This window comes from Tenrec ecaudatus, chromosome 7 (genome assembly GCF_050624435.1).
Source record: "Tenrec ecaudatus isolate mTenEca1 chromosome 7, mTenEca1.hap1, whole genome shotgun sequence".
Lineage (NCBI taxonomy): Eukaryota > Metazoa > Chordata > Mammalia > Afrosoricida > Tenrecidae > Tenrec > Tenrec ecaudatus.
Genome location: NC_134536.1, coordinates 127467314 through 127605984, shown reverse-complemented (window position 1 = coordinate 127605984; position 138671 = coordinate 127467314). Strand labels below are relative to the sequence as shown.

Below are 138671 nucleotides of genomic sequence, written 5' to 3'. Positions count from 1 at the left end.
ATAATGGAATAGAGCCATTGTCCTAAACATGTCCCCTTTCCCAGGCTGAGCTAGGGCCTCTGCTGCTCTGCCCCTGCTCCTTGGGCTCACACTTTACCTGATCCAGCTCTGCTCTGAGAGGGGTCCCTTGTTCTGTCTGGGCATCTCTGTAGCTCAGGTGGGCTTTCCTGAAGAGGCTTGGGTCCTGACAGTGTTGGAGGGCCCAGCCCAGAGAAGGCCACGCACAGGAGTGTCTTCTGGTTTGTTTTGCTACTGGAATCTCAGGAGATAGCAGACACAGCCTCCCTCCACCCACACCCACCCCACCCATTTCTGGAGCTGGTGGAGCAAGGTGTCTGAAGTCAGTGGGCTGACCTTGGAAATGCTGTACCTCAAGTCTCTGGTCAATGTCCTGGATGCGCTATGACTGGACAGCAGGTTTTTGATCAGCTAGGACTTTTCAGCCTAGGGGGAAAGAGGTGCATGGGGGGCTCTGGTTTGATCAGCTAGGACCTTTTGGCCTGGGGGGTGGGGGTGTGGGGTGTGTGTGTGTGTGTGTGTGTTGGCCTGGGGGAGAGGGTGTGTGTGTGTGTGTGTGTGTGTCTAGTTTGATCAGCTAGGACCTTTAGGCCTGGGGGGAGAGAGGTGCGTGGGGGGGCCCTGGTTTGAGATTTTGATCAGCAACAGGCATGGTAGGGCATTCCTGAGTTAAGGGACACCCTGGACTCATTTGCCCTCTTCTGAGGTCAGGCTTTCTCACAACCTCAGGAAGGGGAGCTAGGGGAGGCAGAGGGAGGGATGAAAAGGGCGTGATGGCGGCATGGATTAGGGAGCAAGTGGGATGGTGGGCCCCAAAGAGGAAGGCACGGGGTTCCTTTTATTCTGTGGAATTCAACAAAGGAAAAACGAATTTGATGGCAGGAAGGCTGGGTGCCAGGGCTGGTGAGGAGAAACCCTTCACTAATATTCCAATGGCAAACGTGGCAGGGAATGGAGCATCTTTGTATCCCCTTCCCCCATGGAGGCGCTGAGCCGGCGGGCTTCCTGGAGGAGGAGGTGGGAACAGGTTGTGGATACGGCCTGGGACCCGGGCGCTGCAGCAGGAGTGGGCCACCCGGCTTGAGAACCCCCCCACCCTACAGGGGTCCCCGAGGCCTGGACGTGTTTGGTATAAGGAGGGCGGACGTGCGGAGACGACTTTGGGGTAGCGACTTTGTGTCCAAGGCCTCCCCCCATCCCCACCCCCACCCCCCAGCCGGTGGCTTCAGCAGGCGCCCGGGGAGCCGCCCCGACAGCCCACGTGTTGTGACTGATGGCGGCGGGAGGTGTCGGTAAATCTCGCCCTTTCGCTCCTCCAAACCACCGGGACGGCACCGGCCTGGCTGCGCCGGAGGGGAACCTGCGCGCGGGCCGCAGTGGCCGCAGAGGCGCGCGCGTGGCCCGGCCGCAGCGGGGCGGGGGACAGGGGACGGGGCGAGGGGGGGCAGGGGACGAGCGGGGGCGGGGCTGTCGAGAGCCTCCTGGAAACTGCTGGAAGGGTCGCAGTACCTCCGCCGCTCCTTCCGCCGCGCGCCGGCAAAGAGTCCTCTCGCCAGCCGGCGCTCCTCCACCCCCACCCCCGCGCCGGCGCTCCGCCCCGCGACGCAACCCGGACTCCTCCCTGCTCCTGGGGGGCCCGGTTTGGGGTTCTGTCCCAAATTAGACGCCCCCCCATGCTACCCCAAGCTCTATGCAGTCCCTGAAGGAAGCCCCCTTTTCTCGTTGGGATGTAGCGTATTATAAGTGCAAGAGCGCTCGGCCCCGCAGCTGCCGTGGGGTCCTCAGCCGCCTACACCCCCGCAGCCACGCCGAACGCGCCCCCTTAGGAAGAGTGCTCCTTTTGGGGCGTCCCGCGAGTCCGGGTCTCGGGTGTGGGAGCGGCTGCGACTTTGGGTGTTGGAGGTCAGAGTGGGGTCCTTGCTGCCTCAACCCCCGGCTTAAGCTGTTTGTGCATCCGAATCCCGTAAGGCTGGGTGGGGGGGTGTCACGCCCTCTATCTGGAGGGCGCCCATGCGAGCAGTAGGAAGCGTGTGCGGACGGCGAGCAGTCGCGGGGGGCTGCTCTGGTCTTCCCCGCCCCTCCCCCCGGCCCCGGTGGCCAATGACGTCAGGTGGGCGGGCGGCGGCGGCGGCAGGTGCGCCGGCCGGGCGGCGTCCTTTAAGGCGGAGGGATCCGGGCCGGGCGGCCCGGCCGCGCTCGCTGTATAAATAGGGCGGCCGGGGGCGCGCAGCGGTTCTCTTGAGTCACCTCGGCGTAGCCTGCGAGCGTCCGCGCGCCCAGCACAGCCCCCGACCCGCCGCGCTCCGGTCCCCGCCGCTCTTCAAGGTGAGGCCGCGCCGCGCGCTCCTCCCCCGCTGCCCGCTCGGGCGCCCGCGCTCCCCGGGCCCGCGCGGCTTTCAAGCCCCTGGGCGTTGCGCGGAGGTGGTCGCGGGCCCACCCCGGCGGGCCTGGGGGCGCCTGACGGTCCCTGTCCGCCTTTTCTGTCTCCGCCGGCCTCGCCGGAGGGAGCTCGTCCCGCGGGGAGCTCGTCCCGGCGGGGTTGGGTCGTCCGGGGCGAGGTAGGCCGCGGAGCCGGCTTTAGAGTGGGGGTCAGCAGCACGTGGTGGCCGCGCCGGGCCGCTGCCATGTTGGGCCCCTCACTTCCGGACGGGGCTACGGGGCGCAGGAGGGTCCCCGGGTGGGGGTGCGCGCGGCTGAGTGACTCGGCGCATTGTCGCCGGCCGCGCCTTGCGCCTCGCGGCACGCGTTTTTCAAGTTCAGCCTGTCCTTCCCCGGGGGGGGGCGGGGGTCCGCGCCGAGCGGAGGCGGTCTCCGGCCGGACGTGGCCCTCGGCCCGCGTGTGCGGGCTGGCGGGGGGTGGGCTCTGCCAGACCCCCGGCTCTGCCCGGCCCCCGCCCTTGCCGAGAGCGGGCTGGTTCTGGAAGCTTCGGGAGCCGGCGCCCCGCCCCGTGCCCGGATGCTGGGCGGAGGCGGGCTGCGCGGCGGCGCCCCCTCCTCGCGGGCCGGGCCGGGCCGGCGCATGTCCGGCAGTGACGAGGGTCGGCCGGGCCCCGCGGGCTGCGGCCACCATCTTAGCTGCGTGTGCTCTGGCTCTGCGCGTTCGTGCCGAGCTGGGGGTCATGCGGGAGCTTTGCCTCCTCCCTCCTTTGTCCTGGTGAACTAACTGCTCCCCGAGCGGCGCGCCTGTCTTGGCGCTGCCTGCCCCTTCTGCGTGGAGGAGCACCCCAGACCCCTTTAGTTACTTAGTGCTTTTCTTCCCTAAATTAAGAACAGTAATACTAATGTGGACAATTAAATAGATGTGGCCGTTTCCTGGGTTGGGTTTTTTCCATAATTCTAAAGGTCATGGGTCACCAAGTAGCAGTGGTCTACGATGCCGCCTCAGAAAACCCGATTTTGTTAAAATAATTCGTGCGTGTTTTTCTCTTACATAATTTTCTCTCTTGTGGGCATGCAGCCTGGAATCCTTAGGAGGTTCTTACAGCCCTTGGGAGTGGGCTGGCAGCCTGCGCCCTTTGACCTACACCACACTTTATCTAGTCTGTAACAATGGACCACGACTAGCTTTTCCGGGATTTTGCTCTCAGTGCCTTGAGAACGACAGTGCAGCCTCTCCTGTTTGTAGTTCTTGACGTGGTTGTCCCCGATTCTTGCAGATGCCCGAGGAAGTGCACCATGGGGAGGAGGAGGTGGAGACCTTCGCCTTCCAGGCGGAGATCGCCCAACTCATGTCCCTCATCATCAATACCTTCTACTCGAACAAGGAAATTTTCCTTCGGGAGTTGATTTCTAATGCTTCTGATGTAAGTCTTTAGACTATCTATTGTTGTAGTTTTTGAGCACCCCCAAAAGAAGATAACGGATAGTTGGACATTTGGGTGGGTGGGGGCTGAACGCACCAGCCACTCAGTAGGAGAAAGAAGCTTTCTGCTCCTGTCAAGATTTACAGTGCAGGAGACCCACAGGGGCAGTTTTATCGGGTCCCAAGATTAACTCCATAACAATGACTCCCTTGTCCCCTTTGATTATTGAAGAATTATTGGTTCAGATGGAGGCCTGCTGAGGTTCCAACCCATCAGGAACCTCTGGGAGGAAAGACCTGGAGCCCCACCCATAAAGATAGGGATTTTAGCACAATGCAAGGTCTTGGTAGAGTAGGGACTGGGGTAAGGAACTAGAACATAAACCCCAAACCAAAAGATTGCGCTCTAAGAATGGGGCCATTTTGAGGTTCTGAGGGAGTCTGGGTTAGATACTGGCATGTTGAGGGGCGATCAAGTGAGCCGTTGGGAGTAGGAAAACCAGTAGACTCATGTAACTGGTGGGTTTTCAGAACGAATCATAAGTGTGTGCTGTTTTTTTCCTTACCCTTGTGGTCTGTTTCCCCTAGGCCTTGGATAAGATTCGCTATGAGAGCCTGACAGACCCTTCCAAGTTGGACAGTGGAAAAGAGCTGAAAATCGACATCATCCCCAACCCCCAGGAGCGCACTTTGACTCTAGTGGACACAGGCATTGGCATGACCAAGGCTGATCTCATCAATAATCTGGGAACCATAGCCAAGTCTGGTACCAAAGCCTTCATGGAGGCTCTGCAGGTAGCTAGCCTTTCTGCAAGGCTCCATTTACTTGACTCCACGTCACCTTTTAATTCCCTCGAAACTTGGTTGCTTTTGATTTATTTTTAACTTCTTTTTTCTTAGGCTGGTGCGGACATCTCCATGATTGGGCAGTTTGGTGTTGGCTTTTATTCTGCCTACTTGGTGGCAGAGAAAGTGTCTGTGATCACCAAACACAATGATGATGAGCAGTATGCCTGGGAGTCTTCTGCCGGGGGCTCCTTCACTGTCCGTGCTGACCACGGTGAGCACCATGGATTGCATGTGGTAGGAATTATTGAGGGTGGGGTGCCCTATAGTGGAAGCTCTAAAATGCATTTTATTCTAAAGTCGTTCCTTTTGACAAATGCAGTTGCGTTTTAGTCTTTACTGTGTTAGGTCTATGACAATTGCTTTTCACCTACACTTCTCAGGTGAGCCCATTGGTCGGGGAACGAAAGTGATTCTGCACCTCAAAGAAGACCAGACAGAGTACCTAGAGGAGAGGCGAGTCAAAGAAGTCGTGAAGAAGCACTCTCAGTTCATTGGCTACCCCATCACCCTTTATGTGAGTGTGGCGTGGGGTGCAGGAGTCTTGCCTTCTGAGTACGTTTTTTTGTGGTTCACAGATTCTGCTTTCCCTGATGTTCCAAAACGTTTTTGTTGTTTGTTTTCGGTACTGTAAAGCTGGAGAAGGAACGAGAGAAAGAAATCAGTGATGATGAAGCTGAGGAAGAGAAAGGTGAGAAAGAAGAAGAGAAGGAGGATGAAGAGAAGCCCAAGATTGAAGATGTGGGCTCAGATGAGGAGGACGACAGTGGGAAGGACAAGAAGAAGAAAACCAAGAAGATTAAGGAGAAGTACATTGACCGGGAAGAACTAAATAAGACCAAGCCCATCTGGACCAGGAATCCTGACGATATCACCCAGGAGGAGTATGGAGAATTCTACAAGAGCCTGACTAATGACTGGGAAGACCATTTGGCAGTCAAGGTGAGAAGCATTCCATGTTGGTTTCAGTTACAGGGGAAGTTAAGGTAGGAAGGGTTTACTGTTGGTAGAGAATGGAACTTGCCCAACTGGGCTGGTGACATGATGTGACTGGAGGCTCGGAAAGAAGCATGGATGCCACTTAGTGATGACCCTTTAGTGTAGACCCTGCAGTGTAGACCCTGTACTGGCTTTCCTGTACCCCAGGACTTTGGTTTCCTACTACACAGTGTCTATTCTGTAGTTTGTGAGGAAGGCTCTTGATCTTAAAGTTGTAGGTATTTGGCATTATCAACACACACCCCCTTTTTTGTTTTCCTTAAACCTTGAAGCACACCATTGGCTTACTGTGGCCTTTTTCTTTCAGCACTTTTCTGTAGAAGGGCAGTTGGAATTCAGGGCACTATTGTTTATCCCTCGGCGCGCTCCCTTTGACCTCTTTGAGAATAAGAAGAAAAAGAACAACATTAAGTTGTATGTCCGCCGTGTGTTCATCATGGACAGCTGTGACGAGCTAATCCCAGAGTATCTCAGTGAGTAGCCTTAATCCTTCCATTGCCTCTAGTATATTCTTTTGGAAGTGAGAGGTTCTCCGCATGCTTCAGGGAGTTGAAGGCTTTATTTATCCCTGATAATTTCTGGTCCTCTGTATCATAACAAAGTCCATGAGCCTTCGACTTGTCTCTGGATCATCACGTCTGTGGCCCTGGTTTATTGCAGACTTCATCCGTGGTGTGGTGGACTCGGAGGACCTGCCCCTCAACATCTCCCGAGAGATGCTCCAGCAGAGCAAGATCTTGAAGGTCATCCGCAAAAACATTGTCAAGAAGTGCCTGGAGCTCTTCTCTGAGTTGGCAGAAGACAAGGAGAACTATAAGAAGTTTTATGAGGCATTCTCCAAAAACCTGAAGGTAAAGGATATGAGTAAATAATACAAGTAAACACTACATGTTCGTTTGACCAGTTTTCTTAATGAAAGGGGCTTTAAGGGGCTTTTCCATCCACATAGAGGGACTAAGATTGGAGTTGTTGGTGACCCTTACAGCTTGGCATCCATGAGGACTCCACCAACAGGCGGCGCCTTTCTGAGCTGCTGCGCTACCACACCTCTCAGTCTGGAGATGAGATGACTTCCCTCTCAGAATATGTTTCCCGAATGAAGGAGACCCAGAAGTCCATCTATTACATCACTGGTGAGTTGGTGGTAGTAGACTGAAGGGGGTGGGGAGTGGAGAAGGGGGCTGCCTGACTTACCTGGTGGACTTTCACTACAGGTGAGAGCAAAGAGCAGGTGGCCAATTCTGCTTTCGTGGAGCGTGTGCGGAAGCGAGGCTTTGAGGTGGTCTACATGACGGAGCCCATCGACGAGTACTGCGTGCAACAGCTCAAGGAGTTTGATGGGAAGAGTCTGGTCTCCGTGACCAAAGAGGGGCTGGAGCTCCCGGAGGATGAAGAAGAGAAAAAGAAAATGGAGGAAAGCAAGGCCAAGTTTGAGAACTTGTGCAAGCTCATGAAAGAAATTTTGGATAAGAAGGTTGAGAAGGTGAATTACTCTTGTGAAAAGGAAGCTTCCCTTAGAGTCTTCTTAATTAGGAGAACCTTTTATGTTTTAAAACACTGGTTAAGCTTTTCTCTCCCCCCCCCTATTTTGGGCAGGTTTTAGATTGAACCAATCAGGTTGCTGAGTTTTTTGGGTTTTTTTTGCTAAGTTGTTTTTGTTGTTTGTGACCCATGTCCGCAGGTGACAATCTCCAATAGACTGGTGTCTTCACCCTGCTGCATTGTGACTAGTACATATGGCTGGACGGCCAACATGGAGCGGATCATGAAAGCCCAGGCTCTTCGGGACAACTCCACAATGGGCTACATGATGGCCAAAAAGCACCTGGAGATCAATCCAGACCACCCCATTGTGGAGACGCTGCGGCAGAAGGCTGAGGCTGACAAGAACGACAAAGCCGTCAAGGACCTGGTGGTGCTGCTGTTTGAGACAGCACTGCTCTCCTCTGGCTTCTCCCTTGAGGACCCTCAGACCCACTCCAACCGTATCTACCGCATGATCAAGCTTGGCTTAGGTGAGTATGTTTGGTACCCTGGTGTGGCCAGTTTGGGGAGGGGGGAGTGATTAGGTAAGGCAACATCAACAGTGTTATTTGTTCAGAATTTCACCCTGTACACTGTCTTCAACTGTAGGCATTGATGAAGATGAGGTGACAGCCGAGGAGCCCAGCACTGCTGTTCCTGATGAGATTCCCCCTCTTGAGGGCGATGAAGATGTGTCTCGCATGGAGGAAGTCGATTAGGCCATTCTCCTCAGACCTTGTGCCCTCTGTATAGTGTCCCCATGACTTGAGTGACCCTAGCCCACCGGGGCTCTGCAACTGCTGTTAACTAGTGGCTCCCCCCCATTCTTGTGTGTAAAGCAGGATCTAAGGCCCTCACGCCCTGTTGTCCCCTCCTTTATTTGGGATTGGGGTTAATGTGTATCTGTGAGGTTTCTTTTTTGTTTATTTTGTTCTATTAAAGTATGCAAAATAAAGAAGATGCCATTTTATACAGTTCTGCTCCCTTGTGAGTGGTTGGTGCTGCATCTCACAGCCTGACTTTCCTGTTTCATCTGAGCCGTCTAAGAGCACAGAGCAAACTTCAATGGGGCTCCACTCTTGAAAGGGGATGTAGAAAGTATCAAGCATAAATGGAGCTCCTAGAACACAATACATATAAGGGGCAAGTAATCTCAGAAGCCCTGTAGGACAATTGCTCTAGGGGTTGCTTTGAACCAGAGGAGAGCTTGGAACTTCAGACTGCCACTCAAATTCATCCTGTTTGTGAACTATCCTAGCACAGAAATTGCCAGTATCCACTTTTCTCAGCCCTGTGGACTACCTGCTGCCCCTTTGAGCCTCTGACCTTGGTAGTGACAACACCAGGGTTCCCCTTGATCCCAGACACACTTGATCCAAAACACAGGACCAAACCCCTTGCAGTAATTTAATAAAATAAAATTATAAGCAAAAAGTTAAAATTTTACAAAGTACCAAAATCTGATTGGCTCCTGGGGCAGAGCCTCTGGAGGAGCTGGTGGTGCATGTGGGGCTTCCTCCACCCCATCAGCAGCGCAGTCCTGGGGCAGCAGCATTGGCGTCCACACTTGTGCTTCTCACCAAAGTAAGAAATGCAGGTGGCTGGGAGCTTGAGACCGGGCGTTCCAAGGTAGGGACAAGCAACGAGTGAGGTGAGGGATGAATGAGCCACTTTGGCTTCCTCACCTGCAGGTAGTCAGGTCATTTCTCCTGGGGGTCAATGGAGTCCCTGCCTACCAGAGGATGACTTAAGGCAAAGGGAGGGCTAACTCCTCAGCACTCCACCCACAGTTGCACCAGGCTGGTTTGTGATACTGAGAAACCTGCATTCTAGCCCGAGCCAGCTGTCACTGAAGTGACAAGATGGGTGAGGGGCCTGTATCCCTAGAACCCCTCGGGTCCTTCCACCCCTCAAACCTTCTGCACAGTGGACTCCACCGGCACAGCCTTCTTGCCCCGCTGCTTTAAGCGGCCCCGGACATAGACACGCAGAAGGAGGGCAGCAAAGACCACAGCTACCCCCAGCCCCCCCACCACAGTTACAGTGTGGCCGTACAGGAGGCAGGAGAGGAGGATGGCAAAGGCCTGGCGGAGGGTCATGATGATGGTGAAGACTGCGGCCCCGAACTGCCCAATGGTGTAGAAGATGAAGAGCTGGCCACATGCTGAGCAGATGGACAGCAGCAGGGCATGGGCCGCAAACTCGCTGTGGCGCCCCATGAATCGGGTCCCCTCCAGCAGGGCTCCCTGCTCCAACAGTGAGCCCACTGTGAAGAGGCAGGAGAAGAAGTTGACCCCAAACATCATCTGGACTGATGACATTTTGTAGGCAAACAAGGCATCTTGCCAGTTTGAGGTGAAGCTGTCGAAAGCAATGTAGCCTGTGAGCAGAACGAGGCCTGAGAGTGTAGTGGCTGGGGAGCTGCGGGGCTCCGGCCCACTGGACAGCAGGAACATGCTGACCCCGACGGAGATGAGGCCGGCTGTCAGGTACTCCCAGTGCTCATAGCTGCGCCGGGACACCAGCTTCCCCATCAGCATGACTGGGATCACCTTGGAGGCCTTAGCCAGCACCTGCGTGGGGAAGCTGACAAACTTGAGAGCTTCATACTGGCACCAGCTGCTAAGCACATTGGTCAAGCTGGCAAAAGAATACTGGTACATGGGTGCCCCATGCCGGGGCTGCTTGCAAAGTGCACAGCAGAGGCCCGCCACCATCAGTGCCAGCACGCGGTTCATCAGCACCAGAAACTGCGAGTCTGTGAAGCGCTCCCCCGGTGTGGTGGCTGTGGCCCCGTAGCTGCGGGTCATCACTCTTTCCTGCAGTACACCCCAAGTCAGATAGGACACCTGCCGGGGAGGGGCGGGGGGACAGGGGAGAAACCAGCAGAGCCAGTGAGCAAGAAAAGAAAGAGGATCTCAACTTGCAGCATCTTCACAGGCGGGGAAGGCAAAGCACAGCACACGGTCATTCCTCTGTGGTAACGAGACGGTTCTCCCAAGCCTGCACGGTGGAGGCCAGCTATCTGACTACGTTCTGTGTGCCCACAGTATTGGTCTGATGGAGCGGCTCCATGCAAAGCATTTCCTTACTCTTCACCAGGCCCGGGGGGGCAGGCTTAGCTCACCATGATACATAACGGAGGACTCCACCCAGAGTGTTGTCTGTCATCGGCCTCTTAACACCCTTCCGAAGAAGGGCTAAGTGGTCCCTTGCTACCCCACCAAAGTGCTTGTCATTAGGGCTACATGTATGACATGAGACACATCGAAGTGGGGGATGTGTAACAAGGGAACAGGACAAAGAAAAGAGAAGGCCCAGTCCTAAAGCTGAAGGGATGAGGAGCAGGACAAAGGCAGGGTTTCTTCCAAGACGGTGGTGTGCACGGTAGGGTGGGACCCACCACCCCAACCAGCAAACCCAATAAGGTAGGGTTGGTGCGGGGACAACTTGGGTTCCAGCCCAGGAGGAGACGCAGAGCCCACCTACCTGGAGACCTGCGGCACAGAAGAGCAACTTCAGGGCCTGCCAAGTGAGGGTGGTCTCTCCAGACTCTGTCCGGGGAGCCAGCCCGGGCTCGTCGGGGGCCTTGGGCTCATTGCCAAACACACAGGCTTTCACCAGGGGGAAGCAGAGGCCCCTACCTGGGGAAGGCAAACCAAGTCACGCCCCCAATCGTTCTCACCACAAGCATCCTCCCCAGAGCAGCCACCCTGCCCCGCTGGCCTCCCGGACTGGCCAGCATTGAGCTGAGTCCGCTAGCCGCCCTTTCCCCACACACCTGTCTCCAGGTAGTTCCTGCGTCTTAAGTACAGCACCAGGAGGTAGCCAGGGACCATGAAGCTGGCATAGCCAGCAGCATTCACCAAAAAGCGGAAGAACCAGAGCTGGGTCCATGGCTCGGGCGGAGCTTCGGGCGCCTCCCCGCCGGCCCCTCGGAAGGGGAGCGTGGCCAGCACCACCACTGCCCACCACCTGCAGGGGCGGCGGACACGAGGCTTATAATGTCGCTCCTCAAGGGGCCACCCTGGAGGCGGGCCCGAGTCTCCTCCCCGCCGCTCTCCGCGGCAGCCCAGCCGGACAAAGAGCCTCTCTCTCCGGGGGCAGGGAGGGGGACCGCCGTGGGCCAAGCCGGGCCCCTCCGCCCCCAGGGGCGGGTCCGCCCCGCAGGCCAAACAGGTCCCCTCTGTTTCCTCCAGCGCCAGCCGGCTGTTCAGGCCGCAGCGGCGACCCCCTCGCCTCCCACGTCCCCGGAGTGCTGATGCTCCCCAGCCCCTAACACGACGTGCCGACCTCCCCCGCTCCCCGCATTCGGGGCGCGTGAACCACTGGCTCCGGGAGGCGCCAAGTCACGGGCCCATCGCCCCGCAGCCCAGACCCCACCCGGCCCCTGAACCGAGGGGTGACAGTCACGTGCCCCAGGGGGGGGCCGATCACGTGGGCGCCATCGCTCCCCTAGCCGTGCACCTGGTGTCCATGGTCCGGCCGCGTGGGGCGGCGGGGGACCGGGGAATGCAGTCCCCGGGCCGCGCGCTCCCTCCGCCGCCTCCCGGAGCAGCCAGCGAGCGAGCGGCCAGCGGAAGTGCCGCGCTCTTGCCGCCTCCGTTCCCGGGGCCGCCCCCCCGCCGCCCACAGCGCCCCCGCGCGGCCCGGAGGGAGACGCCGCCAGGTTCCGGGAGCGCGGGGAGGAGTCTCCCTCTTGGGGATCGCCTTTAGGCTTAGTCATCCCTGCAGGTGGCTGCGACCACAGGCAGGGATTGTGCAGTTGCAAGAAGCCCTTCTTGTGCAGCCCACTTTCTCACAGGATGGAGATGCCCTCTCCCCTTTTGTCTGGGTCAGCAACTTTGTCCCCGACTCCCCATGACCTTCAAGGTGCTACATGACTTGGCCCCTGGCCTCTTCGCCCACTCACCTACCCTCTGCAGAGCCCACGGGCGGCTCTCAGTTCCTCTAAGTCACCAGAGCCTCACCGAACACTCTCCCCTCATCCCGTACTTAGTCTTCAACCAGAGCTGAAATGAGGAGTTTCCTGACCCTCAACAAATGGCCTTTCTCAGCACTGCCTGCAACTTGAAATTACTTAAAAGACTGGTACGTTTATGACTGGCTCACTCATCAGACTGGAAGCTCTGAGTGACAGACACCTTGAGTTCTCCACCCCAGCACAGGGAGGTCTGACCAACTATGGTCTGGCACAGGGGTGGAAGGTGGGTGAAAATATATATTTTTTAAGATGCCACGGCCCTCTTGTTGCACATCCTCCCTCAACTGGCCTTCCTGTCCAGGTGCGTCCACCTTTTGTCAGCCTCCAGGGCTGTGGGCAGGCCAAGCTTACAGAGCCTGTGTCTATCCCGCCCCACTGCGTCCCCATAGAAAGGACAGGTGTCAGGAACAGAAGACAGAAGGCCCTCAGGCTGTTACCAGCTCCCTCCCATCTCATCCACTGAGGCTCTTCCCTGCCCAGGGACCATTCTGCTTTTAAGACAAGGTCATCACACACACACACACACACACACACACACACACACACACACAATGAATGTGGGTAAAACAACTCTAAAAATTTCTGCCATTTTAGTGTCTTGTTACTGAAATGTTCCTTCCTCAAAGACTCGTGTCAGGCAGAACCTTTGGCATGAACTCCGTAACAGCAGTCTTTGAGAGTCCTCCACAGCAGGAAGATGGGGTCCCTGTTCGCATTACAGCCTCTCCTTGAACTTGGGCGAGTCCACGTTTTCAAACTTGTTGGTCAGTTCAGGCTCAACGAACATCGGTTGAAACTGCCCCTTGGCCACTTTCCCAGGGGACAAACAGGCCTTGCCCAGGACCCCCGGGGCAGAGGGGCCTTTCAAGAATCTCCATCCACTGGGGAAGCTCTTCCTTCTAGACTGGTTCTTCCTACTTCTTGATCCCTCCTCTGGCTCAGGGCTGCACCGGCCCCAGGCTGTGACCAGCAGTCTCCAGGGCCCCAGCATGGCACATGGTGCAGGCCCAAACTGCAGCAGCTCCAGCTCCAGCTTCCAGGTGGGAACAGGAGGCACCGTGGGCCCCAGACCCCGGCGGGGCTTCAGTCGGCACACAGCAGTGGCTTCCCCGAGATCTTCAGGTCATCAAAGGGCAGAAGAGCCAGGGGCTGAGAGAAAGAACAGAGAAAATAGTCAGGGCTTGCCCCGGGGGAAAAAAAAAAAAAAGCAATGGGCAGAATGCGGTGCTGGAGAAACTTTAACCAAAGGACAGTTAAAGGACTTCAGGGGGTAAGTCCTCCAATCTCCAGAAGGTAGTGGCCTGCCTGAGCTGGACACTGCCCTGAGACCTGAGGCATAACCGCAGACTATCAGAACCAGGAGGGGCCTGAGACATAGCCCTTGTGGGGCTGTGGGGTCAGCAATGGATTGCCCATCTTGAGATAGTGGTTCAAACCTACCAGCCGCTCTGTGAGCGAAAGATGCGGTTGTCCGTTTCTGTAAAGATTTACAGTCCTGGAAACCCTTTCCAGGGTCCCTGGGAGTTGGACAGGAGGGACCAGAGGGGTCCAGCACAAATGTCTGGTATTTTGGAGGGACAAGGATGGGAGGGTGTTCACAGAACATTTCAACTTTTTAAAAATGAGATATTTAAAAATGGGAAAGGCTTTACAGAAAGCCTGGGGTTCACCCCTTTTGAAAAATTGGAAGACCTGGTAACTTGGGTGTACTTCCACTCTACAGGCACCTGCTGAGCTGAGGGGGGCGCCCTGGCGGGGGCTCTCAGCATTATTCCCACTTGCCCCTGATGTCTTAGGCTCGATGGCTCACTTGAGCTGCAGGGGCCCTGGTCCAGTTTACCCATGGTCCCAACAGTTGGATAGTGGCAGAGTCCCAGATTAGACCCGGGGGATCCCAACTTCCAGTCTGTCCCTTCCTGTGGCCCCAGTGCAGCCCCCTGCCCTGGAGTGGGCGCCCCGAGGGGGTGCGTGTGCCTCTTACATCCTCAGCCAGGTCCTGCGGCGTCTCATCCTCGACATTCCGAAGCAGGGAGTCGGCTCCTGCCTCACACAGCGTGGACGAGATGCTGCTGAGGCCCCGGCCCGCTGCGAGGTGCAGGGGGGTGCACCCATTGAGCATGCGGGCATCCACTCGGGCCCCGGCCCGGAGCAGGAACTGCACCAGGCTCCGTTCCTGGGTTTCCACCGCCAGGTGCAGCGCCGTCTTCCCACTGGTGCCCTCCTGGAAGGGGACGTAGACATCAGCCAAAGTCCTCGAGAGGCCAGGTCCTCTGGGCCTGAGCCAGGGACGAGGAGGTGAGCAGCACCACTACCTCTGAATGCCGAGCGGAGGGCCTGGGGCTGGTCAAGGGGCAAGAGGCAAGCCACCTGGGGCAGGCAGCAACCAGACTCACTGCCTCACCTGAGCATCAATGTCAGCTCCATTGTGAAGCAGCAGTTCCATGAGCGGCCGGTTCCTCTGTAGGGTGGCGATGTGGAGACAGGCCAGACCTGGAAGGCAGCCGGCCCAGTGGTGAGGGCTTAAGCAGGTGGGGGCTACCCTGCTTGCATCTGCCAACTCCCTCCCTCCCTTCTCTCCTGGGGCCTCCTGTACCCCCATAGCCCCCAGGGACCCGCTGCCCACTCAATGCCTCAGATCACAGGGCTGGAAAAAGGCAAACCCAAAAACCCCCTCAAAAGTCTGAGGGGGAAGGAACTCTAAGTTTCCACCTTTTCAGAGTCATGTTATTGAAACTTTCACGGTTCAAGGGTCAGGTTGCTGAGACCCCCCCCCACACCCCCTAACCCCGCCTCCCCCCCACCAGTTTCCTACACATAGAGTGCTCCAGCCGGGACCTCAAGTCCACCTCTCTAGAGCAGTCCTCTGGGACCCCCACCACAACACACAGGTTCCCCCTCGGTGCCCAGCTGCCACCTCCTCCTGTGCACTCCCTTGGGCCAGCCCCGACCCTGCTCAGCAGAGGTCACATGCACAGCCCCCATCTCCCACACCACCTGTGTTCAGTGGTTCCCTGCTCCCTGGGGCCCTCCCTCCTTTCTCCACTGACAAGGCGTTTTGTTCCAGTCGGTCGGGTCTCAGAGCCCAGAAACCCAAGGAGCAGTTTGACCCCAGGTCCAAGCGGTCTCTGCGAGTCAGAACATTCAGTGTGGGTCATTGTCTGCTGGTGCCCCCAGAACTTACTCTCTCCTTGGCCTCGCTCTCTCCGTTTCCTTCACAGGTGTCAGTCCTGCCCCCTAGGTCATGTCTCGCACATAAGGAGGGGACCTCAAAAAGATAATGAACTTCTCAAGGAACTTCTGGAAGCCCCCTCGTAGAAAGCCCTAGGTACATTTCTGCTGAATGAATGAATGGACGACTTCATCTAATCACTACTGCCCTGACTGTCTTGAGGGGAGGGTGAGCTCTCTGCCTAGCAGGTAGTGCCAAGCCTATTGCCACCAAGGCAGAGTAGGGCTGCAACACAGGGTTTCCAAGGCCGTGAATCTTTACGGAAGTAACCAGCCTCATCTTCGTCCTGTGGAGTGGATGGTGGGTTTGAACTACCAACCTTGCAGTTACTAGCCTGACGAGTAACTCGCTGCATTCCCGGGGCTCCTAGCATAGAGTAGGTTGCTAGGCATATTCTAAATTAAATTCTTCTTTCTTCGTTCACTCACTCGTCATTCATTCGGAAGAGTCACACTGAGAACCGATGTGCTTAGAAGAGTCCTGGTAGCACAGCGGGTTCAGTGTCAGGATGCTAACCAGGAGGTCAGCAGTTCAAACCCTTAGCTGCTCTGAGGGAGCCCAAGAAGGCTATTTGCAGAAATCTTACGGAGCCGTTTTACTCTGTTCCCTAGGGTCACAGGACGTGCCAACTTGAGGGGCAATGGGTTTATGTGTAAATAGCTGGAGGACTGTCAGTGAGCCAGCGGGGCCTCCCCCCCTCCTCCCTGGCTCCTACCCTCTTCCCAGCCCACAGGCTCCCTGACTGCCCATACCTTGCCAGTTTTGCAGCTGGAGGTCCAGAGAGTGAGGCTGGGCCCGGCCTGGCTCTGGCCGCCCCTCTAGCAGACATCGGGCGCAGGCCAGGTGCTGGCGTTGGCAGGCCATGTGCAGGGCTGTGTCTCCGTGCAGGTCCTGAAGCACCCGACTGGCCCCCTTCAGCACCAGAGCCTGGACGGCTCGGGGCTGATCCAGGTGCACTGCCAGGTGGAGTGCTGTCTGTGGGCACAAGGGCGGCCATGTGAAGGTGGGCACAGGGATTCCCACCTGCCAGCACCTTTGAGAACAGCTAGTAAAAGCCAGGTCCCTCATGGAGATGCTAACAGGCCCTGTCCGCTGCAGCGCCTCAAATTCTTGGGACTCTCATTGTGACAGTTGGGTGAGGGACTGGGCGCCCTGGCTCTTCGCCCTGCAGGAAGGTGTCTGGGCAGGGAGGCCTAACCCCTCACCTTCTGAATGCCGGGGGGTCAGGGAGCTGGGAAGGGCCTTAGGGGAACAAAGATGGACTGGCACATGCAGACTCCAGGGCCCAGAGCAGCTGGTCTGCCTCTGTCACCACTCCTTGGCTACCTTGTGTCATCAGGGATTGACATGTGTCCCCTCCCCCAGCCTGGGAGGAAGAGATGGGCTCTTGCTCATCTTTGGGTGTCTGGTTTCTTGGGTGGACAGTCTGGAGAGGGTCCCATGGCTGCCGGAGTAGGTACATGGACCTGGGCACAGCCTGTCCTCTCTACCTACCTGGTAGAGGTTGTTCTGAATGTCCAGGACCTCCTGGGGCAGCACTGCCAGGCAGTAGAGCAGCATGGCCTGGGCCTCGTGAATCACTGCCAGGTGGACCAGCCTGCAGAGGCGCAAGGGAAAAGGCAAAGTTTGTAACCAGGGCCCAGGCCAGAGAGAGCTGGAGTGGGGGTGGTCCTGGGATTAGGAGGAGGAAGTACAGGAAGTGACAGTAAGTTTAGGCTGGTGTAGGAGGCTAGGAGCCCAGCAGTGGGAGCGGCCAGTTCCCATCTCTGGACTTCAGGAAGGCCTGGCTGGGTGGGAATGTGTCAGGGTGCTGGCCACGAAAGGACCTGCCCACATCCCACACCCTGCTGTCCCCAGGGCCCCACCAAGCCAGCTGCAGCTCAAAGCCAAACTGAAAGCTGCTGCAGGAGCCCACAGGGGGTTTCCAGAGCTGTGCTCCCCACCTCCCACCCCGATAGAGAGGACAGGCGGGGGTGGGAAGCAGGGGTCACCCCTCAGTGTTACACATTCCACAGGAGCAAACCAAGCTCTCAAAAGAGGCACCAGGAGACAGTGCAGCACCCCGACAGACAGCCCAGACCAGGCAGGCCCTGAGCCTGACCCCACAGGCACAGCACAGGGAATGTGTGTTTGCTGGGAACCCTAAACTGGGGGTGAAGGGGGCAGCGGGGAGGGGAAGTTCCCTTGTCCTGGGGCTTCCCTGCACCAGGTGGAGAAAATGACAGTCAGGCAGCCAGGTCTGGGCCTGAACAGCTGCCCTGAAACTGGAGTGAGGGGCTGGGCAGGGGGCTGCTTGGGCAGGAGGGGGCTGCCTTTGGATGCAGGCAGGCACCAGGAGAGAGTGGCAGAGCCGCTCTGGAAATCCCCTTGGCCACGGCCTGCTCTCTGGGTCACATTCCTGCAGCCACCTCCCTCTCCCGCACTCCTCCTCCCACTTCCTCTTCCCACAGCCCAGACACCTCACAGGGAGCAAAGTGGACCCCTTCTCTCTGGAGAGCCCTTGGCAGTTTTATCCCACTCCTCGCAAGCTGCTCTCACCCCCTCCCACCCACACCACAATCTGGACCAGGATACCTAACTCTTAAAGAGATGGTAAAGGTGGGGCTAAAGACTCTGAAGGAGACCAGGGACCAGAAGTTCCCACTTCTTGGATCAATGGTCAGCTGTAGGTACATTCCGTGGAGTCTCCAAAATCTTGGGCTTCTGGGCCAGAGGACTGGGGACCCAGGCACAGAGTGCAAAAAAGCCTGGGTCACCTCTCTGCCCCCCCTAACACCCCCCAACCTTGTGCAGAATCAGGACCCTTGCACCTCCCAGGTGCACGCAGGGCAGGCACCCCACCCAGCTTTTTCCAAGCCCATCCTTCATTCTAGTCACCCTGAGTCCCTACATCTCTCATCCAAAAACCCACCACCCTCTCTCCTGTCAGCTTATGTGTATATGTCCTCAGCAGGCCAGCCCCTCCCACACACCAGCATCTAGTCTCAACGCCCCCCCCCCCACCAGTCTCGACCAAGCTCCACCTGAGACTGGAGCTGGGGAGGGGCGGGAAGAGTGCAGGGAAGGGTCAGGAAGGGCAGTGAACGGGCCTGGGGGGGTCTCAGGAGGGGGAGTGTGTAGGAGGCTGATTCCATCCCTCACTTCCCCTTTCTCTGCAGAGGAGGAAGTAAGCTGGGGCAGGCGGTTGCCTGTCTGCTGGGTCAGGGTGTCCCGGCTGGCTCACCTAGCCTTCCTCAGGGCCAGGTGTACTCCTCCTACCCCCACCCTCCCAGCCCCCACTGGATACCCGGTTTCCTCCAGATGAGGCACTCTGAGGGCAGGAGCTGGGAATTCCAGATGTTGACAAAACAAGGATGCCCCCTCCCCTCCGAGGGGAAACCTAACTGGACTGGTCAGGGGAATTTTCTCTTCCTAAGGGGTGGGTGATTGGGACGTTTCCAAGAAGCTGGCTGGGACTCCGGGCCCTGCCAGCTCTGCCCACCTCCATGCGGGAGGGCAGGGAGGCGATGCCAAGGCTGGCCTGGCTGGAGCTCAAGAGTTGGCTGAAAACTTGGCGTTAAGTTTGGGGTTTAGAAGGGAGTGGGGGCTGTCCCTTCCCGGGCAGGCGCCTTGGAGGGCTCTTGGAGCCCAGAGGCCGTCCCCAGGTGGCTCCTGGGGAGACTGCGGGTTAGGGTCGGAATGAAGGGGTTCTGCCGCGGCCTCGACCCCAAACTCACGTGTCACCTTCCTCGGAGATGTAAGTGAGCGCTTCCAGCTGCTGAGCGTTCAGAGCCCCCGTGGGGACGAGCGGCGAGCAGGGGGCAGGGTCTTCGGTCTCGAGGTCCCCCAGGAGGGGCAGGGGCCCAGTGATCGAGGAGGAGCCGTAGGTGGAGTCGGCCCGCTCCCCATCCGCGTCTTCCTTCTCCTCCGGTCCCTCGGCGCCTCCCCGGGGTGGGGTCCAGGACTGGGGGCCGCCACCATCCGAGGGCCCGGGGGCGAGGGCCGCAGGCTCGGGCAGGGAGCGCAGGGAGCGCAGAGACTCGATACCCGAGTCGTACCGGTTCTCGTCCGCCTCGTCCGGTCCTTTCCGCGCCTCCGACATGCCCGCGGCGCCGGCCCGCGGGGGCCGGGGTCGGAGCTGGATCGGGCTCCGGGCTCCGCGGTGCTGCCTTTCCGGGTTGCGGGGCCGCCTCGGCAAAGCCGACGCCGGGCCCGGAGCAGCCTTCTTTGCGGGCTGCGGGATCCTAAGGGGGTCGGCCGGACGCGAGCACAAGGGTCGGAGGCGGGCTGGGTCCACCGCAGCGGATTGATACTTAGGGTAGCCGCGCAGCCCAGTCTGGTCCTCTCGCCCCGCCCCTAAGGGACACGCCGGCCGAGGCCCCGCCCAGGCCCCGCCCCCGCGGAGCTTCCGGACAGAGGTCCCGCCCCTTCGGAATCCCCCTCGCCCCTCCCTCTGCGTTGGCCTAGAGTCCGGGTTTACCCGCTTCTGACTCACGCCTTAGTCCAGTCACCCGTCCATCCCTCCATGCATCTGTCCGTCCGTCCGTTCATTCATTCATTCACTCTTCCCCTTTCTTGTTAGTTTCATTCATTAATTCCCTGTTGCCTTTAAAATAAATAGTAGTCGTCTGCCACTTGGGCAGAACAGGTGCGTAGTGGGGAGGGGAATCCTGGCTTCCGACACGCCCGTCCCCCACTGGCACGATCGCCCTCGCTTTCTCGGTGTTTCCCTCTCGGTGCCCAGGAATGGCCGGGTGGAGAAAGGAGATACCTACTAGCTTTAAGGTGGGTCTTGGAGAGCTAACATAGAACCCGCCAGCTGTTACCGCTGCTACTAGGGAAAGACAGGCATTCAGAAAGTGGGTTTGTCCGGCGGGCTGCTGTCTAAAAGGCTGAGCTGCCATGGACTTGCTTGGTCCCCGCAGGACCGAAACACTGGCGTCCGGTGTGGCTGCGGCATTAGGTTACCCCTAGTGGTCAGGGAAGTTTAGTTCCTCATGGTGGGGCCGCCAAGGGGGAGGCCCCAGACAGAATGAGCCATACTGGGCTGAGAGCGCTCACGACAACCCAGCCCCGCCCACCTTTCTTCCTTCCCTGTCCCTGCTTGCCTTGGGGCTCCGGGAGGCCTTAGGAGAACCCTGCTCACGTGGTACCAGGTATCAGTACCCCAAGGTAGACCCCTTCCTTGTTTCTCCTTCTCCCCCAAATGCAAGGGTATAGGGTCCAGCAGTGCCCTTAGAGGATCATTCTCAAGGGAACATTTACTGTTTCCACCTCTGATCTGGTGGGGGACCACCCACTGGGGAGAGTCTGAACAACTCCACCACGTACTTTTCTCTACCACTCCACCCACGTGACCTTAGTTATGGATCCATCCGCCCATCCAAGTGACAAACATACCTGAGGCTTCTCTTGTACGCCTGACGTTATTCTCTCTGCTGCTAGAGGCAGGAAGGAGGAGCAGAAATCACAGTAAGGACAACCACCACGTCAAGAGCCCACACTTCCAGCCTCTAGTGTGTTTTGTTGTGATAGTCTCAAGAGCAACAACATGCAATATAATTTTTTTTAAAAACCCAAAGAGCAACAACATACAATATCATTAACCCCCCCCCAAAAAAACTCCATCCCAACACAGGTGGAAATAAGGTACAGAGTGGAGCCCCCTACCCTATGAGGTAGGGAGAGAAGGGTTACCCTCCAACTGGGAGGAGGGCCAAGACCAGAGAAGGGTGGGGGGAGGGCTGCAGGAAGGAGATAAAGGAGAGAGGATGTGGTGCGGATGGCTAAAGAGGAGCCAGTTTCCCATCATTCATTATGCAGTGAGTGGGGGAGAAGCCCAAGGAAATGTGAGCATCCTTGCCCTTGGGGATTTCCCCTTCCCTTGTGCAATGTCAGATGGTCTCAGTGCCCTCTCTTGACATGTATCTTCTCCTGTCCTCAAAGATTAGACTCTCTGGATTCAAACTCTGGCACTATCACGCCCATTTTACAGTTGGGAAGCAGGTGTCCAGAAAGGTGAGAAAAATTCAGAGCAGAGTTCTGTTGTCCCTAGTCCAACGCTTCAACATTTTTTCCCAATGAAATCTTCTTTATTTTGTTAAAATGAAAGTGCACAAAGGGAGGTGGGCATCTGAGCTTCCATAAAACCGGAAGTCAAATCCACTGCCAATGAGTGGATTCCGGTTCACAACCCTATGGTACGACTCTAAGGCTTTTGAGACTGTAAATCTTTATAGAAGCAGGCAGTCTCAGCTTTCTCCCACAGAGTGGCTGGTGGGTTTGAACCATTGATCTTTGGGTTAAAAAGTCCAACACTTAACCCACCGTGCCATCAAGGACAAATAAAGACATGTACAGTGACCGCCCTTTTATTTACTCAGAGACTATATTTGAGGAAAAAAATCAACCTTAACCCAGCCAGATCTCTAGCCCTTCGCAATAGACAGGTATCAAGCACCTGAGCAAGGACAAGCACTGGGCCAAGCTACTAACCAAGAGATTAGTACGTCATACATACCAGCCCAAACCACATTGGGATAAAGCTGTGGCAGTCTGCTCCCGTAAAGACTTGGGAACCCCTTGACGCAGTTCTACTCTGTCCTACAAAGTTGCTAAGAATTGGAATGGTTTTGAGCTTTCTGGATATTTGAGCCACGTGTGTGGCAGCTCCTTTGTGGCCACATGAGGTCAGCACTGAGTCACCTACTTTACCCCCAGAGGTAAAGCTAGACTACCTACAAGCAGTGTGTGTGTGTGTGTGTGTGTGTGTGTGTGTGTCTCCAGGAATGTGGAGAGGGACCATCTGTGGCAGTATTTTCTAGACAGATGGCTTAGGGACTTGGACTTTGGTCATGGTGTAGCTAGGGCCTACTGGCCGTAGTCTCTTCTGAAGCCAGGCCCCACTGGTCCTGCTCTCTGTCTGTGTCTTTGGTTCCCTTTGATGTGTTCCTGCTCCCTAGTTCTGCCCACCCCAGCCAGGCTCATCTTTGGGAAATAGGCCCAGTTTCCATGGTGACTAGCTGGTCAGCTGGCTTCTTCCACAGCCCCTTTCCTCCACCCCTCTTTTCCTTGAGTCTCCAGAGAAGAGTATGAATGAGGAGGCAGTGGTGGTCCTTTGGTGCCCCCTCAGGAGCCTGCAATTGTCCCAAGTCCCCTAAAGTGGAGATGGGAGAAGAATGTAGTGCGGGTGTGGGGCCCCCCAGGGAGGCTCAATTACACAAATGAAATGGGAGTAAGGAACTTGTCCTGTTGGAACGGCCAGGATTTAGAGCTCTTCTGTCTGTCTGCGCTGAGGACGGACTCAAGGAGATGGCAGGAACTGACACCAGAACAGGAGGGGTTGGAGTGCGCTCTGAGGCAGGACTTCCCTAAAAGCTTGGGTGATATTGGAGGGGGCCACCAAGTGAGTGTCCTCTTTGTATGTCATGGAAGTAAATGCAAACCCCTATCTCTTTAGACTCCCAGCTGGGAGGATGCACTTGGGGACCCTGAGAGGGCCATGCAGACTGGGTAGCTCTAACACAACAGGCCAGAGTCACCTTCATCTGGCCTGCGAAGGAAAGAGTAAGAAAATACTTGGGGATCAAGGCTGTGGCAGGAACATTCCCGACAGAAGGCTATACTTGGGCCTTCTCCGCAGAGATCAGATGTATGTGGACTTTGGAATGGGCTAGATTCTAGCTTTAGCCTTCATTTGTGCTAGCAGGAGATCCCTAGTAAGGCCCTCTCTGGACTTTGGTTCCTTTCCGGTCAATGGTGAGGTCAGTTCAGAAATGTCAAAGAGCTTAATGTGAGACAAGACACATAGTAGGATTCCACAGTGACCTGTGCAAGCCTGGATTAATCATGCATGGCCTGAATCACAATCTATCATAATGGTAGAGTCCCTGGGGTATGTGAGTGTGTGTGCGCCTGGGAGCAGAGGAGAGGTGGGGGATGGGCTGCCAACAGCAGATGCACTCAGTTTGGAGGTTTCAGTCCACCCAGAGGCACCTCAGGAGACCTGGTCTTCTGCTTGGGAACAAATCAGCTGTTAAGAAGAAGGGCCCTGTGCACTGCCCTATGCTGACAGACACAGGGTCGCTATGAGGTGGAACTGATTCAAGGACAATGGTTTTGTTCTAACAATTGGTTTCAAAGCCTATCTGCCCGCTAGACGCTGCACTCCTAGAGGGTAGGAATTTGTGCGTTTCATTTCCGAACCGGGGCCACAGTAGTTAACTGGAACCAGGGGCTGCAACTAGGAATGAATGAATGAATGAATTTCAGATTCCTTCCCGCTAGTCCTAGGGGATGCAGTGAAAAGCGGAGTGGCCTGGTCTGTGGTCTGGGACTCTTACACGCAGATCAGAACTTTAGACATTGTCCAGTGAACTTCCTCACTTCCAACCGAGGAAAGGAAGGTTCAGAGAGGTGACGACACCTGCCCAAGGTCACACTACACATGAACAGCAGAGCTGGGTCGGAGCATCGGAACTTACAGTTCCTAACCACCAGCTAAGGGCATCACACACATTTCACTGCTTCTGCGAGGCTGTTCATCTCGGGAAGGAAGACGGTGCCACGAGGGCCAGTCCAATGTCCTCCCCCTCTGCCCTCTGTTAGTCCTTTATCACCTCAGCTAGTCCACCCTCGTCAGGTGAATCCAAGCCGCTGAAGTCTCACGCCAGCCTTAACTCTTTCGACACGCCATTGAGAAGAGGTCTCCTCTAGGGTCTCCAGACTCAAGTGTCCCTTCCCAAGCCCTCAACCCCTGGAACTCGCAGGAGGCAGATGGGGCTGGGGGTGGGGTGGAATGTGGACTGAACATCAGCCGCTCCCCCTGCCCCGCTGCCGAGAACGGACAGCGCGGAGCTGCAGCGCAGACCTTCCTAGGATGGGAGGGGGTAGTGTAGCGAGCCGGGTTGGGAGCGGGAAGGGGGTACGGGGAGCCCCTGTTGCTTCTTCTCTTTGGGGGTGGTTATTAGGTAGGCTTGGGGAAGGCGGAGTTAGGGGGGCCGGGGGCGGGGCTCAGCTGCGCTGGGAGGAAGAGGGGGGGCGCACTGGCTCCAGCTTGGCTCAGACAAAAGGCGGCGGCGGGAGCGGGCGGGAGGCGGAGCGGCGCCGCGAGGGCCTCAAGGTGACACCCGCCCCCGGCCCCGGCCCCCCCGGCCCGGCCCCTCCAGCCCGCCCCCCATCCCCAGCCCCTCATCCCTAACCCGCGGTGCCCTTCCCAGGCCCCCTCCCCCCCTCCGGGGGGTGGGGAGCAGCGAGGGCCCCGCCCCCTCCCGCCCCCTCCTCAGGGTCCGCGCAGGATGCCCCCAGCCCCCGGCAGCCCCCCGGGAGGTCCTGAGCTCGACGCGCCCCCTCTACGCCATGTCCCCCCCTGGCTCGGCCGCGGGAGAGAGCGCCGGCGGCGGCGGCGGCGGCGGCGGCGGCCCCGGGGTCCAGGAGGAGCCCACGGCGGCGGCGGCGGACGATGGCTCCGCCCGAGAGGAGGTGAGAGTCGGCGGCGCCCCTTCCCCGGGCGCGGCCGCAGCCCGGCCCCCAGCCCCCCGCGGTGCGGCGCAGCCCCGCGGGTTCCGCCGCAGCGCGGCCGGCGCCCCGCACCCCGAGCCGGCCGCCGCAGCCGCAGCCCGGCGCCGCCGCCCCCACCGGTGCCGGAGCTGTCCGCGGTGGCTGGCGGGGAAGGGCCCGCGCCAGGGGCGGGGCTCAGGGGTCCCGGGCAGGGGGAGGGATCTGGGGGCGGAGCCTCGTGGACCCGGTGTGATGGGGGAGGGGGCTAGTTGCTCCTGGGTGGGGATGGTGGCCGAGATCCCAGCTCACGCAGGGGGTGTTACCTTGAAGCCTGGGAAGGGCGACTTGTAGGGGCGACAGAGCCAGGAGGGTGCCGCGGGACTGTGATGGTGTGACCTGACTGGGGTCCTAAGGAGGTCAAAGGTGTTGTCTCTTCCCCAGTGACTGGCCTTGTGTCTGTGGTGGGGTGAGCTAGAAAGGAGGGTGGGATGGGGTACACCCCTGTTCTCAGCGCCCCTGCTGTTCTTCCCGGACTCTAAGCCCAGAAATCCTCCAGTCTTGGTCCTAAGCATACCCTACATGGGGGCCTCCCCTTCAGTTCTTTGAACCTGGAGACAAAGAGACTCTGGGAAAGTCCCAGGAGAATCACCCATCCCGGGTCCCCATGCACACTTGGGTCCACATTTGCACACAAGCACTCCTGCAGGGGCAGACCCCTTCAGCCATACTCACGTGATGACAAGTGCCACCCAGGTGGCCAGATAAAGGTGCACAGAGGTACCCTCCCTCAAGGGCAAGGCTTTTAGAAAGCCACATGGACCCTAATCTCTGTGGGTATATGTTGTGTGCTATCTGTAGCCCACCTATTTGTATTTCCAGATCTACAAGTCTTCCCACCACTGCCTGCTATTGTCCCCTTCCACCCGGACCTAACTCCCCTGGCCGGACTGGGGAGCTGAATTGAGGGAGTAAATCAGAGTCCCAGCAGGCAGTGCTGCTTGTGGGAATACCAGGAAGGGGTGCTTGAGGAAGGGGTGGGAAAGCAGAAGTCACCACCAGAACACATTTTAAGTAGCTGTTGGACACCAGCACCCCGGTAGAGACATAGGGTGCACAGAAAAATAAGGGCTGGGCCTTGCCTCCAGGAGTACCCAGCCTGGTGGGGAAGCCAGACATGTAAACAACTCTCTGGCCGGCCTTGGGAAGGGACTTGCCAAGTGCTTTGGCGGACAGGCCCCAGGAGAGTCCCTGAATCTTTTTCTCTTGATAAATAACTGAGCTGCAAACATTTTGCTCCCCACCCTGTCTGTTCAGCACCCTATAACTCACCCCCTTTTCCCAGCTATGTGCCTCTTAGACTTAGAGCCCTCTGGATACTTATTCCTTGGACTGCCTTCTGCTCAGGGATCCAGCCCACCCCTCCCAGCCTAGAACCCAAGGGAAGGGTGTTGGTGTGCAGGAGACGACTCACAGGGGTGGGGGCTGGAGTTTAGGATGTGGGAAATGAGACAGGGACCTAGGTTCCCAGGTGGACCCCCTCAAAATGAGTATTGGGCTCTTTATGAAGGCTGGGGAGGGAGATGGGTCAAAGGGGCTCGGGCTCCTCTGGAACCTAGGATGGGGGATCTGGAAGCAGTGAGGGCCCCACCTGGTAAGTCTGCGATGCTGTCATTGGGTCCCTTCCCCCTTTCCTAGAACACCTGGAAGGGGGCTGGGCTGGCACCTTCCTCTGCTGACACCTCTGTCTGTCTGTCCTCCCGTCTTCCCCTTCCTCACCTCCTTTCACTGATGTCCTTGTGTCTGTCTGCGGACTCTTTCTGGGTGCCGTCCTATCCATCTGTCTTTGCCGCCTGGGCCTTCTGCCATCTCTGGCACTGATCGCTATCTGCTTCCTGGGACGTCTCTTTCTGGGTGCCTCTCTGTATTGACATCCCATTCCCCCTGCTTGCCCCCCGTGGCTCAATATTTTGTTTATCTTTGGTCCTTGGTCTTCTCTTTCTCCTCACATCCCTCCCTGGGTGTCTCTGCCTGTCATCTCTGGGGCTGGCCTCTGCCCCTCCATCCATTTCTGTGCTCATCCTGCCCACTCTCACTCCCTACCCCGTCTCCGCCCTCTCCTCCTGCCCTTCTGAGCAGCAGCGTCCCATCCAGCCCTCTTTCACCAAGTCCCTCTGCCGTGAGTCCCACTGGAAGTGCCTGCTGCTCTCGCTGCTCATGTACGGCTGCCTGGGGGCCGTGGCCTGGTGCCACGTCACCACGGTGACCCGCCTCACCTTCAGCAGCGCCTACCAGGGCAACAGCCTCATGTACCACGACAGCCCCTGCTCCAATGGCTATGTCTACATCCCCCTGGCCTTCCTGCTCATGTTGTACGCCGTCTACTTGGTGGAGTGTTGGCACTGCCAAGCCCGCCATGAGCTGCAGCACCGCGTGGACGTGAGCAGTGTGCGGGAGCGCGTGGGCCGCATGCAGCAGGCCACCCCCTGCATCTGGTGGAAGGCCATCAGCTACCACTACGTCCGCCGCACCCGCCAGGTCACCCGTTACCGCAATGGCGATGCCTACACCACCACCCAGGTGAGAGCCTAGTGGGGAGTGCAGGCCAATGCAGACAGGGAGGGATGCTCTGCCCCTGCCCGCCTGCCCCTGGAGGAGCGGGGCGCGCAGCAGTGACTGGTGTGGGCACTGTACCAGGAGGGCAGTAACAACCGTGACAAGGGCACAGGCCAGGGCTTTACAAATGTTGGTTTATTTAATCCCCCTAACAGCCTCATGAGGGAGGTAGCTGTGACTGAGGGGGGTAACTATGAGTCCCATTTTTCAGATGAGGAAACTGAGGGCCACAGAGGTTAATGTCCAGCAGCTCATTTGTGGTGGAGCTGGAGGTCAAAGCCAGACAGTCTGGCTCCAGAGTCAACACTGCTGATTGCTGACTGGATTTGTTTAGTGCTTAACGGTTGGAGAGATCTTCCCAGGCACAGTCGCACAGCATGCTCCCAACTGCTAGGCCAGGTAGCTGCTAACTGGGAAATGTGAGCCAAAGACCAGCAGTTCCTCAGGGGTCCCCAGATCCTAAGTCTAAGGCTTACAAAGGGGTAGAGGTGGGCATGGGAGGCCCTCCAAGAAGGGTCAGCTGGCCAGCATTCGATACACAAGGCCCTGCAGGAAGGGATGCTTCCAGATGTGGGTTATCTGTCTCAGCCTGGGGCTGGTGAGAAGCAGGAGGCGCCTGGGTGAGAATTAAGAGTGGACTAGGGAGTCCAGAGACAAAAGGCTCCTCCCACAGAGAATTCCCGTTTGGAAACACCCTTGTAAAGGACAAGGAGTAGGGTGCTATTTGGGGCATTGGGGTGGGGGGGCAGAAGTCAAAGCGCAAGGTAGGCCAGCATCTGACCCCAAGAGGGAACAGAACCCAAAGCAAATCACTGCCATAGCGTCCATTCCGATCCACAGCAACCCTATAAGGACGGCATAGGATTTCCAGACTGTAACTTCAGGGGAGCCGAAAGGCTTATCCAGCTCCCGCAGAGCAGTTTGTGGTTTTGAACTGCTGAACTTGTGGCTAGCAGCCTGCTGTGTAACCACCAGGCAAACGGGGCTTGAAGAAGGAGCAGAGTTTATGTAAAGGGAGAACACTCACAGGAGGGTTCTTCGAGTCCCTGATTCAACGCGAATTCACAATTGCCATTGCGCGGGAGGTCTTTGTTGCTCCCTAACCTGGGTAACAGCTCCTCCCCTGATGGCACTTTCTCCATGCCTGCCTCAGGGGCAGGTTTAGATTTGCCCAGGGCTCGGGGCAGGGAGCCACAGGAGCCAGCGAGGAGTAGCAGATGGCAATGGGCACTACCAACTCTGCCTCCTCGCCACAGGTCTACCACGAGCGCGTCAACACGCACGTGGCCGAGGCCGAGTTCGACTACGCGCGCTGCGGGGTCCGCGACGTGTCCAAGGCGCTGGTGGGGCTGGAGGGCGCGCCGGCCACGCGGCTCCGCTTCACCAAGTGCTTCAGCTTCGCCAGCGTGGAGGCGGAGAACGCGTACCTGTGCCAGCGCGCGCGCTTCTTCGCCGAGAACGAGGGCCTGGACGACTACATGGAGGCGCGCGAGGGCATGCACCTGAAGAACGTGGATTTCCGCGAGTTCATGGTGGCCTTCCCGGACCCGGCCCGGCCGCCGTGGTACGCCTGCTCGTCGGCCTTCTGGGCGGCGGCGCTGCTGACGCTGTCGTGGCCGCTGCGCGTGCTGGCCGAGTACCGCACGGCCTATGCGCACTACCACGTGGAGAAGCTCTTCGGCCTGGAGGGCCCCAGCTCGGCGAGCAGCGCGGGCGGCGGCCTGAGCCCCACCGACGAGCTGCTGCCCCCGCTCACCCACCGCCTGCCGCGGGTCAACACGGTGGACAGCACGGAGCTCGAGTGGCACATCCGCTCCAACCAGCAGCTGGTGCCCAGCTACTCGGAGGCGGTGCTCATGGACCTGGCGGGGCTCGGGGCGCGCTGCGCCGGGGGCGCGGCGGGCGGCTACGCGCCCACCTGTCGCTACGGCGGGGTGGGCGGGCCGGGCGCGGCGGGCGTGGCCCCGTACCGGCGCAGCTGCGAACACTGCCAACGCGCCGTCAGCAGCTCGTCCATCTTCTCCCGCAGCGCCCTGAGCATCTGCGCCAGCCCGCGGGCCGGCCTGGGCCCCGGCGGCGGCGCGGGCTGCGCGGGCAGCCGCTTTTCGCTCGGCCGCCTCTACGGCTCGCGGCGCAGCTGCCTGTGGCGCAGCCGGAGCGGGAGCGTCAACGAGGCCAGCTGCCCCACGGAGCAGACGCGCCTGTCCAGCCAGGCCAGCATGGGGGACGACGAGGAGGAGGACGACGAGGACGAGGCCGCCCCGCCCCCGCCCTACCACGACGCCCTCTACTTCCCCGTCCTCATCGTCCATCGGCAGGAGGGGTGTCTGGGCCACAGCCACCGGCCGCTGCACCGCCACGGCTCCTGCGTAGAGACCTCACTGTGACCGCCGGCCCCGCGGAGAGGCCCTTGCTGCCCGTGGCCTTCCCCTCGCCCTCGCCGACCGTGCCCCCAGTGTGTAGCGGGGGTGGGGTCACGGAGGCCGACAGAGACCATGCTGGGCGGGCTGGGGGGACGGCGAGGCTCCGTGGACAGACCCAGATGGACCAGGGTTCGAGACCTCCGCCCTTCGCTGTACATAGAGACAGACGGGTGGGAGGGGCTTGGCAGCTACCTGGGACCCAACCTAGCAGAGTGGCCCATTCTGGAGAGCACTCTCCAGAGTGCTCCTTTCCAGGTTTTCCGCGGATCCTCCGATTGTTAATAGGTCCCCGCGGGTGGGGGCGGGGACTTCCTCTCAACGGGGAGTCCCTGCTGTGCAGCTGGAAGGTGCAGCGGGGCGGAGTGGGGAAGGGGACCTTTCCTTCCTCTGTTGTCTCGCCCCGCTAGTCTCTCCCGATAGAGGCGGTGGGGGTCTAGTGACCAGCGGGGCTGGCTTCCAGCCAGCAAGGGACTCAAATGGGTCGCCGTTCCCTGAGCAGGTGCCAATGCGACACTCTAGTCCAGCTCCGTGGACTCGCTGTTGCCTGTCTTCTTGGCGCTGGCCCAAGAGCTCGGGGGTTACCTCGCTGCCACCCCCTTCACTGTTGTTTATCTCACTGGGCCCCAGGAGTCCGGGGTCCTGGGGGGGATGTGCTCACCACACAGCCACATTCACCTGCTCCCAGGCTCCCAAGAGCTGTTACTAGGGGGATGGGAGGATGGGGAGGTGCAGTGTGGAGAGACCTGGTCCCAGCTCTGAACTGGGAGGCCTCCGAAGGAGCTTCTTCACTCGGATTCTGGTGGGCACTCCCTTCAGCGTGGGGTGAGAGTCCAGAGAGCATGGCAGAGGGGGCAGGGGGGGTGACAGACCTGAGTGACCGGAGAAGAGGCCCCTGGGAGAGGGTAGGAGTAGGTAGGTGACCTGAAAGGACTTTTAGAGATGGAGTGGGGTGGGGGGGGGTGTCTCCTCCCTGTGGGGAGGGGTGGAGACTGGTTGACCTCACTCCTGCCTCTGCAAGCCCAACTGGAGAAATGCACCATCGTGACAGGGTCTCAGGCAGGAGGCCCCAAATCTTGCCTGACCCCTCCTTTCACTTCCCCTTGTGCCACCTGATGAGCTGAAACCCTGCTGGTTGTCCTAGAGTCTCCAAAGGGACACCCTTCTACCCTCCACCCAGGGTGCAGGCCCTAGTTCCTATTTCCCTCCAGTTCTGAGGCCCCCCTCTCCCTGTCCTTTCGTTGTCCTCCCCCACCCCCACCTCCGAGCTTCAGTGTGCATGTCTGTGTGCAATCCCCCCCCCACTAAAGTTTTCCAACAGAGGGGGTAACCCTTGGGCCAGCTGGGCACTGTCACTCTCCACCAGGCATCTCACACTGTCTGAGCCATCAGCTGTCTAACTCCCCCCCCCCCAGCCTCTCCCGCTCCCCTCCCCTCCCCCCATCCCAGCCCAGCCAGGTCTTTTCCCACCAACTGGCGAAGCCTCCACCTATGCAACATCATCTGGGCCCCCAGGGAGGGGGGGCACAAAGTGGAGACACTGGGCCCATGGCCTTTGGGGGGCGGTGAGCTTTACTTCCATGAAAGCAGATGGTTGAGTTGGGGAGGGAGGGGAAACTGGGAAGGGTGGCTCACACAGAGGGGGCAGCTGCCTACCAGGCTGCCCTGGCTATTGCCTACCAGGGCTGGCCGGCTTGGGCAGGATTCTGTGCTCCTTGGCCACCTGCTAGAGTGCCCCTCTTTCTTCTGAAGGGACATCTGGGCTGTACAGGTGGTGAGCCTTGGCCGCAGGCCCCATTTCTCAGCCAGCTGGCACCTGGATGTCGTGTTCTCCTGTGGGGGCAGCCTGGCCACCTCCAGGCTCCTCTTCCCTCAGGCCTGTTCCTGAGACAGAGCCTGGGCTGAGAGCAGGGGGCGGGGGTCCCTATTATTGTTTCTGCCTGTATCGACCGTGTCTGCCTAGGTCTTACATAGCCAGCCTCCCCTCCCACACATGCACAGACTGAGAGAGGAACCAATTCTTTGGTCTGTTTTCTTGGTAGCTTTATTGATTGCCAGGAAGAACTAACACCAGAAAATTAATTAATCTCTAAAATTAAACTTTACACTGAATGTTCTTGTTTCTCTAATTAGGACCTCTGCTAGTGGCTGTGGCTGCACACACACACACTTTTGCACTCTGGAATTTTCAGAGGGAGTCAGGCAGAGTCAGGCATACCCTAGGTCACCTGGACAGGCACACACATGCAGTCACACCTAAGCCCCCTCTGGTGCTCTGCCCGGCGCCTGCTTGTGGGAAGGAGTCCCTGGGTGGCATGCGACCCTGAGCTGTGGCTTCAGGCCACGAGCCACCTTTTTTGGGAGCACTAGTCTGCAGGCTCTGGGCCCCTGGGTCAAAGGTGATTGGAGATGCAATTAGCCTGACTCTATCCATCAGGCCCTCCCATGCCTCCAGGGTGCTGACTGGGATTCTTGTGTGGCCCAGGACAGGCAGTTTTGCTGGCAGCCACAGGGTGATGGGACTCACTGAGAGCATCTGGGAAGCTCCATGTATCCTGGGGACAAGGGCTTGTGGGCTGGGCTGGGCCTGGCTGGGGAGGAGACAGATCTCTGTCCATTGGGCGCATCACACTGTGGCCTTTCTGTCGTGGAGTTCCAAGCGCAAAGATTGTATAAATCAAACTGGCGGACAATAAAGTTGTGGATGATTCACGGACTCCCTAGTGTGGCGCTGACTCTCCCCTCCCCTCGGGGTGGAAGGCTCTGGGGTAGCCTGTGGTTCAGAGGCCATGCCCCTGTTCCCGAGAGATGGAAATGGTGGTGGATGGGGCCCAGGAGAATGGGCTATCCTGGGAGAAGCTGGTTATGCCCAGTCCGTCCCTCAGAGCCTGCTCCCTTTTATCGATTCCCCAAAGAAGTGGGTCATGTCCGAGGGTCCACTTCTACCCTCGCTGGGCACAGGGACTGACTGGGTCACCATTTCCTAGCCCTGCAGCCCAGGCCCCCCCCCATCTCTGTTCACACCTTCTCCCATACCACTTACTCACTCTCAGGACAGTTATGGTGTCTCCGATCCCCCACCCCCCTCTGGACCGGCGAGCAGTTCTGCAGCAGGTGTGACTGGGGGTCCCCATCTCATCCTGCAGGGTTCTCGGGACCATTGATGGTGGGGGACAGTTGGTTGGGACTCAGGATCCGCTGGCGGGCTGCTTCTCGGTTGGCTTGGAGGGCCTGGCCAATGAGATACTCGCTCTCCTGGGCCACGTCTGAAAGGCGCAGGTCAAACTCCAGGAGGGTCTTGTTGTCTGTCATCCCTTCCAGGAGCTGCTTCCCACCGTCCTGGTATAAGGGTGTGGGGGGCGGGGGAAACACGACTGGTCACATTGCTTTCCAGATCACTCGTACATGTGTGTGTGCCCACACGCACATAAGACTGGACAGAGGTAAACATCTCCCAAAATGGTACTTTAATATACTGATACTGGATCTCAATTGGAAAATTGCCGGCTCACCCCCACTCAGTCAACGAGCTGAATCCACCCTCCAAGGGATCGGAAAATACGGGTCTCTGACAAAGCTGGTGGTTCCGATCCTCGGACTGGGTTGGCCACAGCACGTGAGCCACATATGACTCATGAGGTGGGAGAGGGATGTCTGGAGGGGTGGCTTCTGGGAAAGTTTGCCTCGCAGAAGGAAAGGAACAAGAGAAAGGCGTGGCTTCATTCCCTGCCTCGGCTTGCTGGTTGGGTGAGGCCCTAGCTCTGCCCGTGGTATCTTGGGACCACTTGAGGACACCAGAGAGGACATGGCCATGTGGTTGAGGTGGCCCACCATGGGATTTAGCACCGCAGGACCACCTCCCTTGGTGTTTCTGGTAATAGGAGGTAATGGGTATTCCTGTTGTATAATCTAGCTCCTAGCTGAGCTTCCTCTGGGAACCGTGTGTCTGTGAGCAAGGCTATTTTCATGGGGAGAGGTGGATTAGAGGGTGCAGGGGCCTCGCTGGAATTACAGGGAGTGTCCTTATCACTAGCCCCCCAGCTCTAGTCCCTTCTGGGCAGGGTGGGTGAGGCCCAGTAGGAAACTTCCACAGGGTGCTGCTTTTGTGTGGTTCTGTCCCAACAGTGGACTGTGAAATCAATTTAATGGGTAGCAAGAGCATTTTTAAAATGAAAGCAAATAGGCTAGAAAGGATGTAAATATAAAACACCAGTAATGCTCACAAGCCAAAACCACGACCAAGCACACTGCCATCGAGTCGATTCTGCAACTCCTAGTGACCCTATAGGACAGAGTAGAACTGTCCCTGTGAGTTTCCAGGACTGTACATCTTTAAGGAAGTAGAAAACTTCATCTTTTCCCCCTCGGAGCAACTGGTGGTTTTGAACTCCTGACCCTGCAGTGAGCAGCCCAGCATGCAACCGTCTATGCCAGCCATCAGGTCTCTCTTTAAAAAAAAAAAAAATCAGGTCTCTTAAGATCACAGGCAGTCATGATCAAGTTCAGTATTGTAGTTCCATGCACGTGCACTAGCTTGTCATGCAGATCTCATTTCTCCCTCCCCGACGGGATAAGGGGCGTTTGAAGGACCCTGCCCCTCTGGAAGGGAGCTTGGCTTCCACCCCAGCCCTGAGTCTGAGTCACCACACTGCCACTGTTGACAGGGACTAGTGGTAACTCATCAACTTTGCTGAGGCGCAGGGCTCCTTCTCTAAGTGGCGTTAGCAATATGCACCTGAGTAGATAACTGCAAGGATTCACAGAAAAATAATGGACCTTAAGCATCCAGCAAAATCTGTCACCCCCAGTGATCAGACTGAGCATTTGCTGAAGACGCACCCAGTGCCCTGCAGGGCTTGCTTTCAGAGCACGACTCATGGAATCGCTCTAATGAGGACACTTCAAAGAACATGCTAGAATCACTGCCCCCTTTCATGAGGGAGGTTAGTTGCCCTCAAGTTGGCTCCGACTCAAGGTGACCCGAGGCATGGCAGAAGGAAGCACTGCCCGATTCTCTCTGTGCCCATTGTACAGAGGAGGAGGCAGAAGTCCAGAGAGGTTAAACAGCGATTCACCCAAGAGCTAAATGGTGGAGCTGGAATTAGAACTAAGCAGGATTGATCATATCTTAATGATCTTGAAAGTACCCCAAGGCTATTGGAGTGCACTAACCCCCCCACCCCCTCATCCACCTCCACCCCTGTCTGCCCTCACTGGAGGCTCACCAGGCCGATGCGGTTGCAGGACAGGTTGATGCTGGTGAGCGTGGTGTTGACGGACAGCACCTGTGAGAGGAGCGTGGCGGTGGGCTCTGACAGCTCATTGCCGCCGAGGTGCAGTGTGGTCAGGCACTTGTTGGTCTGCAGGGCGTGGGCCAGCGCCTGGCCGCCCTCGTCCTCGATGCAGTTGAGGCGCAGGTTGAGGGAAATGAGGTTGACGTTGTGTGCCAGGGCGTGAGCCAGTGACTGGGCGCCCGGAGCGCGCACCTGGTTGTTGGCCAGGTTGAGGATTCGCAGGCGACTGTGGCTCAGCAGCTTGGCTGCCGCGCGCACACCGCGGTCTCCGATGAGGTTGTGCGACAGGTCCAGCTCTTCCAGGGCTGGGTGGTCCAGGAGGCTCCGAATCAGGATGCGTGCCTTCTCGTCGTCCACCTTGCTTCGGGTCAGCCTGAAGACCTGAGGGCAAGGAGAGGGCTGCAGGACCCCACCAGCTGGGAAGAATCTCCAGGTGCAGGAGGGAGCCACGCGGTGATCTGTGACTCTGCTGGCCTGGTGTTGGGCCTCTGGCTGGTTCTTAGTCTGGGGAGGCCAAGCCAGCATGGCTGAGTGTAGCCGAGCGGAGAGATCACCGTTTAGTGCGCAGTGATATACTGCTAGAAGATTTTATAACCATTATTTCTAACCTTCAGCATCCCACTGATGTAGAAAGCCAAAGCCACTGCCATCCAGTCAATGTCAACTCACCGTGATCCTGTAGGACAGAACAAAACTGCTCCTGAATGTTTCTGAGACTTTAACTCTTTGTGGGAGTAAAAAGCCTCATCTTTCTCCTTCGGGGAGGCTGGTGGTATTGAACTACTGACCTTGTGGTTAGCAGCCCAACCACTATGCCACTGCAGCCCTTTGAGGCAGAGCCAGTTCTTCACATGTTACAGACAGGAAGTGGAGGCTCTTACGCCGCAGGCTCAGGACCCCACAGTGATTAAGGAGCAGAGGTGGGTTCTGAATCGTGTCCTGTTTGATGATGCCTCAGCCCCTCAGCGTGCCCTTCTCGGCTGGGGAAGATGCACCAGGGCAGGGGGAGGAACCCTTCGCCAGGATGAGAGCCAGGGAGACCTTGGGGCGGGTGAGAAAGACGGGGTGAAGGAATGAAAGGAAAAGGGGAGAGGACCAGTGTTTGGGATCATGTAGTGAGAGAAGGCCCTGCCCTTCTCCTCCCCACTGACTGGCTCCACTTCCCCCTCTTCTTGGAGACCCCTGGGCACTGTCCTCTCCCCTCTCCCCATATCTTTCCACCCTCTCTTTTATTCGCAGCATTCTGAGTCAGCTTAGAATCTTTCGTCCCTCTTGTTTTTTCTTGATTTTGCGTCTATCTGGCAAAATCCCAACCCTGGAGCAGCCCCATTTCTATTTTCTGCATGGCTGTGATCAAGCCAAAAAACAAAACAGATAAAAAAAAACCCCAACAACCCCAAACACACAATTCACATGACAGGGCTGGTTGGCATCACTGGAAATGCACTAGCTCCAACCACCAAGAAACCTTCCATGCCACGTGCCAACCCAGCTATCTATCTCTGGCCAACAGACTGCCTCATAATCTACAATCATGATTTCAGCTTCCCTGACTTCCTCAAACTTCAGATGTCTCCCCCCCCCCCACTATATCCCTTTTCAGTAGGTGAACGCCCCTGCCCATTTACAGGGGAATGAGCAGCCACTGGATGGGACTCCTCATTTCCTGACACTGAATGCCAACCTGCCAACGTGGCTACTCTCCACTAGGTCTCTTCTTTTGCCTTTGACTTCTCTCACAAGAGCCTCTTTCCAATTCCAGGGCTCCAACGGCTACCTTCCACTTTAAACTCACACATGTCACCTGAGCCTCAGATCCAGCTGCCCAGGCGACTAAACTACTCTTCTCTGGGATGCCCCAAAGCTACCACAAAGGCCAAACTGAACTCAGGGCCACCTCCTCAAACCTGGTCCTTGAACCACATGACCTGACTCTGCAAATGACCCCTTCATCCATCGTGCCTCAAAAGCCTGAGGCCTTGATGTCCACCACGCCTTCGCCTCCAGCTCCTCTAGCTGTGTGTCAGCAAAGCCAGTTGGCTGCTCACACTGACTAAGGATCTCCCTCATCCTCTATAGACACTGCCCGCATTCAAACCGCCCCCAGGTTCACGGGGATTTGACCATGGTCTCTCTTGGATTACCTAGCTTGTCCACTGTGACCCTGACCCAGCCATCCTCCGCCACAAGCAGGGAGCTCTTTTCACACGACAAAGGCAACCCTCTGGCCTCCTTCTGGCCTAAAATCCTTAGAGGATGTCCCAGAGCTCTTAACCCTTCACCTCGTGAGTCTGGCCACATGTTACATCTCCACTTTCATTCTCCATCTCCTTGTCACATCGCTCCGGCCACACCGGCCTTCTTGTTCAGCCCTTGAGTTTGCCGAGGTCACTCTGTGTCCACTGCTCCCTCTGCCTTCTCCTCTCTGCTTACGAGACACTGGTTCAGGGCAGCTTTCCCCGGCATGGCAAACCCCTCATTACGTCTTTCCTACAGCTCTCTTGTCTTCCCAATATTCATCCCAGATCAAATACAAGGTGCCCCATTCGATCTGAATTTCAGGGGAATGGTACGTGGACGTGTGGTTAACATTGGTGGAGTTGGCACCCCCATGCACAACAGAACAAAATGCTGCCTGTCCTGTCACCCCCCCCCAACTCCCACCCCCAGGGGGTTGGTTGCAAACCAAACTGTTTCGATCCCCAGGGTGTCCCTGAAATTCAGAATTTTATTGGCTAAAGCTAGCAACCTTATTCAAGTGGTAAGTATGCGCCTGGATGACTAGGGCATTAATGTCCTTCTTCCCAAGCAACTGGCAGCTCCAGAGGGCACCAGCGGCGAGAGAGTGCTCGCTGTTGTGCCTTCAGCACCGAGGACAGAGCCCTGTTGGCCGGTAAATGCCTGGGCCACGCCCTGCTCCTCTGAACTCCCTAGAACTCACCTTGGGGTGGTGTGCACCCAGGACGTTCTTTGAACGACACAGAAGGAAGAAAGGGGTGGGTGGGGGGTGGCCCACAGGCTGGGGGGGGGGGCAGGTGGTACCTTGAGGGTGTGGCATGCCTTGATGGTGGCCGCCAGGGAGACACAGTCCCGGTAGGTGAAGAGGAAGAGGTTCCACTCGAAGTTCATGCCACAGTCCTTGACCCCGTACACCAGGTCCAGCTCCTCGAGGTGCCTCAGGCCGGCCACCAAGTCCCGCAGCGGGTAGTGGTCGGCGGCGGGCTCCTCCATGTCTCCCTCGCTGCCGGAGTCCGACTGGTGGTCCCCGTCCCGCGGCTGCGTTGGGAACCTGACGGGCGGAAGGAACTGGTCCACCCGGAGCCTGCGCACGTAGTTCCCGCAGAGCGGCAGCAAGTCGAGGATGACGGCGGGGTCCGTGGTGCCTGGGATGAAGTGCTTTACCAGCTGCTCCAGGTGCCGCTCGAAGAACAGGCGCTTCCAGCTGCCGCCATGCTTGGACACGTGGCACACGGGCCAGCGCTGCGAGCAGCAGCGGCGCCAGTAGTTCTCGTTCTCGATCAGGTTGGCCGTCACGGCCAGCGGCAGGTCGGGAGACAGGTGGTCCAGCACCTTCTGCTGGTGGGCCGGGATCAGCTGCTTCAGGATAGGGTTGTCTTTGGGAACAGAGAGAGGAAAGGCAGGGATCAGCCAGACACGGGGCCCTGGGCTGGGCCACTGCTCTCGGGGAAGGCCCGGGTTGGAGAGGGAAGGCACCCACTGCCCATAGGGAGGATCAGCCTGGGGAGGGAGACACAGCTCCTGACTTCGGGGTGCTCCTGCAGGAGACACCCCAGCGTCTGGTCTCAGTGAGCTCCCGGTTTGAGGAGGAATCTCTGCTTCATTATTCAGTTGTTACCCATTCTGAGGGAGGAGATGGTTCCTGACTTCAGAGGGCTCCATCTGGTTTGAGCCGTTCATTTCAAAACGGACATCTGTCCGTTTGTCCTACTGTGGTGGCTTGTGTGTTACGGTCATGCTGGAAGCTATGTCACTGGTATTTCAAATACCAGCAGGCTTACCCCAAGTGAATGGGTTTCCATGGAGCTTGGGTCTAAGAACAGACTACAATGAAGAAGGAATTGGCTATTCATGTCAGAGGGAGTAGCCGCTGACAACCTCAACAAGTAACATGGAAACATTGTCAGATACCGAGGAGCTAATGAACTGCAGCACAGCATTGTCAGAGATAGGGCCAGAAGACAATCCCGTCGGGGCAGAAGGGTAGAGTCCACCCTACAGAGGTGGATGGGGGAAAGCCTGTGGCAGGAAAGCCCCACAACTCCTTGGCCAACTGACCAGAAGAGATCGCTATCTGTACTCATCCCCAAGAAAGGAGACCCAACGGCATGCTCAAATTACAGAACAGTATCATTCCTATCACATGAAAGTGAAATCTTGCTGAAGATCATCCAACAACGGCTGCAGCTGTCCATTGACAGGGAGCTGCCCGAGGCGCAGGCTGGATTCAGAAGAGCAGGTGGAGCTTGGCTGAAAGCAGAGAATGCCAGGATGATGTTTGTCCATGTTTCACTGACTCTGCCACGGCGTTCGACTGCGTGGATCATAACAAACTATGGATGGCCTTGAGAAGAAGGGCAATTCTGGAACACTTCACCGTGAGCATGCAGAGCTTGTACATGGATCAAGAGGCAGTTGTGTGAGCAGAACAAGGACATACTATGTAGTTTAAAATCCGGAAAGGTGTGCGACAGGGTTGTATCCTCTCACCATTCTTATTCAATCTGTTTGATGAGTGAATCATCGGCGAAGCTGGATTAAATAAAGAATGCCATGTGAGGACAGGAGGCAGGCTTATTAACAACCTGCAATATGCAGATGACACAACCTTGCTGAAAGAAAGGACTTGAAGTACTTGCTGATGAAGATCAAGGATATGCCAGTCCTTGTTCTAGGTGCTGTGGACACTTGCAGTGGCTGTTACGTCATCTCCTATCAACTTGAGCCAAGGGGTGGAGTCTAGCCTGTCAATCAGGTCATAGCCAATGAGGCCTCTGTGTGGGCATGGCCTTCTCCTGAGGATTCTGGAGAGTCAGGACACACTCTCTGTGAGACATTCCTGTTGCCAAACCATGTGGAGCTGTACTGATGGAGCCAGAGGCCTGGAGCTGGAGGAGGCACATAGAGACCCACACCAGCGCTGAGATTCTTCCATCACCACTGGATCCACAAGACTTTGCACCCACTGGCCTGTGATCTTCCTGTATTCGGCGTCATTGCATGTGCCACATGAGTCTAAAGAGGAATTTATAGACTGATATGGGACATGTGGGCTAATATTGGACTTATAGACTTGATCTGGCCAGGTCTGGGATGCTTTCTTTTTTTTGGGGGGTGGGGTGGGGGATGTTTTCTCAATATACAATTGCTCTTTGATATAAAGCTCTTTCTTACACACATGACTGTCTCTGGATTTGATTCTCTAGTCAATCCAAACTAACACACTTGGAGTAGACATTCTTGTGAGGGGCAGATGATAAGCTACAGTAAGATCAGGTGGTGACAAGCATGGTAGGCAAAATGATGGCTGTCTTCAGAGAACATAACACATCCACTTACCTGACATGGCCACTCCCCACAGGACAAGCCAACTCCATCAGAGTGGAGAGTGTGTGTCCAGGGAGGGCTTCCTGGAGGGGGAGGGTTGGGTGGGTTGGCCTGGGTGGAAGGGCAAGGCCAGGCATGGATGAGGTTTGGGGCTGCCACGAGACCCAGCCTCTGAGTCTCAGCCCCAGGTTGCCCACTTCTGGTCTCCCTCCTTCCCACCTCAGGAGGGACTCACTCTGGAAGTTCTTGACGATGTGCTGAATACAGAGCTCCGTGAGCTGGGGCACAATGGCCAGCGTCCACTCAGCGTCCTCGGCGATGATTCGGCGCATCCGACGTGCGTTGGCTGCATTCAGGCCCTTGGACTTGACCAGGGGTGTCACGGTATTGGTCTTCACAGGCTGCAGGGTCGAGTCTGTGGCTGGGCCCACAGAAGTCGGGCTCTGGTTTGTTTCTAAGGACAGGCCATGATTTGAGGTCGCTTGTGATGTTGGGTTTTCCTGCATGGTGGGGGCCGGCAACACTGGGCCAGCGGGCCCTCTGATGTCCTTGGGGCAGAAGGCTGCTCAGACCACCGATGGGGCTCTGATGCTGGTGGGGACCTGGATCCAGAAGAAGTGGGGAGAGGTGTTACTTTGGAGGAACTTGGTGGGCATTTACCGAGAGGCCGCACAGGGTAGTGCTTAAGGGCTGGCAAGGTGTGAATCCAAGTTCAAGTCCTATTGACAAGCTTTGTGTTCTTGGATAAGTTACTGAACCTCTCTCCATTTCACATGGCGCTTCCCTGAAATCAGGGTCAAAATTACCAATGAGATTATTGGGGAGGGGGTGTGTGACTAAAAGGAAATATCCAAAGGGGGCACAGTACACTGTCTGACACAAAAACCACACAGCAGGGAAGGCCCAGTCCCAACGCTCAGGTCAAACTAGTTGTTCTGCAATATCAACCTTTTCTATACCCAACTCTCTCTCTCTCTCTCTCGTAAGTTTTGTTTTAATGAGATGGGTTGGGTTATACTCTTTTAAATCTCTTTACTGCATCCTCACAAGAGCTGCTCATACTGGGGGCATGGAGCTACTGAATGATAAGATCATGGGAATGTTGGAAGCCCCCCGGGGCTGCTCCCACCTTTCACACGGGTGAGTGGACTTAATGTCACACAGTTTTTCCATGTCGAGGAGGACATCGTCTGAATCCTATAGTCGACTGCCCCTCTGAGGAACCCAGGTGGCATAGTGGTTTTTGAGTTGGGCTGCTAACCCCAAGGTCAGCAGTTCAAAACCACCAGCTGCCCTGCAGAGAACGATGAGGCTCTCTACTCCCGTAAGTAGTTACAGCTTCGCAAACCCACAGGGACAGGTCTACTTTGATGTATCAGGTCACTGTGAGTCGGTTTCGACTTGATGGCAGTGAGATGACTGGCCCTCTGAAAGTGAGGGACGTTAGGAGAATATTGCTAAAAGATCAACATATTTAATCACCACCACCAATTGTCACTGAGCTGATTTCTACTTACCATGACCCAGTTCAATGACTGGTGTTTATTATGTTGTTGCTTTGTTTCCCCCTAAGCTTTCTCCTTGCCAGGAGCCTTGGTGGCATGGTGGGCTGCACCCTGCGCTGCTAAGCTGCAGGTCAGTAGTTTGAAACATCGTGTCGGGATCAACTCCATGGCAGTGAATTTGGAGGGTTTTTGGAAGTAGCTCTCCAGCCCTTTCTTCTGAAGCTCCTCCAGGTGAACTCAAACCTCCAGCCTTTTGACTTGCAGGCAAGAGCGTTAACAGTTTGCTCCAGGCAGGGATTCCGAAGGTAGAATCAACCCACTGCCTCAGTCCACTCTGACGCCTAAAACCAAAAACCACACTCACTGCCACCCAGACAACGCTGACTCAGAGCCACTCTACAGGACAGGGTAGCATTGTCCCTGTAAGCTTCCAAGAGTATAACTGTTTACGGGACTAGAAAGCCTGGTCTTTCTCCTTCAGGGTGGCTGGTGGTTTCGAACAGCCAACTTTGGGGATCACAGCCCAATGCATAGGCCCTAAGCCACCGGGGCTCCAATTCTGACTCATGTTGGGTTTCTGAAACTTAAGTCTTCAAGATATCCTCGTCTCTTCCCTATGGAGTGGCTGGGGGATTTGAACCACCAGCCTTGTGGTTATCAGTCCAACACCTAACCCACAGTGCCACCAAGTCCTTTTAAGGTGTGACAACCAAAAAGGCCAAACTATAGCCACAGAGTCCTTGGGACCGCAGGCCTTAAAGGTGAGCAGCCCAGCTGGTAACTCACCACCCCACCAGAGCCCCTAAGGTCCAGGAAAGGGGCATCCAATTCAGCACAGCTCCCTGCATCACGCATTTTACAAAACTAACAACTGCCTGACCCAGGAGGCCCGGTGGTGTACTGGGTAGCAGGTTGGGATTGCTAACCACAAGGTCAGTAGAACTACAAGGTCAGCAGTTTGAAACCACTAGCTGCTCTGCAGGAGAAAGATGAGGCTTTTTACTCCTGTCAAGATTTCCCATTTCTGGACAACAGAAAAGTAGGTGAAAGGAGACATTGGACAGTGCAAGAGATGACAAAATAATAATTTATAAATTATCAAGAGTTCATGAGGGAGAGGGGAGCAGGGAGGGAAGGGAAAAATGAGGAGCTGAGGCCAGGGGCTTAAGTGGAGAGCAAATGTTGTGAGAATAATGAGGGCAATGAATGTACAAATGTGCTTCATACAATTGATGTGTGTATGGATTGTGATATGAGTTGTATAAATCCCTAATAAAATGATTAAAAAAAGAGTTCCCATTTCTAAAACCCACAGGGGCACTTCTACTCTGCTCCCCAGGGTCACTGGGAATCGAATAACTGGATGGTGATAAATTACGGCAGTGAGCCTGACCCAGAAGACGGGACTGAGGACAGTAGAAATAGAATGCACAACAACACACAACCCACAAGGCATTTTAAACAGTCAAATCCAAAAGCAATGGCAATGCCATCAAGACCTGCAGAGGTGACTCAGAGCCATGATATCCCGGGGCCACGCCTCGGGAGTAGGACTGGGCTCAGCAGGGGGAGCCCCAGGTTACTGGAGGGTGTTTCCCGGGAGCCAGGCAGGTCCCTGGACATCGATCCCTACGCGTCACCCAGCTTCACCTGTCCTGGAGCCACGCCCTGGGAAACCCCACATGCCAGGTGCAATGCCCTCTGGAACAAGACGACTCGAGTCTTGTGACTCAGTGGCTCACTCTCTCAGGACCTGGAAGTCCTTTCTGAGGTCTGGTCTTCAATGCTCTTAACTGCTGTTGGGTTTCTGCAGCCTCTGCCTCTGGGCATTCTGGCTCATCGAGACCCTGTAGGTGGGAGCAGAATCGTCCCATTGGGTTTCTGGGGCCGCATCTTTCTCCCAGGGAGTGGCTGCTGGTTTGAACTGCTGACCTGTGGCTTGCAGCTCAATGTGTTCACCTGCTATGCCCACCACCAGGGGTCCTTGGTTTCGAGAAAGGAGAGGGGGAAGTGGACCCAGGCCCTCTCCAGGGAGGCAGTACCTTCCTTTTCTTTGAGGGTCCAGCCCCTCCCTCCAGTCTCCTTGCCCAGTTTTTCTTCCTTGTGTTCTCCCAGCCCCCAGGCTTCCAGACAGCAGCAGGCAGGCGTGGGAGACGAGAGGGAGCTAACTCTGGGGCTGAAGCAGAAGACAGAGGCTGTGTCTTGGGCTGGGGAACCCCCGCAGCTGCCCCTTCCTGAACCGCAATGTAGACACTCCTGCCCTGAGAACCTGCAACCAGAAGTGGGGCCGCCCTAACTTCAGCTCCTCCAGGGGCCGCTCAGGTCTGCCCCTGCTTGGGCGCACCGCTTGTGGCTGGTGGGAGGTACACTCAACCAGCAAAGGCACCCATGGCAGAGGGAGGACCATCTGGCGCTCCCCAGCCTCCCAGGCATCTCAAGGAGGGTAAGCGTGGCTGGGGAAGAGGGGGTGGAGTGGGGAAAGGAGGTGGAGAGACGGAGAGAAGAGACTTGCCTCTGGGCAAGGGTGGGGGCGGGGCAGGGAAGCTATATGTGTAGCATGACACTCCTTATGCAAATAAGCTGCAAATGCACAGGCAGATCTGTCCAGAATTGCGGACTAACCAGCTTGGGTTTTTTTTTTTCTAATGGGCCCTCAGAGGGCGGGCCTGGGAGGACTTTTCCCGTCTGGCCAGTTCCAGCTGGAGCAACCTTGACCAAGTGTCTGAACCCATTTCCCTTCACTTTTCCTTCTCTGTAGAAACGGTCATCTCCCCAGGAGGGCAGGAGCGCGAGGAGGGTGTCCAAGCCCATAAAGATTTACAGCCGCCAAACCCACGATGGGGCCACTGGCTGTGGGCCAGGGCTGTGTTTGCGAGCCAGGGACCTGAGGGAGGGCTGTGTGGGGTGAAGGCAAGGCAGAGGGCCAAGGACTACATCTTGAGAGGCACCGGTGCTCCCTCCAGGGCGGTGGGCGGGAAGGGTATAGTGGCAGTGGTGGAGTGGGGGCTGGGTAGACAGGGGGACAGAGGGGACCGCCGTCTAAGCAATGGCTCCTGGTGCGCCTGGGCCCACCGGGGCACCCAGGGGGCAGGTCCTCACTGTCTACAATATTCCGACCTAGTACATCCTGGGGTTCCTCTTGGTCCCTGAAGGAACTCAGAGCCATGATACCCCGGGGCCACGCCTCAGGAGTAGCATTGGACTCAGCAGGGGGAGCCCCAGGTTACTGGAGGGTGTTTTCCGGGAGCCAGGCAGGTCCTGGACATCATTCCCTACGTGTCACCCAGCTTCACTACGCTAGACAGGTGTCCTGGAGGCCACGCCCTGGGAAACCCCACGTGGGGCCAGACACAGTGCCCTCTGGAACAGGACAACCTGAGACCTGTGACTCAGTGGCTCACTCTCAGGACCTGGAAGTCCTTCCTAAGGTCTAGTCTTCAATGCGCCTGCTGCTGTTGGGGTTCTGCAGCCGTCTCCGGGCATGGCCCTGTAGGAGGAGAAGCACTAGCTCTCCGTGCCGCCACGTGTGAATAGGAGACCCTGCCAGCCCATAGCTGTAGCCCAGGGGTTCTCACCCTTCCTCATGCGGCGACCCTTTAATACAGTTCCTCATGTGGCGGTGACCCCAAACCATAACATTATTTTCATTGCTACTTCATCACTGTCCTTTTACAACTGTTAGGAATCGTCAGGTAAATATCTGATAGGCAGGATGTATTTTCATCGTGACAAATTGAACATCATTAAAACATAGTGATTGATCACAAAAACAAGATGTAATTATACATTGTGAAATATTTCTTTCTAATGACAAATAAATGAAACTATGTCTTGAAGCGTGGTGTAGCATGGGTAAGTCTTCACGTGGGGTATGTGGGCGTCTCTGCATGTGGGCGGACCCGCCTGGAGATAGATAGAGGAGCGGTGTCTTGGTTCCTAAGACCGTCGGAAATAGGTGTTTTCCGATGGTATCAGGTGACCCCTGTGAAAGGGTTGTTCACCCCCAAAGGGGTCCCGACCCACACGTTGAGAACCGCTGTTCTAACAGCAGCCTCAGTGCCACCGGTCTGAGGCTCTCTTTCAGTCGAAGGTACACGAAGCCCCATACATTTCACAATGAGGTCAGAGTTGATCATTTTTACATGTCTTTTTTTTTTTTTGCGTCATTGTGTCTTACTGGCAAAGTGGTCATTACAAATATATTTTGACTTGACATGCAAATTACCAGACACAGAGGGGCCAGTATATCCTAAGAAGGGTTTTAGTACCAAATGCTCAAAAAAGAGTGGGAAAAAAATCCGTGAGAAACACGGAACATAAACAAAGCACTAATGGAGGGAATAATCAGCAAACAGACTCCTGGCCTTTCTGTTACTATTTCTATAACTTAGAGGTGAGGCGCCATTTCCTTCCTCCTGCCCTCTGACCCTGGGTCAGAGGTCAACATTAGAGGCGCCCAGCCTTCCAGTGTTGGGGTACCTGGGGCTCTTCCCTGGACTTCCTGTCCCCTCCTGGTATGTGTGTGTGGGGAGTTCCAGGGATCCACAGGGGGACCGCTGGGAGGCTTCCCAGGTCTCTCAAACTCAGGGCCACCCCCAAGCTGCTCCTCTTCCTAAGCTGGGAGTCCTGTCTCTCCATCAGCCCGCCACACGTCCTGTAACTGTTGGATTTCAGTAGTCCAACCCTCCCCCAGCAGCTCCTCCCCTCCTCCTCTCTCTCTGCTGCTGCGGTCCCCCAGGACCTCACTGACTGTGGTGGGGGACAGGGGATGGGGCGTTGAGGCCCCAGAACCCAGGACCCGGGCCCTGACAGCTAGTCTGTCCTTTGGGTGGCGGCCAGCCAGCCATGGAGGGCCAGTGAGCAAACCCATCAAGCTCGCTGCTGAAGAGTAGCTTCCCCGTACCTGCAGCCCTGCGGGCCAGCCTTGGCTCAGGAACCTGGATGGCTCCAGTGGTTGGCTTGGCTGTGAGCTTAAAGGTTGGAGGTTTGAACTCCTCTCCCAGTGGCTTGTGGAAGAAAGGTCTGGCGATCTGCTTCCATAAAGGTCACAGCCCTGAAACCCCTACAACCACAGTTCTCCCCTGAAACCCACCGGGTCTGGGAGTTGGGCCTGTCTGGTGGCAGCCAACAACAGATGGGTAGGAAGGAAGAGGAGGAGGGGTATGGAGGAGGAGGAGGCAGAGGAGGAGGAGGGGTAGGGGTAGGAAGGAGGAAGAATAGGAAGAGGAGGAGCAGGAGCAGGAGGAGGAGGGGGAGGGGTAGGAAGGAGGAGGAACAGGAAGAGGAGCAGGAGGAGGAGGAGGGGTAGGAAGGAGAAACAGGAAGAGGAGGAGCAGGAGGAGCAGGAGGAGAAGGAGGAGGAGGAGGAGGAGGAGGACTAAGCTGGAGCACCATAGCCTCCTTTGCCCTCCTCCCAACAACCCTTCCCTCTGTCATACTGCATGCCCCACCCCCACCCCCAGCACCTGTGTCACTTCACACCCATCTCTGCTCCCCCCTCAATGTCAGGCCTGCTTTACACAAAGCTCAACCCAAACTGAGCTCACATTTCCAGGGCACAGAGCAACCCGAGACCGGAGCAGAACCGCCCCCTTGGGCTTCCCAAGGCTGAAGCTATTTACAGGAGCAGACAGCCTCACCTCTCTCCCTCACACAGGCTGAGGGATTCGAGCTGCCGACCTCGTGGTGAGCAGCCCAACGAGTAACCGACTCTACCACCAGGGCGCCTTTGCTTTAGGCTGGGGAGCAGGTCTGTGGGGCTGGGCAGCTCTGCACCTTCTGAGAACAGCATCCGGCCAACGGGAGGATGGGACTGACCACGGGTCTCCGGGAGACTTTCCTAAGAGCAAGTAGATGGAAAGACATGGATTCCCCACTGCTAGAACCTTCTTGGGGTAGGCTGGGGTGAAGCTGGTGGTGACCAGTCGAAAAGGAGCGGAGCCACAGCCAGGGAACACCCCCTGGGGCTTGTCGCCAAGACTCCCAGGATGGTCAGCTCCGTTCCGAGGCAGTTCCTTCAGGTCTGAGCTGCCCAGGTGGCCTCCTAATACATCCCTGTTTGCTGGAGGGAAGAAATGGGTCCCATAGTGACCACAGCATCCGAGAATGACCTGGCTCTCGGCTTCTGACAGAGCAACAGCGTAGGCAGCCCAGTGGGACAGTTCTTCTCTGTCCTATTGAGTCCCTATGAGTTCGAATCAAATCTATGGCACATAGCAACGGTTGGGTGAATGAAAATTTAGGGGTGTGTGTGGGAAATCCCAAATCAGTAGATGAAATAGTTCAGAGGGCTGGCTGAGGAGGGCCAACCCCACTCCCAGGTGATCACACCTAGCCCCTGACATCCAGACCCGCCACTCTCTGTAGCCGCAGGACAGGAGCAGCCACGGTGAGTCCTGCAACGACTCTATCAACACCCATGGCACAGATTCAGATTGAGCAGAAAATGACTGGGCCTAGGGCACTGGAGAGGGCTGGGCCCCGGCCTGAGGGCAGGTCTCCTGCCTCTACCATGCACTGCTCTTTCCATCGTCACTGGGTGCCCCACCCCCACTTTCTGGGGCCCTACCTCCCCTAGGAACAAAGTCTGTTCCCACTCCCTGGGAAGAGGGGGCCTGTCTTTACACAGAGGCTTATCTGGAAGGGGCTCTTCAGGCTGGGGGCAACACCGGGGAAGTAGTATTCGGGAAGTTAACCAACTCCTGAGCTGGACCGAGGTACTGCACAAGGCCTCCTGAGAGAGCGCTGGAGAGCAAACATGTGACTTGGAGGACTAAGCCGTGGTAAGTCAGTCTTTTCTCCCTTTGCCATGATGTTGTCTTTGGATCCACTTGTGAGGATTTTTGTCTTTCTCCGTGGACTTGCAATTCATACTGAAGTCTTGGGTAGTTAAATCCTTGGGTTGTTTAATTTCAAAAAACGCGGTGGTGCCACCTGCATATTGAAAGTGGTTAGTGAGTCTTCCTCTTATCCTGACCCTGAGTGAGAGAGTTCTTCTCCATACAGTGCAGCTTCTGGGATTATTTGCTCCGCCTACAGAAGAGTAAGGACAATTCGAAGCACAGGTTCTGGATTTCATCCGCTTGTCCCGTTGACAACTACCTCTTGGTATAAGTCCTGCATGAACACAGGGAAGTGTTCTGGAATTCTTTGCCATGTTTTCATAGTTATTTTTATTTATTTATTTATTTGGGTTGAAACAAGCCGTTTTTATTTAGCCATACTTTAGTTGCTGACAAGTCTCAAGGCCTTCCCCATGATGTAAAAGCTGCACATACAGTACATGCAATGGATTGGGATGAAGAATTTTTTGCAAGTAGGAACTTGTACAATGGTTTCCAAAACCATAATCAAACCAAGCCCTCTGTTAACAAGTCAATTCTGGCTCAAAGCATCTCTGAAGGAACAGGTGCTTCGGGTTTTGGGTTCAGAGATTGTGATTTCTTTTTTTTTTTTAAACGTTTTATTAGGGGCTCATACAAGTCTTATCACAATCCATACATATACATACATCAATTGAATAAAGCACATCCGTACATTCTTTGCCCTAATCATTCTCAAAACATTTGCTCTCCACTTAAGCCCTTTGCATCAGGTCCTCTTTTTTTCCCTCTCCCTCCCCGCTCCCCACTCCCTCATGAGCCCTTGATAATTTATAGATTGTTATTTTGTCATATCTTGCCCTGTCCGGAGTCTCCCTTCCTCCCCTTCTCTGCCGTCCGCCTCCCAGGGAGGAGGTCACATGTGGATCCTTGTAATAGGTTCCCCCTTTCCAACCCACTCACCCTCCACTCTCCCAGCATCGCCCCTCCCACTCCTGGTCCTGAAGGTATCGTCCACCCTGGATTCCCTGTGCCTCCAGCTCCCATATGCACCAGTGCACAACCTCTGCCCTATCCAGTCCTGCAAGGTAGAATTCGGATCATAGTAGTTGTGGGGAGGAAGCATCCAGGATCTGGGGGAAAGCTGTGTTCTTCATCGGTACTACATCGCACCCTGACTGACCCATCTGCTCTCCTAAACCCCTCTGTGAGGGGATCTCCAGTGGCCCACACTTGGGCCTTGGGTCTCCACTCTGCACTTCCCCCTTCATTCACTATGGTATATATTACATATACTTTTTTTTTTTTGCATGATGCCTTATACCTGGTCCCTTTGGCACCTCGTGATCGTACAGGCTGGTGTGCTTCTTCCATGTGGGCTTTGTTGCTTCCTAGCTAGAAGGCCGCTTGTTTATCTTCAAGCCTTTAAGACAACAGATGCTATATCTTTTAATAGCCTGGCACCATTAGTTTTCTTCACATTTGCTTATGCACCCATTTTGTCTTCAGCGATTGTGTTGGGAAGGTGTGCATCACAGAATGTCAGGTTATTAGAACAAAGTGTTCTTGTGCTGAAGAAGGACTTGAATACAGACCCAATGTCCATCTGCAACCTTAATACTTAACATATAAATATATGTACACTTATGTCCCTATCATTATATATGTGTATATTTACATATATATGTATATATTTGTATATGTACGTGCCTATATTTATACCTCTTTAATTGTCCTTTGCCTCCTAGTTCTTTACTCCATTTCCTTTTATTTTTTCCTGACCCACTATCATGTTCGACCTTCATTCGGCTTTCAGTGATTCCTCTCAGCTACATTGTACTTGATCAAACCCACCAGGCATTCTACACCCTCACCATTGATTTTAGATCTCTTGTTGTTCCCTTGTCCCTGGATTTGTGGGCTCCCTCCTTCCTTTCCCCCATATCCCCCTCTCCACTGTTCCCCTGAACTGTCGGTCCCATTGTTTTTTTCCTAGGGATTGTTTATTCTATCTTATATAGGCATAAAATAAAAAATTAAAAGCCTGTAAATAGTTCCAGGTCTGTTGACCTTTATGAATGTTTTCTGATCAAGTCTAATGAGGTGCCAAGCCCTCTCCCCAAAGTCTATTTTTGAGATTCTTCGGGGACTCCATTGCTTTGCTCCCCTTGCTGTACTGTTGCACTCCCTTGGTGTTTTGCCCCGGTGGGGTGTGTGTGTGGGGGGGAGGAGTCGGCCAGGCACAATGCCTACACTGTGTCTCCAGTATTGTTCCCCATAGCACTATGGGTCAGTGAGGGGATGCCATGTCTCATGGTGGGGTCAGTCCTACGGTCCTCTCTGTGCATCATATGCTACTTCTTGATTCGTTGATAACCAAGGCTTTTTGGTACAGTGACTGTGTATTCCATTCACTGTAGCTACTCCAAGTTCAACAGCAAGTTTCAGAGTCTTGTCTTGTGAATGACATCCCACCACTTGTCAGGTCTTTAGTCTTTTGTGTTCAAGGCATCAAATCTGTTCTTTCGATGGTCTCTAAACCCAGGTGGGGTATACTCAAGAGTGTAGTTCAGATTTCATCTTTTGCTATTGGCTTTCATGCTTTCCTGTTTTTCGGCTTCAAGCAGAACTTGCCTCAGAGCAATGGATGGTCGGTTCCACAGGTGGCCCCTGGCTTCAGACGACATGCCTGCCTGTTACATAGTTGTGAGTTGTCATCAAGCCTATTCCAGTTGATGGCAACCCATGTGTCGGCCTGCAGGGGCGGAGGAGAGTTGTGCTCCACATGGTTTCAAGGCTGTAACCTTTGGGAGCAGATCTCTATGCCTGTTTTCTGAGGGTTAGCAGTTGAGTTGCTTAATCATTTGCAGATGTATGATGAGGCTTCGAAATATGTAGAAAAATAGAATTCAAAGGTCCTGGAAACTTTTTTCCACATCTTTTTTATATAACCCAAACCCACAGTCAATGAGCTGATTTGGGCTCACAGTGACCCTATGAGACAGAGTAGAATTGCTGCTTTGGGATTCCAAGGCTAAGTCTTTGGAACAAGCTCATCTTTCTCCAAGGAACTGTGTGTTTGAACCACTGATGGTGCAATTACCAGCCCAAGCTTAACCCACAATGCCACCAGACTCCTTTCCGTGTATACAGCTATATATTAACTTTGAGTTATTAAAAAAATCATCTCACAATTTCAGGACCAACAAAAGCACAGCGTATTACCAGATCTTATACTGACAGTAATGTCGCTAACTTTTGGGGAACACAGATGTTATGTAATCAGTGGTTATTCCTGACAGTTCAAGTGCATAGGAATTATAGATACACGTATGGAGACCCTTTCATCAAGGTGAACACCTTGATGTGGGTGAATTTCAGGTCCAGAAAGCAACATTCGAGAGAGGAGAAGGAGGCTGAGCCATGGAAGCGGGGAGCAGGTGGGGAGAATGAAAAGGCAGGAGGCCTGAGAACCCCACCAACTTCCCAGCATGGCCTCAGTCTGGCCCGGAGCCACTGGATGGGTTGAAACTGCCTGTCTTTCAGGGCAAACCCTTTGCACCTCTCACGGACCTACCAGGCAGCAGAGAAGCAGGCTCAGGGGTTGGGTCGTCTTAAATCCAATCTGCATTCAGGGCTCTACCATCCTGACTCCATGCCCATGGGGCCTCATGCTGCTCTCACAGACCCAGGGCCCAAAGCTTGCATCCCTAGTCCTGTACCTTCTTCCGTACAGAGGCGGTCTCAGACCTCCTCCATCCTTCCTCACCTTCAGTGAACCTCGCCTACTCCGGGCAGAGGCTCTTCCCACCAGTCCAAAGAGGAAAGGAGAAACGGTGATGAGCCTGCTGCTCCCCTTTCTGCCTTTCATTATCCTCATCCCCCCTTCCTCTTCACTGCGAGGAGGTGCAGCCGGGTCTCTCAGTCCCCAGGGAAATGTCCCCTCTGGGCTACCGCTGCCTCGATAAGCCCTGGTCCCCGCCATTCCTCACTTTTCTGAGGGCACCTTACCAGTTGCTGTGGACTTAGAACTGCGCTTCATAGGGTTTTCGGAAGGGGATCCCCAGGCACGCACCCGTCCTGTTCTTCTGGGTGCATTTGGACTGCCATCCTTTCAGCCAGCATGGAACTGCTTACACCCCAAGGACTCCAGCTCTGATCTGATCCCCTGAAACCCAGCTTCCAACTTGACTATTCCCTTGGGGAAGGCTTCTTCGAAGGTGAGTGCTCCTGTGTCAAGGTCCAGAGCGCTTGGCAGCCTTTGGCAAGGCCCCTCAATGACCCTCCTGCCTTCCCAGTGCCCCTTCGGTTCCCCACCTCCTCACTGACATGGTCTCTGCCTTATTGGCTAGCCTCTCCACCTCCGAGGGCCCCCTAAGGAGCTCTCCCCAGACCTCTCTCTGGCTGGGAGCCTTGGGCTTTGTCTACACCACCCCCAAAGTGCTCCCTTTTATGTCCGCCAGGACATGGGGGCTAGTCACTCCTCAGTTCCCAAGTAGGATTTTCCAGTTTGTGGAAAAACCAAACACCAGCACACAAACAAGAAGCCCACACTTCCATGGAGTGGATTCGGACTCACAGACCCTGCAGGACAGAATGGAACTGCCCCAGGGAGCTTTCCAGACTGCGACTCCGTACTGCAATGGTTCTCCACCTCCCTCATGCCGTGACCCTTCCATGCCGTTCCTCATGGGGTGGTGACCCCAACCATAACATTATTGTCGTTGCTACTTCATCACTGTCATTTTGCTACTGTGATGAATCGGACGACCCCTGTGAAAGGGTCATTCGACCCCCAAAGGGATCGTGACCCACAGGTTGAGAACCGCTGTCTTACAAGTAGCAAGGCCCGCCTGTCTCCTCAGAGCAGCTGGTGGTTTTGAACTGTGGACCTGTGGCTAGCAGCTAACCTGGAACCACTCTCACCAGGGCTCCTCTTAGTGGAATAAAGAGGGGGAAAGTTTCTCAGGGCTCAGGCTCAGCTCAGGCCCCTCAGTGTTGGCCAGCCCCCCTCCCCCCAGCCTGGCCCCTCCACTGCTGCTCTATTGGATCTGTCTGGAGGGGCTGGAGGGATCCCCCCCCCAACAGCCTTCACTTCAGCTCAGACCCCAGCAGGGAAGGTAGAGCTCTAAAGGTCAGCAGGTTCTCCTACTGCGAACAGGCCTGGGTGATCTGGTAACCAGGGGAAACCAGCAGAGACAGAGGGAGGGGAGGGGCCAGGAACCCATCATCAGACTGAAACCCTTAGGTTTAGGGTCGCTGCCCTCTCCAAGTCATAACGAAAGTCCCTCCTTTCCCTCCGTCCCTCTCCCGATGCCGCCGATACACAGGACAGTCTGCAGATGAGTGGCTGAGGCCCAGCAAGGGGTGTGGGGTGTGGAAGAGGAAGGGCTCACCCCAAGGGGAGGCGGTCCTCTGGGAGGTACAGACTGGCCCTTCCCCACCGCAGGGTTCTGGCCGGTGTGGGCTGAGGACGTGGGTTTTGTGTCTGGGGGCGCAGGGAGCTGTGAGCTTTAGAAAGGGTGTCCTGGCAGGGGGGCTGAGTACTCCCTGTCCAGGAGGTCGTCTCACCTGCTCCTTGGAAGCCTGGAGCCCGAACCCAGCGCTCGCCTTCACGCAGGCCCCCTCAGCGCCCACTGTCGTTAGGGACGCCCCAGCGTTGCCAGGGGGCGGGACCGGGACGCAGGGGGGGAGGGAGGAGGTGGGGAGGGAGTGGCATCTCCCACCTTTCTGCGGGCCCCATAAACAAGGCTGGTGTCCCGCCCCAGGCAGGAAGGAGGGAGGAAGAAGTGGGGGATGGAGGGTCGGGCCAGCGGTGGGTGGGTGATCACACTGGATCAGTTATCGCGACCCTGCGTGAAGCCCCGCAACTCCCGAGGGGAGCGCTGCAGCAAGCGGCCCTCAGGCACTGGGCACAGGGCTCCTCAGGGGCGGGGCCGTGGGAGCGGGATGTCAGGCCAGTCTCATGGACCCAGCCTGGTCTTCGCGGGGAGCAGAGGCGGCCTGTCATCATCTGGCTCAGCCCTGCGAAGGTGCAGGTTTCCCTCCATCCATCCCTAGGCTTCTTGCTTCCAGTTGCCCATCAGCTGGCCTGCAGCTTCTCAGGCTGGGAACTTGTCTCCAAGAACGGGCTTGGAATGGCCCTCCAACTCCATCACCTGCCACCCTGCCAGCTGGTGCAGACCCGCTCCCCTGGAGGCTCGCAAGGTGCACCCCTAGCCTCCGAGGTCTCCACAGGCCCTTGCTCCTCCCGGCTTGTGAAACGGGTGGTCTGTGCTGTTCTTTGGTTTCAACCTACCCATTGCAATCTCAACGTACCTCCACCAACCCACATCCTGTTCCCAATCCTCTTGTCTTAATCTCTGAAATTTGTCGGTGGGTCAGTGCTGCCCTTTTGATCTTAAATGGCTGATTATTCTAAAAGTTCCAGGCCTGAAGGGTGACCAAGGTGTCCCACCAGCCTCTGACCAGTAAGCCTGGAGTGTTTCCCGGTGCTGGCTTCTGGTCCCCGCCTCCTTCCGCTGTGTCCAGGCCCTTGTGATGTGGTCCTACGCGGAGCGGTCAGCATCCTGATTGCCCTTCTACTGTTTCCCGGACAGACCGCGTCACTGCCCAGCCCTCTCCTTCCCTTGCTCACTGCCCGCTTCCCCGCAAAGGTGGGCATTTGTCTTGGCTTGCTCCTTGCCAGGTCTCAGCAAAGGACCGGCACCTGCTGCCCAGCTTCTCAACAAAGCGCCAGTGCCTTCTCTGGAACAAAAAGCCATTGTCAAGGAAACGCAGTAACAGCAAGGTGGGCTGCTCTGCCGTCCTGATTTCCACATGAGAGCTCTGGGGCTCCGCTGGCTGTTGGGGAAACAGGCTCTTTGTGGGTGCTGACTTTGGACCCTGGGTGGTCTCTTGGCCCAGTGTGAGGGGTAGGGGTGGGGGTACCCAGGCAGGCCACACCTGCCAGGTTGCTGGGAAGCAGAAGTCTGCTTTTGTTAAACAGAAGACTCTTCCAGCTTCCTCGCCCTGTGAAATGCTTTTTATTTTATTTTTTTTATTTTATTTTTTATTATTATTTTTTTTTACTTTTTTTTTTTTGAAATGCTTTTTAATGAGCAGTCATAGCCACCAAGCAGTGGCGTCTCTGGGTTCACGTCTGCCTTCTCAGTGCCCATCTCCCCGGTGCAGGTGGGCCCAGTCAGGGCGGCTCTCTCTGGCTCTCTGCTCTCCCTCTGGGCAGCTCTGCAGGCTCCTCAGGACTCCCAGCAGCCACTGTTTCTCTGTTCACACGGGCCCGGCCGGGCCTGGCTCAGAGCTGGTGCAGGGCATAGGCTCGAGCTGTGCTGAGGGCGGTGTCCAGGTCGGCGGTGCTCCCGGTGCCCTGGGCCACAACTTGGGAGCCCCAAGCCTTGCCCCCCATGTGGCTGCACACAGCCAGGGCCCAGGCCTCTGCTGTGAAGGCGGGTGTGGCACCCTGGGGGAGAAACAGATGGAAGGCAGTAAAGGGGCAAAGCAGCCTCCCTGGGCACGAAAGGACCTGGCGTGGGAGTTGGGGGAATGCAGTGGCAGGTGATTCTCAGCCTGTCTCTGCCCCCAAGCCAGCCAGCCATGGGAGGGAGCTGGGGAGGAGCCAGGAGGAGGGCTGGCTGTGCAGGGAGGGTGATGGCTGCCTGCCAGCTCTTTGTGGCCTGGGGAGGAGGGTGCGTGTGTGTGTGATGGGCTCTAGCTGGAGCAGGGCCATGGGTGGAGCTTGACCTGTCCCTGGAGATCACCTGCGCCAGCACTAGGGATGACAGAGGTGAAGCCGGGGAGTGGGACCAGGGACCTGGAGCTGCGGCCCTTACCTGGGCCACTTGACAGGCACACAGGACTTTGCCCAGGGGCTGGGGGCTGAGCAGCAGGGCGGACGTGTGGGGGGCCTGCTCACACAGCTGCCGCACCACCTTCACCAGCACCTGGGCAGGGAGGACAGGTGGGCAACCCCAGGGCTTCCCAGAGTGCCCGTCCCCAGCCCCCATCCCCAGGAGCAGCTCCTCCACCTCCCCTGCCCCAACACTCACTGAGAGGGACTCAGCGGGGATGGTGTCCACAATCAGAGGCCCCGGCTTGTGCCGTGCCAGCAGCTCCTGGGCTTTCTGTGCAGCCTGTGGGGCAGGAAGGAGGGCCGCCCCGCTGTCACACCTACTCTGAACTGCCCCTGCTCCCCAGCAAGGTGGTCAGCTTTGAGCAGAGGTGGCAGGGGCTTGGCCTGGCCCATAGGGGCCCTTCCTCTGTTCTTGCCTCTTCTCTCTCGTTATAGCCCCAACCAAAACCTAAACTCACTGCCCTGTGTTGGTTCTGACCCTGCCCCAGAGCCCTACAAAGAAGCCGCTGAAGGAGGGAGGTGAGGAACTGCTGAGCCCAGAAGGTCCGGCCGGACAGGGGGAAGGGAGGTCAACCAGGGGCTTGATGGGTGTTATTCATGGCAGTGACACTCTTGATGGGAGGGCCCGAGCCAGACTTGGCAGGGAGAGAGGTAGGCAACAACCTGCTGCAGACTGCAGGTCCCTGATCCTGGCCTGGTGCACCTGGTGTGTGCCCGTGGTCCCGACAGCCATGGCCCTCACCTGTCCTATCTCCAGCTTTCGGGCAGCAGTGTTGGCCCGTCGCTGCAGCGCCTTCAGTGTCACCTGAAGCTCCCGCCGCTGCCACTGGGGCATCACTGCAGTGTCCACGGTCTGTAGCCAAAAGCAGGACCTTGCCCTAGCCCTTCCCTGAGCTGTCACAGCCCGAGGCTAGGCCCAGCCAGGTCCACCCCCTCCCATCCAACCAAAGGCCACGGTCCTGGGAGGCCTGGGGCAGGGAGCGGGGCCAGCGGCTCCAAAGGGATGGGCCTGGGTCTCACATCAGTGAGCCGTCCAAGGTCCTTGGACAGGCGATGGGCGTCCACTATGTCCCGGCTGCCCTGGCTGAGCCGCTCTGCGGCTGCCTTCACATCCCTGGCCAGGTTCTGGCCCATCTCACGGGCCTGTGGAGAGGAAGTGGCACAGTCAGGGCTGCCCTCTGGCTTCACCACCAGGGACTTCAACAGGGACCAGTGAGACCATTTCCAACCAGGACCCGTCAAAGTGCCCATAGCAGTTCAGTTGGGACAGCCCCAGCAGCACGCACATGCTCCCCTGATTCTGCCGGGCACTGGAGCCCAAGCCTGAGCTGGCTGGTGGCCCCTGCTCTTCCATCGTCCCCTGACTCACTGACCTGCTGAGCCTGCTCCCCGGTGACGGCTAATAGGCGGGTGGCACCCTTGGCGAGCTGGCGTTCACTGATGACAACCAGATCCCCCACGGCCCCTGTTTGCATCAGGTGGCTGTGGGTAGACAGGCAGGCAGACAGGGAGAAAGCGGTTGGTGAGGGCGGGGTTGATGGGAGAACAGTGGGGGGCTGGGGGCACTTACGTCCCACAGCACAGCTCCACAGAGGTCTGCAGTGCGGCACCGGACGCTGGGTCCAGGGCCTGGGCCACGGGCACTCCCACTGACACCACCCGCACGGGGTCTGGGTATACCTGTCAGGAGGAGGGGGCCACAGGTCTGGTCAGTGGTCTGGGGTGTGGCAGGCCACCTCCCCTGGGGGACTGCCCCCCCTCACCTCATCCAGGGAGCGCAGACCAGGGACATGGGCTGTGAGTGCAAGGTCCACCTCCTCCATGTACACAAGCTCATCCTGCCGCACAGCCTCCTGCACGGCAGCCTCCAGGGCCTGGAGCTGCTGGGGCGTCAATGGGGCCTGGTGGGAGGTGTGGGGAGCGACAGGCAGTCATTCCCCTGCCTGGGACGGAGGCTTAGCGGGCAGTCGGGGCTTGAGAAGTGTTCCCGGTTCTGGAACAGTGGCTGGCACAGAGCGGGAACTCCGTGCACCTTTGGAAAGGAGACCCGTTTTCCTTAGATAGTCCCTGGAGCAGGGCCATTGGAAGCTGCAGGCCTTTCTCTGGGCACCACAAGAGCTGGAAAACAGCCAATGGGGCTGTCTTCTCAGGGAGCTGGTGAGAGTGGCAGTTCAGTGGGAGAGGAATGGCGGGGGGAGAGGGGGCAGGAGCAAGAAGCCGCCTGTGGAGTAGGGACCAGTCAGCAGGTACTTCATGGAGGGAAGAGTTGACCAGACTCCTGAGGAGGGCAGGAAGACAGTGGCCAGATGGCAGGAACTGGGGGGAATGTTCAGAGTTGGGACAGGCCTCAGCAGGAGGTCCTGCGGGGCAGAGACTTGCCTAGGGCCCGTTGTGCCCGAACAGTGCTCACCTGTGTGGCCACATCGAGGCGCAGTCGCTCTGGGTTGAGGTGGGAGCCCTGCTGCTCTGTGCCACGGCCCAGGATCTGCCGCAGCGCCCAGTTCAGCAGGTGGGTGGCCGTGTGCTTCTCCATGCAGCCTAGGCGCCAGGCCTGCAACACGTGTGTCACCCAGAGCCTGGGGAAGGGGTGTGAGGAGGGAAGGGGGAGAGTGGGGCACGGGATATCAACAACAACTGGGGTGGGTGGGGTACTTACCTCATCCACGTGCAACTGCACCTGGTCCCCCACCTTCAGGCACTCAGGTGCCACCGCCTCATGCAGAACGAAGCCCCCACAGACCCTGGCCCCAGCCACAGGGAACAGGACATCCTGGGCAAGGGGAGGGGCGGGGCAGGGTCCAGGCATCAGAATGACTGCTTGGAGCCCGCCTTCCCGTTGGCTCCATCAGGTCTGCACCTCACCTGCTGCTCCACCGGAACCAGGTAGCCACGGTCTGAAGCTTGACCACCCTGCTCAGCATAGAAGTTGGTCCTGTCCAAGAGGATCCCACAGCGCTGGCCTCCCCCGACAGAGGCCACAGCTGCCCCGTCCTCTGTGTACAGCTGGAGCACCTGGGCCTCACAGGTTCCAAACTCTGCTGGGGCACAGGAGGCCATCAGGGCTGGGCGGTCTGGATGCCCTAGGCATGAGGTTGAGGGGGCTTCTAGGGGGCAGTGGCAGTGGCCACAGAGACCCCTGAAGGCTGCTCTGGGGAATGCACAGGGGTTGGCAGCATCCTTCCCAATCCCTGCTGGCAAGCAGCATGGGCCATCTGCTTGGGCCCCAGCTCTCACCGTAATCCCCGCTGGGTCGCAGGAAGTAGTTGTATTTGGGGCTGTCATCAGTGGGGGGCAGCCCTCGCTGCTTCAGCTCCGCCAGGGCATGGATGTCTAGCTGCAGGGCTTGCTCCTGGGCTGGCTCGGCGCGCTGTGCCCGGTGCTGCAGGGCAGGTGAGTACACGTGGAAATTGGAGGTGGGATGTGACGGGCCTGAGCCTCTGCAGGGCCCTGTCCCTGTCACTCAGCTGGGATGAGGCCTGGGCTGCCTGGTGACCCCTTGCCCTTGCAGGTGCCTCAGGTTGGGCTTTCCCTCCCCTACTGCTGCCCCATGGTGCCTTTGCTAGGTCGCATACCTCAGCTGCTTATTCCCCCAAACTTCCTCCCCTGGAGCCTGGGGCCGGGAAGGAGGCTGGCAAGACCCCAGTGGGGACCCACAGCCTGTACCTGGGCCTCCTCCTGGGCCAGCCGCTCCAGCCCAGCTGAGTCCAGGCGCACGCCCTTCTCCTCCAGCATTAGCTCGACCAGGTCCAGGGGGAGCCCCAGGTTCCCAGACAGTGACAAAGACCAGGCCACTTCGGCTGTAAGGCAGGTGAGGGGCTCTGAGCAGGGCAGTTGGGGACAGGAGGACGGACTAGGGCCTGGGCCTTTTAAGCGCAGAAGCCATGGGGGTCCAAGCACAAGTGTCCCCTCCCCACAATGGCTAGGCCCAGAGGCAGGCTCATCTTCTGGGTACCAGGCCAGGGCTGGGGCTTGCTCAGGGAACTTTCCACAGCAGGCCAGAGCTCAGGGCCTGGGGGCGGGACTAGCTGGGCAGGGCTCCTGCTACAGAGAGGTGGGCGCGCTGGAAGGTGAGGGTGGTCAGTCGGTAGGCCCAGGCTGGCCTTGAGCTCCCTGCTTCTGGAAGCAGCCTGGGTCCACCTTGGCGTGCCTAAGGGTGCCCGCAGGCCTTACCTGGGAACATGTCGGAAGGCCCCAGGCGCTTCAGGACCCTATCAATGATCCGCCGACCCCGCTGCAGGGAGGTCAGGAAGGCCGCTTCATCTTTGGACACCAGGCTGGCTATCTGGCAAGGACAGTGCAGGAGTGGCGCAAGGCCCTCCTTTGGGGGACGGGGAAGGGCACGCCCACGGCTCCCATTGTTCTTCCTGACATGAGAGTGCAGTACCTGAGCCGAGTTCTTCTGCAGCTCTGGATAAGCATCTCCCTGAGGGAGGGAAGGAGGAGGAGGAAGAGGAGGAAGTGGGATGGCTACCAGTGCCATGTCACTCTCCCTACCCTGGGTCTCCCTCAGGCCACCTGCTCTTTAGTCTCAGAGGAGCTGAGGGACTGAGAGAGGGACCCAAGTGGGGACCAGGTCTCCCTGTGGATGGGGATATAAGTGAAGGGGGTGCAAGGTCCACATCCTGGACCAGGGGGCTTCTGCAAGGCCCAGAAATCCCAGCTTCCTCGGCCTGCTGTGGTGGGGAGGTCGGGTGCTCATGCATCGGTGCTGTGTGGGCTCAGCCAGAGGCTCTCTCGCAGCTGAAGAGGCCTATGCGAGGGGGGATGCTCTGCCCTTACCAGCGTCTCCACCACCACAGGCACCAGGCTGCCCAGGAAGCCCGGAGGTGCCCGCAAGATTTCCGTAGAGAAGCGCACGGCTCGACGCAGGATCCGACGCAAAACAAGCCTGCAGGGGTTTTGGTCCCGGTGAGAATCCAGCGGCCTCAGCAGTGGCACGGGGTGGGGTGGTGGTGGTGTATTCCTTCCCCCTCCTGTCCACTCACTCGGAGCCCCTCCTCCCCACAGCCCCAGGCCCTCGCTGAAGCCCTCCCAGACTCACGGGGCACCTGACATCCCGGGGGAGACACCATCAGCGATGCAGACACTGAGGGTGCGGATGTGGTCGGCCACCACTCGGTAGGCGGTGTCCCTGCGCCCCTCGTCCGAGGCCCCGACCCGGCCCAGGTACGGAGGGGCCCCGCAACCCTGGGGGCAGGAGAGGAGATGCAGTTGGTAGCTGGGCCCGGCCTGTCTTCACCCAAGGCAGTCCCACCAAGAATGGCTTTGGGGGGGCCAGGCTCCAGGAAGGAGAGGCCTCAAAGGTAGGTGGGAGCCAGCTGGCACTCAGTCAGTCAGCCCGGCGCAGCGCTGAGCTGTGACTGTTCCCTGAGCTTCTGCCCGCAGAACTGGCCAGCCCATGGGTGCTGCGTTCTGCACAGGGCGCGTGCAGAGGGGCATTGTCACCCTGCTTCATGTAGAAACCAATGCTCGGCAGGGGCAAAGGGACCTGTGGCCACAGCTCAAAGGGAGCAGAGCTAAGACCGGAATGCGGCCTGGCTGACTCCCCCTGTGCCCCACCACCTGCTCAGATCTCCGCCATCTCTATGCTGTTTCTGGAAGGGCAGGGGCAGGCTCACCTGGTGTATGGCACTGAGCAGTGGGGTGAAGAGGTCGGTGTCGTAGGTGGAGCGTCTGCCTTGCAGCACGGCCACCAGCCTCTCTAGGCCCATGCCGGTGTCCACGTGCCGCTGGGGCAGGGGCTGCAGGCTTCCGTCCGCCTCTCTGGACACAGAAGGGGTGAGGGGTGAGGCTCCGCCCAGGAGGGCAGGTGGGAGGCAGTTGCCAAGCAGAGGCAGTGAGGAGAGGAGGGTCCTGAGGGGCACGTGAGCAAGCGAGGTACGAGACAGGCAGTATCACCCCCTCAGGGCAACAGCCTGGGGTCCTGTCCCTTTTCATAACAGCCTCTTCCCACCCTCACACATCCCAGATCCAACTATTCCTTGTCTTTAGACCGAAACATGTCACTCCTTTACCCAGCCCTGCCACCGAGTCAAGGACGCCTCACAGAGCCCCTACAGGACAGGGTAAAGAGCCCTGACTTTCTCCCCGAAACGTGTCAAGGTGGGGAAAAGCCGTGGAAAAGATCGTTCTGTTCAGCTCCCCCATGGTGTCATGACTGACCCGAGACCAGAGCCTGTCCCGGGCAAGGACTGGGGTCACGTCACGGCACTCAGAAATCCGGCTGGCTCACGGGTACCCCAAGTGTTTTTTTTTTCTCTAAGCAATAGCTCAGTCTCCTCAGTGCCCCTACTTCTAAGGCGGCCATTTCCCTCCTGCTGCAGCCCCCCTCCCGCCCCCCATTACCTGTTGTGCTGCATGAAGACCAGATTCCAAAGCTCCACCAGCTGAGGGGGCCCCACCCCCGCCGCCAGGTCATAGTGGATCTCGGTACAAGGCCCACAGGGGCCGGTGTCCCCCATCTCCCAGAAGTTCTCTTGTGGCCCAAAGGCCAGCACACGGCTGGCAGGCACTCTGGGGAGAAAGCCAGGCCAGAGGTGAGGAGATGGGCAGGCCCAGAAGCCCAGGCCTCTCTCTGCCACAAGGGCCCCTCTGTCCAGCTCACAGAGGAATTTGCTGACCGTGCAGTCTCCTGGGGCATGCTGAGACTCTCAATCTCCCAACCCTCCTACCTTCCAGGAGTGGACCCCCAGAGCGGGTGGACTTACCCCAGGCTGAGCCAGATGTCCCTGCTCTCCAGGTCTGGGCCCAGTCCTGCTTTGGGGTCTCCACCAAAGTAGGAGACCCAGAGCCTGTCTTCAGGGATCCCGTAGACTTGGGTCAGCAGTTCCCAGGCCATGCTACAAGCCTCCTCCTACAGCAGGAAGAGGCACAGGGCGTGAGAGGAAGGTGGGGGGAGGGGAAGGCCCCTCTGCAGCGCCCATTGGGCCAGGTGAGCTCAGCTTAAACCAAACCTGCTTCCACTGCTTCCCTTGTGCCCAGGCATGCCAAGATCTCCAGCCTCTGAGGTTTCCCCAGCCCCCGTCTAGATCCTGTGTTCTCTCCAGTCCCAGATCAAGTTTCACCTTCTCCACGGAATCCTCTGTCCCTGCCAGCCTGGGATGATCTCTAGCTCCCGAACGCATCCTGGACTTATTCCCACGAGTACCAACCAGCCAGCAGCAGGAGGCTCCAGCCCTGCTCGCAAAGAGCTGACAAACCAATGAGGGCAGCTGGGGACCTGGCCTCTGTGTTGGGTCGGATTGGAGGGCTGGCCCATGAAGGCTCCAAGAGAGTGAGACAGAAGTAACCCGCTGACTTCCTTGGCTCACCATCTCCTGCACTCTCCAGAGACTCACCTTGAAATAGTCACCCCCAAAGGCCCAGTTGCCCAGCATCTCAAAGAAGGTGTGATGGGAGAGGTCTTGGCCCACGTCCTCCAGGTCATTGTGGTGTCCCCCGGCCCTCACACATTTCTGACTGTTGGCCACGCGTCGGAAGCCTGCCATCTCGCTCCGTGGGTCCACGGTGCCCAGGAAGATCGGCTTGAACTGGAAACACAGAAGAAGTGTGTGGTCCAGCTCCTCAGGAGGACAACGGGACCCCTGGGGACAGACTGAAGGCCCCTGAGAATACAGCACAGTCTTGGCTCAGATGGGCAACCTCAGCGGCTGGCTCAGGAATGAAGTAAAATAGTTTCATTTGTTCCTTAGTCGAATAGAAAATGCCCACCCTCCTTGCCATCGTTTCAATTTGCTCAGTCATTAGCTTAAAGCAGGGGTGTCAAACGCAGGCCATTTGGTGCAAAAGGCAAGATTCACGCGGGCTACATTACATTTAAAAATTTTATTAAATTTATATTTTGAAGTGAGGATTCAGGAATATGGATAGGATGATTAAAGCACAATATAATTGATTTTATTTAAACATTTATTTTATTTAATGTATTTATGAAACTAAAATTCTTTTTTACCCGAAACTTGCCAACACTTTCCTCCTACTAGTTTTCACTTACTTCCTATGTTGTGACTGGAAAATACAACAAAGAAACTAATAAAAATACATCCTCTTACAGAAAGGTCCTGTCGTGGGAAGGAGACGAGCCAGTAAGGGGCAGCGTGGCAACGATGAAACATACAACTTTCCTCTAGTTCTTAAATGCTTCCTCCCCACCCCACTATCAAGATCCCAATTCTACCTTACAACTCCAGCTAGACAGAGGATGTACACTGGTACAGATAGGAACTGGAAACACAGGGAATCCAGGACAGATGATCCCTTCAGGACTAGTGCTGAGAGTGGTGATACAAGGAGGGTGGAGGGAAGATGGGGTAGAAAGGGAAACCGATTATAAGGCTCTACATATAGCCTCCTCCGTGGGGGATGGACAACAGAAAAGTAGATGAAGGGAGACATCAGACAGTGTAAGACATGACAAAATAATAATAATTTATAAATTATCAAGGGTTCATGAGGGAGGAGGGAGTGGGAAGAGAGGGGGAAAACTGAGGAGCTGATGCCAGGGGTTCAAGTAGAAAGCAAATGTGTTATAAATGATGATGGTAACAAAAGTACAGATGTGCTTGACACAATGGATGTATGTATGGATTGTGTTAAGAGTTGTATGAGCCCCCAATAAAATGATTAAAAAAACAATCCACAAAGTGTTGGTCAGCCGACAAACGTGATGCACAATCGTAATGGCTTCCCTCTAAAAATGTGAACTAGCGCTGCCGCGAGGTATGATTCATAACAGCACTGCCCAGAGTGCTCTTTTCAATCTTTTCTCTATTGGGATCTGTTACATTACATGACACTGAGAGTGGCAGACCTATGGCTTCCAATCGCCACTGGAACCGAGTCAGAGCTTTTATCCACGTCCACAGCCCCCCAGGAAAGGCACCGGGCCACGTGTGTACTTGTCTTCAGTAGTTAAAGGGCTAACGAGGGCATTGTGTGTACGGTATTGCCTGAATCTCTCCTAAGCGCTATTTTCTTCATAACAATTTTTTCTATTTTTATTTTATTTCAGAGCACCGCGGGCCACAAAAATTTACCTCGAGGGCCACATGTGGCCCGCGGGCCGCCAGTGTGACACCCCGCTTAAAGAATGGTGCCCAGTACAGAGTAGGTGCTCCATAAACACGTGCTAATGTTTATAAAGAACACTAAACGATGCCTGCTTCCCCATGTTTTGCCGCCACAGGGTTGCACACGTGTCACCCCTAGACCTAAAGCTCAATCCTAGCCTACAGGTTCCCCAGGCCCAAGCCGCCCTTAAGCATCACTTGGGCAGGCGGTGACGTCAGCACCCCGGAGCCGTGAGCTCCGCCCCCCGCTTCTTTGGTCCAATCCCGCGGTGCTTCTCTTCCCGGAAGAAACCCAGATGCCCCGCCCCCGTCCGGCAAGGCTCAGCCCCCACCTGGTTCATCCCGGCATTGACGAAAAGCAAGCTGGGGTCGCCGCGGGGCCGCACGGAAGCGGAGGGCACGAGCCGGTGACCATGGCGGTCCCGAAAGAAGCTCAGGAAGGCGTCCCTCACGGCCTTGGCCGGCGCTGGATGGGGCTCGGACGAGAGCGGTCGGTGACCGGGGCCCCGCCACGAGGGGGACCTTCCCAGGGCCCGCCGCAGCTGCCCGGCTGCAGCCCCCACCGAAGCCGCCATCTTGGCGCCGGGCAGCGACTTCAGGGTCAAAGGGCGTGGGCAGGGGTAGAAGGTGACGTTCCCCTGTTTCGAGGAAGCACGAGCATTTCCTACAGCGGCCCCTGCCGGTGGGAGGACTCAAGTTAATCTCTGCCTAAACCAAACCCTGTGCCTTGGAGTGGTTCGCGCTCATAGGATAGAGTAGAATCGAAGCGGACGGTGGGTCATTCGAACCAGCTCCCCTTGGAGCGATTTGACACCGTGCCACAAAGGTTCTTCCTAGCGTAGGAAGACCTACTGCTTTGCGCCGATGCAGACTCAGCAACCCTATGTGGGGTTTCTGAGGTTAAATCTTGGGGGGATCAAACGGCCTTATCTCTCTTTCAGAGTGGCTAGTGGATTTGTGTATGTACACTGACCTTGAGGTTGATGACTCCCACCCGCCCATTGCCTAACCCACGGCGCATACTCGACCACAAACAAACAAATGTACATCCAGACAAACCAACCTGTCCTGCTCACAGGGACCACCCTCTGGAGCCCCGTAGAGCCAGGACCTTTTGGGTGCCCAGAGAGGGCGGTTATTCTAACTGCTGACCTTGCTATTAGCCGTCCAAGGCATAACCATGACTCCCTCCGCCAGGGCTCCCTCATTCGAGGGTAGTAGAGAGACCCTTCATCCCTTCGGCATTAAGCACATGTTCACGGGCTGTCTGGGCTGGGCATATTTGGTTTAGGCCCTTGAGACACATTAGTAACAAGATTAACCGAAATCCCTGCCTTCTGGATGTCTACATGGTACCAAACATGGTTATGCATCTCTATCTATCTATCTATCTATCTATCTATCTATCTATCTATCTATCTATCTATCTATCATCTATCTATCTATCATCTATCTTTATTGGTTATGCTCATTAAAGTTGCAACATTACAAATTGGATTGCATTGAACTGGTGTGAATTTAGCTCCCCCCCCCCCCCCCCCCCCCCGGCCCTTCTCTGTGGTGTGTGTTTGTGTGCGTGCGCTGTTGTCAGGCTGAGGTGAAAAACTCAGTCCCAAGGGACAGAGCCTCACCCTTAATCCCTGAGTCATGCAGAATATATTGAGTCCCTCATCCTGGACAGTCCCTGTCCTAGGCACGTGCCACTTCCCTTTGTCCTTGGCAGCGGAGAAGGCCATTTTGTCCCTCGGGACTGCAGCAGGCCCTTGGAGCAGGAGTCTAGCAGAGTCACAGAAGCGGAGAAGCATCTGCTCCATCTTAATTGCTTAATAACCTTTGGTGTTCTAATTTGCCTGGGGATTAGAGAGAAGCCAGGTCGTCAGGGCACTGCCAAGCTGTCGGCTTATTATGGCAGCGACTCCTCTCTCTCGGAGCCTCCTGATGCCCCAGGGTTTGGGTGCTCTGCTCTCGGGTCAGACGGGTACCTGCTCCACCTTCCCCTTCTGTCTTTCCCTGGCGATGGCTGGAATGGTGAGGCCAACACGGGCCCCTGTGAGTATAGCCGGCGTTCTCAAGAGCTCCGGGTGCCCTCTCAGAGCATGTGCCGAGGTTACATAAAGCCTCACAGGGACAGCAGAGTTCAGGGAAGTCACCAAGAAGACCCCAGCTAGCCACGTTGTGAGGGAAACCAGCCCCTCACACTATCATAGGTCCGGTAAGCGCAATTGTATATCTATAAAGATTATAGTAAAGTCACACAGATTAAGAGAGATAGAAGAGAAGGTAAAATACAGGAGCCAGGCACATTTTATGGGAGCACGCTCACCATCTGTATGGCCATGATCTCACTGGCCAGGTCCGCGCATAGCACAAGCAGAGGGGACAGGGCCCGAGAGAGCACCGGATCCCCACACCACGTCTTTTGGGCCGTCCTCCCTAGTGAGTTGAGTTATTTGGGGACTTCAGAGAGGTCCTTTGAGGATTGTGCAGTCTCTCTGGGACTGTAGCTTCACCAGGCCGGTGAACGCTCACTAAACAGCACCCATACCCCATCCTCCGTGTCTCCCCTCACCCACATAAATGAAAGGTGCTGTTTTGAAAGGGCTCTCTGCCAGGGTTCCCTTTTCTGTTCTTTGTTTTCTGTTTTAACTGGAACCTAAAGTGGGCTGGGGGATTTCTGTAGGACTGATAAATCTGAAAACAAGAATGTGGCATTCTCACCCAAACTGAGATACTGAGACGTGTTTTCCCGAAGAAATCTAGCTGAGGTTTTTTTGAATCTAGTACTGATACTTTTTTCTCCCTCAGATGGGCCCAGAAAGCTTTGGAATGTCATGTTTTTAGACTAACATGAATCTAGTGTGTAGCCATAAATCATTTTCTTTCCATTTTCTTCTTTCTTTCTTATTATTGTAAAACCAAACCAAGAAAACCCAACTCACTGCCGTGGAGCTATGCCAACTCACCGTGACCCTAGCGCACTGGGCAGAACTGCCCCTGTGGCTATCTGAGGCTAAAAGCTTCTGCAGGAGTGGAGAGCCTCGTCGTTCTTCATCTGAGCGGCTGGTGGCCTTGAACTGCTGACCTTGCAGTTAGAGCTCAATGCTTACCTTGCTAGGTAGGTGAAACAAACACACCCATAGCCCTGACTTCTGGATGCTTGTTTTGTGAATGGTTTTCTGTTGGAAGTAGGTATTTTCCCTGTGTTACTAATAGGTTTCCTTTCCCATGGGTGAATCACTCTCTCTGTAATATTCGGAAGCTGACGGGTTCTTCTGAGGTTTGCCCCATCATCTGAGAAGGAAGTTTGACTCCGAGAAGATTGTTGATAGCGACCCACAGGGATGGTGCAGAAATGTCCCACAGCCTTTCTAGGCTGTGATCTTCATGGGGGTAGACCGACAGGTCTCTCCTCTGAGCCACCCGTGGGTTCACACCGCCAGCCTTTGGTTCCCAGCAGAGCGCCCTGAGACCCCGCGGAGTTTCTAGGCGGAGACACGGGATCGCCTGAATGGGAATCCTTTCTGACAGTAGGCTTGGTTTGGGCTTCTTAGCGTTTCCAAACGGCCTCTTTCTTTTTTAAAAAAAAATAAATCATTTTATTGGGGCTCATACAACTCTTATCACAATCCATACATACATCAATTGTGTAAAGCACCCTTATACATTCGTTGCCCTCATCATTCTCAAAATTCGCCTTCCACTTGGGTTCCTGGAATCAGCTCATTTTCCTTTTTTCCCTCCCCCTCCCTCCCAGTTCCCCTCACTCATGAACCCTTAATAACTTATAAATTATTATTTTATCTTATCTTACACTGCCCGGTATCTCCCTTCACCCACTTTCCTGTTGCCCATCTCCCAGAGAGGAGGTTATATGTAGATCCCTGAGATCGGTTCCCCCTTTCTACACCCACTTCCCTCCCGGTGTCACCACTCTCACCATTGGTCCTGAGGGATTCATCTGTCATAGATTCCCTGTGTTTCCAGATCCCATCTGTACCATTGTGCACCCTCTGGTCTAACCAGGTCCGCAAGGTAGAATTGGGATCATGATAATTGGGGGGGAGGAAGCGTTCAAGAACTAGAGGAAGGTTTTGAGTTTCATTGTTGCTACACTGAACCCTGAGTGACTCATCTCCTCCCCACAACCCCTCTGCAAGGGATGTCCAGCTGTCTACAGATGGGCATTGGGTCCCATCTCACGCTCCCCTCATACATGACAATATGATTTTTCCCCCCGCCTTTGGTGCATGAAACCTGGTCCGAGCGGCCTCTTTCTTTGAGCCTCTGCTTTCCACCTTGCACAGAAGTCAGTCCTTTGATTTTCCCAGGGGTTTAGAGAAGAGGAACCCCGAGCACCGCCTCACAGGCGGAGGCGAGGTCAGGGAATTTTCGGCTTGCTGAGCACATAGACTCGGCGCTGGGGATTTCCTCTTATCAATCATTAAAGTGTTTTTTTTTCTTTCTCCTCTTTCGGCCTCTAGGTTAAACGTTCACCCCGTAAGCAGTGTGCCTAGCTTCATGCATTCGTGCGCTGCGCTGTCCTATCTGGATCCCAGAGCTGCGCTCTCACCATGTAACACGCATGCACGTCTCTTGGGGGTGGGTGTCTTGTGAAATTGCTGAGAGGGTTCATTGAGCTTGGGGGTGGGGGGGGGTCAGCATGCTGAATTTCTAGCAGGGTACCAGCTGCCGGTGCTGGTGGTGCCGGCGGTCAGCTTAAGCGCCACGCTGAACGCAGGGCTAGGGCTCTGCTGGGCTTGGTGTTCGGTGCTGTCCGTTCGGTTCTGACTCAGAGCCTCCCTCTGCGCAGCAGAACAGAACACTGCTGGGCCCGGCGCCACCCTCGTCCACCTAGCCCAGTGGTTCTCAACCTCCCTCATGCCGTGACCCTTTCATACAGTTCTTCATGTGGTGGTGACCCCTCCCCCCAACCATGAAAGTATTTTCGTTGCTATTTCATCACTGTCATTTTGCTACTGTTATGAATTGGGCGACCCCTTATCCACTGTTTACAGGTCACGGGCACCCCAGACCCTGGAAGCATTTATTGGTGCAGGCCGGGTGCCCCCGGGGTTGGGAAGCCCTGTCTAGTTTCTGCCCTTACAGCCCAGGCCTGGAGCTGGTCCTGCGCATGCGTTGCTCTTCCCGTCCTTGGGAAGAGGTGCTGGAGTCTTCCTGTTGCTTAGTTACGCAGAGGATGCTCCGGACCTTGACCGAGGCAACGAGATGCAGGGATGTCAGGTTGATGGTGTGTGATGCACCTCAGACCTGGAATTCAGGAATTAGCCAGGGGCTTGACCTTAACCCCTGGGGACAAAAGCTATAAACCCATTGGAGCTAAGTCACTTTGTCCTGCAGCCTCCGTTTCCTTAGGTGTAAAATGATGTCCTTCCTTCCTCTAGTTCTTGAATGCTTCCTCCCCTCCACTATCATGCTCCCAATTTTACCTTACATCACCGGCTGGACCGGGAGATGTACACTGGCATGGATAGGTACTGGAAATATGGGGAATCCAGGACAGATGAGCCCCTCAGAAACAGTGGTGAGAGTGGCGATATCGGGAAGGTGGAGGGAGGGTGAGGGAAAAAGAGATGACAAAGTCTACATGTAACCTCCTGCCTGGAGGATGGACAGCGGAGAACTGGGTGAGGAAGACATCGGATGGTGTAAGATATGATAAAATAATAATTATTTATAAATTATCAAGGGTCCAGGGGGAGGGGGGAGTGAGGAGGGAGGGGAAAATGAGCTGATACCAAGGGCTCAGGTAGAAAGCAGGTGTTTTGAGAATGATGATGGCAACATATGTACGAATGTGCTGGACACCAATGATTTATGTACAGATTGTAAAAAGAGTTGGATGAGCCCCTAAAAAAAAAAAAAAGCCCTTCCTTCTTGCTGGAAGTGGTTTTGAGAACTGCAACAGGAAGACTGCCCCCTGCAAGAATTTCGAAAGCAGGCTGACGTGGAGTTAGCCCAGTGTCTTAAAGACCCTCTCTGTGCCATAGAAAAACGGCTGGACAGGATTTAAAAATAGTCAACCACCAGAAATAACAACAATAATATATAATTGATCAAGGATTCACGTGGGTGGGATGGGGGGGGGGAAGGAGGGGGAAAAGGAGGAGCTGATAACAAGGGCTCAAGCAGACAGAAAATGTTTTGGAAATGTAGCTGGCAACATATGTTCACGTGTGCTTACTACAATTGAATGATGGATTGTTATAAAATTTGTAAGCGCCCCCCATAAAATGATTCGTAAGAATAAAATAAATAAATAAATAAAAATCACCAAGGGCTGAAGTAGAAAGACAATGTTTTGAGAATGATGATGGCAACCAATGTACAAATGTGCTTGACACCATGGATGAATTGTGATAAGAGTTGTATGAGCCCCCAATAAAATGATTTTTAAAAGAAAAAAAAAAAGAGGCAATGGTGCAGGATGGACGGAGGAGATTGCTCCAGAGCTAGAGACTCTGCACGGGGATTCCCAGTTCCTCTAAGCTTCAAAGTTCCAGGCTTCCTTTTTCACGGCAGCACAGTTTAGCAGTCCTGAGAATTGCTTTGAGATGGGGCGGGGAGGAGGGGCCTCGGGTCAATCCGCAGAGGAAGGGAAACTGGACTTCCCGAAGGTTCAGTCAGTTCCCTTAAGGAAGGCTGTTTGAAGGGATGGAGTCGCATCTGATGTGCAAGGTGTCACAGCCATCGTCCACGGGAGGAAAGCATTCTTTGCTGGTTGCACTGTTAATCTCCCGAACAATGACACAAGGTTCTGCTGTTGGCTTGGGACACGGTTTCCTTATTCAGCTTCTCTCTGGCCCGCTGGGGTGGGGGTGGGGGTGGAGGCTGAGGGCTGAGGGCTCCAATTTTTTTTGAGAATCCTATGAAGTTTTCTTGAGCTGTGTACTAGGGAGAAAGGACCCCAAATCCACTTCTAAAGATGACCTTTTATTAAGCCTTAGGACGCAGACCGAACAAGAACAGAGACGGTCATCCGGAAGAGAGAAACTGTTGCTGGCACACGGTACACAGACCAACAGCATCTGCTGGATCCCAGCGGGGTGTTCAGTCTGCGCGTGAGAGGACCAAGGAGTCGCCAGTAGAGCATGACCGGTGCAGGCTGCAGAATCACTGTCCAGGTGGACTACAGAAGCAGGGCAAAGAGCATGATTGGAGTAAGTATATAATGACAGGTTAGGAATGGTTACAGAATTGGTTCTGGGGGTTGGATTACCTGCATAGGTAGTGATTGGGGTGTGACTCATGGTTAGGGGACCCTGAGTCACAGGTGGCGCTGGACTCCCACCTTTCTCTTAAATAACATGTACCTGATCGGCCACTTTCAGTCAAGGCCTGGTCATGTTCCCTAGTTCGTTGGGTGAGCTTCTTTCTGCATATAAGTTAATTAAGTTGGGTCGTCCCTAGACTTAGCTAAGCATAGCCACATCGCTGGCTGGACGACTAGTAAGTTCCAGTGGGGTAGTGGGTTATAAGTTACGCCGCTCACCACAAGGTCAGCAGTTCAAAACCCTCAACTGCTCCTTGGGGGAAAGGTGAGGCTTTCTAGTCCTGTAGAGAGTGAGTCTCAGAAACGCACTGGGGCAGTTCTCCAGGGACGGCCCTATAGGGTTGCCACGAGTTGGAATCGGTGTGATGCAGTGACGTTTTTGAGAAGCGTTGGGGAAGTCACATGAAGAACTCAAAGAGCACCCGGACCTGTCAAGCATCAAAGAGAAGACTGCAAACCAGCAACTGCAGCCCAAGCTCTCTGTCATCGAGTCAGTTCTGACTCACGGTGACCCTGTCAGTCAGGGGAGATATGCCCCGTGCGTTTCTGAAACGCACTCTGTTTTTAAACATTTTATTGGGGGCTGATACAACTCTTATCACAATCCATACTTACATCAATTGTGTAAAGTACATCTGTAGATTCTTTGCCCTCATCATTCTCAAAACAGTTGCTCTCCACCTAAGCCCCTGACATCAGCTCCTCAGTCTTTCCCCTCCCTCCCCGCTTCCCCCTCCCTCATGAGCCCTTGATAATTTATAAATTATTATTCTGTCATATCTTGCCCTGTCCGGCATCTCCCTTCACCCCCTTCTCTGTTGTCCGTCCCCCAGGGAGGAGGTCACATGTAGATCCTTGTAATCAGTTCCCTCTTTCCAGCCCACTCACCCTCTACCCTCCCAGTATCGCCCCTCACACCCCTTGTCCTGAAGGTATCATCCACCCTGGATTCCCTGTACCTCCAGCTCCTATCTGCACCAGAGTACATCCTCTGCTCTATCCAAACTTGCAAGGTAGAATTCGAATCATGGTAGTTGGGTGGGGGAGGGGAGGAACCATTTAGGAACTGGAGGAAAGCTGTATTCTTCATCGGTGCTACATCGCACCCTGACTGACTCATCTCCTCCCCTGGACTCCTCTGTAAGGGGATCTCCGGTGGCTGACAAATGGGCCTTGGGCCTCCACTCTGCACTTCCCCCTTCATTCACTATAGTGAGATTTTTTTGTTCTGATGATGTCTTATACCTGATCGCTTCGACAACTCGTGATCACACAGGCTGGTGTGCTTCTTCCATGTGGGCTTTGTTGCTTCTGAGCTAGATGGCCGCTTGTTTCACTTCAAGCCTTTCAGACCCCAGACACTATCTCTTTTGATAGCTGGGCACCATCAGCTTTCTTCGCCACATTTGCTTATGCACCCATTTGAGACTCACTCTTTACAGGAGTAGAAAGCCAATGTTACGTAGTTAGCGTAGGGAGTGGGGTGTCCATTACGTATGCCCAGAGATCAGAGTTACCAGTCCATGACGGAGTGGTAGGCTGCGTATGCTCAGAGGTTCAGGTTTCCGGCCAGGAAGGGGAGGTACACCTGGGTGGGCGCTGCACCTGTATCGGCCCACCTAGGCCAGGTAAATTCAATTCAGCCAATGGGGTCGACCAGGGTCATCCACCGCGCCTCCTGCGGAATAGTTGAAAAGGCAGGAGCACTGAACTGACCTCGTGATTTTCCGACCAGCTTCCAGGGAGGCTGCACAGGGCCAGGGGCCTTGTGGGTGCCTGTGTAAACCTAAAACTTCTGATTCTCATAAAACTCACTTGGATCACAAACAAGGCTTCGTAGTGAATTCTTTCTCTTGAGGAGCCAAGGATGGAGATATTTCTCTCCCCTGAGAGATCTAATACCGTGTCTTTCTCCCTTGGAGCAGCTGGTGGCTTTGAAAAGGCTAGTGATCCAGCAACAATAATGGGATTTGATCCAGGCAGAGAGGTTTGGCAGTTGGGTACAAATGTATCTTGTTTCCCAGTTGGGATGTGGGCTTCCTGAGGACGTGGTAGCGAAGTGGAAAAGCCAGTGTCTTTCATTCAAGGAGATCCGAGAACTCCAGCACTGTCATTTATTTTGTCACCGATGTTGAACATGTTTTTTAGCCACTGTGATAGTTAAGGTTTGGTGTCAGGATTTTTCAGTTAAGATGTAAGGATTCCCCATAATGAAGTCTCCCCAGGAGTGTGGCTGCTTCCAGTATAAAGGGATGCTGTGGAGAAGCTTGCTTGCTCTTTGTTGGATCTGGATCCTGTATCCGGCTCGTTAGGTGACCTCCGGCTCTTTGGACTTGAGCCAGTTACCTGCCATATTGCTTGCTGATCCCGGGAGTCGTCCACAGCCTGCTATCTGACCTGCCAACCTTGGATGTAGTCACTTTTGCATCCAGAAACCTGCCACCTGGTTTGCCTATCTTGAGTTCATCAGTTTCTATATCTATTTGAGTCAGGAGAAACTCTAGCCTCACATCTGAGGCCCATGAAGGCAGAATGTGCCCATCTCTACAACTGTGTGAGCCATTTCCTTGATACAAACTACTCTCTCTATATATGAAACAAACTAACCAAAGAAACTCCATTTTTGTCAGCTGCTAGATGACTTGCCTGCTTCCTCCCATCTGGAAAAGCTGACTGCTAGTTGACCTGCCTACTCCCCTTTCCCTTCGGGAAAATCTCCATTGGTGATTAACTTTAAAATGTACTCTCCTGTTCCCAGGTTCAGGATGTTATAATTAGTTTGGACTGTTCCTTAATATAATCTTTCTTTCGACTTTTCTTCAATATTGTTCCTTTTGATGTTGTAATCTGAATGGTGTAATTAGTCTTATATTAACCAGGATGTTAAATCATTTCTGGTATTGTCTTCTTTTTGATAATAGATGTACCTTGCAACACTTACTTGCTCTTTTTTTATTATATGGTTTTTAATTTCTTTGCACACAATAGCAATATTCTTTCCAATATTTTAAATTCCATTTTCGTTAACCAAAAGTTGAAAGCTTTGCAAAAATGTTAAGTATCTTAAAGTGGTTGAGGTTCCCTTGTTCCTCCTTGAAAGTCTTAAGCCTGATGAGTCTTTTGTGGGCCTGGTCTCATGACGAAGTCTCACAAATCAACCTACACAAAACAAAAAGAGAAATCGCGCCATAAGTGGGGTCAGCCTAATGGGGGCGGTGTTCGTTTTCAAACACCTTTAGTAAATAAATAAAAGGCAAAAATTTGGTTTGCTTGGTGAACCTTAACTGCGAAATTTCTTCTTTGGAAACGTCTTTGATGTGCTGCTCTCTCAGCCACGATCTCCGAGTACTTCCTCCGATTAGACCTTCTGCACTCAGAATCAGTCAGCGGTTCTTCTGCAGTCACTGTTTTCCTCTCCTTGGGGACTGGTGAATGACAGACCTCAGCTGGATTGTCCACAACGGTTCCAATCTGGAAGGACCTGGGGAAGCCGTCCCCATCACTGCCCTTGTGACAGCGTCCTTGTACTGTTCTTGTTTGGGGCCCATGCTGGCATCATCTGCAGTTCAGCTGTCAATTCTGGGGCTTTCACACCAAACCAACCATTGCCGGCTGTTTTTCGTCGCTCTTCTCATCTTATTTATTTATTTTTTGAAGTCGAAGCTTTTATTCTCTGGATGGCGGGACACCGTCGTTGTTTTCAAAATCAGGGGTAATGAGGCTTTTCTGTAAAAGCTCAATTTTTGTTTTCTCCTTGATGTGCGTGAGGGCTTTCTTTTTTGATTGTCGCTTGTCTGCACTGAAAATAAAATATAAACCACCAAGCTGCTTAATATTCAGGCCTGGATCTCTGCTGCTGCTCGTTTACGTCAGAAGTGTGGACTCTGCTCGTTAGGAAGTCTTCTTCACCGCTGGCCTCACTGCCTGCACTGCGGTGTCATCTGATGGCTCTTCACTTTTTCCTCGCCTCCTCTTTCATCCCCAGTGACAGCCTCACTAGCTTCGCCTTCCTCTTCCAAGTAAAAGTTTGTTTTCAGCACTCAGTCCAGGAGTTCTGTCAGTCTCAAACCAAACTGTTTCCGTTGACATGTTTCCCAAGTGGTCACTCCATGACTCCCTTTGATCGCTCTTCCCAACCAAACAGATGGTGTCTTCACTCCCGTCCTGTCCAGACTGCTGGCTTTCGTCACTGCCGAGGAGTAATAAAACAGAATCAGCCTTACCCGGAGATGTGTTGAGCGCAGACTTGGGCAGTTTGGTACCAGGTTCAACATTGGTATGCTTTTTTGGTTCCAGTGTCGGCTGTACTCTATCACCAGCACCCCCAGACTGGATCAAGCCACTTGTCTCTATGACTTGCTTCTCTCTTTCTCCATCCCATCTGTCCATTTCCACAACTGCAAATGTCTGAGCTAAGGATTTCGAGACAGCCTGTAAATTCGAATCTGAGGGTTCTGGCCTGGCTTTCTCGTGTGCACTCGAATGCTTTCGAGACACTAAGTGCTGAAGGCTAGTGTCCTGAAGCTCAGAGAGACTCTTCGGCGGGGAACTTTTTCATCCATTTCTTTTCCCTTATTTATTACTTCTTTGGCCTCGTCATCTCAACAATTCCGCTGTCCATTCCCTGCTGCAATCTTACTAGCGTTCTCTTCAGTGTGTGCCTGTCATTTCTGTGCATACTCCTGGGGGTTCTTCTGATTGCGACGCCCGAACATGAAGAGACGTCTAAGCATAATCACTCGGCATCGGAAGTGCCTTCCGCACGTGGTTCTCGGCTCGGATCTGTGAGGAACGCAGCATCCCCTCTTTTGGTTCTTGTTTTTATGACTGTGGAAGGACATGTGCAGAAATACTTGAAACATGGGATTCGGCGTCAGACACTTGTTCTTCAGTATGAGATTTGTTTATGGGGGATATGTCCACCTTTTCCTTTGCACTGGTTCCTAGAGTGGATGGAATGAAGTCTGCCTCCTCCTGTCACCCTTACGATGGGATCTTGAAGGCAGATACAGAGGAACAATGGGATTCTGCTGCAGAGATCTCTCCATCAGTAGATGGTTCAGTCTTCTCGGCTCATGCAGCTTCAGTTCTGCTTTTCTTCCTCTGGCTTTAGGAGTTCTAGGGACTGGACTGTGTTTCCACGTGGTACGTGACTCACATCAAAGTGAGATTCCCTTTGTGCTTCCTGGATGCTCTTTAATCCCACTAGGAGCAGAATTCTTCTTTGGGGATCTTTCAACCGACATGTCTTGTCTCCTGGCCTGAGGCCGAACTGACCTGATCAGGACCATCGTTCCCAGCGGCCGGCGATCAGCAGCCGAAGACAAGTGTTTTGCTTACTTGCTCTTTTCGAAGTTACAATTGACCCATTAATTTTTCTTTTTTCTGTTTCTGTCCACGCTTGTTTGAGTCGTTGACAAATGGGAGATGAGCTGTATAGTGGGACTAGAGGTCCACTCGGGGCTGCGATGAGAGGCAACAACGTGAGTTTCTCGGTAGCCCAGCTAGCGGAATAAGACGCCCCTAAATTCCCAGACATGCGAGTGGCTGCCATTTATTTGAACCTGCAACATCTCCTCTACATAGATTAGCTTCCCTGGCTTTGCTCCTCCGGAGAGCCCAGCCTAAGCCCCTTAGCCTTGGTTTTAACACGGAGTAGGTTGTGTGAAGAGTGAAGTTAAGATGAAAAGGGATTTGCACAGTACGGATCAAGGACGCCTGGTGTGGTACGATGGTTAAGTGCTTGGCCTTTAACTGAAAGGCTGGTGGCTGGGACCCACCCCATGGCCCCTAAGGAGAAAGACTGGGTGATCTCTTCCTGTAAGGATTACAGCCTGAAATAATGTAGAGCACTTTTGCTTCTCCCATGGGTGGCCCTGAGCTGAAAATCGCTTAACTGCACTTAACGACAACGACGATATACTGACCGTGCAGGAAACGTTCAGCCGGAGTCATGTTCTTTCCCTGGTCATTTCTCCGTCAGTCTCTAGGCTTTCGTGGACGATATCGTTGAAATAGCACGAGGAAAGGGCTCGAGTGGCTTGGCTCTGAGTCCCAGCTCTGCCTGACACCAAGGCCTGTGTGATCATATGCAAACCATTTAGTCCTCCTCGCCTGTGACATTAGGATCATTACTTGTATTTTGCATAATTTAAAGATCCGAGAGCACTTTTGGAAACAGATAGCAAGGCACAGCACGGATATATGAGTAGGGTGGGTCCTTTCTCCTGGGGCCTTTGTCTTACTTATCCAGAGTGGGCAAAACACAAAGACCTCAAGTGGCTGCTTTGACCAAACAGAAATGTATTGTCTCACAGCTTTGGAGGCTAGCCTTCCCAATTCAAAGTGCCAGCTGGTGGGGGTGGGGGAAGGTCTTTGACATTCCCAGGGAAGCTCCATGTGTCTTGGCATCCATCTTCCTCTAGGTCTAGGAGGTTCTCAGCACAGAGACCCTGGGTCCAAAGGCTGTGGTGTGCTTCATGGTGGTTGAAGGTTCCTCTTCCCTGCTGGCTTCACTTCCCTTTTACCTGTGGTAAGATACAACGGTACACGCTGCACAGCAGGGAAACTCCCTTCACATCCAATCAGGGCATTGCAGCCCATCCAAGCCTCCTATAACCAATTGGGCTGATCCCGACGCAACATCACTGCCAGTGAGGCTCATGGCCCTGCCAAGCCCACACACATTTGGGGGTGGGGGTGCAATTCAATCAAGAAAAATCTTGTTCTTGATTTCTGGTCCATCCACTCACCTACCCACCCACTCACCACTGTCATGGATGGAGTCCATGTCAACTCACTTTGACCTTATTGAACTGCCCCTCTGAGTTTCTGAGACTTTAAATCTTTACAGAAGCAAACCACCTCACCCTTCTTCTGACTGGTGGGGCTGTACAGCTGACCGCATGCGTGGGACTTCCCCCACCACCATGGCTTCTTTGAGTCCTGATAGTGGGTGGCAGCGAGTTAATCAGAGAAGCCGTTGTGGTTGGGTGCCTTTGAGTCGGCGCTGACTCACCATGACCCAGGATGACCACTGCCTCTGAGGGGTTTCTTGGCTTTCATCTCTAGGGGAGCAGATCTCCAGGATTTTTCCCAGTGAGTGGAGGCTGCGTGGGTTCAAACCTCCAAGCTTTCAGTGAGCAGCCAAGTGTTTAACTGTCTGCACCACCAAACTCATTGCTGTTGAGTGGATTCCAAGCCAGAGGGAGCCCAGAGGACGGAGTCACGCTGCCCCATCGGCCTTCCAAGGCTGTCGTCCTCAGGGAGCAGACAGCCGCGTCGTCGTGGAACCAGAGATTCCAGCTCCCAGCGCAGGGTTTAGCCGCTGCACTGCCAGGGCGCCTTAATCAGAGGAGCTTAATGCTGCCTCAGTGTCACCTCCACCACGGGGTGCAGCACCCAGTCCACACAGGGCTCAGTTCCCGGGGTCTCCTGTTCCTACGGACATTTGAGAAAGTCATCCGGGCTACTGGTAGAAAGGAGTTTGGGGAGAAGAGCTTTAGCTTGGGCAGTACAGAGTGAGAGAGGGAAAAGAGAGAGGAAGAGGGAGAGAGGGAGGAGGGGGAGGAGAAGGAGTGCTGTGTGTGTATTGGAGTATAGGGGGTGGGGAGGTGTCAGGATGTAAGAGGCAGTCACTGCTTAGAACTGATCTGGCTTTTGCTGAGTGCTCTGAATAGACCTTTCAAAGTGAGAAAAAAGAAGAAGCAGCAGCTTGCTGAGGAATGTGGGTTGTGCTCTGCTAATGCTCATGAAACCGGAACTCACTACCATCAGTCGATGCCGACTTACCGCAACCAGATAGGGCAGGGTAGAACTGCCCCTGTGAGTTTCTGAGACTAAAACTCTTTGCAAGAGTAGCTAGCCCTGTCATCTCCCCCTGGGGTGGCTGGTGACTTTGAACTGCTGACCTTGCAGTTAGCAGCCCAGCAAGTAACCAGTGTGCCACCAGGGCTCCTGTTAATGCTCACAGGGGAGGGAAAGATAGCACAGGTGCATATTTATTTTTGTGGCCCTGGAAGGGAGACCCAAGAAAAAGCCATGGGGAGGAGGTGGGCTGGGGCCTTTCCTGGCATACCATGTTTGCATTTTTGAGTTTGTGAGCTATTAAGTGAATTATTCAGAATTAAATAAAATATGAAGACTATTTAAAATAAACATGAGAGGGTGCCACCCAGCTCTTTAGCACAAACAAGGGAGGAAAATACTGAGAGCATCATTTCATTTGGAAAGACCGGTGGTGACTGACTGAGAGATGAAGACACCACGTCTTCAAGTAGTGCATATAGTGTGTGTGTATATAGCACGTGTATATGTAGTATGTGTGATGTGTGTGCATGTAGTGCGTGCATGTAGCATGTATGCATGTACTGTGTGTGTATGTAGTGTTGTGTATGTGTAGTGTGTTCATGTAGTGTGCATGCATGACTATGCGCACGTAGTATGTGTGCATGTAGTGTGTAGCATGTGTGTAGTGTGCGTGTGGTGTGTGTATGTAACATGTATATGTACAGTGTGCACGTAGTATGCATGCAGTGTGTGCATGTATTGTGCATGCATGTATTGTGCATGCATGTATTGTGTGTGTGTAGTGTGCATGCATGTAGTGCATGTGGCGCTGCTGTCAGGAACCATTGTTTTGCTACTGGCTTCTCCTCCCTGTGTGTGCTCTGTTGTGGCTGACACCGTTGGCGGGTTCTGAGTGCCAGCGCCCCGTGGCAGAGTCAAACTGCCTGGTAGGTTTTACACTGTCCTCTATGGGGAGCAGACCACCAGTCGTTCTTCCCGGTGCCACTGAGCAGGTCTCAGCCTTGAAGCCAGCCCTCCCTCACCCCTCCTCAGGGTCCTTTTGTTTGTTCGACAGACACGTTTATCATCCAGTCTGGCCCCTCACAAAGACATGTGGCCAGAGCACTTCCGCAGAGCAGGACTGGGGAGCACTGCCCTCCTGGAGTGCTGTGAAAGCAGGCGTCAGGTGATAGTGATGGGGAGGCCAAGAAGGGCTCTGCACCAGCGTGTGGCTTCCCCCTCTTGGTCCTGTGAGCTCTCAGGGTCGGAGATCGCTGCTTTGTCCTAGAGTCTGATGAAGGGACACCCTCCCGCGAGAGATCTTGTGAAGAATTAGAATAGAGAGCTTGGTGAAGCAGGCCCCTCTCTGTCTGGGAGGGAGGGTGGAGAAGGGAAAAGCAAACACGATTAGGCTCCTAACTCAGTGCCGGTTTCACTTGCTCTCGGCTGACACTATTAACAATGCATGCAGGATGTGAGCGAGGAAAGCATAGCACAATTCAAGTCGATTCCCAGCTACAAGGGCACTTTGTTCTCCTGGTCCTCTGGCAGCAGCAGCTCAGCCACCTGGGACCCAGCGCGGGTGGAGGAGGCCAAGGGGCCTGGGAGCAGGGAAAGGCACTGCCAGGGAGCCATGGGGCTGAGCTCCAGCGAGAGCCTGCTGAACCAGGGCGTATTTTATGTAATTACGAATAGTGATCCCCCCTCTGACCCCCATTCGTCTGTTCGTCAGTCAGACCGGGATGCGTGCTCCTGGGAGGCTGGAAGCTGTGCCACCGGTCTTTCAAGTATCAGCAGGGTCTCCCCTGATAGACAGATTTCCACAGGGCTTCGGGACGGAGATAGAATAGGAAGGAAGGCCTGGCCATCCACTTGTGAAAAACTAGCCATCGGGAACCTTCTGGAACACAAGTCTCCTCTGACACACGTGGAATTGTCGTGAGTTGGTGAGGACTTGGCAGCTATTGTTTATATGTGTATATATGTCCATGTATGATCATGATTCCTAAAGATGGCCGTGACAGGCACGGTCGGTTACTTCCTTCTCTGTCTTAGGAATAGAACCCTGAGCTCTGACATGGACCAGGGCTGGCTGCTGGGGGTCTCTTGCTGGTAGGTGTGCCCAAGTGTCAGGTCGTGGACTGGGAGAAAAGTCCAGTTCACTGCCCTCGAGTCGAGTCAGACTTATTGTGAGTGACTTTACAGGATGGAGTAGAACTGCCCCTGTGGGTTTCTGAGAGTGTACATCTGTAAGGAAGCAAACAGCCTCATCTTTCTCCTGCAGAGCTGTTGGTGGTTTTGAACCGCTGATCTTGCAGATAGCAGCAGCTCAGTGCATAGCCCAACTCTGCCTTCCTGTCCTTTCCTCTCTGCTGGCTGGAATGCGGGGTCGAGGGCTGGGATGATGAGAAGAGTCATCCCCAGGAGGACGGAGAGAACGGGGGACCAGGTGGAGCCATCGTGGGAGGCACGGCTATTCACCCCTGCGCTGGGAAATCTCTAGAGCAGCTGAGCTCACAGGCCCAGGCCCCTGAAGGAAGGCAGGCAGCGCATTATGCTTCCTGAGTACTTTTAAAGGACCAATTCAAGCATAGATTGAAAACATTTTGGAAAGCATTCAACAACGAGCGCACTTGGAGGCCTAAACGGGGCCGACTCTCTTTGGAAACATCCCTAGGAAGTCTCTTCACGATGGCCGGGAAGGCGGTGTGCTCGACTTGGACGATGTGCCGAAGGGAGGATGCAAATTCACGTTTGTTCCGAAGATGTCTGGGGAGCGCCTACCAGGAGCCAGGCTCCACCCCAGTGGTGGGCAGGCGGGCCATAAGCATGGAGGGCACGTAGTTCTACCAGAGGGCTTCAGATAGTGCGTAGAAGATTCCGTTATCCTTCACTTCCCCTCTTCTACCAGCTTCTGAAGTCCCCTCGTTGAACGTCAGCAGCACCCACGGAGCCATCGCCGAGGCCTGCCTTGGGCATTGTGGACTCCTGCAGACCAAGCAGGAGAAGCTTTGCCGGCCCGTGTGTGAGGTGTGAGTTCTCTGCCCTGTTGAATTTCCTGTGATGCTTTATGGAGTTTGGAGCTAGAAAACAAAAGACCCAGTCAGAAGAGTTCTATGACACAGGAAATGCAACCCATGAAACTGATACCGTGTTTCTCCCTCTCCCTCTTGTCAGAGCTCGCCCGTTTGTGGGAGAAGCTCTAGCAAACTTAGGGCAACTAACGTATCACCCCTCTGGGCCCGGGGAATCAAGTGTCACAGAGGATGCACCATTCGTGGGATCAGAAGGGTCTTCGGCTAACAGTGTCATCTCCCTTGAGCTTCTCCGTGTTGAGTGCTAGGAGTCTGTTCAGTCTCGTTGACCCCACGTGACAGGAATTCTGTGTGCCTCACAGAATTCCCACTCCATCATTTAAAAAACCCTCATTTTATAGGCATATAATTCACAAACTATCCATAAGTTGGTTAATTTATTGTGCCAACCTGGCCGATAAACACATGTGGGGTTAATTGAAGGGTGGAGGCATAAATGGCTCGGTGAGCCTCACCTTTCTAGTTCTCGGGTCTCTTGCTATGTGATGGTCGGACCAGGGTGCAGCTGCCTTAGCAGTTCCCTGCTTCAGCTGGCAAGGCTCACTTCCTGCAAGACATCCCCGAAGAGAAGCCATATGGACCTACCCCGATGCAGCCCTGGGTGCTGGAGCAGCTGTGTGGAGACCCCTGCCAGCGCTGAGATGTTTACACATGCACTGACTCGGCTTTCCTCCTGCAGTCGGCATCGTTGTGTCTGTTTTGTGAGATGGAGGAGGGCTTCGTGGATTGTTGTTGGACATATGGGTTAATGTTGGACTTGTGGGCTTGGGCAGGACTGAGTTGGGATGTTTTCTTGATGTGCACTTAACCTTTATAGAAAACTCTCTCTTATACATGAGTTGCTGTGGATTTGTTTCTCTAAAGTACCCAGACTAAACCAATCCAGTTCAGTGGTCCTGTCATATAAAGAGGAGTTGTACAAGCCCCACCACAATCCAATTTAGAACCTTTTCTTCATTAGCTCCCCATTTTCCCTCAACCTCTACTCTGTACCCCCAGCCCAAACCAAACCAAACTCACTACTGGTGAGTCGATTCCCACCCAGGGTGACCCCAAGGACAGGGTGGAACAGCCCCTGTGGGTTTTTGAGACTGTATCTCGTTCAGAGTAGAAAGCCTCCTCTTTCTCCCTTAGAGTGGCTGGTGGTTTTGAACTGCTGACTTTGTGATTCACAGCCCAGTGTGTAGCCATCCCCCCAGGGAATCATTAATCCAATTCCTGTCTCTAGAATTACCCATCCTGGATTTCATATACCGAAAAACCTCTAAAAAAGTAAAAACAGACAACAATAACAAAATAATACATAGGAAAACTCCATCGGAAAGAAAGCTGAAAATATTAAAAACTAGAACAAATTTAAAATACCGTACATACTCAAATATTAGCCGACCCGAGTACAGGCCGAGGTACCTAATTATTACCTGGGAAACCAGAAAAACGGATTGACTCGAGGATAAGCCTAGGGTGGGAAATGCAGGATGTGAATTAACACAGAGACCAGAGGGGAGAGACGGAGCGCAGCCGCAGACACGTCCTTACCAGTTCAGCTGCTGTCGTAAGTGAATCACTATGGGTGCTTCTGCGAATTGGAGCCGTCCACGTCACAGGACGGCTCTGATTGGTTAGATGTGAGTAAACAAACACTCAAAGCCCTGCAGTGTCAGTGGGGCTTTGAATGAACAGCGGAGGAACGGCAATCACCCGCGAGATGTTACACCTCACTGGGGTACCACTGACCCGTGTATAAGTCGAGCACATTTTTTTGTGCTGAAAACTCAGCTTATACACGAGTAAGTCAAAAGGGAGGTAGAGTGGTCTCGTGTTACATGTAACCTAACTGCATCTACAGTCATCCACTTTCCAGTGCATTCTGCATTATAGCAAGGCTGTCCACATCCCTGAGCTATGGTCACAAGGGACTTGCTGGGGCTTCATCATGTGGGGACCCTGCAAATGGATTTTGGGTTTCCACTGTCATCGTAGCCTTCTGCAAACTGGGTGTTCACAATTTAACCTCTGATACCATTCACTCCTCTGGATTTGGATTTTACTGTTTACAATCCTTGGATAACACAGGCTCATATGCTTCTTCCATGTGGACTTAGTTGATGCCTCACCTAGATGACTGCTTGTTTTAAAACAAGACTTTAAGACCCCCCCCCCCCCCAGATGCTATTTTTTAAAAAGCTGAGCACCATCTAGTTTCTTCCACACTTAGTTATGGCACCCATAACTTCAGGGAGCGTTTCACGAGGGGGCCATCAATCAGGACCATGTCATAGAAACTAATTGTTCTTAGATTGGGGCTAGAATTCAGTCTGAGCCCCAAATCCATTCATATATCTATAGTTTATATATGTATCTGGTTCACCTTAGAAACGTACTGATCACTTCACTTTAGAGAACATTATCAATCATTCCTCGGAGCATGAAGCCATTCTACTGATAGTGTCGTTAATTTAGCCGATGGTACGGCATTTAAAACACCATTGAGGAAAGGAAATGACATGGGTACAGGCCAGCTAGGAGCTTCAGCACATGAATGGTTGACTTGTGCAAATTCTTAAGCGACTGGATGCCATTTGCACAAACAATGGGAGTTGGTGAGAGGGCAAACTTTTTAATAACATTTATTCACAACGGCAGATCCACGCCTACCAGATGAATACATGTCGTCATAAAGCAAGGGGGGCGTTAAACTAGCAAAGCTCTGCTAGTTCCAGGCCACCATCCCCTGCGCACCTGCAGGTGAAGAGGTCTGAACCAAAGCCCAGCATCCGCCAGTCGCATGTCCCTGGGCTCATAGTCACCTGCCTCTTCTCACACGAGGGAGTTTTTAAAAATGAAAACAGATCACCAAGACTTCCTCGGAGAGGCTGGGTGGGTCTGAACCACCAACCTTCCAGTGAAGCCCTCTGACTGTTGCATCTCGTGGTGGAAAGTTTCCTTCCTCTTGGGTCACGGTAAAAGCTGAAGGAGCTGCCAGGGCCCTTGGGGGGTTGAAGCGGCGCCCACAGAAGCATTAGTTTGCGCACGCTGGTCCTCAGGGACAGGCTGGCGGATGGTGGGCACATTATTGAACGCTGGTTGCCAACTGCCTGCTCTGCGGACGATGATGTCATCTTTGGGGGAGGGGCGGGGGGAGAGGACTGCGGGAATGATCACTCAAAGGTATTAGATGGCACTTGGCAGCCTGAAGGAAAAAGTAATTAATTGCTTGGAGCAGTCTTGCAGAACTATTGATGCCTGAAAGACACTTGACATTTTCTTTTCCTTAGACAATATTCGCTCAGAAAAAGGGTCCAAAATATGGAAGTTAGGGTAAAGATGACCCAGAGAAGATGCAAGACGCCAGACGAGGTAGACTAAGGCCAGTCCTGAGTGTGGTCTGAGGCTGGCTGCTTTGGGGTGTCCCGTCAAACTTCTTTGAAAAAATAGTGTCAATCAGGTAGGGGTTTACATAGGAGATGATCGTTTTTTTTTTTATAACCAACAACTTATCAAACCTCCTAATGACCCTGTTCTCTCTGTGTACCCCCCGTCCCATCCACTTCCCCCATCCCCTTCTTGTAGGCTAGGGTCTTCCCCTTCGCCCAAGTCAGACCTAATCTACTTTCTCTTCCCTCATCCCCCTCTCACTGCTGGACAGCGCTGAGGTCTGTGGCTTTGGGTCCGGAAGCCCATGGCAGCGGCCTCCTCTGGTCTTTGTCCTTGAGTGATGGACTCACTTCACTCAGCACGAGTCCTCCGGATCCCTCTACGGCGGCGAGCTGCTGCCTGGCTTCCTCATCATTCTTTCACGTTGCGTGGTATCCCCCACTTCAGTCGCCTCCCCCGTCCTCAAGGTGCAGACTGCTGGCAAACCTTGAGCAGTCTGCTCTCTAAGACAACCCCAGTGGGACCAGGTTGACAGCAGCCACTTGCAAAGTGGTGAGACAAGAAGCCCAGGGGAGCGAGTCTGTGTTAACTCAGGATGGACGACTCAGAAAAGACAGCGAGAATGGCCCGTACTTCAAGGTTACTGAATTGTGCAGGTAGAGTCTTGGATTGGTTGTGTTTTGCTGTGTATTTTCCCAGCAGCAATGACCAAAACTAAACAAAAAAGACTATGGCCCCAAACCCAACAATGATGGTCATGGATTTTTTAAGAAAAGAAATCAGATCATTTTTTTAAGGGGCTTTTTGGGTTTTGCTTTTGGGTTCTTCTCTATGTATCTGTGTACACAGAGGAGCTCTGGTGGCATCGTGGTTGCATGTTGAGCTATGAACCTTAAAATCCAAATCCACTGGCCTCTCTGTGGGAGAATGACAAGGCTTTCTACTCCCATAAAGAGTTAGTCTCAGAAACCCAGAGGGGCAGTTCTACTCTGTCCTGTAGGGTCACTATGAGTCAGAATTGACCTAATGACAAGGATTTTGCTTTTGGATATATGCTCACACGCATGCAAATACATACATATATACATGTATATATAAATATATATTTTAAAAAGAATATGTGTATATATATATGCCATAGTGAATGAAGGCGGAAGTGCAGAGTGGAGACCCGAGACCCAAGTGTCGACCACTGGAGATCCCCTCATAGAGGGGTTTAGGAGAGGAGACGGGTCAGTCAGGGTGCGATGTAGTACCGATGAAGAACACAGCTTTTCCCCAGATCCTGGATGCTTCCTCCCCCCAACTACCATGATCCGAATTCTACCTTGCAGGACTGGATAGGGCAGAGGTTGTATACTGGTGCATGTGGGAACTGGAGGCACAGGGAATCCAGGGTGGATGATACCTTCAGGACCAGGGGTGTGAGGGGCGATGCTGGGAGAGTGGAGAGTGAGTGGGTTGGAAAGGGGGAACTGATTACAAGGATCCACATGTGACCTCCTCCCTGGGAGATGGATGACAGAGAAGGGGGGGAAGGGAGACTCCGGACAGGGCAAGATATGACAAAATAACAACCTATAAATTATCAAGGGCTCGTGAGGGAAGGGGGAGCGGGGAGGGAGGGAGAAAAAAAAAAGAGGACCTGATGCAAAGGGCTTAAGTGGAGAGCAAACGCTTTGAAAATGATTAGGGCAAAGAATGTACGGATGTGCTTTATACAATTGATGTATGTATATGTATGGATTGTGATATGAGTTGTATGAGCCCCTAATAAAATGTAAAAAAAAATGAGCGAGAACTTTACGGAGAACATGATAGCATTTGCCTAAAGACCTAAATAAACAGAAGGCTAATTCATGCTCACGAAAAAAAAAAAAGAAATATTTTTATTTGACTTTTAATGAAATTTTAATTAAGTTCATCATACTTGTTTTGACATAAAACTTTGGGATCAGAAATGATAAAAGTAATATTGCTTACTTGGAAAAAAAATGCATACTCTGTGATCAGACAAAACAGAAAGATAAAAGACCACTGAAAATGGAGTAAATACAATACCAAAAACAGGAAATGAAATGATAAATTCCATTATAAATGAAAAGACCTACATTTACCCTGAATGAGTTAACATGGTTATCTCTGAGATCATAGATAAACATACTGGACAGACATTATTTAGCACATAGTGCTAAGTACTTATAAGTACTTTTAATCTAATCTTTCCCTAACAAGAAGAAGGTATAAAATTGCTTCCTGATGTTCTTAGGGGAGACAATTAAATCTGTGCCCGCCCAGCACTGTGTGTTCTGAGCCCTGCCCCCACCTGTTCTCCATCCTCCCTTCTCCTCCCGGATGTGGTTTTCTCCCCGCACTCCTTTCTCTCTCTGCGCACTGATTGGTCTGCCATTTTTATGTTTGTCATTGAAGTAGAGCATGAGTGCGGAAGAGTCCTTGTAGGTGATCCACTGAGTGGGATTTTCCAGTGGGTGTAACATTTTGATGCGCAATGAAATGAATAATTCCTTTATACGCGGAAGCACAAAGGTGATTGGTGAGGCAGAGGTTAAAGATGCCCCAAATGCTTGACGTTTCCAAACTGCTGAACCATCGTCTCTAACACCAACTGCTCCAACTCCTCTTCAACGCTCTTGCTCCGTCTTTGGGCCAGGTGTCTCACTACCACGTCTCACCCAACTCAGGAACCATATTGACAATTAGGGGGATCACTCGGTAAGAAACTGGTTACAGCCCTACTCTGTCCTTAGGTTTGCTCTAAATTGGAATTGACTGGACAACGATGGGTTTGATTGGTTGGTCTTTAAACAGGCTAGCTCTTAGGGTCAGGATCAATTTGGAAGTAGCAGGAACAGCTCAGAATATAGTTCTTCCGTCAGGAGAGCTGCTTCTTAGCTTCCTACCACCGGGTCTTGGTTGATCCTTCCTGCTGGGAGCTGGGAAGCCCAGCATGATGACCTTGGGCTGCTTCTCCTGCCCTGCCACGTCCCACCATCTGCAGTCTTTCAGCCCATTCTTCTCTCTCCATGTGGATCCCGTAAAACCTCTGTCAGGGAAGCTGGTAATACAGCAAGCTCCTTATCAATTTCAGCATGTAACCCTTCCCTCTCCAGCAAGACCACAAACTAACCAATCCCTTACAAGAGTTCCATGCACCTTATTTGCAAAGTTCCATATCAGGCGTCCTCAAACTGTGGCCCATGGGCCACATGCGGCCCGCCGAGGACATTTATCCGGCCCGTCGGGTGTTTTGCCCCATTTGGTTTTTTTTACTTCAAAATAAGATATGTGCAGTGTGCCTAGGAATTTGTTCATAGTTTTTTTAAATTAAACTATAGTACGGTCCTCCAACGGGTCTGAAGGACAGTGAACTGGCCTCCTGTTTAAAAAGTTTGAGGACCCCTGTTCCACATACTCATTTTTGTAGCAACCCCAAGACCATGCTTGTTAGGTACCCTTAATTCTGATCCGACTTATGACGACCCTGCGTACAGGCAAACTAGCACTGCCCACTGCTGCCACTCTCAGAACGGTCCCTGTGCTTGAGCCTATTGCTGCAGCCACTGCGTCAGTCTCCTCCTGATGGCCTTCCTCTTCTGCTCCGGCTCTCCGCTTTATCACGCTTGATGGCCTTTCCCAGGAACTGGTCTCTCCTGATAACGCATCCAATGACGTCTTGCCATCCTTGCTCTAAGGAGCCTTCTGGCTGTCCTTAACTCCAAGACAGAATTGTTTGCCCTTCGGGCATTCCCAGTGGTATTCAATATTCTTCACCAATCCTGTCATTCAAATGCATCAATTCTCCAGTCTTATTTATCGTCTGGCTTTCATCTGGGTATGTGATTGGAAATACCACAACTCCTTCAGACGCACCTTAAAGATGTCCTTAAAGTGACATCTTTCTTCTTCGACGCTTTAAAGAGAGCTTGTGTAGCGGATTTGCCTAATGCAGGATGTCATTTGATTTCCTGACTGTTGCTTCCACGAGCATTTATTGTAGAACCGAGTACAATGAAATCATTGTCGGCGCCCGTCTTTTCTCTCTTTATCATGGCAATGCCCACGGGTCCCATTGTAAGGAGTTTTGTTGTCTTTCCATTAAGTTGCAATCCATAGTGTAGCCTTTGGTTTCCAAGCCCTCTGCCTCATGGGAGGCACCTTCTTGCTTACTCTTATAAAAGAAAGTATGCAAGTAGCCGCTTCAAGTCCTCTTCAACCTCAGAAAGCAAGCCTGTTAGCCAACCTTCCTAGAATTCTCATGCCACACTCTTCTTCATATAATCCAGCTTCTCAGACGCTTTGCTCAGCACACAGACTGGACACATTTGGTAAAAGGATCCAACCCTGACACACGCCTTTCTTGAGCTTAAACTGAACACGGTCCCCTTGCTCTGTGCAATGGCTGCCTCTGGATCTATGTACATACAGGTTCCACGCAAGGACGGTGATGTGTTCTGGAATCCCCATGCTTCACAATGTTATCATAGTTTGTCACATGCCTTTGCGTGGTCAGTGAAATATAAGTAAACATCTTTCAGCCAGGAGACTCATCTGACATCGGCAGCGCTATCCCTCAATCCCATGTCCTCTTTTGACAGTTCCTTGTTGATGTACTTACTGCTCAACTGCCTGTGAATTGTCTTTAGCAAACTTTAACTTGCTTGTGATATTACTTGATAATTCACACATCCTGTTGGCCACCTTTCTTTAGGATGGACACAAATATGGATATCTTCCAGTTGGTTGGGCAGGTAACTGTCTTCCAAATTTCCTGGCATAGACTTGTGAGCGCTTCTAGACCTGCATTAGGTTGCTGAAACAATGTAACTGGCAGTCCATCAATTCCCGGAGCCTGGTTTCTCTCCAGTGCCTTCAGTGAAGTGGGGACTAAAGCTTTAACTCCTCTTGGTTCTTGATTATATGCTACCTCTGAAATGGCTGAATGCAGGCTAGTTCTTTTGGGTACAGAGACTCTGTGTATTCCTCCCATCTTCTTTTAAAAAAATCATTTTATTGGGGGCTCATACAACTCTTATCACAATCCACACATACATCACTTGTATAAAGCATATTTGTACATTCATTGCCCTCATCATTCTCAAAACATTTGCTCTCCATTTAAGCCCCTGGCATCAGGTCCTCATTTTCCCCCTCCCTCCCCGCTCCCCCCTCCCTCATGAACCCTTGATAATTTAAAAATTATTATTTTGTCATATCTTGCCCTGTCCGACGTCTCCCTTCACCCACTTCTCTGTTGTCCATCCCCGAGGGAGGAGGTCACATGTAGATCCTTGTAATCGGTTCCCTCTTTCCAACCCACTCTCCCTCTACCCTCCCAGTATCGCCACTCACACTGCTGGTCCTAAAGGGATCATCCACCCTGGATTCCCTGTTTCTGGTTCCTAACTGTACCAGTATCCATCCTCTGGTCTAGCCAGACTTGCAAGGTAGAATTGGGATCACGATAGTGGGGTGGGAAGGGGGAGAGAAGCACTTAAGAACTAGAGGAAAGTTGTATTTTTCATCGTTGCTACATCACACCCTGTCTGGCTCATCTCCTCCCTGAGACCCCTGTGCAAGGGGATCTCCAGTGGCTGACAAATGGGCTTTGGGTCTCCACTCCGCACCACCCCCCTCATTCACTATGATAAGATTTTTTGTTCTGATGATGCCTGGTACCTAATCCCTTCAACACCTCGTGGTCGCACAGGCTGGTGTGCTTCTTCCATGTGGGCTTTGTTGCTTCTGAGCTTGTTTACCTTCAAGCCTTTAAGACCTCAGACGCTATGTCTTTTGAGAGCCGGGCACCATCAGCTTTCTTCACCACATTTGCTTATGCACCCACTTTGTCTTCAGCAGCCGTGTCAGGAAGGTGAGCATCACAGAATGCCCATTTAATGGAAGAAAGTATTCTTGCATTGAGGGAGTACTTGAGTGGAGGCCCAATGTCCTTCTGCTACCTTAATACTAAACCTATACATATAGGCACATAGATCTCTTTCCCCATCCGCATGTATAAATATGTTTGCATATGCACATGTCTTTATGTAGACCTCTATGAATGCCCTTTGCCTCCCACCTCCCGTCTTCTTTGGATACTTCCCGCATCACTCAGCATTTTGCTCGTCCACTCCTTCACTCACTGCAACCGGACTTGCCGCTGCAGCACTTCAGCTTGAACTATGCGGAGTGTTCTTTCCTCTGGTTGTCTAACTCCAGGCCTTCCCGTGTTCCACCGTTACGCTCTCCTTTGTCTTCTCCAGTTACCTGTTGGAATTTTCTGTTCAGCTGTTCACCTCAGCAGGTCTCCCACGCACTTTAGCTGCTCCACGTTGAAGAACCCGCTTCAGAGTCTCTTCTGCCAGCCACCGGGGTCTTCTCTGTCTTTCTTGTCTTGTCGATGACCGTTTGCTTTCTGCATGAACGATGTTCTTGATGTCCTCCCGCAGCTCATCAGATCTTTGGTCACGAGTGTTGAATGTATCAACTATGTTTCTAGGAAGGTCTCTACGTCCCGAGGGAACACGCTCAAGGTTGTCTTTTAGCTCTTGTGGCTGTGTTTTCATTTTCCTCCGCTTCGCCCAGAACTTGACTAAGAGCGATCTGTCCCTCATCACCCCCCGGCTTTGTTCTGGCTGACGCTGTCGTCTCCGTCATCTCTTTCCACAGACGCTCTCCCTTTGATTCCTGTGCGCTCCATTTGACGTCCATGTTTATGGCCACTCTTCATGTCGTTAGGAAAGGTGTTTGCAATGCAGAAGTCACTGGTCTTGCGAAATTCTATCATGTGATCATCAGCTTAGTTTCTGTGCCCAAGGTCATGTTCCTAATTGCTGATTTGTTTGTTTTTATTCTCGACTTTTCATTCCAAGCACCCGTAATTACCAATGCATCTTGATTGTAGGTAGGATCAGTTTCAGTCTGAAGAAGCTGATAGGGTTGTTCAGTTCCTTCAGTCCTACTCTTAGTGGTTGGTGTGCACCGTGGAAGAGCAGTGTGTTAAGTGGTCCTCCTTATGAAGGTGTAGCTGTTATCCTGTCACCGACAGCACTGTACTTCGAGGACATCGAAATGTTATCTTTTAATAATGGATGGGATGTCGTTCCTCATGAATTTGGCATGCCCAGCACAGTGACCCATCTGATTGTCCGATTCAGAAGGGCCAATGCCAGTCCATTTCAGCTCACTAGTGTCCCGACATCAATCTTTAGGCATGCCATTTCATTTCTGTTCATTCATCTCCAAGTTCCCTAGCTTCACCCTTTGTACACTCCGCATTCTCATTGATTAGTGGATGTTTGCAGATGGGTCTTCTCATTTCGAGTCATGCCCCATAAGCGAATGAAGGTCCCCCAATCTTATTTCATCCGCATCAGTCAGGTGGACTCTGTTTTCAGGAGGCAGCTCTCCCTCAGTTGTATTTTGAGAACGTTTCAACCTGGGGGGACTTTATCAGACAGTGTCCCCCTGCCACTCATGAGGTTTCCAGTGGCCAATCCCTCAGAAACGGACAGCCTAGCCTGCTCACAATAGGTGGACGCGCCACTGAAGCCCACTCCCCACGGGTGAAATACCAGTGGCATAGCTTCCAGTATCTGAGCAGCCCCCAAGCCGTGCTAGTGTAGGAAGCTGCCATGCAGGGTGGGGGCCCTGGCTACGAGGGCCATTTCACAGCAGTGCCAGGCACCGCAGACATGGCTGCTAGTGGCTTTGAGCTGCAGCCGTCGCGCGCCACCCTCTGTTTGTTGGGTGCACACTTACGGAGGATCAGCTGAGCAAAACCAACCCCAACTACCGCTCTGCTTTGAAGCCGGTCCTTCTGGACGCTCCTCTCGTCCCCTGTCATCGCTGGGAGTCTTTAAGTCAGACCTCAGCCCCCAGGCTGAGCCACGGGAGCCCCAACCTCGCAGTTCCCTGCTCTCGCCCCTCACTGGCCTGAGTGGGCTCGTTCCACTCAGTGGAGTCGGTTAAGTGATTGGCAGTGGTGTGGACGCCATTTCTCCAAAGAAACCGGTGCCAGGCTTGAAGCATGCGATTCGCTCAGTGAGGATTTCTACACTTTTCTTAGTCACCTGCTCTGAAGGACTTCCTCCTAGCTATATGTTGATCGTGTACCCCAAAGAGTGTCTGTTGAAAAGGAGGGGAAATGTGTGCATGTGCACTTCGGCCTCTTTCTTGCCTGGATCCCTTCGACACATATGAGCCCATTTTGGCAGAACGAGGAACCTCTGTAATTTATCGAAATCCAGAAGGAAGCACGTTTGGCGGCAGTATTTCTGGTAACTGATAGAGCAACACAGGACTGGGGAAAGCGCGCATATGAGAAGTCCATGGCATATTCTAGACTGGAGACTGGCACATTTTTGAGACGGAAGAGCTGAACCTGTCCCTCACATAATTTAAAAAGGATTTGAGAGCCGAGTCATAAGTGCATTTTCGCGAATGAAGAAAATCACCACTGTCTGAATAAAGGCCTTTAGATTTTATTTCAGAGCCACTGGTACGAATGTACTCAGAGAGCCGCAGTTTGCCGACCCCATTCCAGGTCATGAGCATCAAGAGGCTATGGGTTTGAAGGAGCTGGGTGAAGCCATTTCTCTCTGCAGGGTCCCCTCCGGGGACCCGGGAAGCAGTGCCGTCACAGGAAAGGTGACCACACGCTCCTCTCAGGATTTGAAGAAGAGTGAGGGGGAGGTGTTTTTCTCTGTGGTCTTAGAGGAGCAAGCCCCCTGGGATGAGCTATGGAGGCTGGGTGGTTGTGCTGGACTGGGCCCTTCTCCCACTTCCGTGCCCCTTCCGTGCATTACAATGATTCATCGACAGTCCCTGCCATGTGCTTTTGGATGATCAGCCAGTGGTACAGACAAGGACATACGTCCTCACCCTGCTGAGGCTGCCTGTGTGCATGTGATTTGATTTGGTCCATGGAGCACGGGTGGAAAGGATATTGAGCCAGTTTTCCGGTTGAGTTCTTCAGAAGCACGGTGTCTTTTTAACCCATCCTTCTTGTTCTTTTGCCATTAGACACAAGAAGACCATGACTTGGGGAGCTGCGGGTCCTGTGAGAATGAGTCCACGCCGTGGCCTGAAGCAGATGGATGTCAGCTAACTTGCTGACCCACGAGCCAGAGAAATACATACTTCCTGTTGCAGACAGCTGGCCTGGGGGCTGATTTGTTGGACAGGATTCTTGTGGCCACCTCGGACTGACCCTAAGATCAAAATGCAGAAGCCAGGGGAAAAACTGTCGCCGAAGCGCCCTGCTGACTTGTGGGCAGGAAGGAAGTGCCAGTTCTGATCTAGTGACTTACTGTGAGCACAAAGCAGAAAAGCGCCTGCCAGCAGAAAAATGGGGTGGAGATGGCCAGAGGAGAGGATACAAGGGTTCTGCCAGGGGCTGGCAGAGGCAGGGAGAGGCGGAACCATACACACACACACACACACACACACACACACCCTTCCTCTGTTTTGGGGAGCACGGTGCTGGCTGTGAGAGAAATCTTTCAGCTTCTGCGTCAGAGCCCTTGCTGAGGCCCGATTGCTCTGTGCTTTGATGTGTGGCTGCACCTGTTCCCAGGAGTCCGTGGAAGCCACTCTGAGAACCAAAGCAGTTTCCAGATTAGGGGTTTTACCTTGTTCTTGCGCCATGGACCCCATCCCAGAGCATTTTGAACAATATCCCCGAGATAAAGTATATAGGCTTACCAAGGGAGCCTATGATCTTAACCTGCGTTTCTCGACACATGGGGACAGAATGACATTTTGTCATTGATGAAATGACAGTGAGTTGTTTTTTTTGGTTTGGAATAGTGATGAAGTCATCAGCACGTGAGGCACGAAGCACCACATTTCCTTCCCTTCAAGAAATAGAAAAATTAAAAAAAAAAAAAAAGCAAAAAGTGTGAAACTAAGCTCAGCTACAGTCGGAAGTTTATTGCAGCCAAATGGACCTTGAATCAAGAAAATGTCAGGAAAGGTTTGTGGATCTTTGTTATTGAACTGACACCCCCTTCCTGTTCCCCCTCAGTTTCCAACTTGGGGTCCTGGTCCCATTTTAGCACAACGGTTCTCAACCGCTGTGGGTCGCGACCCCTTTGGGGGTTGAACGACCCTTTTACAGGGGTGTCACCCAATTCATAACAGTAGTAAAATGACAGTGATGAAGTAGCAACAAAAATAATATATGGTTGGCAGGGGGGTCACCACCACATGAGGAACGGTATTAAAGGGTCTCAGCCTTAGGAAGGTGGAAAACCGCTGCTGTAAAGGGAGCAGACTGTATCTTATGCACAAAATACAGTGCTGGTGCGTCTGAGCATGCTGGGTGGTTACCTAGACAGTACCTCTGTGTGTAACTGACTGCAGGCAGCACAGGGCTGGGTAGACGAGAGACGGTAACTCCCCAAGGCAAGAGGGCGTTTGAGAAACACAGGAGAAAGCTCGGGGTTACGGCCAAGGAGCCTGAGAAGTTGGGGCACTCAGAACCTCCACCTGAGTGTGCCGGATCGTTCAGACAGCTGTAGCACAACCTGGCGCATGCCCAGGAAAGACCCCAGGAAATCCCAGACTCCCACTTCAGGCCGATCTCACCCTGGGAGCCTGGCGAAGGGGGGAAGAGTGCTTAGCACAGAACCCGTCTTCTTTGAAGACTGCAGGAGGATTCTCCCTTCCTGTGGTTTTTCTGGTTGTCCGCGTTGAGTTTTTATTTTCCTGGCATTCAGAGAAATAGCTGCCAGAACAATACCTGAGCAGAGACTTCAGGGCAGTCCCGTGGAGTGGTCCAGTTTCTGCCGAAAGAGTTTGGAGGAGTAACTAAATCAATAAATAACTACAGCCTTTAACAATTTAAAAAAGAAAAAAAAGGAAGGAAGGAAGGAAGGAAGAAAACAAGTGCTAAAGAAGGAGGATATCTGATTTTCAAGGTTAGTCTGTTACACAAGTTCCCCTTTCAAACAAACCAACACACAACCCAAGCCACATACAGAGAGAGAGGGAAATCTGATCTATGTAACTGAACACAGTAAACGGAACGACATCATCCGTGAGCTAAAAGACAATGTGAACAAAGAACCAGAGGAAACCAGGAAAACAATCTACGGGGGAGGGCGAGGGGAATGAGACTATCAATAAAGAGAATTTATACAGGAGGTAAAATGAGGAGCTGATACCAAGGGCTCAAGTAGAAAACAAATGCTTTGAGAAGGATGATGGCAACAAATGTACAGATGTGCTTGACACCATGGATGGATGTAGGGATTGTGATAAGAGTTTTACGAGACCCTAATAAAATGATTTTTTTTAAAAGAGAATTTATACCAAGAATCCAAACAAGTTTCAGCACTCAAAAGAACATGAACTGAAACAAACGATTCACTAGAGGGGCAGAGAGAATATTTGGAGAAGAAATGCCCCCAAACTCCCACACAGGATGAAAGATAGGAAGCTCCAGACCCAGGAAGTTCAACTTCAAGTAGGATATGCCCAAAGAGCCCCACATGGAGGGACATTATGGTTAGACTGCTGAAAACCAAAGAACCCCAAACGCAGCAAGAGAGAAGCAAGTCATCACATGCAAGGGCTCTTCATGAGGATTAACTTCTGATTTCTCCTGGGGAACCATGGAGGTCAGAAGAGGGCGGGCAACGTGTTTAAAGCGCTGAAAGAAAAAAAAAAAAAGCAGTCAAACAAAGCACAGTCGGTCTCTGACAAAGCACCCCTGCAAAAATGAAGGTGGACTGATGGGAATGAACAACAGAACTGTATGGGAGGGGAAGGGGTATATTGGAACGAGTGAGATGGGTCCATAAAAATATATGTAAGTTGTTTAATGAGGGTGAAATTAAATCCCCAAATAAACGGAAACTAAGAAAGTTCACTGCAGAATAGGTAAATACAGAGAGGCTAAAGTAATCACTGGTTACCGGGGGCTGGAAACGTCTGGTTCAAGTCCTCCTCGCTGGGTAAAGCAGAGGGACAGTGAAAAAGAGGAAGGCCCTGGACAAGATGGATGGACACGGTGGCCTGCAGCCACGGGTCCAAGCGTGAGGACAATTGTGAGGCAGGCCTTCGTTCTGTGGTACATCCGGTCACTATGAGTTGGAACCAACTTTATCACTGCAACAAGCAGCTTCGGTTTGCATGGCAAAAAGTTCTGGAGGTGCTGGTGGATGGCAAAAAGTTCTGGAGGTGCTGGTGGTCGTGGTGCACCCCGCGGTGAGACGAATTCACCTCGCTGGAGTGGGCACTTGAAACACCGGTGGCAATTGTTTATTCTGGTCTATCATTGTGCTGAGGTGCGGTGCGGTTGGTTCCAACTCACAGCGACCCATGGACGGCAGAGCACAACCCTGCCTGGGGTGCCATCTGCCCAACTCTCAGGTGTCAGCCCACGCTTGTAGCCACGGGGTCAGTTCACCTCATCAAGGGCCTTCCTCTGTTTGCCGACCTTCTCCTTGACCAAGCATGATGCCCTGCTCCAGGGCCTCGTCTCTCCTGCTTGTGAGGCGGAGTCTTGACGCCCTGGCTTCTATGGGGGCCTTCTGGCTGTATTCTTCCAAGACAGATTAGTTTGTTCTTCTGGCCGTCCGCGGGACTGTCAATATTCTTTATCAACCCCATAATTCAAAAACGCCCTTGATTCTCTGGTCGGATGACCCTTTCACAGGGGTTGCCTAAGGCCATCGGAAAACACATATTTCCAAATGTCTGAGGAACCGAGACGCCGCTCCTCTGTCTGTCTCCAGGCAGGTCCACTGACCACCCCCATGCAGATACACCCACCTAGGAGTACCTGGCATGAAGACTGTTACCCATGCTGCACCATGCTTCAAGACAGCATTTCGGTGATTTGTCATTAGAGATATATATTTCACAATGTATAATTACATATTGTTTTTTGTCCCTATGATTTCATTACGTTCAATTTGTAACAATGAAAATACATCCTGCATATCAGATCTTTACATGGCGATTCATCACAGTAGCAAAACAACAGTGATGAAGCGGCGGTGAAAACAATGTGGTGGTTGGGGGTCACCCGCCCATGAAGAACTATCTGGAAGGGTCGTGGCATGAGGAAGGTTGAGGAACGTTGGTCTCTGTGATGTCAGGCACGACAACATTCCTAAGGCAACGTTTCTCATGATGACACTCAGCTTGCTTGCACACAGCACCCTCTCCTGCTCCAAATTAAGAGGCCAACTTTGTACAGCCCGCGCTTCAGCAGAAAAACATCTCTCCGATGTGGAAACTTCTGTGATGTAGTAAGACATGGATCTACGTGCTGCTTGATGAGCCGTTAGCCAGCGGGTGTGGCACCGAGTCTATATATGACGGTCCCTGTAATGTGATGGGTGCATGTGCTATCTTGATCTCCCAGAACTGTAATGAGATCTGAAGCCACTTGTGATTTTGAGGGAAGGCAACGCCGTTGCTATGGCGAACCTGAACTTCCTCCTAGACCATCGGCATCAGCGGAGATGGACATGTGTTTGTTTGTTTTGTTTCAGTTAGAACAAGCCCAACGTATTGCATCTGATTTGATTCAGGCTCACACAGCCGCACAGGATGCAGCAGAAGGGCCCGTCCAGGGTCCAAGGTTGTCTGGCTCCTCCTGCCATTCCTCTCTCCTTGGAGCAGCGCGGTGGCTGCATCGCTCACCTGTCAGTCAGCTTGCAGCTCAGTGCGTTCACCCCTGCACCACCGGTTAGAGAGAGGGGGGCGCACAAAGATGTCATTTCATCCCCTCTCAAGTCCTTGGACCCCACCTCATCCCCACCCCCCGAAGGTGGAGAGCCTGTGCCCTGGAGGGAGACACTAAGATGTGATACCCTGATCCTTCTACACTTAAAATCCCTTAAAGATATAATAACAATTTATAAACTATCAAGGGTTCATGAGGGAGGAAGGGCGGGCGGGGCGGGGGGGGGGATGCGGAGCGGATACCAAGGACTCAAGTAGAAAGCAGATGTTTTGAGAATGACGATGGCAACAAATGTACAGATGTGCTTGACACCATGGATGGATGTAGGGATTGTGATAAGAGATATAAGAGCCCCCAATAAAATGATTAAAAAAAAAGATTCATTTATATGCTTTGCGTCTACAAGCTGCCCTGACAGAAGACTGTTGTCCAGGTGACGGATAAGTTCGGGCCTGGCCAATTCAGCATCCGGATATGTGTCTGCTGGAGGGGGGGAACAGTGAGGACGGCGCGGACGGGGCATGCTCCCTGCTGTTGTGCCCGGGCGTTACAGCCTGGGGTGTGCTTTTCTCTTCTCCCCGGTCTCTACTCGGGGTGCGGCGAGGGCTGAGCTTTCTCTCCGAGAGAGATGTTGGGGTCCTCACCCTTGTCCTTGTCAGCGTGACTCCGGAAGGAGGGCCTTGAATGATGTCATCAGTTAGGCTCACATGAAGTCATCCTAGAGGAGGGGAAGGCCCAATCCAATGTAATTGGTGTTTTCACCCAGGAGGAGAAGGCGCGCGGACTGGGAACGGCGGGGGTGGGGGAGGCAGAGGAAGCGTGGTAGGTAACACAGGAGCTGGCGCCCCTGGCACACTGTGGTAGGACTCCAGGAGGGCGCCAAGGAGCACCTTTCCCCTTAAAGCCATAGCAGGAGCCAGGAGCCCACAGGACCTTGGCACCCCAATCCACAGGTTGCCCTTTAGATTCCAGACATCCTGCCTCCCAGCAAGAAAGTGCCTGGGAAGAAACCAGCAGGGCCAGCCCTGTGACCAGCCAAGGTCAAAGTGAACCAGGTGCCTCCCCACCCTTGAAGCCCCCCAAGAGTGCCTCCTGCCCCTCACGGATCCCTCACAAGACGGAGGGGTCAGGAGTTTCCTGAGAGAGTCATTCAATCAAGCAGGAGCCCTGGTGGTGTACTGTTGGGCTGCGAACCCCAAGGTCAGCAGTTTGAACCCACCAGCTGCTCCGTGGACGAAAGAGGTGGCTTTCTGATGTGTTGGCCAGCAGGGATGTTACTTTGAGGACCCAGGGGCCCCTGACCCAAGCCAGGGTGTTTGCAGTCACCTGAAAGAATTCGTGCAGCAGAAGCATCGTCGTGAATCCAAGTGACTTTTATGAGGAAAAGGGAAGTTACAGGTATCCACAGGAAATCCCAGGAGCGCCCTGAGAGAGAGGCGTGAGGGGGAGCTCAGGGCCAGGCAGGGTGTGTGCAGCCCCGTCCTGCAAGGGCACACCCTAACAAGAACGCAGTCAAAGAGGAGTAGAAGCTTGGCCTTCCCGTGGCAGCCTCTTTCCTCCTCCAGCTGGGGAGGCATGGTTGAAGGTATTGGCCACACCTGGGTGATGTCATATGGCTGGACCTAGTCTGTGCACCCAGGTGGACCTCCCAGCTGGGCCTAGGGGTCTTGTGTCTGAGCATCCTCAGTTTGGATCTTTCCATAGGTGTCTCATGGTTGCTTGATTTTCCTCCAGCCCCTTTGTTGTGGCCCTATGCAGGCATCTGATGAGACACCTCCCTATCCCCCACCCCACCCCAACTATAGTCCCTATTCTGGCTACCTAACACCAGCATCCAACAGGCTTCCAGGGAATGGAAGTCTGATTCTTCGCAGGCTCCAAACTTCTGGTTCAAGTCCTTAGAGGTCACTAGAGCAACAGATAAGGGCAGAATTCTGCTGATTGGTCATTAGCCCCATGGTGGAGACCTTAACCAGCCAGTAAGCACAGGGGCCTGGCTCTGCAGAGCACAGGTGTGGGACTGTGTTGTTTATTGGCTGGGCTTTCTGAGAACTTGGGACCTTGGAGAAGTTACTCAACCTCTCCAGACTCAGGCTTGGAAAGAATGGGGCTAAGTGGGGTGCCCACCCCATTGGATTGTTAGAAGGAGGAAATGAAGGTGAGCATCTAACACTCTGCTTGGCATGGAAAGCTAAGAACCAGCTGTCACTGAGGCAATTCTGACTCCCGGGGACCCTGTGACCCGCAGTTAAACTGCTCCGTAGAGTCTCCCTTTTCCCCAGGCACAGAGAAGAGCCCCCCTAAATGGTTACCAACAAGTATGCTGCCATTTTAAAATATGAACTGCTATGTAACTAGAATTCATTAAAAAAAAATCAAGATGTCTTGCTGAGCATAAACTCACAGCCACCTCTTCCATGTCGGCTCATCCCCACCCTCTAGGACCCTTTCACAGGGGTCGCCCAATTCATAGCAGTAGCAAAATGACAGTGATGAAGTAGCAGCGACAATAATGTTACCACCCCATGAGGCACTGTATCAAAGGGTCACGGCATGAGGAAGGTTGAGAACCCCTGCTCTAGGGCATGGCAGAACTGCTCACGCAGGTTTCTGAGGCTGTAACTCTTTTCGGGAGTAGAAAACCTTGTCTTTCTCCCGAGGAGCAGCTGGTGGTTTTGAACCGTTGACCTTGAGGTTAGCAGTCCTGCTCTGCCAAGGCTCCTTCACTGAGCATGGCTATTTAATAAAAGTAGGAACCACATCAAATGAACTGCACCAGCTGGCCAAGCCTTGCCCTGCCATCGCTCACACCCGGAGCTGAAATCAGCCTTAACCACAGGTGTGGCGCACAGTGTAGCACTGGCCCTTCCCCACCTGATATACCTATGGTTTGTGCAAGGGCTCACGCCACCTAGCGGCGTTTTCAGGTGGGCCAGTCCCTTCACATCAGCGCGCATTTACTTTTTCTAATCCCATGTAAAAGTCAAGTTCTGTGCTCCCACTTTTCCAGGGGCGAGTTTCCTAAGGCCACCAGCTCCCCTCGCCAGCCCTTTTTTGCATTGTACTTAGATTGGGCCGAAAAGCCCCCCTCCGCCAGGAGGCAATCTTCCCCAGGTTCTTCCTCAAGTCAGTCCAGAGGTGCCTGGTCCTGGTTGAAAATGACTGCCCTTCAGTAGTGCTGGACTCGCCTTTCGTTTCCCATGCCCTGGTGTCCACTGTCCCCTGGTGGCCATTTGTGGGATGAGCATCTTAAAGGAAGGGGGTGACGTTATTCTCGGCATTGGAGGAGGAGGAGAAGGCTGATTCACTACAGATGAGGGGTGGGGATGCAGGCAGGAGAGGCATTAGCGTCTCAACCTCCTCCCCTCAATAGCATAGCACCTTGCAACTCCTGCGGATCATCAAGACCCAAGCGGAACATGCAAGGACTATGCGATAGTCTAAACTAATCGTTGGAGTCCACTCACAGGCCCTGCGGAAAAAAAGTCTGGCGACCTGCATCTGCGAAAATTGTTGTGGTTGGGGCCATTGGGGTCTGATTCATAGCGACCCGGCATGACGGTAGGACTTTGCCACTAGGTTTTCTAGGCTATAATTTTTCCAAAAGCAGATCGACAGAGCTGCCCGAGTGAGTTTGAACAGCCAGCAGCCAAGCGCTTGAACTACCAGCCCTCCTGTTTGTAAAGATTAAAACAAGAAACTGCACTCACTGCCATCGAGTCGATGAGGATTCGTTTTTAAAGATCATTTTATTGAGGGCTCTGACAGCTCTTATAACATCCCAGACATCAGTTGCATCAAGCATGTTTGTACATATATTGCCACCATTGTTTTCTAAACACTTACATTCTATTTGAGCCCTTGGTATCAGCTCCTCTTTTTACCCTCTCCCCCTCCCACCCTGGGACCCCTTGATAAATTATTAATTTCATATTTTACATGGACCTCTGACTCCCTTCCCCTGAGGTTTCTTCCCCCCTCCTCTCCCCGCCTTCCCCCTACCCTCCTGGTATGGCGACTCCCATTTCTGTTCCTGAGGGGTTCATCTGACCTGGACTCTGTGTGTTGTGAGCTTTTTCTGTACCTGTGTACATGCTCTGGCCTAGCCCACAGTGAAAGGCAGGACTGGGGTCATGATAGTGGGGGGTGAGAAACCTCAAGGAGTCAGAGGAGTATTGTGTTTCATACTTCACCCTGGTTGACTCATCCCTTCTATGAGGGGAGGTCCTATTGTCTACAGATGGGTTTTGGGTCTCTGCTCCAATCCCCCCCCCCATTCTCAATAATATGCTTATTCATTTGTTTATTTGTTTTGGGTCTTCTGATACCTGTTACCCAAACCTGTCGACACTTCATGCTTGCACAGGCTGGTGTGCTTCTTCCATGTGGGCTTTGTTGCTTCTGAGCTAGATGGCCACTTGTTTACCTTCAAGCCTTTAAGACCCCAGACACTATATCTTTTGATAGCCGGGCACCATCAGCTTTCTTCACCACACTTGCTTGCACACCTGCTTTGTCTTCAGCGATGTTGCTGGGAGGGTGAACATCATAGAATGCAGGTTGTTAGAGCAAAGTGTTCTTGCATTGAAGGAGGGCTTGAGCAGAGGCCCAAAAAACGATGAGGACTCTTAATGACCCTACAGGACATAGCAGAACTGCCTGCCCCTGTGGGTTTCTGAGACTGTAATCTTTCAGGGAAAAGAAAACCCTGTCTTTCTCCTACAGAGCGGCCCTTGAGCTTGGCAGCCTGACCCAGAACCACTACTGAAGCAAGGCTCCTCGTGTAAAGATCACAGCTGGGACAGCCCTCGTCGACAGCTCTGCACTGTAGAAGCACATGGGCTCACCACGGGTTGCAATGGAGCAGGTTCAGCGGGATATTCCTGGGCACCTGCTTCTTATGGTTGGAGGTCTCAGGTGGCACAGAGACAGGAGAGAGCCAAGAGCCCACCTGCTGTGCTCTGTGGGATGTTGACCCCAGCATGTTGGATACCTGCTTCTACCACCTCTGAGGAGTCAGTGGACGTGAAGGGGTCGTGCGGGCACAGGGGGCAGAGGGAGCTGCAGTTCAGCTCAGCGTCTGCTGACTGCACCAAGGGAGAAGTGCCGGCCTGGGAGGGAGGCGGGCGGACCTCAGATGCTCAGTTGGGCAGTACCAAGCTGCCGAGACGAGATCATTTTTGCTCCCAAAGACGGCTGTTGCATGTGACTCGAATGCAGTGTTTCACGTGTAAGCTCCCTATATGCTCCTGGTGGCCCTGCGGCCCCGAGCTTGTTTGTGGGCAGTCAGACCCAGGGAAACAGGCTCAGGGAACACCAGGAGCCAGGAATAGAAAGCTGGAGGGAAAGCCCAAACACTGCTCCCCCTACCCCCACAGGATGGGGGTTTCAGCTGAGCTCAGGGGTCCCAGGATTGGGCCCCACTAGCCAGGTTAGGCCTCTCATTCCTGCACGGGTTCCCAGTGGCCTCCAGGCCAAGGCTCAGTTGGAAGCACTTGATCTGGGGAACAGCTGCAGGGAGATTCCTGCAGGCCAGGGAACCCTGGAGCGCCCCTCTAGCCTGAGGAGGCCTGCCGTGCTGCTCTGTGGATCAGGTTTCTGGGGGCTTCCAGCTTTGGGACACACCCCACACCACTCATCCTAACTTTGGCTGCTGTTCCAGAAACGGGCAGCACCCGTTCAGGCTCCTTGGGTCAAACAGAATCGAGGTACCGAGCGCCACCCCTCCAGAGATCCCTGCAGGTGACTCCTGTGCCCTGGAAGCCTGGGGGAGGTCAGAGGGGGGCTCTTCACACGAGCAGGATGGCATCTAAACCGAGCTCAAAAGATGAAGGCCAAGTGACCAGAAAGGTAGAGGAAGGGGCAGTTCCTCTGTTCACAGGCCTCCAAACATAGAGAGAGAATTTCCCCTCTGGGATTCACCTAACTACCTGTACTCCGGACCAGCAACTCGGCCTGGGTCTACTGGAACCCAGCAGAGCAAGTTAGGGAAGGGGTCTCTCTCCTTCCAGAAGAAAGCAGATAGGAGAAGAAGGGCTCAGCTCACTGCGGTTTCAATCATCCCCCCATTAAACACATGCTACCGAGCCCCGTGGGTGTTCCCGCACTGTGCGAGGAGCTTGCACACAGGAGTGGGGCAGAAGCCCCGCAGCTTCTCCACTGGTGCCCGGCTAATGCCTGGCTAACATTTCTGAAATAAAACTGTTCCCCGTTCAATGGTGGGATGGTTCAGCAGGCTAACACGTGGTTTTAAAGCTTGCTGAGGGAAATGCCCAGCATCGAATGCTAAACTTTTAAAGAAGCAGGAGTCAAAGCTGTAGGGAAAGCTTCATTCCAATTGTGTTAATGAACCTGTGTATGTTAGAGAAACAAATCCATAGACACGCACATGTGTATAAGAAAGAGCTTTATAAACAAGAGCAATTGAACGTTGAGAAAACATCCCAGCCCAGATCAAGTCCATAAGTCTGATGTTAGCCCGTATGTCCGATACCAATCTATAAATTCTTCCTCAGACTCACGAGAACACATGCAATGATGCCGAGTGCAGGAAGATCACAGGCCAGTGGGTGGAAGTCTTGTGGATCCAGTGGTGGTAGAAGCATCTCAGCACTGGCAGGGTCTCCACGTGGCTCCTCCAGCTCCAGGGCTCTGGCTGCATCAGTGTAGCTCCATCAGGCTCATCGTCAGTGACGTGTCACAGGGAGTGAGTGTGTGTCCCGCCTCCAGCGGGCTATTTGTCTCCTTAGTGCCTCCTAATGAGGTCATCAAGCTGCGACCTGAGTGATAGACTGAACTCCACCCCTTCACTCAAATTGACAGCAGATTATGTAACTATCACAATGTGCACAGAAAAGGAAAAAGCAGGAAAAAATAAGTGTGTGTGTGTATACAGTAGTTGACCTCTGGATTTTTGTTTACAAAGAAAAAATAGAATACAATAGAAGTTTGTTTTGAGTATGGGCTTTAAAAAGATTTCTTTTACATTTTCCAAGATTTCTACACTGACCTCCTATTTCTTTTATAATCATTAAGAAGAAGGAAAATAGAATCATTAAATAAAAATCTAAAATCTTATTTCACTTCACCACAGGAGAAATGAGTTTCCCATTTGAATTTAGGTGTTCAAGGTAGACTTTGAGAACAGCTTCCGGCTAGGTTTCTGAGATGCTGGGGAGGATGAGCTAATCAGATGAGTTGAAGTTGTGGTGGGAAGAGTGGAGGATTTGCAGGGCATAGGGGCGGAGATGAGTCTGGTTTGCTTCTTACTGTCTGGGTGACCTTGAGAGCTAATGCTCAAATTCCGTCTTCTATTTTGAAAACGCAGCTGGCTGCCAAGGGAGGATCCCATCTGCCGTGGCACCCGACCTAGAAAAGGCCTCTGTCGGTGGTAGGTGACAGCATGTCACTAGGATTGCAAGTAGGTAACTCAAGATGTCAATCCCTGGCTCTGGCAGGGGCCCCCACCCCGACCCGAGTCAGACCAGACAGGATCCTTAGTAATGTTTATTCCCAATTTAAATCATAGAATAATATAGAATTGTGGATTGCTTACGTGTAGTGTTTCTTAGATTAACTGAATCCTAACAACACAATTGTTTTATAAGATCTTTCTAAATGGAATGACAACATTGCTGGGCACAACATTATTAGTTATAATAGTATTAGTTACTCATAGAAGCCTGTTTTGCCTTTCCTCTTTTTTCTTTAGTAATTGCTTCATTCATTCTCTAGAAGGCTACTGACAGAGGTACACTGCCCCCAAACCCTCCCCCCTCCAAAAAAAACCCCTCACTGCCATCAAGTTGATCTCAATTCCTAGCAACACTATAGGACAGGGTAGAACTGCTCCCATGGGTTTATGGGAGTAGAACTCCTGTCTTTCTCCCCAGGAGCAGCTGGTGGTTTCAAATTGCTGACTTTGTGGTTAGCAGCCCACTGTGTAACCACTACGCCACCAGGGCTCCTTCACAAAGAGTACTTACCACAGTATTGTAGCCCAAACACCATAAGATCTGACCAAGTCAGTCACTGTAGGAGCAGCCCTGCTGGTAAGGGCACAGACAAATGACTTACTGTCCCTGGTAATCATGACAGCGTGACCTGAGCACACTAGGTGGGTCCAAGGAGTCGTGGGGGTGCAGCGGGGTGTGCATCTGAGTTCTGATCCACCAGCCACTCAGGGGAAGAAAGGTGAGACTTTCTGCCCCGTGTAGACGTACAGCCTCAGCGCGACCCCATATGGGGTCGCGATGAGGCAGAAGCGGCGCGCTGGCAGTTTGCCTTTTCTGAGTTTTCAGTCCTGCAGGAGGTATCTTGATACATGAAAGCAGGGCTTGGGTCGTTCTATCTAACTGTAGGGATTTCTTAATACATATAATACGTTTCCATTAAAACTTGCTGAGCTTAACAAGTACAAAAAGGCTACCGAGGAAATGGTGTGGGAGCCACATCCGACTTCTTCAGCAGCAGGGAGGAGAATCCAGTTCGACCTTCAGCCTAAGACCGGCTGTTGCAAGGCAGCAGCCAGACATGCCTCCACCCCCTACCCTACGTCCTTCTGACAGCAACTACCCCAGGACTCCCCATTCCTCCGCTGGGTGCAATAATCCATTGCGATGGCCACACAGAATTCACAGACAGTACTCATAGTTATGGGGTTTACTGGGGAAGTTGGGAAGGAGATAGGCTTTCTACTGCAAACTGTTACAGCCTTGGGAACTCAGCGAGGCGGTTCTAACTTGTCCTATGAAGATCGCTATGTGAGTTTTTTTGTTTTTGATTTTAATTAGGGACATCAACAGGTTACCACATCAAGATTAAAAAACCAAACCAAACCATTAATGATACTGTCCTTTTGAGCACAGTAACGTCTCTATCAGCCAGCAGCCATGCCTCTCTCTGGTCCCCGTCCTCCCAACCATATAGGCCCTTGGCCTCAGCCTTGTTCTGGGGGCTGGGCAGCCCACTGCTCTGCCTTACAGACTTGGCGTTGTCTTTCTGCTCAGCCTCATGGGTTAACGCTTTGGCCTCTGGTGCCCCTTCCACTTCAGACGGGGAAATCTCAAAGGACTCCGTGCGTGCACGCGCCTCTTCTTTCTCGATGCCCCTGGGCATTCTTCCTGTTTCTCTTTCTGAGATGGTTCTCTTCTGCCCAGAGGAATTGGAAAACTGACCAGTCCCTGACTTCTCCACACCTTATTTGCATGCCTTCAACCAGCCACTGGGTGGGAGTTACAGAACTTATCGATGGAAGAGCCCAAGCAATTGCACTCTACGTTGAGCATTATGTTCTTTTTAAGAACTGTCTCTGTGGGATCAAGGTGACAACAGCAACTTAAAGGGTAGAGAGGAAGCTAGGAGAGAGTGGGTTATGTATTGAGTTGCTAATCACGAGGTCATCGGTTCGAAACCACCAGCCACTCTTCAGGAGGCAGATGAGGTATTCTTCTCCTGTAAAGGTTCACAGTCTCGGAAACCCACAGGGACAGTTCTGCTCTGTCCACTCGATGACAGTGGCAACTTGGTGGCAGCAGTCAGGGTACCGAGAGAAGAGCCCCTCAGCAAAGAATGATGGCCATGGCTGTACATCTCAAAGAACATCATCACTGTCACTCAGCTGCATATGTAGAAACTCTTGAGTTGGTGGATATTTTAATTATAAAATAAAAAAATTCTGCCAAAGCACTGCACAACAACTTTATAGACATTTTCCTGCTAACACCTCCACTGACAATGCCACCTGGTGAGGAAGGTGACAGGAAGTTCCAGAGGCAGAGGGGCAGGAGCACCTCAAGTGGATGGGGCAGTGAGTGAACCCTGAGGAGGGGTGTGTGGGTAGATAGGGTTGACTGCAGTTGTGGGTGCATCTAAACCCAGAAACCGCTGAGAGGGAGTGAGGCTCAGATCCTGGTTAGACCTGCCCTCTTGACAATCAGTGACATATGGAGTTTTGGTTTGTTTTGATGGGTACCTTTTCTTTGTCTGGGGTTGCTCTTAGCATCCTGGATCAATGTGGCACAGCTGAGTTCATATACACATTCAATCCCTAACAGGTGGTAACTCCACAATTGGTCCTTAGGGCTGACAAGGATGTTTGGGACCTATTTGCTTTTAGAGAACAAATGTCCTGAGGCAAAACAGCTACCATCTTACAGAAAAACTTGGGTGTGTACATCCCCAGGTGGCACTTACCTGTTACAGGTGAGTAGATGGTGTGCTTCAGAATGGAGGTGGTGGAATGTTTGGTCTTTGTTCCATCAGATAAGAAGCTTAGTCCCTGGTCTTCTACATTCCAGGTCTTTGAGCTCCTCATTCTCCTTCAGAGATTCAGGTAGAAGAGGGTGGTAAGACTCACCCTTCTCTACACCTGGAGCCAGTATAGGAAGAGGGATTAGACCCATTACTTCCCCTGAGTGGCTGGTGAGCAGGGAGAAAGAGTGTTCTGGGATTTAATTTTATTCTTCAGACTTAAAAATTGTATTAAAATAAGTGTTTCACTTGCTTGTTTAATTCTTTTATATCTCAAAAGAGACTGACTTAAGATAGGGTCGACAGTAATATAGACAGTGAGTTGGGAGAGGGAGATCAGTTTTTCATTCAACAGTTCATACACATTTTGTAACATCTCATTGATTGCAATCCCAACAATGTATCATCACTTAACTCCCTACTTCCTTTTTTATTTTGTTTCTTTTCCTCCCTCCTCTCCTAATTCTACTGAACTTTAGGGTAAATGCTGCCCTTTTGATCTCAAATGGTTGGTTACTCTAAGGTGTAGATACCCCACTGAGATAGTTAAGATTTATTGTGCCAATCTGGTCGATAAACACATGTGGGATTAATTGAGGGACAGCGAGATAAATGACTCGGTGAGCCTCACCTTTCTAGTTCTCTTGTTTCTTGCTTCTCATGGTCTGACCAGGGTACAGCTGCCTTAGCTAGTTCTCTGCCTCAGCTGGCAAGGCTCAGTTCCTGCAAGACATCCCTGAGGAGAAGCCACCTGGACCTACCCCGATGCAACCCTGGGTGCTGGAGAAGCCATGTGGAGACCCCTGCCAGAGCTGAGATGCTTACCCGCTCACTGATTCAGCTTTCCTCCTGCAGTCGGTGTCATTGTGTGTGTTTTGAGTTTGAGGAGGATATTATACAATGGTGTCAGACATATGGCCTGTTGGGCTTATGGGCTTGGACTTGACCGGGTTGGTGTGTGTGGGGGGAGGTGCTTTCTGAATGTACACTTACCCTTTATATAAAACTCTCATATATATATGAATTTCTGAGGATTTGTTTCCCTAGTTTCCCTAGACTAACACTCCCTACTAATGTTATTGTTTGGGGTATATTTGGGCTCAACATTAATCCCCAGGGGTGAGTTTATTTCAAGACCTAAAGGATGACTAATGGCTATAGTCTTATGAGTTCTTAGGAGTTCCACAATTCTTTATCTGACCAATACTCCTGCTCTCTATGGTTCTGAGTTTGTTCCATAGTGTTCTTCCACTTTATCTAGGACAGTGGTTCTCAACCTGCGGGTCATGACCCCTTTGGGGGGTCAAATGACCCTTTCACAGGGGCCCCCTGATTCATAACAGTAGCAAAATTATAGTTATGAAGTCGCAACGAAAATAATTTTATGGTTGGGGGTCACCACACATGAGGAACTGTATGAAAGGGTCGTGCATTAGGAAGGTTGAGAACCGCCGCTCTAGGACCTTCTAACACAATCCCTTTCAGCTGATTGATACTGGTAGCTGGGCACCAATGATCTCTCCTGGTCTCAGAGTTGTGAAGACAGGTGTTCCCCTGGTCCCTTAGTTCATTGGGCTGATCCTTTCCATGAATTTTCAATTTCATTCACTCTGCTTTCCTCCAGACAAGGAGAGACGATTGTTGCACCTTAGATTGTTGCTCAGCAACTTTTAAGACTCCAGTTGCTACTCATCAAAGTAGAATGTAGACCACTCTCTTTGTGAAGGAGGCTGTGCTCATTGACCTAGGCCCCCAGGCCCAGTCACCTGTTCCCAAGGGAGTCGGTTATGCCTAAGGAGTTCTCTTAATTTTGGCTCTGGTGTCACGGATAGATATTCAGCAAAGGTAAATACCCACGTAGAAACATCCTCTGTCAAACCTGGATGTATTCGTGGGCTTGCTCCCACCTTCTTTGCACACCTGTCCAGCCTGGGTCTTGTCTATCTAAGCATGTCCTGGCTGATCGCCATTCTTGCAGGATTGTGTAAGTGACAGTACTCACCTCCGTTACCTTTAACTCCACACCTCCGGCGTCTTCCCCTGCCTCCATCATCATTGGATGACCTCCCTCCCTGGTATATTGTCTTTCCTTTACCTATGTGAACATGCCAGCCCTTTAGCCAGTTATCTACCCTTCGCCCCTCCCCTCCCCCCTTTACTTCGCTTCCTCTCCCCTCTCCTCCCATCCACGAGCCTCCTTGGTGGGTTACTTTTGGAGCTGTTCACCAAAGCGGTGGTTCGAGACCGAGGAAGATGAGCTTTCTGCTCCCATGAAAGGGCATCCTCCGGAAACCCAGGGAGCCCTCCTGCTCTGCCCTCCAGGGTCTGTGGCAGTTGGGAGCAACCCGAGGGCAGTGAGTTCTGTCTCGTCCCACTCCTGGTCCCCATCAAAGAATGTTTCCTTGAATAGGAAAGCTGAGCTCCAGGCCCGAGGATGGGTCTCACCCTGTCTGCAGTGTCCAGGCCAGTCTCTCATAAAGGGGTGTGTGTGTGTGCTGTTTGAGGGGTGTGGTTAGGAGTGGCCTCTTTGTTTTGAGTTAGGGAGCGCAGGGTGGCACCAGGACCTGAGGTCACCAGACCACTTTAACCAGAGCTCTGAGGCTTCCCTTCTTGCTCTGTTGGGGAGTTTGTTCAGGGAGTCACATCTACGCTCAGCTTCCCCTGAACCCCATGGGTTTTAGGAAACGGGGTCCCACCAACTGATGGGCAATCCTTGCTCCACCATGCGTGTGTGCATTTTTCCAGCAGGGAAGGCCCACTGCTGTCATTACCACGGGGGTGGGGTGGTGGCAGGGGTGGGGCTGTGATCCCAAATAAACAGACCCGTGGCTGCTGAGTTGACCCCGACGCATGGCGACCCTGTGTGTGTCAGTGTGGAACTGTTCTCCGTGGGTTTCAATGGCTGACTTTTCAGAAGTAGACCACCAAGCTGATGAGCCCAAGCAGCGTTAAAACACCGCCCAGCTGGACCCTGAGGTCGTGTGTGGAGCAGAGGAGGGGGTGGGAGAGGGAGCATTGGGGTCCAAGGGCATCCTCAGCAAGCTAGCATGGCTCGATGCCTGATACTCCTCCTGGCCAGACCGTGCTGTTGTGAAAGTCGGCTGAGATGACGTGTGCACGAAAGCGCCTCAGTTATATAAAGTGCTATTCCTGCCTTAAAAAGGAGAGAAATTCTCTGGAATGCCACAGATGGTGCCAACGAAATAGCTCTTCTCGCCAACGCCCCCTCTCCCCTGCATTTTCCTTCTGGTCACCAGAACCTTCTCCGTTCTTACCATGCATCATCTTTTTTTAAGTAGGGCTTCTGTGACTTGTTAGAGTTTGCTGATGTGACCTTGGCCGTGTTTTGAATAATAATTCTCATGTGGTAGAACGAGGAACCTTGTGAGCCGCACAGAGAGTGGGGGCAGAGAGGTTCGCTGGCCGCGGTGGCATCAGAATGCCAACGACAAAGGCTTGGGCTCTTCTCCTGCCTGTGAGGACGTGGGGACTCTCTTGAGGACATGTGTCACTGTCTCCAGCTTGTCCCCGAGAGGTTGAGTCATTTCGAGAATGTTCCTGTACAGCACTTGATCCTGAGTGCGTACATGGGCCAGTGATTGATTTCTCCGCTCTTGCCCGTTAGACAAGCCTTTTTGTGGTTTACAGTTTGCTGGTTTCTCCTGTGGTTGCTGGGGACTTGTCTTCTCTGCCACACGGCTTTGGTCCCTTCCTGTTCCCTCCACGGGCCTCCACCTCATCCTCTGCATGTTTCAGAGTCCCTGGGTGGTGCCTCCCTTTAAGATGCTCAGTGTTCATCCAAAGGTTGGAGACCTGAGTCCACGGAGAGGAGCCCTGGAGGTGGAGTGGTTTTGTGTCAAGTTGCCAACAGTATGGTCAGCAGTTGGCAACCACAGCCAGGCCTCTGGGAGAAAGACGAGGCTCTCCACCCCTGGAGGGAGTGGCAGCCTGAGAAGCCCACTGGGGAAGCTCTGTCCTGCATCGGGTCACGATGGGTCAGAATTGACTCGACAGCAGAAAGTTTGGAGTGTGTTGATTTGGGGTTTTTTGGGAGGTGCTTTGGGAGAAAGGCTTGACAATCGACTTCTAAAATCCTGAGGGCACAGTTCTCCATGTGTTCGCCATGAGTTGGAACCATCTTGATGGCAATTGTATGTTTTTAATTAAAAAAATTTAACTCACGTTTTAAGCCCTCGAACACCAGTGTGTGGAGGGCTTCAAGCTATGTTCCAGATCAGTGCTTCCCACACTTGGTTCCCTGTAGAAACAGACTGACTCCCCGGTGTCTCTCGTCTAGGGCTCTGGAATCCGCAGGTGGAACATGTGCCCAAGACGATTCTCATGATCGCAGTTACCTAGTCTAGTCTTAACACAAAATACCACAAATGGTTACCAGAAAGAATAGTGTCTGGAGTCTAAAAGGCTTGTCTTAAAACAAGCAGCCATCTATGCAATAGCTAAGTCCACACAGAAGAAGCACACCAGCCTGTGTGATCCAAGGATCGCAAATATTACAATCCAGGACCAGAAGAGGGAACGGTACTACGAGCTTGCATTCGAAGCACCTGATTTGCAGAAGGCTATGGATGGCAGTGAAAGCTCACGTGGATTAAGCCTCCTGAGTCCCCTCTGACCGTTGACAAGGGATGTGACGAGCCTTACTCTCAGAAAAAGTGCATTAATGTTTGAGAGACAAGTGGTCTAGCAGTACCACAAAATAGGGGATCACATCTTGGTCAGGTCTTTGTTTTCTACATGATCCTAGGCAAGCTACTTACTCTTGTGAGCCTGTGCTCCTTAAGGCAGAGAACAGGTCATCGGGCTCTGCAGGTTGCCGTGGGGACTCGGGGGGCGGGGGGGGGGGCATGTGTAGCAGGTGTGAGCATAAACTCCAGCACACAGCATTGCCTCCACAAATGTGAGCTCTTTATTTAAAAACAGACCATTCGCATTCAGAGGTCGTGACTGAGTGGAAGCGCTTTTCAATGATGTGATTTAATCGTGCTGTCTGTGTGCTGGAGGAGCCCAGGTGGCCTAGTGGGTTACAAGTTGGGCTGTTAACTATAAGGGCAGCAGTTCGAAACCACCAGCTGCTTGTTGTGAGAAGAGTCGTTTTGCTCCTGCCCCACCGAAAGGCCACTCATGCCAAATCCATGCTGTGTGCCTCATTCCAGAACATCGGCAGTGGTTTCAGGGCTGGTCTTCCTCTTGCTTCAGTAGGACCTGCGCGTGGACGGCAGAGCCCCTCCACACGCGCTCACTCCTGCCATTGACCTCTGCTAGTGTAACGAGTCAGGTCGTTTGTGTCAGAAGGGCGGGGGGCGGGCAGTGTCAGGACTCGGGATGTCTAGGCCGGGCGACACAGAACCTACGTAACAATCTCGAGGCCCTGACTTATACTTTTCTAGAGAGTTCCGTGATTTGTGTGCAATGATTTAAAATGTTAACCAAAAAGTACCAAGTTCCTGAAGTTCCATAAAATATTTGTATTGATTGAAAAAATGTTGAAGTCTTGGGAAGCCACAGGGAAGTCCTGCTCTGTCCTTTAGGGCGACTCTAAGGGAGCCACATGAGAGCACTGAGTCGGCTTTATTGCTTTTAGTCTTGTTTCGTTTTTAAATCTGTCTGTTGCAGGTGCTAAACTCACTGGTTTTCTGGAATCTAATGGACACTTTACCAACACGCTATCCTCTGGCAGGAAGGTCCGCCCTTGGTCGTTGGCCGAAACGGGTCTAAGTGTCCGTAAGCTCCAGCCCCCCGCAGAATGACTGCTCACCTACAGTAAGTACGGTCTGCTAAGGGACTCTAACTGCCGTAGGTTCTGACCCAGAAGTTGGTACCATGCGTCTTTGACACGATCATGAGTTTTGGGGCCAGATTGTCTGGATTCAAATGGCAGCCTTGTGTGGGACCTCAGGCAAAATACCCCGCCTCTCTGGCCTCCGTTTTCTCATCTGTAAAATGGGGATACAGAGGCACCTACTCTGCCTATAAAGTGACGAGGTGACGCCCTGGCACACCGATGCCGTGTCTGTTCTTGCCATGATGAAGTTTAAAAGAAGACGAAACGGAGCTACCTATTTTGGGGAGTACGTAAAACTTAAAGAAAACGCTAAGCAAGGGAGGTGGATCCTTGTGACGTTCGCTTGGAAATGTTCTTTTACCCTGGCAAACTTTTCTATACAGCTTGTGTAGCAAAGCCCTTTTTGCTTTTTCATATTTAGGAAAGACATATTTTAATAGAATGCCAACATGGTCATATGTAGGGTCTGCATTAGAGAGTGTCATGGATTCAATTGTGACCCCCCTCCCCCAAAGATGTGACAATTGGATTGGCTGTGATTCCCAGTGTTGTGGGGTTGCCATTCCATTTTGTCACCTGATGTGATTATCCTCCCTGTCTGATACATGTTACAAATCCTAACCTCCCTGTATTCCTGCGGCAGGATTGGAGTGGGTTACATACATCCTGCGTCACAGCTGACAGGACAGGACAGTGTGACTCAGCCCCTACCTTTACTCAAGCCACATCCTTGCTGGAGTTGCACATTACAAGAGATAAAAGGAGAGAGAACAAGCAGAGAGGAGAGACCTCACTACCACCAAGAAAGAGGAGCCAGTAGCAAGGGAGAGCCTGGGACCCGAGGTCCCTGCACTGAGAACCTCCTAGACCCAGGAGATGATTGGTATCAACATACATAGAGATTTCTACGGAACTAGAGGTCCACATATGTTTGAATGGGATAAGGGCCTTTCTCCAGAGCTGACACAGAGAGAGAGCCCTCCACTGAATTCAGACTAGCTCCTTAAACTGAGAGAGTCAGGGTAGAAAGCCTCCTTTTTCTCCCTTGGAGCGGCTGGTGGTTTCGAGCTGCTGATCTGTTGGTTAGCAGCCAAAGCTTAACCCACTACACACAAGGTTTCTCTTCTCTTGCTTCCTTCTCCCTCCCTTCCTCCCTCCTTCCCTCCCCTCCTCTCCACCTCTCTGTAAGACGCCTGGTTTTTATTTTCATTTAATGTCCTTGTTAAATGTACGACTTAAAATATATTAATATGGTGTGTTTCAGTGAAAGTGTAGGCAACACGTTAGGTCCCCAGGTAACGATTTCTATCCGAACTGCTCAGTGGCACGGTTTACGTTTTTCACGCGATGTGAACGTGCCCGGTCGTTCTGCTCTCACTCTTCCGTGTCCCTGGCCCTCTCTGCCTTCCTGTCTTGGCCTCAGAGCACACGTCGGCCACTTGGTCTCCTAGAGAGGACTTTCTAAAAGGAGCGCAGTCGGCATAATAGCACTTGATGAGCCAATCTGTCATTGTACATCTTTTGGGTAGGTTTCAGCTCCCGCCCCCTGTGACTACATGAGCGGAGGCCTTTTCTGTACGGGAGTAGGTCGTTTTCATAACTCAGGGCCATTCTGGCATCAGCTATGTAAGATCCTCTGCCAAGGTCAGCACATTGAAAATCAAATCCTTGTGCTCTCTTCCCAGCACAGCTGCAGATTTGGAAATGAAGCCCTCCTCCCCCTCCCCCTCCTCTTCCTCCTCCTCCTCCTCCTCCCATTCTGAGCACTCCTCTGAAACTCCACTGCCTGAAATCCAAAGGGATAAATCCGCGGAGGACTTCAGCCTGCTTAAGTCACAGACAAGTAAGCCAACCGTGGGCTCCGCCTCCACGGGCCTCAGCGCCAGGGGCCCTTTGCAGAAGCCTAACTCAGTGCTGAAGACCCACTGCGTGCCAGGGATCTGACCTGTTTCATCCCCGTTCTTAGAATGACTCAGAGGGGAGCTGTCAATAATGATGTTCTCCTGTGTTTCAGGTGAAACTACATGCAGTGTTTTAGCTTCCCATCCAACTACATGTGAGAGTTCTGTTCCATGACGTTACTCGACAATCTCCATCTCTACTTTACCTTCCCTATTTCCATCCCCTGCCCCCTTTTCTCTGCCCCTCCTTGCCTTCTCTTTGTTACCTTTGGGCAAATATTGCCTGTTTGGTGTCTGGTTGGTTCTAAGGAGCGCATTCCTCCAGGGTGATGCTGTTAATTGTGCAGGCTGATCTATTTGCAGGTTAAAGCGTGACCTCTGGGAGTGGCTGCAGTTCTGGATGAAAAGGGTGTTTTAGGGTCAGAGTCTTGGGGTGCCTCCAGCCTTTATCTGTCTAGTAGGTCTGGTCCTTTTTTTTTTTTTTAATGAATTTGAATTTTATTCTACATTTCTGACCCAGTCTAACCAAGACCACCTATTGCACTCCTGGGCAGAGAGGCCCTTAGTGGTAGCTGGGCGCCATCTAGCTCTTCTGGTCTCAGGTAGAGGAAGCTGTGGTTCAGGTGGACCATTAGTCCTTGTGGACTTAGTGTTTTTTTGATTCTGTGGTTTCCATCACTCTCCCTTGGTTCAGATGGGAAGAGCTCGATGAATAGTTGTGTCTTAGATGGCGACTTGTGAGCTTCTAAGACCTCGGACAGTACTCACCACATTAGGGTGTAGAAGAACATTATCTCTATGAACTGTGTTATGCTACTGGACCCACATGCCCCCCAGGACTGTGGTCCTTAGCCTTCGAGCTCAGTAATTCAGTCCCACGAGGTACTGGGATATGTCCTAGAAGTTTCCTTAGCTGTGCTCTACTCCAACCACAGGTACACCTATATATGTCATCCATGGACTCCCATAGATGCGCCCACACCTATAGATATCTACTGTAGCCATTCACCAAGTTTCCGATGGTATTGACTCTAATTGTCCTTCATTCTTTTGTGTCTCTAATGTCTTCATTTACCTTGGTCATGCTGTATTGATTCCCCCTGTGTTAGCCTGGGTTGACTAGAGAAACAAATTCATAGACACTCATATGCATAAGAAAGAGGTTTATACGCAAGAGCAATTAAATATTGAGAAAACCTCCCAGCCCAGTCCAGATCAAGTCCATAAATCCAATATTAGCCCATATAGCCAACACCAATCTATAAAATCCTCGTTGCACTCACAAAATACATGCCGAATGCAGGAGGATCACAGGCCAGTGGACTGAAGTCTTGTGGATCTAGTGGGGTTTGTAAGCATCTCAGCGCTGCCAGGGGTCTCTACGTGGCTTCTTCAACTCCAGAGATCTGGTTGCTTCAGGTCCATGCGGCTTCTCCAGCTCCCAGGGCACAGCGCCATTTGTCTTGTCAGTAGAGATCTCCCTGGGAGTGAGCAGAGAGAGAGAAGTGTCTCCAGCCTTTAAGGAGGAAAATACAGGAGTTCTCAGAATTCTCAGGAGAACACCATGCCCACACAGAGGCCTCATTGGTTATATCTTGATTGACAGGCCAGACTCCACCCCTTCACTCCTAATCCTTTCAAAGCAACACTAGATTATGTCATTCCCCCCCCCTGCCCCCAAATAAGGTGTGTTGCCTTTTCCTTCACCTGCATGAAGGAGCCCTGGGGGCACTGTCGGTTGTGTGGGGGTGTTCCATGGGGAGCAGTGAAGCAGGCTGCCCCATGCAGCTTTACCGTCTCCGAAACCCCATACAGAGAAGCCACGAGTTGGCACAGAGAAGCCACGAGTTGGCACTGACTCGGCGGCAGTGGGTTTTGGAACGGCCCCTCCGCCCTGCATCCTGGTGACCATCATGGATGGTTGCTTTGTCCGAGTAAGCCTGCTCTTCACTTCTTATAAAAGTGATATCATACAGCGTCTGTCCTTTTGTGCTCGACTCCTCACTCGGCACAACGTCCTGCAGACCTGTTTCGTTTCCCGACCTCATTATGCCCTTCCTTACGTTGGACTTCATCGTCTGTGTGGACCACATGTTGTCTGTGCCTTCCTCTGCTGCTCCCCTCTTGGTGGGGAAGATGCTGCAGTGAACAGGGGTGCAGCATGGATCGATCTGTGCACCGAGGCGCGAGGTGGCCGCATCATGCGGTATCTCCGTGCCTGGCACTTTGAGGAAGTGCTGTTCTACTTGCTATGGTGGTCGCACCGTTGTACAGCGCCCCCCCCCCGCCCCCCCCCCCGGCAGGGTAGGAACAGTCTCTCTCCCTGCAAGCTCGGCAGCATGTGTTGTTTTCCGTCCGCGCCACTTTTGGAAGGGTGAGATGCTATCTCATTGTCGTTTTGGCGTGCGTCTCTCTCACGGCTAATGATCCCCAGCCTCTCTCCGTGAGTTTGTTCGCTTCCTGGATGGCTTCTTTGGTGACATGCCTGTTCATGCTCTTTGCCCAATTTTGCATGGGATCGTTTGTCTTTTTCGTTGTTGAGGCGTATCAACTTTAAAAATATAGTTGAGAGATTAGACCCTTATCGCAGATGCCATTGCCCGCGTTTCCCGCAGCCGATAGTCCTGGTTTTACTCTTTGGGTAAAGCATTTTGAGGAGTACAGGTATTTGACTGTTAGGAGGTCTCAGTTGTCTGGGTCACCTTCTGCTGCTGCGTGTGCATTTTTAGTTATGTTTGATCGGGTCTTTTTGCCATGGATTAGGGCCTCTAGTGTGTCCCTGTGTTATCCCCCAGGAACCTTATGGTACAGTTTTGAGTTTGACATTGAGGTCTTTGATGTATTTTGAGTTTGTTTTTTATGATGGTGTGAAATATGAATCCTGTTTGATTTTTCTGCAAATGGATATCCAGTCTTGCCAATACCATGTATTAACGAAACCATCTCTCCCATATGGAGTGGCCTTTGGCCCTGTGTCAGACATTAGATTTGTCAAGATGAGCTGGACGGGTTTCCTTCTGGGTTCTTAATTCAGCTCCCTTAATCTATGTGTAGTCACTGTATCAGTTCCAGGCTGGTTTGCCCGTTGTGACTGTATAGTGCTTTCTGAGGTCGGGAAATGTGTAGCCTCTTACTTACTTTGTACTTTTTCTTTTTTCACTCTTTGTGATCGCTTTCATGTTTCAAAAAGGAAATGTCCTTGCATAGAAACCATAAGTATCGTCACAGGATATCAAAATAATAAAGTATATAAAGGCGAATGTAGAAACCCCTTCCCCTGTAACCCCTCCAATCATGTCATCATTCTACCCTGTAGCTTTGAAGACGTGGAAGGATATACTCCTCCAAAACTGTGAAATGTGTATGTTTACATAACATGTGCTCACATATAAATAAGCAACAAATGAATTGAACCATACTGGCTATTTTCACTCAAAAGCAAATAGATTCTGGACCTCATTTTGGGTCAACGTGTGGGTAATACAGACCTACCCATTTTACAGAAAAGGAAGCTGAGCCCTGGAGGGGTTGGCTCACTCACACAAGGCCACACGCCTAGGAAGGAGGGTGGATAGGGTGAGAGCGCAAATCAAAGAGCCCCGATCCTCCTCATCTCCACCAGCCTTCCAGCCATCGGGGGATCTTTTGTTACTTATAATAAATAACCTTTAGCGATTTTATCTCAAGATGCCCTAATGAAGACACAGAGACACGGAGAGGTCCTAGAACTTGTCTGAAGTCCCACGGCTGCTGTCCTCATTCGGCAAACAGCTTGTACACCTTCCCCGGGGTCCCCATCATACGACAGTGTGTAACCATTGCTGCCAACAGCATGCTCCATTCAATGAAGGGCCATCGTTGGTCCAGCCCTTTCCCGACAGAACTGTCAGAGTGCAGGTTGGAGCACATGAGCTTGCCAAACGCTCTGAACTTCCTAACCCATGCTCGGCTTCCGGTCATAACCTTGGCCTTACGTTTGGAGGAGAGGATGACCTTGTAGGCAGCCTTTCACACCTAGCCCCAGAGGGTCCCGCTGCTCCTGAGAGAGAGCCGGGGTACAGCCAGGGAGCATGTGGGGAATTTGCACCGTGTTGGCTCATCTCCGCTTTGTAAGGCTGGGAGCGGCGCTCATGGAAGGATTTCTGTTTTGCAGAAGACGGACAGCGTCCTGAGTGGACGTTTTACCCTAGGTTTAGCAGTGGCATCCACACCTACCACGTTGGAAAGCAGTGCTTCTTTAATGGGATCTTCCTTGGCAACAGGAGGTCCCAGTCGGAGAGGATGGTGGACAAGTGTCTCGGGAGGAAGAAATACGGTAACGGGTCCTCCTGGCCTCTGACTGTGTGATGCTCCACAGTCCTGTCCAGTCAGGACTCAGCAGGACCAGCCTGTCCCTGAGTCTGACTCGGGAGGGGGGGGGGGGACTCCTGGGTCCCTTTGTGACCCTCGTGCACCCAGGCAGCTTGCAAAGTGAAGGAAGTTGTCAGCAGGCTAGACTTTTTGGCAGACAATTTGTAGCATATGCTGATCCACATTTTTGTTTTTCTTTGAATTTCATGAAATGCTAATGTGACATTTAAGTCATCAGATAAGTTCTCTCAGATCCTTATTAATAGAAATCTTCACTGAAGCCCAAAGAAAATGATTTATGGTTCAAGTAGCTGCTGTCGGTCCTGCCTGTTGAAAGGGTATTTTATATTTTGCACAAGGAAGGAAAATATTCTATGACCTCTGCCTGAAAGGCACGCATGTGATATCACAGCCATACACAGGTTAATTATATAGCTGGTCTCCTGGGTTGATACCTGGATGGGTTGGCGAGTTCTTTGCTCCAAACGACCCCTATGAGAGTTGTGGAGGGATCCTAAGAGGGGCTGAGTAGGAAAGGGCTGGATATGGCACCCTGAGCTGCAGAATTCCCAGTGTAGGAGGCAGTCATTGATTCCCCAGGGAACAGGATCGCTTCAGCACCAAGACCAAGACAAAGAAGCTGAGCTTTAAAGGCAAAGCACAGAGCAATCATTTTGGAGACCAGGGCTTTTGGGTAGCGACTACACAGAGACCAGATGGGCTCAAAGGAGAGTCGGTGATGTTGGGGATTTTGGGGGAGAACCCTGCATGCCACCCAGATCTTGAGATGAAGTCTAGTGGGTGGATGCGGTGGGGGCGGGGAGGGGGAAGAAGGTGAGTGTGGAGGGGCTTCTGCCACAGTGTGGCTGGGGGAAGACCTCCACTTCCTGACAGGCATCCAGCATGATGGAGTAGAAGCACCGTGGGAGCTCAGGGTCAGGGTCTCACTCACGCACCGCTGGAAACACAGAGGAGCGGCTGCATTTCCATACTCAGAGAAGACAAGGAAGTGAGGGGAAAGAGCAAGCCAGGAGGGCTCCCTGGGACGTGCAGTGAGGGGAGACGCATTGTATCCTCAAGTCAGGGATGCGCATAAACTTAGGTTGTACTTGAAAGTCACCGAGGGGATAGTTTCCCGGGTATCAGAAGAGAAGGTACATTTTTGCCAACTTCGAGACCAGCATGACTCTTCCCTTCTGCTGACTTTTAAGAGACTAGCATTGATGAGGGGCCGCAGACAGCAGCGTGCAGAGTGAGCTAGGACACAAACGCTCCACTCATGTCTTTAAAAAAATCATTTTATTGTGTGGGGCAGCAGCTCTCAAACAAATCTTATAACAATCCATCGTTCACTTGTATTAAGCACACTAGTGCATATGTTGTCATCAACATTTCCAAAACATTTTCTTTCTACTTGAGCCCTTGGTATCAGCTCCTCTTTTCCTACCCCTCCCTCCCGCAACCACCCATCCTTGTGAATTCGTAATCAATTATATATTACTGTTATTTCGTGCCTTATACTGTCTGTTGCTCCCTGCACCCAAATTTCTGTCATTCGTCCCCCTGGGGGGTGGGTAGTACATCCACTCCTGTCTTCAGGAGTCTCTGGGAGGTGTAAATCTCAGCATGCTTGGCTGATCAAGGCTGATAAAAGCTTGAAGATTCAGCCCACCCAGAGGCATCTCAAAAGAAAGTGCACGTGATTCATGTCTGAAAAACCAGAGCACATCTATTCTGACACATAGGGGTCCCATGAGTCAGACTGAACTCAATGGCAATTGGTTAATGCTTATGCCGTATCGGCCTGCCGCATGAGGACATGCACTCCGAGGGCAGAAGGAGAGGAATTTCTTTCCTTGGTTATTCTGAACTGACCAAGACCAACCAACAAGGGACTGCAGCTGGGCTTTGTTTAGAATTAACCATGTAGGAACTGGGAGCCCAGGAGGAATGCTTTTTCACTTATTTGCATATTTATGAAATATTATAGACAAAATATCAGAAACACTTGTGTTTCTGACTTTATTTGAGAAATAAGTATTCTAACAATGCACGATGACTATAAAAACCAGAAAGGACCATTTGAAAAAGACAAAGGATGAAGGGAGCTGGCATAGAGGAAGGGGGTGGGTAAGGGGCTTTATGTACACAGAGGGCAAAGATGAGATTAAAGCAAGACCAAGGTCAATGACCTGTTCATCTTCCTGTGCCTCCACTTACTCACTCTCGGCTAAGTTTTGGGTTTCTCATCTCTAACCTGGAAATGACAAATCTGAAAAAAAGTTGTTTCCATTAGATGTGATTGACCTGGTGCACAAGGAAACGAAGCACCGCCCAGTCCTGGGCCACCCTCCACAATTGTCATTACCTCTGAGCCCACTGTTGTGGCCATGGTGTCAGTCCATCTCAGGGAGGGTCTCCACTTCCTCTTTTCCACGGGCCCTCTCTACTTTACCAAGCCACACGCTGTCCTTTCCCCGGGTTGGTCACTTCTGATCACATGATCAAGTCTTGCCATGCTCAGTCTAAGGAGCAACCTGGCTCGACTTCTTCCAAGCCAGCTGCTGTACATGAGTGTGTTCTAGAGCCTCAATGCTGTCCTTGTGGAAGCCAACAGGCCAATAGCAATCAATCCTGCTTTTGTTAAAAATAAAACTTTTCTATTAAGGAGCATTTCAAACATAGATCAAGGTCGAGATAGATAACCCTTCAGAAATAGTATGGGAGCGTCATGTCTCCCTAAGGATATGGGATGAGAGTGGGGGGGAGGGGAAGGGGAGGGAGAGGAGGAGCTGACAGCAAGGATGATTGTGTAACCCCACTAGAGGGGAGCAAACAACAGAATTGTGGGTGAATGGGTTTATGGGACAGGGTTAGATACAGCAATAATAATGTATTATAATAATAACATTAAGGGCTCCTGCGGGGCAGGGTGGGGGAGGGAGGGGATAAAGGAGAGCCGACATCAAGGAGTTCAAGAAGAAAGCAAATGTTTGGAAACTGATTGTGGTAGCAACTGTCCAATCATGCTCAACCTAATTGAACGATGGGTTGTTGGGCTCTCTGCGAGCTCCCTATCAAAGGGTCAATAATGAATGAATATGTATCTTTAAAGTCGAGAGAAGAGCAGCACACGAACCTCCGCGTGTCCATCCTTCAGCTGCGTTCATCAGCACAAGTCGCGCTTTCTCTTCCCTCCCACCCATGGGTCACTTTGTACCACTCAAACGCAATCGTACCAGGAAGAGGTGTACAATTATTACCACACTTAAAAAACACATTTTTAATTGGTTCTTTAAACATTCTATTTTAAAACATTTTTTTCTTGTGTTCATTGTTACTAGCTCCCCATCTCTCCCCAGCCTCCCCTGCCGTACATGCATGAAACCATGAATTCAGCTGCTGTTTCTATATAACCCACTCCAGATTTCATATATCGAACAGCACAAAACCAAGAAACAGAAAAGCTAACAACAACAAAATAAAATGGAGGACAAACCTCCATCAAGAAGAAAATAATTAAGCACTAGAACAACTTTCAAATGGGTCAAAAGGGAAATAAAACGATAAGGTGTTAAACTTTCATCTAACAACAAAGATCATAATCGACTTTCCAATGCACTTTGCATGACAACAACGTATTCACTTTACTGGTCTATGGCTAGAGGGGATTCGCCAGGGCTTAATCATGTGTATTTCCCTTTCCCTTTGTTAAAAAAACTGAAACATCCATACATTCCCTGCCCCAATCATTCTCAAAGCATTTGCTCTCCACTTAAGCCCCTTGCATCAGGTCCTCTTTTTTTTTTCCCCTCCCTCCCCTTTCCCCCCCTCCCTCATGATTAAAAAACAAAACAAAACAAAAAAGAAAAACAAACAACAAAAAAACTGAAACACCTTTCAAATGGGCCAAAAGGGAGATCAAATAAGAGACTGCATGGTAACCTACCTCTGTCTACTATAATTGCCACGCAAGGCTCTCTGTCTGATAGCGAGGCTATCCACATCCCTGGACTGTGGTCAGAGGGAATTCACTGCAGGCCTAATCCACGTGTGGACCGTGCGAATGGAAGTTGGGCATCCACTGTCATTGAGAGCCCGCTGCAAACTGGGTGTTCATCATTTAAGTTCTGATACCATGCCCTACTTCAGATTTGGATTACGGTATACTATTTGCAAGATTTGGATCACACAGGGTGGTGCGCTTTTTCCATGTGGACGTAGTTGATGCCTCATCTCTGAAAAAAAAGCGTCCCAAACCCAGGCTCACATTTCTAGCTTCAGCTCCTCCAGGTGCGATAACTATAAGCAGATCTTTGAGAAACCTGTAGATTTCATCATAAAATGCGAAATCACTTCATCTGCCCTTGGTATATCAAAACTCAGAGTAAATCTGTAGGCCCTCCAGTCCTTCCTATGATTTTATTTTCAAACATCTTTCACAGGTATTGATCCCAGGAATGGAATTCCAAAGTTAACTCCAGGGGATAAGCCATATATGTACCCAGAGCAAAGTAAAGATTTCCACAAAGTGGGATCAACTCGTCCATCAGTGACATTTTCCATGTAAGTGCATGCTAATACCAGGGTTACTTAGCTAACTTTAAAGGAATTGCATATCTCTCTGCTACCTATAAATTATTTTTTTTAAAAGAAAGGTCTCAACAGGACAAGATTGGGTGAAAATACTTAAAATTTTCAGAGCTACTTAGTTAATGTATATATGCATCCATGTTTGTAATTGAAATCAGACACAGGATCTGGACTATTATTTAGAAACGATTGCTAATTTTATTATTGTTGTAATCGCAAATCTGAACACTTTTTATGAGCTTACTGAAACAGATGGCTGGTTAGGAATACCTATTTGGGTTGGCTTAAACTGAGAATTAAACGTAGACCGAAGTATTGAGGACAAGATTCATTAAATGAAAAGGAAAATAATTGACATATTATATTTTAAAATATTAATTAAAAAACACTCCCGTCTGATTTAATGATGTTTACTAAAAATGATCATAGCTAATGTTGCAGCTGTTCCCAATATGGGGCCCATGCATGAAGATCGATAGCAGAGTTGTAGTAAGAGTGACATCTTGATCTCCTTGTCATAGACGCCATACTGATTTCATGGTTGCCGTTCCTGTTTTTCAGAGTGCCTTACGAAAAGAAATTTGATACATTTATTCCACTTGAGCCTCTCCCACCAATTCCCAGGTGAGCTCTCTCCCCGTGATCTATAGTCTTTCTTCTTTATAAAAAGATTGGTTCCTCATTATTTTCCCCAATGAGGAGTCCAGAGCCCTTGGGGGCCCCGGCAAAGTTTGGAAGTAGGCTCTTTGGGGAGAGTCGTGGCTATCTCACTCAGTGCCATTGAGTTCACTCTCACTCATCAGGGCCTACAGCCTGGTACAACTGCCCTGTGGGTTCTGAGACTGGCGCTCTACAGGAGCAGGAAGCTTCGTCTTCCTCCCGTGGAGCATCTGCTGGGTTCCAACTGCTGACCTTGTGGTGAGCAGGCTAACCTCGAATCACTACACCACCAGGGCTCCTTGTCTTGGTCATCCAGTCGTGCTGCTGTGACAGGCAATCCCAGTGGGTGACCAACAGCTATTTCCTCAGCTGGTTCCAGGAGGAGGGCCTCCTTTGCCTGCAGTCCGTGGCACTCCTGGGTACATGTTGTTGTAATACCCCGCTCTTCATCCGTTACAAGGCAGGCCTCCTTCACCAGCCTAGAGTTCACCCAATCCTCAATGCCACCGGCAATAGCAATCAGCTCAGATTTTGTACTGAAATGACACCGTCTGCCCTCAGACACCCACCACAGGCAAGAGGAACAAACCCTTTAGGGCAGGGTGCTCACACTTTGTCAGCATGCGAGCTGCTTATGATGTGATCCAGTCAAAATGGTCTACCAGCTACAAATGCAAAACATCTCCTTATCTTTATTTATTACATTTATTCATAAATGCATTGAGAATTCTTTATATGTACCACGTGCGTGCTTATGTACCTTGCATAACCGCATGAGTCCATATTGCACGACACAGCACAATGAACTATGTACATTTTTTGTCATGACCTGAGTTTACTCGGATGACTTGCACTGTATGGACTGAACCAGGGATGCATAGTCCGGACAGTAGCTGCTGGCAGCCAGCCTCAAGCACATGTCCAAATGCTCATCAGTGGTGGTGGAACGGGACTTGCACTCAATGATCTTTATGTGGGAAAATGCTGACTCACATAAATGAGTAGAGCCAAAGAATACAGTCAAGGAGGTAGCACATTTTCTCATGTTTGGGTACTTTACCTCTGCGAGTAAGTTCCAGAACTGTTCAGGCGCTCTGGACTTCAGCTAAATGCCGGCTTGTGGTGTCAGAATCTCCCATTCCGTATGAAAGTGGTACGTTTTTCTCGTCTTACTTGGTCCAGCTCCCCCACTCATTTTAACACCCTTTCTTATGTTTAAGAGAAAAAAGCCAAGGTCTAAAGAGTGGTGACACCTTAGCTTGTCAGTTTTGCTGCATTTAGTGCAGTTGTTTGCGCATGCGTTTGACACCTAAGATTGCATCTGATTGGCTGCACTGTATATCAATTAAGTGATGGGATTGATGTTAGGCTTACATCTATTTTTTAAATGCCATGAGATCTACCCACACTATATTTGCGACCGGCTAGTTGATCGCGATCGGCGTATTGAGCACCCCGGCTTTAGGGTAAAAAGTATGCCGGGAGGGTCTTCCCAGTTGCTTTTGCCAAAAACTAGGACAAAGGTCACAACTCCTTAGGGTTTAGGGGAAACCGCTTCCAAGTTGTTTTCCTGAAGAACTAAGGCACCCCCTTGCTGGGTGTGAAGGTAAGTCCATGTCTGTTAAGTCTGCTTTTTCTCCTTGGGTATCTCGCTGGGACTCTTCTGCTCTTTGTAAACCTCAAGAACTGATTAGGTTTAAGATCTACCACATGCTGGCACTGCCTCATCAGCACAACAAAAGGACACCCCTATTTCCACAGGAGCATGCCTCCACTGGTCCATGGGCCAGGGCTTCGGGAACTATTTGGAGGTGGGGGTGCTGCTTGAGGGTGGGGAGGAGGAGAGGAGGGCCTAATTCTATGCAATGGGAGTCTGTGGAGTCTGGCAGCTGGAAGGCTCCTGGATGCATCAGCAGTGAGTGATGGGCTCCCATCTGTCAGGCGTCATGCTAAGGATGCCCTATGAGAAGGCATGCATGGAGCAAAAGCGACAAAGGCCCCGCTTTCCAGAACTTCAGAGTTTGTTGGAACAACTAGATGCACAAATGACTGTGGCCAGGGAGGATGGTTAGAACTTGGAGGCAGAGAGAAAGCAAACATCATTTTTCCCATTAGATTCGTAAGGCCCAGCTCCATTCTGATAGTCTGTGGGTGCCTGCATAGGCTTCTGACCCAGCAGGGGGCAATTAGCAGTCGAGCACTTTCTAACTCTCTGACAGACGTTGTGGATAGAGTGGGCAGGTGTCCCAGCGTCTGACTCCCTGGCGTTCAGCTGGGGTAATGGTCCCTTATTACTGTAGGCACATACTTAGAGCCTGTCAAGTGAAATGGCTCAAGCATGCAATCCAGATGCACCGATAGCACTGGTGATTGGAGTTAGAGAGTTGGAAGCCAAAAGGAAGGAGTGGGAAGTATGGCCTTGGTGACAAAAAACAGGCTGGAGATGGCCTGACAGAATTTTGCAAGCTGAATGACTTCTCATTGAAAATAACTTTTATCAACAACACAAATCTGGCGAAGGGACTATACACATGCACCTTGCCATGTGGGGTACCAGGCTCCACAATCGAACGGGTCCAAGGGGCAGTTGTGTAACTGAGTGGTAAAATTAAAGAGACATCAGACAGGACAAGGCATGCGATTGCTCACCTCCCAGATGGCCATGATTTCAGCAGCCAGGTCTGTGCAGAGAGAGAACATATGTCTAATCACAGCTTATATATGCGCAGGGGGAGTGCAAGCCCCCCTAATTATAGGTAACCACATACGTAAAAGGAAGGGGCTGTACAATAGGCATACATGAGACAGGGAGGGGATGCGCTAGGGGCACACATGTGTCAAGATGGGCGGACAGTAGATTCAAGATGGAAGCCTAACCTTGGTCCCCCTTGAGTTGACTTGACCTTGCCTTTGGGCTCTCCTTCAGGGAAATAATACACTATCCTCCTCAGAAGAGAGTAGGCCCTACTTAGGGTGGACAGACTATCAAGTTTGATGGCTCCAGATGGCTGATAACTCTCAGGGAGACAACCTATAAGCAGTTGACCTCCAAGTGTATGGGCATTGACCATGTGTTAGCAAGCAGCATCTTAAGTTTGGCATACAGCAAGGTGGGGGACAACCTGGGGAAAAACCTTTCTGTAGCCCAATTTCCAGATGAGACAAGCAGGTCACATTGACTACATCTGTCGAAAGGGACAATGACTAAGTTCAGTTATCACTTGGAAAAAGGCCAAGGCTGATAGTGGAAATGCCGACATCTAAGTTCAAAGAGAAGCTGAAGAACATGAAAAGAAATCCATGAGAGTCAAAGTATGACCTTGAGTACATCCCACTTGAACTTAGAGACCATCTCAGGAGTGGATTTGAAACACTGAATATTATTGAAACATTGAATATTAATGACCAAGCACAAGATGAGTTGTGGGATGACAACAAGAGAGACCAGGACAAATGAAGAAAGTAAAGGTCATGTGCAGACAGGAAAGAAAGCAAATATCAAAATGGATGTCAGACGAGACTCTGAAACTTGATCTTGAATGCAGAGAAGCTAAAGCAATGGGAAGAAATGGAGTAATATTGCTGAGCAGAAACTTTCAAAGGGCAGCTCAAGCAGACATTTTATTGAAATGGGCAAATATCTTGTTAGAAAAGCCAAAAGGGGCGAACACGCTCATCACTCCTGGAGCTTTAAGACACAAGCTTGCCTGATGAGAGTGAAGAGGACTTGACACACTTACAGACGAAGACCGACGAGTATGACTTTCAATGTGGCCTGAACCTCAACGTAAAAAAAACATCAACCCTCGAAACGGTGCCAAGACCAATGTCACGAAAACCCGGGAGAAGGCTGAACTTGTCCAGAATTTCAATTTAGTTCGATCTGCAATCAACGCCCATGGCAGCAGCAGTCCAGAAATGAAAGGATGCATTGCAGCTGAGAACCAGGCACCAAGCTAAGGACGATTAGGGAAGAATCGAGGCACCGAATCATGGTGTTGGCTGCTCTGAATTGGAATCAACTCAGTGGCACATATCCCCCGGCTCTGAATCCTCCAATGCCATTTTGACCTCGTGCTAATGGTCCCCCTCATCCAGAGGGGGTATCCTTTGTCTTGCCTTCATCCCATTTAAGACTTCATAAATGTTCTCCTCAAATGATGTATTGAATAAAGAGTAGACCAGCCACCGAGACAACCAAGCACAAGGAGAGAAAGATAGATCCCATTGAGAGGTCACCAAGGAACGAAGGAACAGACTGCAGAGAAAGTCTCCCCCCCCCCCGTATCCCCCCACCCCCCCGACAACAGAGTGAGTGTCCTCTCTTAGAGTCGGTACCTGGAATTGGGGCTTCTCTTAAACCAGCGATTCTCAACCTGTGGGTTACGACTCCTTTGGGGGTCGCACGACCCTTTCTCAGGGGTCGCCTAAGAGCACCGGAAAATAAAACTCACATGTTGCCTACCTAATCTGCTTTCTTTGAGGAACCTGACATTGAACCAGACAAAAGGATTCCGATGATAATTTCTGTGAATGAACACTTGCCCATGCTTGCAGAAGAAATTTCATCATACTTTCCAAATCTACCCGATACCCCATTTGCACTTGCCAGAAGCCCGTAAAGTTGAAGATGTTCCTGAGACAGCACAAGAGGAGTTCATTGAACTCATTAACAGTGACGTAGCGAGAACTGATATCTCTACCATGCCAGTTACAACATTCTGGATCAAGTGTTTGCAGTCATATCCTGTTCTGAGACTGTGTTGTGCCTTCTTCCATTTCCAACATCTCTTTGTGAAACAGGGTTTTCCAGCTTGTTGGGTATCAAGTCTAAATACAGAAGCAGACTTGTTGTAGAAGATGATCTTCGTTGTGCTCTTCCAAAGACTGTCCCGAGAATTTCTGATCTGGTGAGAAAGACGCTCTCTCAACCTTTGCACTGACCTTGGCTTTTTATGCACACTGTCGCAAAATGTAGCAATGTGGTTTACTGTTGTTATACTAAGACTGTTACCCATGCTGCACCATGCTTCAAGACAAAATTTCATTTGTCATCAGAAATAAATATTTCACAATACATAATTATATATTGTTTTGTGATGAATCAAGATGCTTTAATTATGTTCAATTTGGAACAATGAAAATGCCTCTTGCATATCAGATATTTACATGATGACTCATAACAGTAGCAAACTGACAGTGATGAAGTAGCAATGAAAGTAATTTTATGGTTCTAGGGGGCACCACCACATGAGGAACTATATGAAAGGGTCGCGGCATTAGGAAGGTGGAGAACCACTGTCCTAAACCATGAGAAAATAAATTTCTGTTCTTTAAAAATCCCCCCCGGTCATATTTCTGCTCGAGCAGCAGGAGAAACCTAAGTCAGAGGGCTTCTCATTTTGGGAGCCTGGAATGTACTGTCCACCAACGTGCTGTGTCATGGCGCGTGTAGTGTCTTGTTCACTGGCAACACTTTTAATTCTGCATCAGACACATCTGGACTGAGGATGTTTTCTTCATCTTACAGTTTGCCTTTCTGGGTGAAGGAGGAGGCCAACAAGCTGAAGCATGAGATAAGAGAAGTTGAGGAGCTGGACGATTGGCAACCAGCAGTGTCCTTCATACCAACCATACTATCTCCTGGTGGGTTAGAGAGCATTCTCAAGATAGTCTGTGTCCAACCATTGTGGAGAGTGACAGGGTGCTACCTCAAACCACTGGGAATAGCAATTCCGTATGATCCAGCCATCCCTTTGCTGGATATGTGTCCTAAAGATGTAAGAGCCATAACATGAATAGACACACACACTCCCATGTTCATCACAGCACTGCTCACAGTAGCATGGACATGGAAACAGTCAAAATGCCCATCAATAGAAGACTAGATAAGGAAACTTTGAAATATACACACAATGGAATACTATGCATCCATGAAAAATAACTATGGAACCACAAAGGCCCTCATGACACAGTTGGACCTGGAGAACATTATGCTGAGTGAAGTTAGTCAATCACAGAGGGACAATTACTGTGTAAACCCACTACTATACGATACAAACCAAGACAAAGAGAATAGACTTCGGAGATTCCCGGGGCAGGGAGGATGGGTGGGAGGATGAAGCCGCAGACTGGACACATTGACCTGAATGAAGGGGAGGATGGTGCTCCATGAGGGGGAGAAGAGACATCAGGGGAGGAGAGGAGAGGTAGAGTCTAGGAGAGGGACTGGGGTGGGCTTGATGAGCGGTTGGAACTGCTGCGTGCCAGGTTAATGGTCTGAAATGTAAATCTCTCATATAACTCACAATCCAAATTTTATCAATAAAGTCACAAAGCTGGAGGGGAGCTGCCAAGAGTAGGCGTTCGAGAGTCTTATGTCATGGAGAGAAGGCATCAGCTTATCTTCGATTGGGCGTGGCTGTGGGGCCACGTGACACGGTGCTTTCTGCAGACATCACATCTGCACCTCGGTTGAGTGATGCTCGGGCAGTTAGTCTGGTGCTGCAGCCCAGTTTTCAACTGCATTCTTCTACCCACAGGTCTTCTGGACTTTGGAAGACCATCGTAAGCAGACAGTCCACAAAGCAAGTCCTGGAGAGCCTCTTTCAGCGGATTGTCTTTGTCAGTGTTGCTGACCTCAATGAAATGTTTGATTTCTACAAGGATTTAGGTTTTTTTTTTTAAAGCTTTATATCTTGGAAAACTTCAAACTCACAGAAAAGTTTCAAGACTCGTCCAATGACTGCTTGCATATTCTTGACCTAGATCCTACAATTATTAACATCTGTCCACATATAGAGGAGGAAGAGGAGAAACATCTGTTCTGTAGGCAACCCCAAGGGACAGTTTTACCCTGGCCTCCATGAGTCAGATTTGACTTGATGGCTGTGCGATTTTTTATTTTGGTCCACAGTAGCAAGGAGCTCTGAGCAGCTATGTCAGTCTGGGAGGACAAGAAAAATACTTCATGGACACTCATATGTGTAAACGAAAGAGGTTTATATACAAAGGGTAATTGAATATTGAGAAAACATCACAGCCCAGTCTAGATTGAATCCCCCATACCAATCTATAAAGTCCTCTTCAGACTCACTAAACACATACAATGACAGGATGATCACAGGCCAGGGGGTGGGAAGTCTTGAGAATCCAGTGACATTGTAAGCATCTCAACACTGACAGGGGTCTCCACGTGGCTTCTCCAGCACCCAGGGCTGCATCAGGGTAAATTCATGTGGCTTCTCCTCAGGCATGTCTTGACAGGAGTCAGCCTTGTCAGTTGAGAGTCTCCAAGGGAGTGAGCCCAGAAAGAGAGAGAGAGAGAGAGCGACTCCCACCTCCAAGGAGAAAATACCAGGAGTTCCCAGAATTCTCAGGAGAAGGCCATACCCCACAGAGGCCTCATTGGTTATATCCTGATTGACAGGGCAGACTCCACCCCTTCACTCATAATCCTCTCAAATTGACACCAGATTCTGTAACTACCACAGCAGCTAACTGCAGGGTTCCAGAATTGAATCCACTAGTGAGTGACCCCAAGTGAGAAAGGCTCTCTGCTCCCATGAATATTTAAAGCCTTGGAAATCCGCAGGGCAGTTTGACCCCATCCTCCAGGGTTGCTAGGAGTCAGAGTGGACTTGATGGCAGTGAATTTGGCTTGGCTTGGTCCACCTTGGCAGGACCTGTCTTTCTCATAAATGCTACTATTTGACCACGTTGACACTTAAGAGACATGGCAGCAATCCTAACCCTGTCCACCTTCCTGCTCCAGCAGCATCTCCTAAGGTCCAGAGTATTCTCTAACAATCATAAGCCAATACCCAATTCAGTGGCTTATCTAATAGACAAGTGGGGGCGTGTATGGACGTGTGCGTGTCCAAAAAGTTACGTCACAATGTCATCATCTGCCATGATGGGATCAAGAGTCAGTTGTAAAGGGGTCAGTGTGGGGTGTTTTGGTAGTTATGCGATAATGCAGTCACCCCCACGATCTGCCAGAAGGCAGTCTTCAGGGTGCAGCACCCTTTACTTAGATCACAGCCCTGATCCTCTGTCAGGGGCATTTCCTTGGGAGGAACAGCCTTGCAAAGGGGCCTTTATCTTACTGGAGAGAAAAAGGGAGAGAAGTGAGTGGAGATGGAGGGAGGTTACCACTAAGAAAGAAGAGCCAGGAGCTGAGTTGTCCTTTGTGGGGGAAACCAGTCCCCCACAATTAATCACAGGTTTGGTTACTGCGATTGTGCGGTTATGATAGATGAAGATTACAGTAGTCATAGAGAATAATAGAGATAGCAGAGTGTAAAATGAAGGAGTCAGACACACTTCATAGTAGCATGCTCACCTCCTGCACGGCCACGATATCACCAGCCAGGTCCACGCACAGGGCGGACAGAGAGGGCAGGAGGAGTTTCTCTTTATTTCTGGCCAAGGCCCATAAATACTTAGGAGGTGTGATTATAGGTGACCACACACATCATAGGAAGGGGCTGTACATTAGGCATATACATCACAGGAAGGGGATGTTCAGTAGGCACAAACATGACAGGAAGGGGATGAGCTAGTGGTGCCCACATAATGCAGAGACTAGGGCAATACATGAAACACGATGGGCAGACCCTAGGCTCCATATGGCAGCCTAACCTTAGTCACCCTTGAGTGGCCTTGACCTCGCCGGGTTCTCCTTCAGGGAAACAATTGATGATCCTTATCAAAAGAGAGTGGGCTCTACTTAGGGTGAGACAGACTATACAGTCTGATTGCTTTGGATGACTGATAACTCTTAGGGAGAGTATCTGACCTGCTTTCGTTGACCTCCAAGTGTATAATCATTTACCATGTGTAGCAAGCAGCTAGGTCTGACATATATTTGAGGGAGACTACTTGGGAGAAATCTTTCTGTATGCCACAGTACTCTGGACCTGAGGACCCTGTGCCAAGAGCCTCATAGACCCAAGTGAAGATTTTTGGCCAGGCATCTGGGGATCTTCAAGGAATGGCAGAGAAATAGAGCTATAGATGACAGATAGATAGATAGATAGATAGATAGATAGATAGATAGATGATAGAGACAATTGCTAATAATGGCTTGGGGCCACTCTTGGAGTTAACAACAGGCTAACACCTGTGTTAATACTCTGGTCTCTGGGTGTTAGGCCCATTCCTACTCCCAACAAAATCCAGGAAAGTAGGGTTAGGGTTAGGGGAAAAAATCCAGGAAAGTAAACAAAGCCAGATAACAGAGGATGGGTGGGGACAGAATTTTGGGAATACATAGAAAATATTAAAATAATGCTGTGTTGTAAACTGAGGACCTGGTACAGTGCATTTGGCCCTATTTCTACACGGGCAACCACGGGCATGGAAAACGAGTCCTATTTTGCAAAAGATCTCCATTGTTCCAAGATAAAACATTTTCAAATACATGTTCTCTGGCCGAAAATATGCCCTCCTCTTGTCCCCAATAACCCTCTATTAAGGAACAGTCAGAATGCAGCTACAATAAAATATGTCTCATACTGGTGTCTGGCTACATCTCTATGTCGGAAGGTTATCTGTAGCTAAGAACAATCATGTTCTACAGCTAACCCCAAATGTAGCAAACTGTTTTGACATCTCTTGCTGATAATGATCAGAGATTACTACCCCTGGGGAGGGCTCAGGGGTGTTCAAGGTCAATTAGCACTAGGTCAAGGCCTGAGTCATATCATGCCTGGTTATTGGGCTACTGGCTTATGATACACCCATGGGCTATGCACTGTGTTTGATGTATGGCATGTATGCCAGGTGGTGGTGTTCAGTGCCATTGACTGGACTCTCACTCATAG

At 52.6% G+C, this 138671-nt stretch overlaps 7 protein-coding genes across 7 annotated transcripts; 3 read left to right on the top strand and 4 right to left on the bottom strand.

Moving 5' to 3' along the window:
- The first annotated feature begins 2184 nt into the window (after positions 1–2184).
- Positions 2185–8163, top strand: HSP90AB1 (heat shock protein 90 alpha family class B member 1). The gene is made up of 12 exons (XM_075555020.1): positions 2185–2343; positions 3675–3821; positions 4409–4615; positions 4721–4880; positions 5050–5183; positions 5303–5608; positions 5973–6138; positions 6326–6516; positions 6651–6798; positions 6880–7148; positions 7347–7680; positions 7799–8163. The coding sequence occupies exons 2-12, from the start codon at positions 3675–3677 to the stop codon at positions 7906–7908; spliced, it is 2172 nt and encodes a 723-aa protein (XP_075411135.1). The 5' UTR covers positions 2185–2343; the 3' UTR covers positions 7909–8163.
- A 419-nt stretch (positions 8164–8582) lies between these two features.
- SLC35B2 (solute carrier family 35 member B2) lies at positions 8583–11798 on the bottom strand. Its single transcript, XM_075555021.1, has 4 exons — positions 11657–11798; positions 10971–11164; positions 10679–10833; positions 8583–10038 (listed from the first exon to the last, which is right to left on the bottom strand). The coding sequence occupies exons 1-4, from the start codon at positions 11665–11667 to the stop codon at positions 9100–9102; spliced, it is 1299 nt and encodes a 432-aa protein (XP_075411136.1). The 5' UTR covers positions 11668–11798; the 3' UTR covers positions 8583–9099.
- Positions 11799–12746: 948 nt separating this feature from the next.
- Positions 12747–19721, bottom strand: NFKBIE (NFKB inhibitor epsilon). Its single transcript, XM_075555019.1, has 6 exons — positions 19119–19721; positions 16897–16999; positions 16155–16377; positions 14575–14663; positions 14155–14394; positions 12747–13322 (listed from the first exon to the last, which is right to left on the bottom strand). Exons 1-6 carry the CDS (start codon positions 19481–19483, stop codon positions 13257–13259), a joined length of 1086 nt encoding a protein of 361 aa, XP_075411134.1. The 5' UTR covers positions 19484–19721; the 3' UTR covers positions 12747–13256.
- Positions 19722–24738: 5017 nt separating this feature from the next.
- TMEM151B (transmembrane protein 151B) lies at positions 24739–29879 on the top strand. The gene is made up of 3 exons (XM_075554088.1): positions 24739–24861; positions 27016–27456; positions 28749–29879. Exons 1-3 carry the CDS (start codon positions 24739–24741, stop codon positions 29877–29879), a joined length of 1695 nt encoding a protein of 564 aa, XP_075410203.1.
- A 3168-nt stretch (positions 29880–33047) lies between these two features.
- On the bottom strand, positions 33048–41277 carry DRC5 (dynein regulatory complex subunit 5). The gene is made up of 4 exons (XM_075553785.1): positions 41007–41277; positions 38249–38820; positions 35138–35587; positions 33048–33251 (listed from the first exon to the last, which is right to left on the bottom strand). Exons 1-4 carry the CDS (start codon positions 41275–41277, stop codon positions 33048–33050), a joined length of 1497 nt encoding a protein of 498 aa, XP_075409900.1.
- A 14848-nt stretch (positions 41278–56125) lies between these two features.
- On the bottom strand, positions 56126–66615 carry AARS2 (alanyl-tRNA synthetase 2, mitochondrial). Its single transcript, XM_075555018.1, has 22 exons — positions 66347–66615; positions 64284–64475; positions 63654–63799; positions 63292–63459; positions 62565–62709; positions 61988–62133; positions 61726–61834; positions 61331–61369; positions 61117–61228; positions 60610–60743; positions 60181–60325; positions 59809–59981; positions 59603–59716; positions 59357–59497; positions 58710–58847; positions 58517–58626; positions 58320–58428; positions 57967–58089; positions 57689–57799; positions 57143–57226; positions 56927–57037; positions 56126–56556 (listed from the first exon to the last, which is right to left on the bottom strand). Exons 1-22 carry the CDS (start codon positions 66587–66589, stop codon positions 56392–56394), a joined length of 2958 nt encoding a protein of 985 aa, XP_075411133.1. The 5' UTR covers positions 66590–66615; the 3' UTR covers positions 56126–56391.
- A 52429-nt stretch (positions 66616–119044) lies between these two features.
- Positions 119045–135415, top strand: SPATS1 (spermatogenesis associated serine rich 1). Its single transcript, XM_075553784.1, has 6 exons — positions 119045–119183; positions 123395–123556; positions 128037–128157; positions 128746–128808; positions 134375–134490; positions 135387–135415. Exons 1-6 carry the CDS (start codon positions 119045–119047, stop codon positions 135413–135415), a joined length of 630 nt encoding a protein of 209 aa, XP_075409899.1.
- Positions 135416–138671: the final 3256 nt, after the last annotated feature.

Coding starts and splice junctions, on each gene's coding strand:
- SLC35B2 (XM_075555021.1), bottom strand. Junction 10,834..10,970: donor CAGGAACTACCTGGAGACAG/GTGTGTGGGGAA, acceptor TGCCTTCCCCAG/GTAGGGGCCTCTGCTTCCCC. Junction 10,039..10,678: donor TCTGTGCCGCAGGTCTCCAG/GTAGGTGGGCTC, acceptor CCTCCCCGGCAG/GTGTCCTATCTGACTTGGGG.
- TMEM151B (XM_075554088.1), top strand. CDS start 24,739: ATGTCCCCCCCTGGCTCGGCCGCGGGAGAGAGCGCCGGCGGCGGCGGC. Junction 24,862..27,015: donor ATGGCTCCGCCCGAGAGGAG/GTGAGAGTCGGC, acceptor CCTTCTGAGCAG/CAGCGTCCCATCCAGCCCTC. Junction 27,457..28,748: donor ATGCCTACACCACCACCCAG/GTGAGAGCCTAG, acceptor TCCTCGCCACAG/GTCTACCACGAGCGCGTCAA.
- SPATS1 (XM_075553784.1), top strand. CDS start 119,045: ATGAAGCCCTCCTCCCCCTCCCCCTCCTCTTCCTCCTCCTCCTCCTCC. Junction 123,557..128,036: donor TCTCGGGAGGAAGAAATACG/GTAACGGGTCCT, acceptor CATCTTTCACAG/GTATTGATCCCAGGAATGGA. Junction 134,491..135,386: donor ACCAACCATACTATCTCCTG/GTGGGTTAGAGA, acceptor TTCTACCCACAG/GTCTTCTGGACTTTGGAAGA.
- DRC5 (XM_075553785.1), bottom strand. CDS start 41,277: ATGCAGGAAAACCCAACATCACAAGCGACCTCAAATCATGGCCTGTCC. Junction 38,821..41,006: donor CATCGTCAAGAACTTCCAGA/GTGAGTCCCTCC, acceptor CTGTTCCCAAAG/ACAACCCTATCCTGAAGCAG. Junction 35,588..38,248: donor AGGCATGCCACACCCTCAAG/GTACCACCTGCC, acceptor CCTTGCCCTCAG/GTCTTCAGGCTGACCCGAAG.
- NFKBIE (XM_075555019.1), bottom strand. CDS start 19,483: ATGTCGGAGGCGCGGAAAGGACCGGACGAGGCGGACGAGAACCGGTAC. Junction 14,664..16,154: donor CCAGCTGCAAAACTGGCAAG/GTATGGGCAGTC, acceptor GCTGCCTTCCAG/GTCTGGCCTGTCTCCACATC. Junction 13,323..14,154: donor CGCAGGACCTGGCTGAGGAT/GTAAGAGGCACA, acceptor TCTTTCTCTCAG/CCCCTGGCTCTTCTGCCCTT.
- HSP90AB1 (XM_075555020.1), top strand. CDS start 3,675: ATGCCCGAGGAAGTGCACCATGGGGAGGAGGAGGTGGAGACCTTCGCC. Junction 5,184..5,302: donor GCTACCCCATCACCCTTTAT/GTGAGTGTGGCG, acceptor GGTACTGTAAAG/CTGGAGAAGGAACGAGAGAA. Junction 5,609..5,972: donor AAGACCATTTGGCAGTCAAG/GTGAGAAGCATT, acceptor TTTTTCTTTCAG/CACTTTTCTGTAGAAGGGCA.
- AARS2 (XM_075555018.1), bottom strand. CDS start 66,589: ATGGCGGCTTCGGTGGGGGCTGCAGCCGGGCAGCTGCGGCGGGCCCTG. Junction 57,800..57,966: donor ACCTTGGACGGCTCACTGAT/GTGAGACCCAGG, acceptor TTTTGGCTACAG/ACCGTGGACACTGCAGTGAT. Junction 56,557..56,926: donor GTGCCTGTCAAGTGGCCCAG/GTAAGGGCCGCA, acceptor TTTCTCCCCCAG/GGTGCCACACCCGCCTTCAC.